This window comes from Necator americanus, chromosome IV, assembly GCF_031761385.1.
Source record: "Necator americanus strain Aroian chromosome IV, whole genome shotgun sequence".
NCBI lineage: Eukaryota > Metazoa > Nematoda > Chromadorea > Rhabditida > Ancylostomatidae > Necator > Necator americanus.
Genome location: NC_087374.1, coordinates 35194413 through 35338591, shown reverse-complemented (window position 1 = coordinate 35338591; position 144179 = coordinate 35194413). Strand labels below are relative to the sequence as shown.

Sequence of the window (144179 nt, the reverse complement as noted above, 5' to 3'; positions counted from 1 at the left end):
TTACACGAAATAAAAAAAACCGTTGGTGGGAAAAGATAAGGACTTTCACCATCTTTTCCCCAGGATATACGAAAAAAAATTTTCTAAGGACATAAATATCATATCTAAATATTTCTGAGGACAAGCCCATTAAAGTTGGATTAGATTTTTCCGCCCACTAAGTGAATTTCAACAGTTTCATCAAAATATACAGGATAGGTGGCATTTTTCGCTGTTTTACGCAAAAAAAAAAATTAAATTGCCCTTAATAATCTCCATGTAGAACGGAAATTAGGGCGGAAATTGACATTTTCTCTGCAATTTCCAACATTTATGCATTACGATCGGCAATAAGCCGATTTCCTGAAAACAAATCTTGATAATAATCGTTGCAAATAATGATGAATACGACAATAATTTTCGCGTTTCCTCTTTTTTTCGCTTAAGAAAATTTTACGAGAAGATTAATAGCTAGGAATTAGCTGTAACTGATCATTAAACCTATCTACTAAAGTAGAACTTCTTGTTGTTGGTTAGAAAAAACATTTGAAATTGTTGCTCAAAGAATGTAAAGCAATTACTTTCAATTACATTCCATCAAAGAACAACTTTCCGGGAAATTTTCTCCTTTTTCTGTGGAAAATTACAGCATGCTGACGTATAATCATGTCTATTCTTCCAATTCCATATCCAAGGCAAGCTAGTCAAGCAGTTATAGTTTGCTTTATGGAGGTTTGGGGGACTCCAGAGTAAGAAACGGAACCTATCCACCCAGTAGTTTCATAAATAAATAAGGTTCCAATGAATAAATTAATTAAAAATTAACAAAAACTTAGGTGCCGAGATTTTTGTGAAAAATTCGCCAGCTCAAACAATTTCTTCTTTCATTTTTTTCAAAAGTTCTTTCAAAGGTTCAAAACTTCTTTCAAAAGCTTTTCTTTCATTCATTTTATTTTCTTTTATTTTGTTTTTCTCTTTTTAATGCACCATCAATGTATATGAACGAGTAAATAAATAAATAAATAAATGATTCTGCTCATGAATATATTAGATTTTTATGAAATAACTGGGAAAATCCATTCAGCATAAATGAATCTATTACGATGATTCGAAAATGTTTTTTTTTAAATTAAAGATTGTTGGCCTCCTTACCAGAAATCCAAGAAAAAAGTATTTTCTGAACTTTTTAAGAGAGTAAATGATCAAATTATTGTTCTGCTTTCTCCTAGTTCCGATTGAAATTGAAATTTGATGCAAAAGCGGAAAACTATAATGTTTTACGGAGTAGCAGTAACATGAAAGACACATCGAATCCAAAAAAAATGTCCCAAAAGATGGATGCGCTGATGAAGGATGAACAGGGCGAGATGAGAGCCAAAGAGATGAGATAAAGAAGAAAATTCAAAAAGCTCAGGAAACAAAGTCGACACAAAAATTTCATTTTTGAAAAATTTCATGTAAATGTCTAAGACTCAAAGAAATCCAACGTCTCATCCCTGGAGGAGAACTGGCTGTAGCTCTCGTTTCTAACATCAAAAAAATTCGTAGAAATGATGTGCTGCTATGACACTGAACAGCATTTGCTCAGACTCCCTTTTTTTCTTTTTCTTTTGTTAACTGGTAACTTATGTTGTGATCAGATTTTTGCAAGGATACATCGTGCCTTCGACTAAGCAGATCCGGAAGAAGACGTCAACGTTGAAGTGTTAGCCGAAAAGAACTAATCTATTAAAATAATCTAGGTTCTGTGCTCAAAAAAAAAATTAAGTAAATATTTCATTGTTTCGTTGTTTGTGTTTTTTTGCTAGCTGCTTACAATCACATTTTTTGAACCAAATTTTCTAAAGGACTATAGAACTATATGTTCTTTTCCTCTAATAATATGTCTCTTCAAAGTATTTTTTACCTAAGAAAAAAATTTTATTTAGCCGTACTGCAATTTATTCTAATTGTAGGTTATCGTCAAGAACGTCATCAACGAAAGATATTAGTTATTAATTTGTGATAAAATATTACTCAATCAAATTATTACGGTAATTAATAAAAAACAATCAAAATAAAATAAAATAAAATAAACAAATAATAAAATAAAAACTAAATTGAGAAATCAGAATATGATAAAATTAAGTACTAAAATAGCTTAGAAAAGAAGAATTCATAGTTTAGACGTGAGAAAATGTGTTGCCAAGCAGAAAAAAGAAGTGTTATCAAGAAAAAATTACAGTCAACACACGAAAGAAGACGTTGAAAACACATCGAAGCGAAAAATCTTCCACGTGGGTGAAAAACGTGTGTTTACTCAACATTAACTATTTTTTGTTTTCATCTTCCCGCGACGAGCAGCAACAGCTACCAGTGAAAACAGAAAAACACGTAAAATTGTTGATGTTTTTGAAAATATAACGATAAATATTTTTTAGCAAAGCAGTCCGAATAAATCCAGAATCATAGGAATAAGGAATTCTGATTGGAGTATGATGGATAACTCACGGTTTAAACTGGATGGAAAATATACATTGGCGTTCCATAGCTGGGCCTGAAAAATAGCAAAATCATAAAAAAAAAGAGAGATCCACGACAGAAAATTGCTGAGGTTGGAAAATGCTTCAAAAAAGAGGAAAATTACAGAGATATCGGCAAAAGGAATAGAAAAATAATAAAAAAAAATGTAATATGAGGATGCAACAAATCCTGAAGGAGCATTGGAGCACGAAATATCAACATACAATTTAAAAAAAAACAATCGGAAAACTGAGAAAGAATGTCACACGGATTATGGAAGGAGGAATCGTTTGAAAAAGGTAACGCAGTGTAAAAACACAGTAGCAGTAGAGTTCTTCACGTGAAAATACGGATTAATCATGGATTACGGTGAAGTTCCTTATAACTGTAAGAAAATTGAGAAAAAAAAAAGTAAAAAAGGTAGCATTTTAATTATTGAAGACGTTGAAAATAAAATTTCCGGGAAACTATTCACCAGAGAAAAAAACCAGAAAAAAAAAACAATCGATGAATTTCTCAAGGAAAAAGCTGTCTTCATATTAGTTTTGAGTTAATTAATTATTTATAAGTTATTATTTTCAAGTTACTGTTATTTATTAAGTATAGTTATTAATTATTATTATTATTATCATTATTACTATTATTATTATTATTATTATTATTATTGTTATTATTATTATTATTATCATTATTATTATTATTATTATTATTATTATTATTATTATTATTATTATTATTATTATTATTATTATCATCATTATTATTATTATTATTATTATTATCCAAGACAGTTTATTATCTATAAAGTTATTAAAGACCGATTTCTTCAACAGAAAACTGCACAGATCTTGGAATATTTTTTTTCATGAGAACCATAGAAACAACCTTGCAGCAATTCCAGGAGAAATATCTTTTAGAAGTGTGCAATTCTGAAACCTGCTGACAATTTTCGACGATGAGAACCGGTCCTAATTTTTCGTCTGTCTCTGAATTTCGAATCTTGATTTTCTATTACCTAAACCTTAAATCAAAGAAAGAACATTAACAACCACGTTCAGACCTTTGAAGGAAAAATTGATGTCGTTATGAAGGTTTCAACTTTAATCCTTTGACGATCAAAATATACGCTGGATCCTCATTCAATTTTTACTATTTCAAACTTCGGGAAAGTGCAAATTTCTTAATACAACGACGAAATAACTGTTAGGTACAAAACATAAAAAAAAAACAATTACAATTTTACAAAATGACCCTTAACTGGACTGTTTTAAAGAATATTTCCTAAACATTTGTAAAAGTTTAAATCAAACTACTGAAAATTTCTTAAAGTAGAAATAATAACGTAACAGACGACGACGCAAAGAACGATTTTGCCAAATTCTGCACGAAAATATCACATGTGAAAGAAAAAACAGTCAAACAAAAATTTCTAGCATCCTTTCCCATTTTACTCCGAAGGAGGGGGACCTACGTCACTGAATTGAACGAGAAAAGAATCAATTTTCCTCTGTTATTAAATGTTTTTGTTATTAATTTATACATTATTTGGATTAGCCAGGATCGAATGAGGAGTGCCTACGAACTTTATAAACTTCATAAAATTTAGAAAATTTTCAAAACTATGGAAAGAAAGAAAATCTCCAAAAGTATGGAAAGAAATAAAGACTGGAGACGAGACGTGTTATAAAGAAAACAGCTCAATGGGGAAAAAATTGAAATGCTTACAAAAAAAATTTTTGTTCTATTTGATTTTGATATAGGTATGGCCTCAGAATGTCTCAAAAATTTTTCCGTCCCGTAACTACATCACACTAAACGTAAGGGATGTAGACGGATGAATAGGTGGGAGTATGAGTGGATGAATGAATGAATGAATGGTTGAATGGACGGCGGATGAACGAATGAATGAATGAATGAATGAATGAATGAATGAATGAACGAGTGCATAAGGTGAATAAATGAATGAAGCTTCAAAATACTACAAAACAAGCAGTTTTCCAGAACCGCGCCAGATTTTCTCGTTAATTTGTGAATGGAAAAACGTAGGTTAAGATTACTGCATTCAAAAAAAACAGCCAATATTTTTCAATTTATTTGAAAGTTCCCCTTTCCTATTTTTCATGGAAAAAAATCAAAATCTTTATGAAAATTTCTGTTTCATTTGATTTTGATATAGTGCGAAAGCAGCCCTTATTCTGATAAATACATCACACTGGGATGAGGTGTGCACATGGTTGAGTAGGTGAGAGGATGAACGAATGAATGAATGAATGGATGAATGAATGAATGAATGAATGAATGAGCGAATGAATGAATGAATGAGCGAATGAATGAATGAATGAATGAATGAATGAATGAATGAATGAATGAATGAATGAATGAGTGAGGCTTTATCGGATTTAGATAATTACAACAGAAAGAGAGAGTGGACGGACCCAAATCGACTACTATAGAGAATTTATTTTTTTTTTTATTTCCCCGAACAGAACTTCTTGATGTCGTTATCGGTGATAGTGCTCAAAATTGGAGCATTCTTCCAGAATATTCCATGTACAATCGGAAAAATTAAAAAGATAAGTGCATGAAAGTACATACAACGAAGTTTCGAGAAGAAAAAAATCCTCATGTGGTTGGCGATGTTCACGTGACAAGTACATACTACAATTTTTCGAACACGTGCTGCACTTTCGAGTGCTTCTCGTAATTTTTCATGCTATAACTTTTAAAAAAAATTGAAGACGAAACGAGAATTCTTCGGATTTTCCACATCGAACATCGGACAACTGTTCCTTTACGGATATCTATTCCTAAATTGTAATGTCACACGTATGAATCTCTGGTAGAAAGGAGAAGAAATGTTTTGTAAACGGAAACGGTGATAATTCCCAGTGCTGATAAGAGCTTTCATTGAACAAATTCACCTCGAGTGCTCCTGATAAGGCCATTACGAGAAGAGAAAATTTTCAAAAAGAGTACTGTACTATTTACTATGTACTACTAAATCCTACCTGAAAAAATTAGAGATTAAACAAACCGTGTTGACAGCTCAAAGGACATTTAAAAGGTTTTAACCTCGGGAAAACATGTCTAAAGTCAGAAAAAACCGATAATATAGCTAGAAAATGGCGCAAAAACCTCAAAAATCCTCAAAAAAAAGGCGCCGGTTTTTTTTTTTGTCGCGGTACAAATTCTTTTTCTTCCCCACTATCGGTCGTTTTTTGGTGTTGACACAAGATCGAACGGGAGTATTTACTGAGTAATTACGCTCGCTTCTCATTACATCATTACTTGGATTAGCCACACGGAGCAAAAATCAATTTCTCTCGAAAATTCCGTGGAAATCCAGTGAAAATTCTTGGAGAAATTGAAAAATCGAAAAATCACTAAAAGAATGTCGAATCGAAGACGTTCACAAGCAAAATGGATCAGAAAACCGCAAAGGAATCTATGAATTCGTCGAGTAGGTAATCTCCAGGAATTCAGAAGCGAGACAAAAAAAACGAAGAGAGGGTCAAGGGGAAAGAGGCAGCGCGGGAAATTTTCCCGAGGAGCGCCACTCGTCTTCGGCGGCAGCGGAGGCGGGAAGAGACGCAGACGTTCACGACGACGGCGGCGACGACGACGACAAGGGCGTGAACACAAGCCCCGCCCCCCATCGAGGACACTCAACCGCACCGCAGAGCTCTGAGTCACTATGTACATTCGTGACGAAATAGGAGGCCGCTGTCGCTGACGAACGTCTCCGTTTCGCCCGCCGTAGTTCTCCATTAAAATCACTAATGATTCAATTGTTTTCAATTGTTTTTTTTGTTTTTTATTCGGCAACTGAGCAAATTTTCCAGGATTCTTCTCCTGAGTTTTTCCCGATTACAAAAACCGGCTGAATTTTAATGAACCACTAGAGAGGCACGCTTCGAAAAGTTCGAAAGAACCCGCTCTAATGAAGCATATGCACGTCGGATCGATAAAAACTAAATTATGCTGCTATGCGAATGCGGAAATTTTATGTATTCCACATCAAAAACGTCTCATGATTTACAACGTGAACGTCTATGAGAACGAGAACCGCGAACGAATCAATACATATATGATTCACACAAATAAAGAGAAATAAGAAAGGAGTTGAAAAATATTAGAAACAAAAACCAGTTATAAATATAACAAATAAAAATAACATCTCAATGCCGATAGCAAATAAAAAAAAACGAGGTAAACGTATTTATTGGAATTTTTACGAGTTATCGATGTATATACACATAAAGCAAAACTTGATTTTTCTTCCCCTGTATTCCTAAGTTTGAAATTTTCGAAATTTTCAAATTTTTTCAAATCTACCAACATGAAAACTCGACAACAGCTCCTGCTGTAATAAAATCATACAGTTTTCATCTGAAAAAAACTATCAAAATTCCTAAAAAAAATCTTGTGGTAGCAATTTTTACACGATGTCATCAATAAATTTTTGCGGCTTACTAACTATACTAACTAATTAATAATATATAAATACATAATATAATACAAATATTGCAACTGTAATAAAAAAAATTGTGGGATAAATAGAAGAAAAATAATTTAAATTACTATATATTCTATTATATTATTATTGTATATTTCAAAATCATAATGTTATTGTACAAATGACCACAAAAAATTGAAAGTGTTGACAAAAATGAGGGTATAAGAAACGTTGGTGAATTTTTTTCCATTGAGGTTCATTTTTACTTTCTCTTCGCCTTGAGGCACGGTTAAATATCCATCTTAATTAAATTAATTTAATTTCCATTAATTAATTAATTAATTAATTAATTAATTTGATCATTCAGGACTTGTCGTGTTCTTCAAAACTCTTCCATATCTAAAAATATCTAATTCCTGAAAAAATATCCTATCTAAAAATATCTATGTATCTAAAAAAATTTAATCAATGATCTTTTCTGGAAACCACTTTTCTCCGAGCGCATCGTACGTAATCACGGACGTTCACTAATTGAATATGATGAACGATTACCTATAAACTTAGTCAGCGAATAAATTACGAATACCATAGTCACAAATTATGCCCCCCCACTTTTTCCGTCAGGGTACCCACTTAGTTACGGTATCTAATGATGGCTAATGATTCATGGAACTCTCCGTTGAAGTTTTCTGGAACATCACAGAAAAACACCGCTAGAATACAGGAGGAATCATCAGGAAATTAGGTTTGAGTTATTCGGAAAAAAAAGAAGAAATTCCCATTTATACAATGGGAACTAAAATTTAAAAAAATAAATAACTACTGTAAAGTACAAGTGAACAAATAAAGTTACTGCTTTGTTCGTGAATAAATAAGCATTTTTAGGGAGAAAAACCGTCGGTTACTGTATTGTACCAGTTCGCAACGTGTTGAAAAGGGCATCGAACGAGCTGCCGTGAAGCCATGTAAGTCCGTAGCCAGCTATACGATTCCCGCCACGATAATTCCACCAGCTATTTAGTAGCAGAAACCCCTCATAACCTGCTATTAACCGAGCGTATTACTCTCGGATATCCAGAAATAGCCAACTACAGTCAGGCAGCCGGGGAAAATCCCAAAATTAACTTCATTTCTCTGCGAGATAGACGAGACGGATCGATTGTGGACGAATTTGGAGCCAGAAAAATCTGGGATGCTCCGGGAAATTTCTCAGCTTCAGCCGCCTATGAAAAACGGATGTCAGCTCAGCTGAGAGCTCAGCTCAGCTGACAACGTTTATGTATGCATGAAAAGAAAAAAATCGCTGCCGAAAATATGATTCCACGAATGGCTTGACAAATATGTTTAGCTATGCAAAACATGGTGAAAATATCCCAAATGTACAAACACACGAACACACATAACAGCTGTGAAAACAATGTTACTGGGAATTTTTTCCTCAGGAATTCTCTTGAGTTTTGGACGAGTTTTCTCTAGCATCTGGCGTCCGCAGAAATTTTTCTGGATGGAAAAATATGTGATATTAATATTATCGCAGCGCCGAGGTGTGTGTGTGTGCATGAGAACAGCGCCGAAAGATATCCACGAAACATATGTGAAATCCGAGAGTGCACCATTAATTATTGGCGTGCAATATGTGATGTGGTGTGCAAAAACACACACACACGAAAAACGAACTCAAGCAAAAAACGCAAAAGCGCTGCTTTTTTTCCATAAGCACCGAAGAAAATTAATTCCTAACAGAAAAATATCAAACGCACTAATAAATAACCAATGATAAAATAATAATAAATGAAAAAATGCATAGAAAAGACTTCAGAAACTTATAATTTAGCGTTAGTGAGTTCGGGAGGACCGCAGCACACTTTCATGATGTTACAGCTGTGAGGAGAAAATTTCTCCGCGATGTTTTTTTTTGCTTCATCTGGTAAGCAAATGAAACCACACTTCACGCTTACCGATGCACTTTGCAAGCTGGTTTCTCATCCTCATTTCAAGATTTCATCGAATATTCTGGAAAGTTTCGCAAGAGAGCAGAGGGAAAAAAAAGAAGAGAAAGTGCGAAAAGAGAGATTCAGCACATTTTCATACGACATTTATATGTAAGTTTTTTCTCTAGATTTTAAATTACCTTGCATTTCCATTCGCTTATTTGTATAAGCAATTAACATTAAGGAGACATTTAAAGGTTTACAGCGGAACGACCGCAGTAGAAAACAGATTTTCCAGATGCTATTATGAGTGAATTTTCTATACAAATCCTTCGTCGTACTCCAGAAAAAATTTTGCAAAATTGTTTTTAAGTTTACCAATGACCTCAGTCTGGATTTAAAAAAAAGATAAAAAATAATACATAGATTAATCCATAGATGTTTCTCCAGTGGATTAATAGCTTGAAATTTAGTAATTTAAGCATGTGGACGGATCAAAATGGTTTTACATAATCCATTCAAGAACTCACGCATTTTTGAGTACAGTAGAACAAAAAAAAAGAATTTCGGCATCTTTTCTAGAATTAAATTTCTTTTTTTTTTTAGAATTTTCCAGAATTTCTTTTGTAGAATTAAATATATACATATACATGTGCTTTGAGTTCATAAATACCTAGTTAATTACATCAATTATATATAAATTATATACGTAATTATGTAATTATATATTTACAACATTTAGAACATTTATTATTTATAGCATTACAACACTTATATATAACAGTTATATTTATAAGAGTTGTTAAGGTTTAGCACCAATATCTTTGTAATATCAGTCACAACGTAGATCAACAACAAAAATCGATTATACAAAGTTTATTTTATACAAAAAAAGAAAAAAATACATTTTTAACATCTATCTAATATTCATCTTTGCATTAAATCCCAGTCTTCGCAAGAAGAAGTAAACGAAAAATTTGATGCTTGATGAAGCTGTGAGCATTTGCAGAAAATGTGTAGGAACAATGTCATTTATTTATTATTTATTTTTTACATTAAATACAAAATTTGTAAAAAAAATACTATTATGTGATATTTTTAAATTATTAGTTGTTATTTGAAATATTGAAAAGAGTTTTTAGAACAGTTAAATAATTAATTAAAAATATTTTGGAATTTTTTTAGAGGAAACAGGTGTTGAGTGGTTAAAGTTAAAGTTGAAGTAACTTTTTTTTACTTTATTTTAGAATATGTATTTGGGAAACAGTTGTTGAGTCGTTAGATGTGGAAAATTTACCACCCCGACCACCTAATATTACTGTACTACCCCTTATTCCCTAATAAGGACTGAAAAAATAAGGAAAAGTCACCAAGCATCAGATATCACACTCCATGAGTCAGTCTATTCACGTATAATTATTCCTCAGCCTCAGTCCTCATCACATGCGCCGCTGAATACAGGCGGGCGCTCGTGTTCGAAAATTCCAACAAGTTTCCCTTTTTCTGAAGGCCGTGGAGTGGAGTCCCGAAACTACTTAGACGCACACGTTAAGTGAACCACTTAAGGAACTCTCAACACACAACACAGATATGCTAGCGGGAAATATTGATGGAGAACATACGTACGTTGAAATGTGGTGGAAAATTAATGGAATCCGGAAACTTGATGAAAAAATGACGGAAATGGAAGAGCAATATGATTTATTATAAGCTAAGCGTCGATCAGAGAATACATAAATTCACTAATGGTCTCTTCGCAGCATTAAGAACCGCTTTTCAAAATAAAGGCAGCCACTACCATACTAGCGAGAACTGGTCCCTATAAATCAGGCAGATATGTTTTTCCAATGTGCTCTAATGATAAACTTATACTTTTACCTTCGTTTTTTTTTACTTTATTGTTATTAATTTACCTATAAAATAAAAAACAATTCTCAAGAAATTACAAAATCAAAATAACATATAGAAAATAAAAAAAATCTTTTATAATAAATAAATAAAAATGGGTCTCAGATTGAAAAGGTAAATTCAGGATATTATTTATTGTTTTATTCTGCAGTTTGATGATTTAAATGCATCATAGACTGGTTTTCTAATACAATCCAGAAACATTTATAAAGAAGGAGAGATAGATAAAAAAAGGATAGCCTCACTCTTCAGCTGGAGATGGACTGGGGACCAGTTCTCGCGGTCCAAACCAGGAGGGTTTCATTCGAAAATGTCAGCGAGCGCAGCGTAGGCCGAAGCCGTTCAGTGAAGAAAGCAAGGTCATCATAAGTGAAAGAAAGCATATCGAAAACATAAAATAAATGCAAGCAAATGTGGAAAACGAGAAAAACTCCACCGACGACCTCGTTAAGCAAAGCAAAGCAGCCATTTTCGTACGCCATTTATGGATACATATAAACAGACATCCTTCGAAAGCGATGCCAGCACAAAAAACGAGTAAAAACTGACAAAGGTGAAGTGTACTGGATTAGAAAAGCTTGACGCAATAGAAACGAGCAGCATCTGGGACAAGTTTGAAATCGTAGCTATTTTTTCTTCCGTAAAATAAAGAAATTATGGATTGACATTACATGTAGTTAGAGAAATTCCACGTTTACGAGCATTTTATGTATCAAAATTACGAAAACACCCGTACAGATGATTAACAATCGAGTTCATTTCCAAATTTCAATAGTTCTCGAACTTCGAATCGATAAATCGAATATTTGAATTTGAACATGCAAATGAAACATTTGGACTCTCGGAGATAAGAGAAATCGAGAACCTTACGAGTAGTGCTGATACTCGGACCGAACTGAATTGTGGATTTGAATAATACAAGGCATAGGAGTAATGTTACATATATATTTTATTTATATTCTATTTATATTTATTTTTATTTATTTATTTATGCTTTTTTATTTTGTTATATTTATATTCATATTTATTTTTTATTTATATTTATTCATATTTAGGGGGATAATTATATCACTTGAAAATTTTTGCTTATTTATTTTTTTCTTCAATTTTTCATCCGACTTTTCGAATTCTAAATCTAATAAATAGCGTTCCCGAATATTCGAATATTCAAACAATCGGTCAAAACAACTCAGCTTTCCGTGTAGCTATTCACTTGACTGCTGAGAATCCCTGTTAATCTGAGGCTCTCAGGATTTTCGCGAACTTATAACCGACAGGTCATCAACGGCGATAACTTTCTAAAGATATTTGTGTTGGAAAATTTGTTAACAATGTTATTTAACTCAATTTATGTGAAATTTGTTTATTTCTAATTTTATTTTTTTGTTTTTTCTATTTATTCGTTTTTTATTTATCTTTTTTTCTTACATTTATGCACATACATCAACGGTGAGAAAATAAAGGAAAAAAGAAAACACACTTGTCCGAGTTAGGACATAATTTTGTGAAAAAAAATCTTCAAGAGAAATCACAGCAAAACTTTGCTTTAATCTAATTTTGAGGCGAGATTCAAATTCTTGAATTCGCCAAAAAAACCAACGAAAAAAATCGATCCTAATCAAATGACTCGACTAGGAAAAGTCCCAATTTAAAATAGGAAAAAATGTTCTGGTTACAGCGATTGAGTTCTTCAAATTTAACTTTTCTCCAAAATATTTTAAATACTTGATTCAAATTATCAATATACGCTGACCGAATGATAAATTTTCAAACAAAATACAAAAAATAACAAATATCACGGCAACGTGACAAATAAAAATATTATAATTGGTAGATTTTTTGAATATTTTTAAAAAACCAAGGATAATAATATATTAAAAGCTTCACAAAAAAAAAACACGCAATAAACCTCTGACCACGATGTGAGACGGGAGGGGGGAACTGAGAAACTGAAATGTTTGCCGAGGAACCATATCGAACCTCCGCTCCGAAAAGACAGAAAAAAAAACAGCTGACCAAATCAGGGCAACCCTCACAAACGAGGTTAAACAAACAGAAACTGATGCGATGCTCACGAAACTGAGCATATATGGAGGTAAATAAACTTTTTTTGCGGCGGTACGAAAAAAGAACAACTAAACTGGCATCAACACGATGAACTCATGAGTTTCTCATCCGTCTCCCATAGCGACAACAGTGTTCACGGGAAGAAAATCCCGTAGTTCTCGTTACGGCACGTTTTTCCTAGGCAATTTGTCACCATGGCGCCCAAATATCCTTACATTAACATGCACCACACACAGCGATCCATAGAAAAAATCCATTAAATGCTTTAGAAATTCATGGATTCATAGACAGATGCAGAGAGAAAGAAGAGAATCAGCCAAGCGAAAAAATTCCCACGTTTCCTCTGTTTTTTCCATAAATCTTTTTTCTCTATAAATGGGAATTTTCCGGAACTCTCTCGGGGAAATGGCTGATGAGGGGAGTAACTTTTAGATCCTGGACTTTTGGATCCACGTTTCCTTCGTTTTTCCAGAAATATAAAAGGGAATTTTTCACTTGTTCCCAGAACATAAGAGCGAGGAGGGTAGTAACTTTTGGGTTCTGGAAGTTTTCATTTTCTCTCAGTTGCAATTTCTATCCTTGATACAAAAAAAAGAAGAAAAACGTGTAAGTTTGTGATTGAAAAACTAAAAAATCGAGGGTAAAAAGTCCAAAAAATCGGTGGAAGTAAAAAAAAAAGAATTCGTCAATACGTGGGGAACGATGCGGTCGAACAAAGACAGGTAATGACGGCCATAAAATCCCATCGGATCCCACTAATTGCTCCGTGCGATTGTGATTTGCTTGGCGGCTAATAATAGGAGGAAAGGAAAGCCGTGCGCCTTCTACGACTATAACTCATGAAAACGAGTCCGGGGTGCAGCTGAAATTAGCAGTTCAACTACTCGTCGCCGCAGCTGCTGTTGACAGGCGAAAATGCTGGTTTCGATACGAAAATTACTAATAACATAGGTATAAGAGTCGATTTCTCTGAAAATTTATTATTCAGTCCTTTTTTCTTGAGAATTTAAATGAAAAATTCGGAATATTGGCTAAAAATTTACTAAGGATAGCTCAATCGTCGGAACCAGAACATGTTTTTCTCCTTAATTTTTTAGATTTTTTGAATAGTTCGTAATCCTCAAACGATTCTGAATTGAAGTGGACGTGGGAGCGCATCCCGACCGGATTGATTAACGCCAGAAGCTTTGTCCTTTATCCTTTTTTTTTCGAATTGGAACTTTTCCTAACCAAATACATTTGGTGGTTAGGAACAACCTTTTTCGTTCGGTTTATTTTTTCGACGACTTCAAGAGTTTGACTCATGCCTTAAAATTAGATTAAATCAGAGTTTTACAGTGAGTTCAAGCACAATCGGAGCGTATTCTCCTATATGCATCGAAATTTCCCTCATATTGAGGAAGGGGAGTCCAAAAAATTCCCCTCGAATTGTCATTTACACTACCGCTAGACTACATCAAATTCCTGTAATCATGGAAAAAAAAACCATGACGATCAATCATTCCCTCAGGGGTCATTAGAAAAATCAATATGACATCTTACTATGTTGAGGTTCATTGAAAGTCAATCATTTTGACCAATTTGTCGAGAATAAGTCGCACCGCCAACGAAATCCACACACACTTCATTGATTCCGAATCATTGCACAACCAGGAGACTCTCCTCTCCTACCCTTTAAAGAACATTTGAAACGGGAATTTTTCATCCAATCGGCGAAATTTTCAAACTGTTTGGGAAAAAGCTGAATTGTGTGTGTTTTTTTAGAAGAATAACACTCTTTTGATTTTCTTTATGATTTTTTTGCTCTTTTTCTTCTTTTTGCAGCAAAACAATGAAAGATCGCAAAAATCCTTCCCGAAATAATTTTTCATTCCGTTGTCCGGACCTTCAATATTTTCGAGAGAAAAAACTCTGCGTGTTTTTTGGGAAAACATCATATAAGCGATTTTTGTTGTAGGGGAACGCTAGAAGATCTTAAAAAGTTTTGTTTTTGAAAAAAAAAATTCCAGGAAAGATACTGTAGTCCGAAAGTAAATAAAAATCCCAAAAGTTTTTCACTAAAAGTGATATGATATATGTGCGTTCAAATAATATTTAATAACTGTAAAATAAGTTCTAACAGGTTCAAAAAATATTGATCAAATTAGAAAATACCAAGAAAAAATTGAGTTTCAAGAATTTTAATTACTTTTTGGATATTATTGAATTCTGGGAGTCAGGTGGTGTCGAAAAAAATCCCAAACCATAAGCAAACAGTGAAATTACCAAGAAATGGGCTAGATATGATACAAAACTGAAGGCAAAGCTTTTGTCAAAATTAAACCGATTTGTTTGGAAATTTCTGAAAAAAAATAAGGCAAAAAAATAAAAAATAACGAATGTAAAGCAATAAAAATAACAAAAAAACTTTAAAAAATTACTAAAAATATAATATAATAATATAATATAGTATGAAAATATTATAGAAAATAGAATAAAATAAAACGAACAAATCGTAAATAGTATTTGGTCGGTTTCAAGTACTTCTGGATATTTTTAAAGAAAAACATCGCAGAATAAAAAAAAACTTCCTCGCCCGACTAGCCCATAAACACAATATATGTATGAGCTATTCGGTGCACAAAAATTTCCCTCTGCGGCGAATCGCTGCGGTCATTCCGGAGACCAACGACGACAATCGACAGGAGGTCCACATTTGTCGTTCAGATTTACAATCTATGTACCTCGTTACACTTCACTCAAAGTTCACGGCCACGGCTCTACATCCATAAATTCAACTGACACTGTGACGTGTAATAAAATTACACGCGTCGCGTCGTCGTTCTAAGGTCGTAAGAATGGTGGCATGAAGGACGGAGGTCCAGACCCCATGGTAGTTAGGAAAGCGAGTCGGAGAGGAGAAAATATGGGAAGGGAGGGGAACGAGGAGAAGATTTATGGAGTATATTCGTCGCCGACTTTCTTTTACAAGAAACATTTTCATAAAATATACGACGCAAATAAACGCAACGAAACGCATCAAGGATCGGATCGGAGAAAAGCTTTCTTCTAGTCTTTGCTGTTTCTTGTGGAAGAAATTTCTTTCAACCACGTTCATAATGGAGTCAGGAGAAAATGTTTGGAAAAGAACTGGTCATGTTGAGATATGCAGCTGTTGCATTCGCAGCTGTTTTGTTCCATTGAAAATTCAATACATATCGAATGTCCGGGTCGAATGGATTATAGGAGTTTGTTGACTGAGCTGATGGCTTTGCCATCGAGAATGCGGGAAATCCGAGAAATCTAATTTCAAGTAGAGAAAATGTTGAAGAAATCCACGGCAGTAGGAAATTCTGCACGTAGCAAGCAAACTTAATCCAGGAAAATAAACACAAATCCACACGCTCCGCTCCACCTAGAATGCGGCACCGAGCAAAGCGCATTGCGAGCAATTCGAGAAGATTCGAGACAAACGTAACCTCCCGCAAAAGAAGAAAAAAAAAGAAAAAGGAACAGAATTTTGGGAATATTAACTAGAAATCAGTAATTGATCGAGAAGTGTACTTTATTTATTTATTTATTTATTTATTTGTTGAAAACACCTCCAGGTGTACCATAAAACAAAAAAAAAACAAGATAGAACAGAGCTCATTAGAATTTCGCATGAATTTTACATAACATGCTACAAGTTCTTCCCGAGAAATAAATAAACAAATAAATAAGCATATACATGAATACATACACATACATATGTACATAAACAGTAAAATAAACATAAACATTAGGTGATTAGGGCTGAAATATTGAAACAAATAACAAGCGGCTGCACAGAAAACGGCGACGACGATTTTCTTGCGTGTGCCGCCGCCGGTGGTGGCGCCAGTGTTGGACAAACAGTTTTAGTGTACGTACGGGAAAGCTCGCTGACAAGCCGACTGTTGATACGAGAAAGTAGAAAAATCGGCGGAAATTTTACTAATATTATCACTTTTATTAATATTATCGCCATCATTATTATTATTATTATTATTATTATTATTATTATTATTATTATTATTATTATTATTATTATTATTATTATTATTATTATTATTATTATTACTCGTCCAAATCAGATTCTTAGTCACTCGACCCCAGTTACCTTGCTATAAGGTCGATCTAGCTTTTTTTTCTGAATTTTATCTTTAAAATATTTACCTATCATATACTTATTTATTTGTTTATTTTTACTTATTTATTTAAATCTATAAGGTTACCGAGAGGATAAAACCCCGAAAAATGTGTACTATACCAAGAGGATAAAACCCCGAAAAATATGTACTAGGAATGTTTGATGTTAGGAATACGTTCATAGAAAGATTCTAGGACTCCGCTCCCCTTCAAAAACCGCCACGTGCATAAAAATATTCACTATTTTCGACTAAAAAGTAGTATTATCTGTAATTTCAAGAATTTTCCCCGAAAAAAAAAACCGAAAATTAAAGCGATAACGGTGGAACAATGACGCCGGGTGCAAAAAAAAGGTCCATGAGCAAGGAGGAAATTTTTAAAAATCGGGAGCAAATATATGAAAGTGATAATTCGCAAAATCCCTGATTTCCAGAGCGCAACATCTCGAAAACCCAAAATCGTCATGACACTGAATTGGATTTCGTTTTTCCATAGGGCAACATCCAATCCAAATCCAATATCCACGTTCTTCTGGAAATTTCTGTCCGGCCAAGATGTATTTCTAGTGTTCAACCTCTGAAGAATGCAAGACCATATGTATGTAACCATATTAGATTTCCTTTTTCCATAGAAACAAAATCCATTATGTATGCACTTTTTCCTGGGAACTTCTATGTCTCACCCAGTGGATGGTAGTGGAAGGATTTTCTAGATGATATACAGTGAAGCGGAACGATCTACGGCAATTTTTATGTAATGACCAGGAATTTTTCCAGAGGAATAGTTCACGAGTTGCAGATCTTAATTCTTCTGATCCATTGATTTTTTACTCATGGATCAATAGAAAAGAAAGGTGAAAAGCTAACTAAACGTTTTTCCTAACAGGAAGATGCATAGTTAAACCTCAGAAAAAAAAACCAGAAAAAAAACCCTTTTCCATCATCGATCACTATTAACGAGCAGAAATAAAATCAATAAATGAAATTAAAATGAATAATTCATGGAAAAATCAATAAATAATAATATGTAAGGAAGGTCGAGTCTGGATTTTGGAGCACCTCACCGCTAGAGCTGCAGCGGCGATGAACTCAGCGAAAAACTCAATCCGTTGAGTTTACATTGATGGTTTTTTCTCGGCCGGATAAGAGGGTAGCGGGTGCCGTTGCCGAGCAAAAAAATTTCGCTCTTTGGTGTGAATCGCAAAAAAAAAATTCCCCTATAAATAATTTATGTAAATAACCGTGTGTAATAGTTGCAAAATCATAATTACATTTAATGATTGTTATCGTTGTATTTAAATTTAATATTTAACAAATAAAGTAAATAAATGAATAAATAAATAAATAATAATTAGGTAACAAGAAAGTAAATAAATATTAATAAATAAGTAAAATAATAATATTAAGTATTTAATGCAGTAAATAAATAACTTAAATAATTTACAACGGTTAATTTATTAATATTAGTACCAAATAAATTATTTTCGCAGAACTTTTATTTAAATGGAAGGGAGGCACGTACACGAACCTCACTGGAAAGAAAAATCTCATTGGATAGACAAAAAATAAATAAATACAGTGAAAGACGAGAACCTATTTAACTTTGATCCAAAAGCAATGGTTGTAATTTCCTTTAAAAAATTGATTATAGGAAAAAAGAAACGAAAAAACTTTAATTTTGAACAAATTTGAAAAAGAAACAAACAATTTTGAACAAAGGAACAAAAGAAATATAATTTTATGGATGTGAACTGAAATTTCGACGAAAAGAAAAAGAGAGAAAAAAGAAAAGAAAGATACGCGCAACTTCTCCTCGTTAGGTCAACTGCAAACATCTTTTTTTTTCCCCACTATCACATTCAAATTAATTCTAAGGCTGGGTAAAAATATCCTTAGTAAGCCTCTGGTCCTTAAATTCCGAAATCGATACCAGAAGAATGTTCCAGCTGAGCGTAGAAAACCGTCCCGGCTCTCGGCGCTGAGCTTTTCAGCTTCAACGAACAAAGGATTGTCAAATATGGACGAACATCCGTCTCGCAGCAGCTGAAACTTCGGCAAACATTCACTACGAAAGCAGACAAAGCTATTCCACAATAGTAGTTCGAGGGGAAAATCCCTGGATTAGGGGGAAAAAATCTGTAGTGAGGAATGTGGTGTAGAGTGGAAAAAGCCAGTATGTAGTAAGGAATGAGCGGCATAAAGCAGTTGTTGTAATCTAATCGCTCCGGGGAAAAAAGGATAGCCGGGAAAAAAAACAGCACAGCATCTCCGGGCGAGCGACAACAAAATCCTGCGATCCAGAAGTTGTGGTGGTAATTCAAGGCAATCAGCGTGTAAATGAGCGACAAAGAATTCGCTGACTGCGGTGCTCGAGCGCTGACGGCGAGTAACGAACGCCGCTTCGATGGACGGACCAACGAACAAAGAGCCCGAATTCGTCGTCGCCTCCGTGGGATGTACACATCCGTTCTCGGTTAATGAGAACGGCGAGCGGCGTTGGTCAAAAATCCCCATAGTTCTGAAAATTGTTGTGTTGAAGCACTGGGTAGCTCATTTCCGCCAGGGGAAATACTTTTCTTCTAATTTCTCCAGGTAAAGACCCGGACAGACTACCCTTTTTTATATTTTATTCTACACATATATATTTTTATTATTATTTTATTTTATTTCATTTACATATATACATATATATATATATATATATATATATATATATATATTTTACATATTTTTAGTATCCCTTTTCAGTTAAATAAACTAGTCAGATAACTGGTCACAGTGCTAGGTGCATGCTCTTCGCTTTCTGCTCTCGTACTTTTTTCCTACTCCACCATATATAGCTCTGAATAGGAATGCTTCCTGGAAAAAATATAGAAGAACTTTTTTTCCATTGATTGCTCTTTTTTTTGCTTTTTCTTTCTCTACCAAATTTTATAGATTTGAATGTTTTGTGAAAGATCGGTAAAGTGGTTTTTTTTTTCCGTTTAGCAAACAGAAAGTCCTGTATCTACATAATTTTTCTATCCTTCCTATTTGTTTATTTATTGTTTTCTATTTTATTTTCTATTTATTTATTTCTATCTTTCTATCCTTTTATCCTTAGACATATATGTATGTCCGAGCTATTACGGGCACAACTAAGAGATAAATTATTTCTAATTCTAGTTCTAGTACATATTTCTATTAACTCTCTAAAAATTTAATTGAATCCCAGTTATTTCTTTTTGTCTAGATCTGGGATCTGCTTATGTGCTTTAGAATAAATCAAACAACTTGAGGTTCCATTATAAGTTTATTATTATTATTATTATTATTATATTACTTTATTGAAATCATCTTATATTATTTTCTATTCATTTCATATTATATTTTTTCATTTTATATTATATTTTCAATTCATACTATATCACTTCATTCAAATCAAGACCTATTGTCCCCTGTCATTTTAAAGCACAGCGTTTTTCTTTCGAAAAAAAAAACGCGTCCAGAAAAACATCTCAAAACATCCTTACGAGACTTTTCGAACTCGAATTATTCATAAAAGGACAAGAAAGCTAAAAACAAAACAATCTATCAGTTAAAAATTTTTATTGTTCTCATAAGGATATTCTTTTTTGTCATCAAACGAATATCCGAAGCAAAATGGCAGCAAAATCTTTCCGAGTAATGGAATTACAACATTTCTGGAAGCAACGCAGGCAGCAAATACAACAAGAGAAGACCTTCACATCAATTTTTAAAAAATGAAAATAACTTTAAAATATATTTTTTTCTCTTCAGATGACAACTTGATCTATTTATTCACTTATTTATTTATGACAACAAACTTTTCACCCACAACAATGTAATTCTTCAGAAGTAAACAAATTAACATTGAGAAATGGGCAAAGAGGAGGATCCAGCAGTAAGAGGAGAACATTTTTTCGGCCAAGACGATCTCATAGCTTCGCGAAAAAAAATGAATAGTTCTTCTCTTCAACAACAATTCGTCTTTTCCCATTCCCAGCGATAGTTCTACATAAAAGAATCCTTTGCGGCCGCGTACTGTTGTCGGAAAAAAAAGAAAATCGTACATTCAGGATTTTTTCTTCCTTATTCCTCACAAAGCAATTGAATTAGAATGCAAATCTGTGAAAGTTCGAACGCTGGAAAATAGTAGAAATCGTAGTTTAGGGAAAATTTTCTTACAAAAAAAGAAAGCAGAAAAATCGTAGTTTAGGGAAAATTCCCTTACAAAAAGGAAAGCAGAAAAATCGTTTTTCTCACAAAAAAAAGTAAAATTGTGGATTTCTAGGATTTCTCTATGGATCCTCTTACTCTAAAGCATGTTTTTCTTGGTTCACACAAGCAGCACGACAAACTATGACCGATTACCTTCCAGCGGAACGCACAAACGCGCTCTAATTGAAATCGGCTCGCATCAATGAATTTCCTATTCGGGAACAAAGAACAGCTATGCGTTACTAGTTGATCGTATATATCTCAAGGTTACCAGAGGGACCATTACTTGGGTGATTTGAATTGTAAAAAAAAATTAGATTTTAATTATAAAAATTCAAAATCATCACCTCAACATCAACTCACTAATAAGTGATTTAAAATATAAAATAAATTCATTTTTAATAAGTGACTACTACTAATTAATTCCAATATGGAATTTACTTTGATAAATCCTTTAAAATAATAAAAGTATTTTAACATGAAGTCCTGTTGTGCTGAATTTCTACTTTTGAAGTTCCATAGCAATACATAGCGCGATATACAAATTTGACACGTATACAGATATAATAATATTAAATAATAACGACTGTTACTGTAAAATGTAAATACAGACGAACAAATATATACTATATACATGAATGGTGTTCAAAGAATAAGAGGACAGTTTTTTTTCTCCATTTCTATTGTTCTTTTTCTATTTCTATTTCTTCTTCCTGTATTATTTCTATTTCTTTAACTTCTAAGTAAATAAAAATAAAATAAAATAGTCTGAGTTTTGTTTCTTTCATTATTTATTCTGGAGTTCCATAGGTCCCACAAATCCCGGTAAGTACCGCAGTGTTCTGGATTTTGAAAAATTCCCCGTGGGGATTTCTTGTTTTCTGTGGCAGGGGGATGAACCGATAAGTTTTAAGGTGGAATTAGGCGGAACTGTAACTTTCCTGTAGTTTCTCATTCCTGTTTATACATCGGGCAAGTGGGTGTTTTGAAATAAACAAGTAAATAAATCTCAATCATTTATTTATTCGAAAAGACAAAAGTACAGGACTCGTCGTCACAGCTTAAAATCAATGGAGTAAAAAGGAGATGGTGCTGAGTTATTGACATATATAGATTTTTAATTTAATTTTATCCAGTTATTTAATTTACTCATTTATTTTAATTACCATTTCAAATTGATCCAAAAGTTCCCGCCATGGAAAGTTCTATAAATAGTTTTTTTTGTGCGAACAGGCTTGAAGGTCACAGGTATGGGCATCCCCTACTGCACCGCTTTTTCGTTCAGGGTCGAGGGTCGAGCCCCTCGATCTCCTCCTCCCAGAAGGAGTCGAGTCTTCGCGGAATGAGGAAAAAATGAAGGAATGAATGAGGAATGGGAAACTTATGCATATGAACCTAATCCATAGATCATTTACCTTTCCTGAGCTGAGGTCCCTCACTAACCCTCCGAAATAGTGTTCAATGAGTCTTCGGAATGAGGATCAGGTCATGTGCAGTTCAGTGAATGTGAATTTCTCAAAACTTGTACGAGTTTAAATGTCTACTCTGAAGAATAAAATCGAATTTTAAGATCAATTATGTCCTATCGAAAATCCAGGGAAACTTAGCGTGTTCGCTGCCCCTCTAGGATGAGATGCCCTAGGCTATAAGTACAAAAATTCCATACGTTATATCAAAACTAAAAATAAAACTAATCACATTTTGTATGATGTCACATTTCAATGTCTGATAAAATATTTTCATAAAAAAATACGGATGAATTTTCTCGAATTGACCCACTCATTCACAAATAATAAACTGAAAAGAAGCATTAACTAGCGTTTATCTAGAAATTGATCCGGAAATTCAAAGTCCAGTAAATTGTTTCCATGAAAAATATTGTAATTTCTTTTACCCTTTCCCTTTTCTTTTACTAGTTAAAAGTTAGGTTAGTTATTATAGTTAGTAGTTAACTGTTCTGTTTTTAAATAAATCTAAATAGTTTGAAATCTTTTTTTAATTCTCTTAAATATCAAACTTATCCTGTACGGTCAAGGTTCCAGAGTTAATGAGAACTTGAGAAAATATTCTTAACCAAGAAATTTCCTTTAGACGCTGCAGAAACACACCACGTTTTAAGAGAAAAAAGAAGGACAAACCGAAGCGGTGAAAAATGAAGAGAAAAAAGAAAGAAATAATGAAAATAATGAGGATCATGTACAAGCAATAGTACCTAGTAAATAAGTCCGGTGATTTGGAAGTGAGCGAAGAACGCCGGATCGCGTACGGATGTCCGTCGCGTAGTCTCGTGCATCCATTAATTGATAGGGTAGGTCAAATAACTGTTGCAGGAAGTCAGAAACAGTATTTTTTTCCGAGTTGACACAACAGGAGCGGGAGAATGAGATCTATAGAAATAAATGTTAGAAAACGTTTTTTTTTTTTTTTTTAAAGAAAAAAACTCTACCAAAAACTGTTATAACTGGAAGAAAAAGCTCCACATAGACTGCATAAAAATGAGAGCTACTTTTTCCGGAACGAAAGTACTAGTTGTTTATTTAGGTGCGATGGGATGCGATTTCATGAACAAAAACAGGAATTGGTTAAGAAAAATCAAAAAGTTAAACATTTTTCGGAACTGTTGAACTTGCTAAACCCTTTTGACTCCTAACATTTCCAAATCCCCCTCTAATTCATTTTTATTTTAAGAAATTGCAGATGCGCGGATTGAAATGTAGTGAAATCTGTGGAGAGAGGAAATAACAGTGAGAAATCAGGCAAAAAGCAGTGCGAACAATCAGAGGACACAACGTGTTCGAATAAACATAAACTTTGATTGGAAATTTTCCAGCATAAATCCAGGAAAATTTGCAGGAAATTCAACACTCGCCCGCTCAAGTCTGCTTGGATCAATAGGGCGGATAGTGAGAGATCAACTCTCCATCGATTGATCACTAGCTGAAATGAAATTGTGGAAGATTCGGAGAAAACAACGAAGTTCGAAGAATTAATTTCTTTAATTCTAACACAATCGCAATTATTACCACCACTCTCTTCATTTAAACATATTTTCCAAACTAAGAAAAAAGTTGACGTTTTTTCACAGGAAATAAAATCCTCAGTCAATTTTTTGTCGGGGAGTAGGGCTCACTTGTAAAACAACTGTAATATCATCGACATACATAGATCCTATCATCATTCTAGGATTGGTGGTCAAAAAAATCACAAAAAAAGAACGCACACAGAAATAGCTAGATTTTCCTGAGAAATTCATCCATTTCTCCTTTTCTTATCCTTAGATAAGGAAGTGGGAGAGCGATTTCAACACGAAACATTAAAGGATCCTCTATACGATGTTAGGAACCGGAACAAGCCGGAGAATGTTTGCTTCCGTGATTCATCGAGCGGGTTGTATCGATGACGAATTTGTGGCCGATGCGGCCAAGACGTCGACGAAGAATACAGGGCGCCGATTCAAAGTTGTACAAGCAGGTGCGCGCGAGTCGAAACCTCCGATATGTACAATGACGGCCGGATGACGACGTATATTACGTATTCATATCGTCGTTGTGCGTCAACAAATCGTCGTCGATACGACACGCGACACGACACGACACGAATCGAATCGAATCGAATCGAATGGCAAATAGCCAGAGCCAGATACATCAGGTGATTGTGCGGTTGTGGAACTTGTTCCAAATCGAACACGAAACGGATACAATTTGAATAATTGTGATGGATTGCAGCAAAAGTTCTGGTGGTGAACGTCATTTCATGACAACGCTGACATCTGGAAGAAAAATGACTGTCAGAAAATAATCGATTGGTAATGTCAAGCAGTAACCAGGACTGTTAACAGTTTTTAGTGCGGTTAACGTTTCGGCGTTGTCGCTTTCGTCAGAGCCTGCAAACCTGGAGGTAAAAAATACTGTAGGAAGAGAAAATTTCATGAAATGGGTTCTGTAGGAATAATTTTCCTGCAACAGAAACTATTTCATGAAATACAAGCTCCAATCATTGCAGTCTTTAGCAATGGGTCGGACTATGAGAAAAGAGCGTGGCATGGATGTAGGTTATATTTGAAAAAAAAACAGATTAAAATAAATAATTTAAAATGTTCATTAATTAAACAAAAAAGAAGTAGATAAATAATGATTAAAATTAATTAAAATGTAATGTGCACTCGGGCGGGTGTAGCGTAGTCGGTTAGAGGTTCCGCTGTCTGCACGATCGATCGGTGGTTCGAAGCCGCCCCAGTGCTCACCAAGCCTTTCACCCCTCCAGGGTCGATAAATTGGTACCAGACATGTCTGGGAGGATAAAAACACTGACTTAACACATCGGCTAGCCACCGTAAGTCATTGTGTAGGCCGTTCGTAAACCCCAAACGATTCTGAATTGATTTGAACGTGGTGGAGGGTCCCAAGCGGATTTATTAACGCCAATGACTTTATCCTTTATCCTTTATGCATGGAAAATATAAAATATTTGATGTAAAGCTAGAATGCAGACTTTCGTTGAAATCCTTTTTCCAAAGCCCTGAACACCTCATGGAGTTCCTCGCTGGAACTACGGTAGCAGTCTTGCAATACGCCTGCAAAACGTGCAACGTGAAATCACGTGCCATCGTCGCACGCGCGCCCGCTCCCGGGACTATGTTATTGCATTGGACCGACGTTGTTGTTTCACGGAACAAACCAAACACACACACACGGAGAAAAAATTGTACAAAAACATGTGTTCGAATGGGGTGCCGACCCACGGATGCGGACGGAACCAATTTGAGATCGGGCGTTGATTCAGGATTGATGATTCAATCGCTGTATGTGTGCGTGGTGTATTGAAGATGAAAGAAATTGGAATGTAAAGAAAGGAATCATGTTACATTTCACGAATCAATAACTAATACGATGCCGGTAGCGGGGGAACAAATAAATAAAAAGAAATAAAAAGAAAATTATATAAATAAAAATGAATTATTTTGAAAAGGAATTAAACAGGTAAACTCGGAACTCGGAAAGAAAAAGAGTAAACTCGGATCTCGGTTAACGGGGATTTTTTTCGAAAAATGACGGGAAATAGTACTTTTGGCGAGCGGTACGAGCGTGATAAACAATTCCAGGGATGAAAAACTATCCCAAAAAAATGGACGGCCCGATTTCCTGTTATAGAAACAATATCGATAAACTAAGCGTACAGTCGCCGGCCGCGAGGTGTCCCGTTACCACCCACCTGCAGTGGCAACGCGAACTAACAATGAAATGAAGCAAATGATTCAATTATCGAACAGTTCAATTAGGAACAAGTCTATTTGGCTGTGTTAGCTGTAGTTGAATGAACTCGTCCGTTAAACGGAAAGCAAGCGCTTACCTTAATAAAAAAAATAATATCTATTCGAAAAAAAAACACCGAAAAATAAGTGGATGAAAGATAAGAGTTTGAGGGGTGAGCTCTGCCTTTTTTCCTTTTTTTTTAAGAAAAGGCGAATACTTTACTTAAACACTTAAACTTATCTTAAAACGTTTTTCTTGTGATCCCTTACTGATACTTAGGTTAGTTTCATTGTTCGTAAAACTTCATAACAATCTTTTCATAAATTTTAGGTAGATTATTTGTAACACAATACTTTTATTTTTTTATCTATTTTATTCCATCTATTTTTAGGGAATTAAAGTATTAGTAAGTACTAAGTACTACTACTAACTATTGGTAATAGAAATTACTAGTTATTTTAAATGTGATCAAGTGGATTTAATGTATTAATGTAGTTCTGGTACTAGTATTCCTCTGATAATTTTCATTTTTAATATTTAATTTTCTAAAAAAAAGTTCAGAAGGAAGAAAATAAGATCTAAGTTTCAACGAAAATTTTTATCTGTATCGCTGTGGAAGTACTAACATGCACCACGTTCTTTCAAAAGTGTTTCAGTGAAAGCTGTAGAAAATTGTAAAAATATGCAGAACTGCGAGATAAAATTTTCTGATCTAAAAGCAGAAATTTCTTGAAATCTGACCTCATCTGCAATATTTTCTGATGTAAAATCTCCACTTTTCACCACTTTGAAGCTCAACGTATACTTGCGATTGGTTAAATCCAGGAAAAAATTCCAACTCCACGGACTCTTTCACGAAAATTTTCAGGGCATACAAGAATTTTCTGCGGTTTTTTATCAAGCAACTAGAGCTATTCAGCAATTATACGCATATTAGTAGAGGTAGTTCAGCATTTCTAAGTTTTTTCCAGGATCTACTTCTCTCTGATTAGAAAAATTCATTTTTTTAATTCATAATTATAAAATGACCTTCGCGAGCGCTTATTTTCATGTCTATGGATGTAAGTGAAGCGAAATAAATAAATATAACGAATAATATTAGTAAATATAACAAATAATAATGATAAATTTAATAAGACAAATATAATAAAGAGCTATCAAACAAAATAAATATAGTAAGAAATAAAACAATAAAATAAATACAGTAGAAAATAACGCAGTTATATGAATATAACGAAAAATAATAATAATAATAATAATAGTAATAATAGCAATAATAATACTAATAATAATAGTAGTAGTAATAATAATAATAGTAATAATAATAGTGACAATAATAATAATTATAGTAATAATAATAATAATAATAATAATAATAATAATAATAATAATAATAATAATAATAATAATAAACATAGAATTACTTTGCTGATTTGAGTGGAAAGACTCCCTAAATAGAGTGTAGTCACAGAAAAATTCGTCTACCAGTACGAAACGGTTGTTTCGATGCGCCCTAAGGAGACGCCTCGTTACGGTTGTTACGACCAATTTAAGTAATATTACTGTAGCACGGCTGTAGCATTTCTTCATCTCCAAGAACCGGTCTCAGCAAGAAAATGATGATACCTCATCTATAACTACACCACCTCGCAAAACGTAACGTAACCGCTACTAGGAGTACAAGATGAGTCTGCGTACATACCTCATTTCTATGGGGTTCTAGAATGTTCTAACGGTGCAAGCGAATTTTTGACAACGTATAGGAACTGTTCCAGCTACGTCAATGAAAACGCTTCCATTTTTCTAAAAATTGGAATTTTTTAGAATTTTTTAGGGTTTTTGGGGATTTGAAATCTTTTTTTTAGAAATCAGCAAATCTCCTCAGTAACACTGTACGACATGTAGGTCTACGTCTATCCAGATAGTACATTTTGGAAATAACCCTAAAAAAATCCTAGCTTAACCCTAGCTACGGGATCAGAATCTCATCCGAGCGTCAAAAAAAATCCGAGTTTCTACTCATCTCCTCGAAAAATATATTTTTGCACTAATCCCTCTTTCTGTTTCTAATAATAATAAGTACATAATATATTCCATTATATACTTACTACCACATATTACTATCTTACTTACTACTTACTTTTTACTTTTTATCTTCTATTTTATTCAGCATAAATTATGTTTTATTCTATTTCTATGTTATTCAATATTTTTTTTTCATTAATTCTCAGTTTTTTCTTAGGTTTTCAGCTGTTATTGGTGTTCAGCCAAAGGCGAACTCCTACAAAAATTTTATAAACAAATAAATAAATAGTTTCTTAAGCTGATTCTAAAAATGTATTTTTGCTATATATTACCAATAACAAATTATAATAAACTGAAAAAACTAGAATTGAATTTTGTAAAAAAAAATTAGCTTAATTTTAAATTAGTTTAAAATTGGAATACCGATAACAAATTAGATTTTACTGTAAAAACTGTAAACAACTCAGAATTTGATGAGTTCAAACATCAAATTATCCATAACATTACAAAACTGATCAAAAAATCGAAAATCAGTGACGGGAGAGATTCGTGTTAAGGGCGAGCGAGCCCCTGATCAGTGAACAAAGACGGGAGCCGGAGGCGGTGCGGCCGGCGGCCGTCCGTGGACGAGTTGACTCGCGCACGTCATATCGGTTTTTTAGTAGCGGTGATAATTGCTGGTTGAACAAGTCAGAACAGGTTTCGGAAACGGGAAATCGTCTGGAAAATTCGCCGATAAAGAACACAAGAAGTGGGTTGCTTCACTGACTTTATGGAACTTCCAAGGGAACTTCTTCGGTGTGGGTTGTGGAAAAAAAGCCAGGAATTTTAGGAATTCAAAAGTTTTCCATGTGAAAATTTTGAGAAGAACTCTTCCAGATATTATCGCTAAATAGTAGATTTCTGGAAAAAAGGAGCTGAACGTACGTAACGTAATTCCTCCTGGTTTTTTTTTTATTTTTATACTTATATATACTGTTTATTACCTATTCTATATATTATATTATGCTTGTAAAAATTATTATTTATTATTATTATTATTATTATTATTATTATTATTATTATTATTATTATTATTATTATTAGTATTATTATTATTATTATTATTAAAAATTATTTCTATGCTACGAAAAATACAAGCCAAATTTAGTTTCAGTTAAATTTCTATGCAAAATTTATATGATTTGATTCTGTAGGTATAGCAGGATGAATCTGAAAAAAAAAACAAAGAGAAACGAGGAGAAGTTCCGGTTTTCCGCTTATTTTATTTCTTCATACGACTGTACAAGTTACGACTGTACATATTTTTGATCTGGACAATATTGTATTGTATTTTATTTGCGGTTAACCGGCTGAAAAAAGCATGAAATTTGCTATTCACTTAATTATACGCTTATTTCGTCGTACAGTACAAGTACTGTATTCCTCCGGGGACCATCCTGAATTTCTCGTTCGCAATGCACACCGATTCTTGTCCACTTTTTCGAAAGTAATGTAAATGACACAATGCCATCCTTATTTAAAATTAATCGAAAATTAGGACAACTCTTTGCTCGGAAAACTCGAGAGATTGAAACGAAATAGAAATAATCAAGAAAATTAGAAAAAGAGCCAGAAAACGTACGTACATACGGATTGTTTTTGTTTATATCGAACGACAGGGGACGACTAGTCTCCACTGGATCAACGGAATGGAAGGAAGAGACACGGGCTTTGTTACCCTCTCTCTCTCTTCCTCGGCTGCAAAGATGCCAGAAAAACAATCGAAACATCACGAAAACAATCAGCGAAAATTACTGATGTACCCCCCCGAGCTTCGAGGTAAACAAAACGAGAAATGAGCGCACGCGTCGCGATCGAATTTGTACGAGCGATGGCTGATATGCCGCACCGTGGGCAGCGAGTAAAGTAAAGTAAAGCTTGTAGTAAAGTCAGCGGTCAGCCAACACCAAGATTTTACTGTAACCGAGAGAAAAATTCCCAGGAAACTGCAAGGAAAATTAACCAGAAAGTTGAAAATAAAAAACACTTTAGTTGCCTGTTTGGAAAAAAAAAATCTCGTGCTTTATTTCATCCAGGTGGATTTCTAGAAGTTACAGTAAGTTACAGTATGCCTCGTCTATGAATTAGCACATTCAAATGTAATGTTCATTTTTAAAACTCTGTTTAAAAAAAATAACACTTGTTGCCGTAGAACGCCCACGCCGCTCGTCTATCAATACAAACTATGATTAGCTTCCGTTGGTGTGTATCTTCTTTGCTGGTGATCCACGCGATTTACATAATTTTCGGGTGATATTTTTGCAAAATATTTCACTATGATGTAGGTTAAATGGAAAATATGACGAAAGCTAAGCAAATTTTTCCCAACGCTTCAACTACAGGCATTCTTGGGTGTTTCCTGTGATTTTTTCTCCTTCTCAGGAAGTCAATGCCTTTATCCTATCCTTCTTCTCAACGCGATGATCATACTCCACATGATTTCCATCCATATATTTAATTATTTATTTATTTGTTCAATTATTCACTTATCTATTCAATGCTAGTTTTTCTCCTTAAAAAACTTGCTGCACATATTTTTCTCTTCTTGCTATGTACTTACTGTAACTGTCTTGTGTTTGTCCCTGCCATTTTCTTTTTGGCACGGAAATGAGCGTAATAAATAAATAAATAAATAAATTCTCCGAATTGGGTGTTATTCTAAGGAGTTAGTGTAAAAATGAACATACTTAACTTAAGACTTTTTTAATAACTCCACAGAATTAGACGCACGGACCCATAAATTGTTTGAATTGAGGATGAATAATAGAGAAAGGTAGCCAGAAATTTTTGGTTGCTATTTCTAGACAATACTAAAGTACAAGCAGGATTCTTATGTTTATTTTATTTATCAAAGTTTTTTTGCGAGTCGTAACTCGCAAAAATCCTCCACGCTAACGTCAAATCACCTCGTTTCCCTCTTTCTACACGGGTACCAAAGCATAGAAATCGATTAGCAGAAGGAAAGAATTCTCCTCGTTCCAGAACCTAACCAGAGAGTTTAAATGAGGAAAATGGTAACCGGTTAGAATTCCACCAGTTCGTTTTTGGTGTTCGACGACTGTGCTAGAACGTAGAGAATAAATGTGATGAATCACAGTGATCGAGTTGAAATTTCAGGATTTCCCTGCTCTGAATCCTCGTCGAAGAGAGATAATGTGATCTTTTGTGAATTCAGGCATATCATAAAGAAAATCTGACACGAAATCACATCGGACAATAGCGAAAAGTGAAACATTAGCGGAGAAAGAAAACGAATCATGGATTGATGCATTTCGCTGAATCAAGGATTTGTCATGCAATCGTGACTCGCACACGTCGCTAAATATATTTCTCAAGACGATTCTGATGAAATGCAATTCTCCAGTGTTCAAACAATATCGATTAGGAAAGGAAAAAAGGGGAAAATTTCGGAAAAAAAAAGAAAGAAAAGACGGCATATTTGTGTCCCACTTCCTATTCTAAAACCATTCCAAGCTTCCAAAAAAAAAAGAAATCCAAAAAATGATATCAAAGAGAAAAGAAATCGTGCATTGAAAAATTGGAAAAGAAGATTTAAAAAAAAAAGAAAAAGAACTGGAAAATTCAAAAAAAGGAGTTTTTGAGGATCTGCGTCTTCTTCCTTTCTAATCTTTCTCCGTTTTTTCTCTGCTAAAGTAGCAGTCAAATTGAAAAAAACCTTCAGAGGTCTTAGCACGATGGAGTAGTAAGGAACACACATAAGGTATAATGTAATACGGTATCCTAAAGTAATAATAATTCTTTTTACAGTTTCATTAGTAAGGTTGGGGCAGGATATCTACACAGCAAAAAATATCACATATTTGATGGCAAACTTTATAGATAATAGTGGTTCCATTATATTGTAATTTAGATGCAGAAAATTATCGATTGGCAAGCAATATGCTCGGAAAAAAATCCCTTGGATTAAGCAGAGAAACGAAGGGATCCAAAATATTTTTCAGATATTTTTTTAGAAAATCCCGCACAAGCGAATAGTGCGACCGAAAAAAAAATCAGTGAAATAATAAGTTAAAGAATAAAATTCGGCTCAATGATCAAAAGATTTACGTAATACGTGAATAATTTGTTGTTTAAAGGGAAATTGTTGAATTTGTTGAAATTTAATTTGTTTAAAAAGTATTTACTACCAGACAGTACAGTATAATACTTGAAAGTTTAACGGTCCAGTCATTCGCGGTTCAGATGAAGTCTACATACGCAATGACGTACAAACCGTTAACACCGTAAACTTCTTCAAAATCAGGGAACGATGTGATCTGAGAGAATCACACGGATGAAACTCGCATCAGCATCTTGAAACATCGTCGACGAAGTATGAACAAACATGTAAATAAGGACCTTAACGTCGATAAGAGGCTTTTAAGCACTTATGGATGATCAGAGCGCCTTAAGTGACCATCACTCACTTTCCGGTGCCCTTAAGTGTGCGATTAAAAGCGTAGCTTTGAAGGATTTACCGTAAAGATGTTGATTTAAGTTAAATAATATTAAATTTAATAAATGAACGAAAATATAAATACGATGTTTCCGGGCCAAGAAAGCACAATTTGACGTCGTCTTCAACAGCAATTTACAATTTTTGATTTCAAAAGAGCACAGTTAGGCCCTTTAGGAATTGAAAACTTTTTCCTTCCTGAAAAAAGATTGTCTTAAATTTCTCTAGGAAATTCCAGCTAAGAAATAGATGCACAAAAATTTTTACAGAGAATCAAATCAACTCAGTTTTCTGGAGAATGTGTCCAAATCACTATGGATAAGTTAAAAGTAGAGTTCGGATGGAGAAGATCTATAGATAAAACAAATTTAAAAAAAGCGAAAATAAATTAATTAATAAAAATAAATAAAATGAAAATAAAAGAAGAAAAAATAAATTTGAACAAGATGATTCAACTGACTTGAGCTGAAAACAGTTTTTCGACAAATATTTTCTAATTTTTCACAGTTGTAGAAATAAAAATATATCAGGAGTAAGTTGTTTTTTCTAGGTGAATACACAAAAAACTATTGAAAAAGAGGTGATTTTTTTAGGGAGTGATCAGCGCAAGAAACACAGCTGTCCTCCTCACCGAACTTCAAAGAATCGAAGAAGAAATTTTTCGCTTGTTTTTCTTTCCACTAAAAAAACAACAATCTTGAGAAGATAACGTCTTCAACAAGATTTATGTGTGTATGTGTACGTCTGTGTGTGTGTGTTATTTGCACACACACTCAACGTGTAATGAGTACCTCCTAAAAATAGTCGGATAAATGCACGACTGAGGTGAAAATATTATGCACCAATCAAACACAATTTGTTTTATTTTATATCACTTCTCGACCTTATTTTTCGGGATTTTTCTCATTTGAAAAGACGACTACGAATTGCGGTAAAAACAGGTCCCAAGTGGATTGACGACTTTAGACTTTCGTCAAGCGCTTTAGACTTTTTTTATTCAGAAGAAAATAGTCAAAAATGGATATTTAAGTTAAATAATGTTAAATTTAATAAATGAACGAAAATATAAATACGATGTTTCCGGGCCAAGAAAGCACAATTTGACGTCGTCTTCAACAGCAATTTACAATTTTTGATTTCAAAAGGGCACAGTTAGGCCGTTTAAGAATTGAAAACTTTTTCCTTCCTGAAAAAAAGATTGTCTTAAATTTCTCTAGGAAATTCCAGCTAAGAAATTGATGGACAAAAATTCCCACGGACACTCAAAGCAGCTCAGTTTTCTGGAGAATGTATCCAAATCACTATGGATAAATGATTAAAAAAAAACCTCTCCAGATGAAATTTGATTATATGAGTGGTCATATTTTGATAATTCGAGAACAATTGATTATGGCGATTAAATAAAAATAGATGGTTTTTTTTTCTTATAATTCGAAAATTTTATATTAATTGTGCCTCATCGCGTTTGTTATGATCTACAAGGCGTACGACAGGTGCGGACGTCAAGTGTGGGTCCGTCAGGAGCAATTTTTGACCGGACTGAATATAAAGAGCTTGGAAGTATCCGGACATAGTGTCCCTCACCGACACAGCTAAAGTAATAACATAATTTTACTATTTTTTTAATATAATTTGATAATATTTCAGTGATTACACTAAGAAAAAGTGCGCTGACGATGAAGAGAGCAAACTTTATACTTCCGAATTTGGATCGAGTGCATAACCTCTAAGTATCGTTTAAAAAAAAGCAGGAGGAAGTAAGTTAGAATACAATAACAACATTATTAAAAATAAAGGAAAATATTGTATAATAATTTATTTTAATATTTTATTTAATATAATGATGCGGAGGTGAAAGAGGTGTCATCAATCAAACTGAGTATTTTTGGTGCCATCATAAAATAAATTTCTAATTTAGTAGTATTTCATAACTTAGTAGTATGGTATAAAAAAATTAGATTAGATATTATGGGCGTTATATAGTCAAAACAGGTTATCTAGTGCTGTCCAGAAAGAAGTTACCTGGAAAATTATGGAAAACCTACAGAAACTGTCACCTGTGCCCCATCAAGGTAAAAGTCACAATGTTCACAACATCAGGATATTACCCACCATCTCCTAACCTTCACCATACAAGGACATCCGAGAACAATAGGAAATTCGAATCCATGAATGTGGCGTCTCAACAATTTGGGTGACCTCTTCTTCGATAGAATTCGATGGGAGAATGACACAAATTTAACAACAGAATATAAATATAAATATATTATTTACTTATATATAAATAAATATATATAAATAATGTAATGTGCTAATATATAACAGAAATACAATAAAATAAATAATATGATTAAACTATAAATAGAAAGTTAGAAGCACAAGTAGAACTCCTAGCAGCTATTGATCGAATTTATGGATCGTTATTGGAAGTAGAGACGCAGCGAAAAAAATTGGAAAAAATGGATTTTTATATTTTTCTTAGTTTTTTTTCGGAAAAGTGCTGTTATATATATTTTTTAGAGTCCTCTTGTTTTTTCTTCGCGAACATTCCTCTTGTTCGAAAAACTTATATGTGTATATATATATATTTGTAACATTTATCTTAGAAGTTATAGAGAATTCTTTTTTTAAGTCCCGTTTAGTAGGTTCTTTCACTCTTACTCTAGGATTCACTAACCTCACCTTAAAACCAGTGGATAATCTTTATTTAAACACTGTTTATTGTGACTATCGATCAATAAACTATATATTTATATTTTACTGGAATCCCTTCAACGGTGATAATTGTCAAATAAATGTTTTGTAAACAAATTTTTGATGAAATTTCTGGATTTTTTACTTATTCAAATGTTTAAATGCTAACGTTTGAAATTTTTCAAGGACCTTCAAGGAGTAAACAATGAAAACAGTGATGGATATTTTTACGAAAAAAAAAGTCCTAACAATACCAAGCAAACGTCGTAAAAATAGCGAATGATTGCAGCTAACCTGTTCCCGTTATCCCCGGGGGGATTCCCCGGCGCAAGTGAAGCGTGATTTATTACTATTTTTATGATAGCACCATTGCCTTTTGCAGATTAAAGCAGGTGAATCGGACTTACCTGAAGAGAAGAAAATCCAGAAAATCGTTAGAGTTTACTGCTGCTGGGCGGAATGCTGCGTTTCAGAGAGAATTTCCATGTAAACAGAGTAAACTCAACATAAATATGTAGTAAACAAAGTGCGGTGTGTGTGTGTGCGTGAGGTCGTTGCAATTATCCTCATTTATTAGGGACAGCTGTTAGTTTAGACGAAAAGTCACTAAGTGTACTTTAAGTGGAAGAAAACATCGTAAACGATGGTAACGAGGTGCAGTTGGGCCATTCAGCGACACAGCGAAAACACGAGGACAAAGTGATGGAAGGAGGAAAACAAGCGAGTCGAGTGAAAAAGAGTAAAAAAGACGTTATCGGCAGCACGAAAGCAATAAAATAAGCGAGAAAATTCAGACAGAATGGAATTTTGAACTAACGTTGTCGTTGTGGTGTTTTCCAGCGCACAAAAAAGTGAGAAATTTTCTTGTTAACTCAAATTTCTCGGATGAAAGAAATTCCTTTCGTACCTTTTCCTCTTCTTTTTTTCTTTTGAAAGTTTTCTTTTTGTTTTTTTTTTGGCGGTTCTCTACATTTTTTTTCTCTTTTTTCCTGTGAAAGCACCTCTTGCTCTGTTTAGGAGGCATGGCATAACTACAAGTCACAGAATCCCTACAAACCGTTCCGTACGGGACCAGGCGATGGATCCTGAGCTGAGGTGAATGCGGTTTTCCACTATTAATAAGTTATAAAATAAAGGAGAAACAATTGCAGAAAACTAATTAATCAGGGAAAATTAAATTAATTAGGAAAAATATTTATTAGCCATTCGGGATTGTCTAGAACGCTAGTCATTGTTGCGAAAGCAGTCAAATACACCCTGCACTAAACTGCGGGGGCCTAAAATCGTTGCGCAGTGTTTCGTAGTGCGTTTCATCATTCCAGCAATGTTGTTCACGACGCAATGAAGAATGCCAGGGAAATATTTCAAAAAAAAGAAATATTACATTGAAGAGTATAAGTTCTTAAGTTAAGTTAAGTTTTTCCTTAAGCTTTAGTAGTATAAGTGTTCTAAATGTTAAGTGGTTGTTTTTAATTGTTGTTAATTATTAATTCCCAAAAGTTATTGCTGAAATGCCCTAAATTTTTACTATTTTTGCCGCCTAAATCAGGTTTTCACGGTTAATAGAGTCTTTAGCAAATATAGACGGTGCAGAACAGCAAACAACAGTCATAAAGGCTTGACAGATGTTGGTGACAGGTCCGCACAAAGCGGACCACCATGAATTGCGGACCAGTGGACGGTGATGATTCGCTGTTCCTTGAATTATCACGGGTCACGGATGGATTTACAACATGAAATTCTCCACTGCAAAGCAGACGGCACAAAAATTGGAAATTCCAGGATTTCCACTCATTCTGAATTGTAACAAAGTGCTACCACTTTAAGGAAACATTACGGTGGTGGAATATTCCCTCCGAAAATCTCTAAAGTTAAAGAAAAAGTTAGAAGAAAACAGAAATACGTTTCCAGATCCTTAAGATTGAGATCCTTAGATGATGATAATTCAAATCCAATCGAACGGCTTCGAAAGTGGGTGATTTCTCCACTAGATATAAGGACCGGAAACGAGCGCTTAATCCTAGTGATTTGAATCACATCCTTCACTTCTTCGCCGAACTAACTCGTCCTCATCCTGGCGATCATACATATGCGCCGCATCTCTAAGCTTCAAGCACCAGTGCTTGCTCGATGGACTGGAGCTTAAAGGCATCACACCACGAATCTGAGGTGGTACGGATTTCAGGTGGAATATTCGTATACAGATAACAGATTATGGAGAGGGGTGCGATTCCGTCCATTTCTTCTTAATTCCCGAAAGGTACGGCGCGCGCATAAGACTGGCGCGCTCCAATCGAACTCATTGTAGAAAATAGTGCGCCGGAACGCTCGAAGCCGTATTCTTCCGGGCCGTTTTCTACGGCAATTAGGAAGAAATGAACGGTATCAGATTCGTGGGGTGATGTCTTTAATTAACGCAAATACTGTTTATTTCCTATTTACCACATAGTTAAAATTCAAATAACAAATCAGTCATTATCGATTATTCGATGAATTGGATCTCATTTCTCACTAATTTTTACTATTCATTAAATTCCCTACTAAAACACTTTAAAATGCTAAAAAAAAGGATAAGTTCGATTGGAATTATCGAAATTAACGCATTTCTACTAACTGACGAGCAAAAAAAAAGAAGTAGAAGAAAGAAAAAAGGACTGGTTACACAAATGTATTTGGGAAAGAGAGGGCAAGATTCGAATTTTGGAGATTTTTTTTTGCATTATTAAAATCTAGTAAATTGGCTCTAGTTCCAAAACTTTGAATTTCGATTTTCCTGAGATATTTTCCATATAAATGACATTGTACCGTGTTGACCATATATCTGAACGGAACGAAGCACTCAAAGTCAAAATTCAATGGTCGACTATCCTAGAAAAATTTGGAGTCGTTCCGCCTCTTACTTTTACTCACATATTTTATTTATAACACATTCATGAAGCAAGAGAGTAATTTTCCCATATAAGATTGAAAATTCGTCAACGTTAGAGTGTTGAATCATCTGAAAGTTGCTTTATTTTTTTACTAGAATTATTTGTTAGAATTTCTATTTAATAAAATGGAATTTTTTATTAGAATTTATTACCAGAGAAGAGCTCTCTGATGAGGCCAGCGGTCAGTGGCACAATTTTTCTGATAATAATAGTAGTAGTAATAAAATATAATTGTAATATATAATCAATAATTGATTAAGTTATAATTGTACTCTTTGATCTCCCCATCGACCGATTTATAATCTCTTCGGCGAAGAAGCGCTCGCCAGCGCGTCGCGTTGGCTCGGTTGAACGCATTTGGCGGCCGCTATGAATCCACGGACACTTTCCACTCGACTAATTGGTTATGTTAAAAAAAAATATTTAAAACTATTAAATTAAAATATAATATGACAAACTTATGAACAAAAATGAACACTGCTACAAGAAAAAATCCTAAATTACCAGTTGTATTTGTGTCGGAAAGAAGAAAAATCCATGCTTTATTATGGAGTGGCGTGAGTAGCGTGGCTGCATGTACCCAGAAATCGCTATTTTACACATTACCATAATATTTGCTCAGCTTGAAGTGTTTAGCATAAGGTGAGGAAGCACTATTTCACTTGGATTACCATTGATTTAGACTATTCTTTCCAGAAAAAAAAGCCAGGTGAAAGAAAAGAAAAAGGTATGGAAAAGTGATGTGAATTCTTAGAAAAAAAGAAGTCAGATGTTCATTTTACAATAGCGATGAACAGAAAAGTATTGTAGGTTCATAGCTTAGCTTCACACGGGAACGGTAGCCGACATATGTTTGCTTACGACCAGCTAAGCCGCCGCTGGGATAATCACGAACGCTTTCGCACCTCGACGCTGAACAAACAAGCACTGAAATATGCCAATCCCAGTACTTTCCTAAGCATAGGATCAAAGAGAGAGAGAGACTATTCGCTGTGGGACGTGAAAAAAATCTAAAAATTTTAACGCTACCGCAGCCTAACGATTAAGAACGAAGTACGATTAAATAGTACGGTAAGAACTTACGATTAAACAAAACAAAAAACAAGAAATGGCAGTAGAGAGGAGTATGAAGGACAATTTTATGTAGTTTGAAATTTCAACACAAAACTTCAAAAGGTCTGCTTTTTTTTAAAAAAAAGCAATTATATCAATAGTAATATCATCGATCCTCAAATGAAGAGAGATCAACGAATATCCTCAAATGCATGTGACAGCTAAGCCCAAATCTGTACAGTAGTTTTCTATGCAAAATAACACCATTCTTCGCTGCGTCTGGAAACGTTTGAAAATTTTTAGATAGTTCACTCATTGAATGAATCACAACTCAAAGATTTCAACAAATATAAAGTGCCCCGTAATTCACTACTTCTATATGCTATCTGGCCAATTAATCATGGCACGCTACAGTTTTTTGAGATGTTTACACCGGAAAAACCGGTGCACCTTTTTTTCCAGAAAAAAAAGCCATCGATTCCAAGTAAACCACTCGAAAGACCTCTAAAAAAGCTCATAATCTATCTTCTTTTCTAGAGCCAGTGCATCACGGAATTCGCGATGCTGCAGTCTCTTTGAGTAAATATAGAGCTTGGGGTGTAGATTGCGAGTGTGAGCGTGGCCATGCTCAATTCCCCCTAATCGTCCTGAAAAACGGCGTGGGAACCGTCTTAATTCCTACGAAGCACTTTAGAACGCGCCACCCTTGCACATTTTTCGGATTCTTTAGCACTCTGTTCATTGGTTGTACCCGAATGGGCTAGTGAGAGAACCTCATTGATTTTTTGCCGCTCGCTCGTGGATGCGGCGCGTGCGCAGCGGTGGCGCGTTCTCACGCAACTCGTGGGAACAAAACCCGTACACCACGGCGTTTTTTTAGGATGACTAGGGAAATTGAACAGGACGACACTCGCATTCGTAATCTACAACTCTCGAGCTCTATATTTCCTCACAGAAACCTTACATCGTCAGTTTCGCGATACGCTGCGTTAAAGACACCACCCCACGAATCTGGGGGTGGTGCGGATTTCAGGCGGAGAGTTCCTATACGGGATCGTAGATTATTGAGAAAAGGGTGATTCCGTTCATTTCTTCCTAATTGTCATAGAAAACGGCCCAAAAGACGGCTTCGAGCGTTTCAACGCACTATTTTCCACAAGGAGTTCGATTGGAGCGCGCCAGCCTTGAGCACGAGCAGCAGCTCCCGGGCCGTTGTTTACGGCAATTGGGAAGAAATGGATGGAATCGCACCCCTTTCCATAATCTACGATCACGTATACGAATACTCCACCGCATAAACCGTATAAATAAATAAATAAACCGTATAAATCCGTACCACCTCAGATTCATGGGGTGATGCCTTTGAATTATGCAAATGTGTCACCTTCTCGCTATATTATGATGAATTTCTAAAACATTTGGCTGATGAATAAGACATTCCGTCGAGCCTCCGTTATGGCGCAGCTGCGTGTACTTTCGTACTGCAGCTGATTTAGTCATCAGAATCATGCACTAGTTGTGAGCACTATGGCACTAATTCTGTCCTGTCTAAGCTATATAGTCAGGTCAAAACGACATGGAGCTCGGTGCAGTTGCGTAAGCGGCTGCGCTCGCAACGGTGCGGTGGAAGCGGTAGCGGTTAGGATCAAGTGAGGAACTTTCCTAGCACAACTCTTCACACTACAGTTCGCGATGGTCCCCGATTCCAATCGCTGTCTCCATCGCGCCGCTTTGAGTGCAGCCGCGCATCGTTTTGACCCCACTATACATTTATTTCAGTTAATTTTGAATTAATTATTATTTAATTTTACTTATAATTAATTTATTATTACTATTATTTAATTTGTCAATTATTTTTGTATCGTGACATTAATATCTTTTTATTCGCTCATATTGTTGTGTATTATTTCATTAAAGTCGGTCTACTTGCCTAAATTTGATTTCAAACGCTATCGATTGATTCATGTGCCACATTCCATCGAAAACGCTAAGTGACAAATATGAAAACATCGCTAGAACTTTTCTTCATTGCTTTTCTGTCTCAAAAGACTTTCTTTCTGGTAAATTTTGATTCAGGAAGCCGTATTATCTCCAGTATTATTATATTATTATATTATTATTATATTATTATGATTCATTATAGATTAGAAAAGATTTTTTTAAATTATTTTTTTTTCAAAATAATTGTGGAAAAAATGTGTACAAGCTATTCCGATGTTCGGAAAAAGAAATTAAAAAAAAGTAGAAAGCGGTGAGTTATTTATAAATAGCAAAATAACAAATAATAAGAGATAAAAATAATAAATAATAAGAAAAATGTAAAAATAGAAAATATAAATAGAACTCCGTTTACGGATGACATAACCTTCTTTTCAACATTTTACGGTTTTCCATTTAAATCATTGCACATTTCATCACTGATTCTATTGTGAAAGGATTTTTTAAAATAATTTTATTGAAATTGAATAATAGACTTTATTTCAAATTTATGCATTTTTTAAAAGCAATTCTGTAATTACTACACAACAAACACAACCATTGAAATGTTGTCGGTTGGTCTCGAATAGATTTCGTCTCAGCATCCAGAACACAATTCCTATCTCTAGGCTGATCGGCGGAATAAACAACAGCTGAATGGTGGTCACGAATGTTCTGGGAACATTTGATGCGGCGCCGAGTCATCGGGTCTAAAGAAACAAAACAGTTGAACATCGCCTTTTTGGAACTAAAATTTTCATTCGATTATTTTTCTAAAGTTAGGATAGCGTTTTATTGGAGCTCACCACTTTCCTTTTTATTTTCGTTTTTTTTTTCTCGAAATTTCTATAAATCTGAGTACATATAACTTCAGGCGAAACGCTGAATGATCAATCGATTTTTTCAAGTTTGGAACAGTTCTTCTTAGTTTCAGTTCCATCCGTGAACGTATGTAAAAAAAAATTCTGTCCTGCTCATGAAATAAGCTTGCGTAAAATAACATAACCATTAATATAAGAAAAAATACCATGGCAAAAAAAAATTTCTGCAATAGTTTTGTTTTCAGATGATCCCAAGTAAAGTATATTGCGCAGATAGAGAGCCTTAATTCTAAATGTTTTAGATTTAATGAAGTGACTATTTGGTATACTGTAGATGTATAGTATACCTGTATAGTAGTAGGTTTTTTTCTTCTTCTCAAACTTAGCTCATCTCTTTTACTTAAGACACTTTGGAATGTCATTCGACAAAAAAAAATCATTTAAAAATTGTTTAGAAATCTGAGCAAGTTAGAGTACATTGTACTCTAGTAAACAAAGCATAAAAATACAGTAGTAAATAAAAAAACTAGCGGTGATTTTTGGTGTTTTGCATCGCGACACCATAAAATATGTTCGATCTGCGGTCATATTGATGCTCCGGACAGGCAAATTGGCATCAGATAGCAAAAATATCTTTTTTTTTTTCGATGGGTGCCGAACTCAGCCAGACTCCCTGCCCTTTCCTAACCAATTTGCGCTCCGTTTCAGCCCGGTCAAAGTAGATTGTGAAAATACTAAGAAAATAAAATACTAATATAACAAAAATAGACAAAATAAAACACTAATGATAATAATTATGAATATTTAGGGAATATATGATCCCTTCAAGATATCAAAATTTCGGTTCGATTTTTCTTTTCTCTGACGGATCTACAATGATGACGTTTCCGGAGTAGTGTCTTCTTTTTATCCCGAATTAGTGCTGGAAGAAATTCATTAGAAATTCGTGAACAATAATGATGGTACTAATGAGGTGACCTTCGAGCGGCAGCAAACTGCTCAACCTTGCACCCGTTTACCCGTTGGTGCTATGTTGCACCATAAATCACGAGTTCTGACCAGACTATAGCTACGATCGGGTCAGAACAATCAGAAATGTGGTGGCATCGCGCGTAGGCGGTTACACTAGGTTTCAGGTCATCTTGATTTGGCTATGGTTTCCTTCGTTGGGATTTCGGACACGCTCGCACGTGCCACATGAACCTCTTATCTCCATCGCATCTTCTTTCTCGTTTCATCTCCTCTTGCTGGCCTCACATATCTTCACAGCTGGTTGCACTTAGTGATAGTGAAGCGAACCACAGTCGACTTGAGTCCATATGCTCATCGCGCACATAAACCTCACAGTGCTTGTCTCTCCGAACGTGCTCATTATTTGAACTTTTGCCAGGTTTATTTTTATGAAAGTTTTTAGTTTTTACATTGCTTTTGGAAACTGTACCTTTTCAACGCAAAAAAAGGATCCAGTTCCTTCTTCAGCAGAAAAAAGAAGCGCATGAAGAAAAGTACGACACCGCACAGCCACCAAAATGCACCAATCTGAAGACACTTTTCGTAAGATCGTACCAAGTCTGTAGATTTTTCTATTTACTTTACTTTACTTTATTTATTCTATTCTACTTTTCTATTTCGTCTGAAATATATATATATATATATATATATTTGCACAGCTCTTTCAACAAACTACCCCTCGACATCCAAACTCGAAAAAGAACTTGCAGTTGCGCGGCGAACCTTGGAATTCAAAAGATCCACTCCATGCAAACTGCGTTTTTCCTGATGAATTTTCCAGACCGTTGCGCCGAACTTTGGATCTGGGTCCTACATGCTTAGGACCTGTATTCGGTCCTTGCTCCTTTATCGCAAATGGTATAGTCATAGCGGCACGGAAAAGAAATCCTTGCTTTTTCCACGCAAATAAACGCTAAAAATGAGCAGTGCATAGATCCTTGATACGGACTTCTATATACACCGATAGATCAGCACGTAATGAGTCCTGAGAAGATTCAAGGATAAAAGATATAGTCACTGGCGTATCCATCCACTTCGGATGCGCCTACGCGTTTTATTGCAGCTCGTTGAGGAATTTTCGGGACCGATGTTGACATATACAATGACTTGCTGGGGCTAGTCTGATCAAGTCAGTAATTTTATCGTCTCATACAAATCTGGTACCAATTTATCGAAGAAGGGACCCAGAGGGATGAAAGGATTGGTTAACACTAGGACGTTTTCGAACCATCGACCGTGTGGCCAAAAATACGTCTAGTAATTGTGAAAAGCCACGAGTATTCGTGAAGTGTGGAATTTTCGACACAAATTGGTCCTCTGCAACAATTTCTTTGTTTGCCATGCCACCTAATTGCTTCGTTATGAGAGTAGGAACGAATACGTCTTGTAGGTCTTGTGGGAAAAACAGTTGGAAGTAAGGAAGAAATCATGGCGGACATTGGGATTCCCTATTAAGGCTTATGTAAATATAACGCAAGAGAGTTTAAAAAATCCTGCAATTAGCAGCTATAATTTGGATATCTATGTTACAGCGTGTTCCTCGCCAACGTCATTCACGAAACTTACGGACATGACGACCGCAAGGGAAAGACACGACTGGAAAAGGTGCTGTGGCCCGTATCTTCAGTTAAAGGCATCACTCCGCGAATCTGGGGGTGGTACGGATTTCAGGTGGAGAGTTCCTATACGGGATCTTATATTATGGAGAGAAGGGTGATTCTGTCCATTTCTTCCTAACTGCCGAAAAAAAAGGGGGCGGACGACACGGCTTCGAGCGATCCGGCGCGCTATTTTCTACAACGAGTTCGATTGGAGCGCGCCAGCTTTGTGCACGCGCCGCATCTTCCGGACCGTTTCTTACGGCAATTAGGAAGAAATGGACGGAATCACCCTTCTCTCCATAATCTACGACTCCATACTATGACTATATTATAGGCATAACCCACCTGAAAAAACCGCGCACCACCCCAGATTCGTGGAGTGATGCCTTTAAGACGGACTCCTGCAACTGCAACTTGCAATTTTTGCAGCTGTAACTCGCCATTCTCGCAACTGTTGGATCGTGCGAGGCTGCGCGCGTCCACTTATCTTTCTTTTCTCATCAACACAAAGAATGCCATCGCGCGACTGCATTCCAGCTGCTCGCCCCAACATGCTGAGTTCACAGTTTTTTCTTTTCTTCTTGCATACGCTTACGATTTTCTTTAGCCTTGTCTTTGTAATACGCATAATTTCTTCTGTAGTCTCAATAGATCCGAATCGAGATTGGATCATGTTCATCGATCAATAAACGTGACAATATTAAAGTTTTCCGTTCATGTAAAAGGGATATATTGTGTGATATGGATTATATGTCGAACTGAACCACCACTATACAAACCATCTAGATGAGTATAGGTGGTAACTATATCATCATTCCGCAGTAAAAGGATGATCTTGAGCCCGAGAGCGGCGTGAAAGGCTGGGTAGTACCGCGGTACCAAGGTCCTTGAACAGACGTCTATTGTAGGATAGGCTCGTCGAATGCGTATTATATTGCAACACTGATATCGCTAATCTTTTGTCATTCCTCTTGTTACCTTTCGTTTCAAATATTCTCCTTTTTTTTTGCTTTACGTTTTTTTTTCTCTCTTAGACGAATTTCGTGAAATGGATTGGAATCAAGGTGCAACCATCGCGATCTGCAGCAATTAACGGTGGTAGCAAGTGTCCTCACTCGATCCCAACCGCTACATTCCACCACACCGCTTCGAGCGCAGCCGCTTACGCAACTCAACCATGCTTCATGGACCCTACTATGCCAGAGACATCTGCGGTACAGGACACGTTACTCTCGACGCCCGCTCTGGCAAGAATCCTGTACGAGAAAAAGTGATATCACGCTGTAAAGACCTTACTTTCCTGTTATACAAATGTCCCATTATAGTTTATCTATTTAGGGCGGGTGTAGTGGTTAGATGTTCGGCTGAAAGGGCACGATCGATGGATCGAAGCCGCCCTAGTCCAACCAACACTTTCATCTTTCCGAGATTGATAATTTTGTGTCGAGATAGTCTAGGAGGAAAAGGACACTTGAGACATCGGCTGGACCCCTCCCTTGTTCTCAGCGATTGTGAATTGAAGTCGAACTCGCAGGCGGATACCAAAAGGATTGATCAATGCTGTGGACTTTACTCTTTATCCTTCTATTTCATAATGTCTGATAGTACTAAACTCCAACCGTAGGTCTTACTTTCATCAATGGGTTGGTCACTGGATTCAAGCCTATAGTCGCTGTGGAACGCATTGTGTCGTCATGACGAGTTACGTCATCCTGGCCTGGCGGCAGGGAAAAAGAGTTCATGTAGTTTGTGGTGGTCCCACTTCGACGCAACTGCAACGTGTTTAATGTCGTTTGTTTACTCATTCACTTATTAACTTATTTGTCAAGGCTAGTGTAGCACAGTGACCATCACCAGCGTATTCCTATTTTGTTGTAGTCAAGAATATTCTGGATCATCTATTACCAGCCTTTATTTACGTTAAAGGCATCACCCCTCGAATCTGGGGTGGTGCAGATTTCAGGTGGAGTATTCGCATACGGCATAGTAGATTATTTCAGGCGGGTTATGCCTATACGGAGTCGTAGATTATTGAGAGAAGGGTGATTCCGTCCATTTCTTCCTAATTGCCGTAAAAAACGGCCAGGAAGATACGGCTTCGAGCGCGTTCCGGCGCCCTACTTCCCACAACGAGTTCGATTGGAGCGCGCCAGCCGTGTGCACACGCCGCATCTTCCGGGCCATTTTTACGCCAAGAAATTTTAGCAAGAAATGGACGGAATCACCCACCTCTCCATAATCTCGATCCCATGTACGAATACTCCACCTGGAATCCGTACCACCTCAGATTCTTGATCATTTTACTGTGTGTGCTAAGAGCCCTGGGATTTTTCCCCAGGTCGATCCTTGACTACACAGTTATCGTTCAGAGACTTTATATTCTTGTCAAACAATACGGAATCGCGTATTAAGAACACCAACCTTAGATCATTAGATCAGAGAATAAGTTGCGTTATCAAAGCAGTAGGCACGACTTCGATGACCCTTAATCATTATGAGGTCACACTGAAGTATGAGGTGAGCGTCGTTGCTGAGTTATACTTATACCTTACCTCTTTCTTCATGCCTATAACGTCTATTGTTATGATTATTCTTATTACCGTATTTATTCAGATTATTGCTTACTCTTACAAAAAAAAATCATATATATATATATATATATATATATATATGCGCAATTAAAAAAGGTTACGAATCCCTCATCAACCAGAGGAAAATGCGGAAAACGCGCCCGGTCACTGAAAGGACATTTTCCCTGGAAGGTCTGTCCCATTTTGTACTAACACAGCCACTTATATCAAATTGCAATAACAATCATGCGTTTTCCAACGCACCTTACTTCTAAAGCAACCCTTCAGTGACCTAGGATAGAGAAAAATACAGCAAGATTGCACGAGCACCTTCCTTGTGCGACTCCTACAGTCCCAAAATAGCAATACACTATTTCTGGGTGTCAGATTTGGCGAGCAGGGAGAGGGAAGGAGGGGGGGGGAGGTGATTCCTACAGCTAACGCTGGCAGATAAAAGTAATAATAGTTCCCAAAAGCATGGAGAGAATCATGCGACCGGAAGACGTCAATTTAAATGTGTTGGTAGGATGCTCACAGGATATCCGTGAGGTAGTGCGCGATAAAAAAAAAACATCAGAACGATAAAACTGCTTTAAAAAAAAAAAGACGAGAAACACTCCTCAACTACCGTATCCAAGTGATTCATGTCGCGTAAGACGTTCCTTCCCAATTATGGTTGCATGAGTTGTTATGTGAAGGGAGTCCGAGCCTAAGGTACCATCTGTGGCTGATTTGAGGCTTTTTTCCTTGGGTCCTTTATTTCTTCGAACGGAAGCATATTTTCTGCAAAAGGGGGAAAAGTCCTTCACGCATCGTCACTTGGGTTCTGCTTTTTCTGAAGCAGGTCCTGCTATGCCAAGAGACATACATGTTCCTTTAGCATCTTTAGCATAGTGATTCGTATGATATTCATACCCTTATGATACTCAAATATGATTCTCAGCTTTGTTAGTAGTTTGTAATCTAGTATTTTTGACTTTCACTCTACCAAATTGAGTATTGTACATTCAGACTGATCGAATGGAGGAGTGTTGTTCCTTTTCGGTGAGCTTCATTACTTTTTTTTTATTATTATTTGAGAAGTATTGAAATGGGCCTGCTTCGCGGTCTTTATTCTACTGTTTTTATGAAACTGGGGATACTAATCATTGATAGGTCCAGTGTACCGCAATCGATAGGAGTTTCCACTTCCTGCACGATCGATCGGAGGTTCGAATTCGTCCCAGTGCCTTTTATCCCTCCGGGATCGATAAATTGGTACCAGACTTGTCTGGGAGGATAAAAACACTGACTTGGCACATCGGCTAGCCCCAGCAAGTCATTGTATAGGCCAGTTAACGTTAACCCGTAAACCTCAAACGATTCTGAATTGAAGCGAACGTGAGGGCGCATCCCAAGCGAGTTTATGAACGCTAGACGTTTTATCCACACTTTAGTCATTGGTGGCCCCGCACTTTTTAATTCTTGTAAAATTTGTGGGCTGAGCTTTTTCTTTATTTTTCACATACTTTCACTCGTGGTTGGTATGTGATAGATCAAAAACACCCCCCTGCTCGGCAATAGCCGCCGAACCTCTACCATATATCTCGGCCCTCGTAATGCATTGTTACAAATATATTTCCGTGACAAAATGTCGTAGTAAGATTGTATAAGAGGCAGCGCATCAACTGTTCTCAGTGTACTCTTAATGGCGCACTATATAAGAGGCAGCATGTTAGCTGACGGCTGTAGTGTGCGTATTCGTGCTAGTGCCTGCCACTATTCCATTGTTGTTTGGACCAAAGGTCCTATTACTGATAAAGTATTCCACTAAACCACCTTCTACAAAAGGCACTACACATCCTTTTGGTACATCGGTCGAACTAATTGGCGTCCCGTCTCCACAGAGGCGAGGACAATTCAAGAGCTAAAGAAAAGCTCAAAGAACTGGAATATTCCAGATACACCGTGTCAATCGGAGAGGCCAGGGTAGATCAAGTCCCCGTCTCATCCATAGAGACCAGGGCAAGTCAGGAGCCAAAAGAGAGCTCAAATAACTAAGAAAACCACTCAGATAAAGTTCCATCTCTCACTAGAGATCAGAGCAAAAAGAAAAATAAATCACTGCGCAATAAACTCGCACAAAAATCAATTTTACTAAGATAAAAATGTATCTTAGTTTCCACAGGAAACCAATCAAGTTCAGCGCTCAGTCGCTGCAAACACAGCTGACAAAATACCAACCTTACTCGGAAGAATTTAAGCTGACCGCGGTAGTGTGTGTATTCGTGCTAGTGCCTGCCACTATTCCATTGTTGTTTGGGCCAAAGGTCCTATTACTGATAAAGTATTCCACTGAACCACCTTCTACAAAAGCCACTACACACCCCCAGTGGTAAGCAATGACAGAATCTACACCTCCCGAAAGTTCCTCTAGGATTAGGCGTCGGATAATTGTGCAGCCTACACACACCACGCAAGCACTTACGATAAACAAAATAATATTTTCTAATTTTGATTTCTACGTCTTTTTAGTCTCCCAGTTTATGTCTGATGGGTTTTCCTACCTCTGTTGTAGTTTTTTTTGTATTAATATTTCTTCCGTTTTTTTTGTGTCTTTTCACTTTCTCTCTTTTTTCGTTTATTAGGTTATGACGTAAATAAGTTCTGTTTTCTTTTTCATACATTTATCGTGATGATAATTTATTGCAATTTTGACGTACTCGACTTCTCTGCTAATTCTCTCGTTGTTTAAAGTGGATTTTGTTCCAATATTGACTTCAAAACATGAATTTCGAGGTCTGAAGCATAGGTGCGGTAGGAAGGAAGGGGGTTTAGCTCATGGAATGCAACTCAAGTGATGAGGATCCCTTCCAAAAGTGTAGGGGTCCTGTCGCCAACCGTCCAAAATTGAAGGGGTCCTTTTGCGAACCGTCCAAAAGTGAGGAGGATCGCAGCACCGAATCCGACTATCGCATCTATGGTCTGAAGGACTGAAGGACGACTCCCTTTCCTTAGTTCGTCTTTCGAGGTCACATTTCCAGAATAGAATTTTGCAAACCGAATTCTAACCGCCTGATCGTATATCACCCCTTCACTATACACGCTGCATTTTTTAGTTGTGGCTGCAGCACTATTATCCTGTTTAAATTTCCGAAGCATCACATGGCGTAAGTGTATTTTTTTATTCTCCATTTTCAAGGTGAACAAAGAGAAATTAAACGTTATGTGCACACAATTAGACTGCTGTCCAAAGATTTAACCGAAATTACGCCTACGTAACAATAACAAGAATCCCTTGTTTGTTTAGCCGTTTGTATGCGTAAACAATAACAATGTGTATCATGTACATGGGCCGAAGTTATTTATGACTCAACTTAACAGTAGCGCTTAAATGCTAAAATACGATTTGGACTCTTCCCCCATTTCCTTTGTTCTTATTGGTCTATTCTCTCTATTTTGTTTTTCTGCATTAATATTTATTTGATTGTGTTTCTACAATTAATTTTCTTCTGGATTTGCGTCCATTCCCTACTGAGGAGCCTCAAGAGGTGCTAATCTAAAGTGGATCATCTAGGTGGAGGCGAAACGATCCACCCTTTCAATATTAGCCTCTATCCTTTCTCTTAATGGCTTCTTTTTTTGTAGACTTACGTAGGTAATTACCTATCGTTCCATGTGCTTAAATACATACATGCTGTATCGTGTGTTCATCAAAGGATGTATCAGTGTATCAGAGAGTTCACATCTATTGCATATGCAGTCACTCTCGAATGTATTGTGTCGTCCTGACGCGTCGGCACTGGTCTCTGCGATTGATTTTATAATATTCGATTGAACTATGGTGCAGATAAGCTCCTCGTTGCTCCTTTCACATGGTTTTCAATAGTGCTTTTCTCTTTTTTTTTGTGTTATTGTACCCAATTAACCTTAGTTACTTCACAGTTCAAGCAAAATGTTCCCTTAGCATCGCTGTCGCGTTATCGTTTATCAGCACATTTTCATTTTGCACGAGCTGTCATTTTAGAATGTTATTTCTTTTTGGATTTTCTACTATCACGTGGATGATTTGAAGAATTACTCCTCGTTTCTATTATTTGAGAACTGGTTACTGCTAGAAGAGCTTGTTATATGTTCTTGTTTCTTGTTTGTTTGTTTATTTCCTTTTTTGAAGATGTTCCGGTTTTTGCATGAAATATGATATAAGATCCTAGATCGTTCTTATTTGAAAATTATGGTAATTTTCTTGTCAAACTCCTTTCCACACAACATATACGTTAGCCTCCTCACCTGCTTGTTCTGTATTTCTGCTCGAGCAATAAATTATCTGTTTCCATGTTGTTTTTTTCTTCTGTGTGTTTGAATACTGTACCTCGGATTCATGCAAAATTACATGCACTGGCAATTTTTTTCCCTAACTTCCCCTGTTCTTTTTATTCTACTGTTTAGTGATAGTTCCAGTTGGATATTCTCCTGAATAGTGATTTTGAAGATGGAAGAGGTATTTGTTGTTGTGGTTGGTGAGGTTGTGTTTCAATAAATCTATCGTTTTCAGTTGAATATTCCTGAAGAGAAGCGGTTACGGTACAAATGTGCCGTCCATGGTTGTGCCTCGGGCAAAACGTTCTCACTTTTTTCCGTTATGGATCATCTTGCGTGGCACTTCTCTGAATTATACCAGTGCGTGTAGACGTATCTATGTACTGTTTCATATTTTTACATTTCCCACTACTTTATAATCAAAATTTTCAGCTCAAAGAGAATATATAATTATTACTGCAATCTATGCAAGCTTCGCTTCTATATTCTTGGGATGTGTGGTGGCTGTAAATGCGGACCTCAATGCACAGAAGAGGTAAATCGCTTCTTTTTCCTCACAATTTCCTTACGGTACGGTCATTCTGTTCAGCGGTTTGTTCAACTGAAACCGGAAGTTACCATGGAGGATGTTAAAAGAGACGTACAATTTTCTTTTTTCGTTCATAAACACGCGGTGCCAGTTCTCGAGTCAACGACAAGCAAAATTGGAGATTGTAACCAGCCTTCATCAAATTCCGGAGCGTCTTATCAGGTCCCAGTTGGTCCGGAAGGTGGTAGTCGCCGAACAAATGATACACAAAACCCTCAACGTATGCTGCTGCTGTTTTGTGTATTTATACCCCTTTTTTCTTGTATTTTCGCTTTCTTCTGATCAGCGGTGCTTAGACGTCGCGTAAGAGAGAAAGTATAAAGAAAGCAAATGCTTTTAGTAGAAAGATATTTTTAAAACTCCCACATTTCCAGTTTTGGTGTGCCCGAACCTAACGGTTGACTGAAAATTCTTCAACATGGTAGTTGAATCTACTATACGCTAGTTGAGCTTAGATATATTATGCTGGCTTACTTAACACCATATTATTTTATCAGACTGTAACAACCGTCATAGCCCTAAACCGCTGGTCACTATTGCTTCTGAAATTCCATAATAACGGTTTTCAGCGGCTGCCGAACGACGTTCAAGATCGGCAGTCCGTCAACCGCCACCTGAGAGCCGTCCAGGCAACAACCCTCCGAAGAAGCCTGTCCCACCACCACTCCCTAAAAGAGTCCGTAGTTCTTCTTTTTCTTTTCATTCCTTTCGAATTTCTTTTTTTTCCGCTCCTCAGTCGCCATTTTAGGTTTCACGTAGCCCTGGAAGGAACCGTGAACAAACGGTATGTACGAAAGCTGTTTCTCTTATGAATTTTCTTTCAATTTCTTTCTTTTTTAGCCTTATGCTCAGACTGGAGAGAACGGCCAAGGGACATCGACAGGTGAAGATAAAGTTTTCTCAGGAAAATTCTTGATATTTTTTGTTGTCATATGTTTCGTACACACCCGTATACATATGCATACAATACTTGGGGTGAAATATAACTGGGGGGGACACTCAACACTGCTTTCGTCGATTTATACTTTGGTGCTCAAAAAACAAACGTTGCTGGAGCGAAATAACCGCTTTTAACTGTCCAGTGCGGATTGCACAGAAGCCACATCTCAGGGCATCTTCTTTTTCATTGTTTCCCTTCCTCCAGCTTCACTTAACCCTAGTACTTCTACATACTACTGTTTTCGTCTCAGAGAAAAAAAAAACTCTTTTTCCCAACTTTTTGTTTCTTTTTGGATCAGAAAGTAGCTACGCATTCTGCTCCTTCATTTAGCGATAGTAATCCCTTTTTGGAACTTGAAATTTATTTCAGCATCAAATCAACGGCGATCGCGGTCCACAGTTCGTCGGCCTCCTGTAAGATGCCGCCAAGACAGCTTGCTCACGGATAATCCCCCGCCACCATCAGTTTCCAGGCGTCAGGTTAGGATCTAATCTCTTCAATTTCTTCGTTCTTTCAAATGGTTGCATTTGTAGATGTCTCGCAGCCCAGGACCAAAATCACGAGTAGAAGTAAGTATAAGTGCATTCTCTATCCATGCATTGTTTCTGCCATATCACATTCTAATTCAGTTGTTGTTTCAGTCGGTTGAACAGAAGACTGAGTGCGATCCGCGTAGTCCCGGAGGTAGTCCACCTTTATTTATTTTTTTAAACGAATTTGGAAAGATGTCTGCAGTTTTAATTTGCAAGCTAAGTAGTTAATTAGAAAGAATGTGGATCCTCCTATGTATTAAAGGCATCACTCCACGAATCTGAGATGGTACGGATTTCAGGTGGAGTATTCGTATATGGGATGGGAGACTACAGAGAGGGGGGTGATTCCGTCTATTTCTTCCTAATTTCCGTAAAAAACGGCTCGGAAGATGCGGCTTCAGGCATTCTGGCGCACTATTTTCTACAAGGAGTTGGACTGGAGCGCGCCAGCCTTGTGCTGCGCCGCATCTTCCGGGCCGTTTTTTACGGCAATTAGGAAGAAATGAACGGAATCACCCTCTTCTCCATACAACCCCGTATAGGAACTCTCCACCTGAAATCCGCACCACTTCCCGGATTCGTGGGGTGATGCCTTTAGGTCAATATCATTATCCTCCCTGTCAAGTCTAGCACCAATCCACCAATACTGAAGGGATGGTGTTTGATCGGATTGAACTGTCGAGCGAGTACAGTCGCAGTCAAACCCTTTACCACAGCGCTATACCTTCCAAAGAATTTGGTTGAAAATTTCGCGCACTTCTACGACACTACAGTTTGAGTTGCAAAAGTGATTTCTACGTAGATCATATCATCCCGTATTTTTTTCATTCTAGAAGTCTGATAGGCGTCATTCATTGCACCTTTTATCCGCTATCCGAGTATTGCAGGTTAGCTATTCGAAGAAAATCTTGGAAACCAAAGGGAACCAAAATCTAGCGATAACATCAGCGAAGTACTTAGAATACAAGTCATTTCCAAAATGTCCCGCACATGAGCGCCCGCTCCGGTGTTATCATGTACTTTGTTGAAGTCAGGGACAGCCACTACTGGAACGCAAAGCTCGATTGTACTGCCGATATATAGATGATTGTTGCTTTACATGTCCCACTCAAGCCGAAATAGACATTTGCTTCGATATCTTAAATAAGCAATCCCAGTACACAACGTTCATGATGGAGAGACCTAAACACAATTGGCTGTTGTTTCTCAATTTCCACGTTCATTTGTACAGGGGAAATTGGCAAAAAAAAGTGGTGTCGAAAGCCGAGTTGTAAGAACATTCTAATTCACTACTCCTCGGCACACCTCTGGAAAACCAGAAAGTCAGTAGCTGGAAATATGTTTAAGACAGCTGGAATGGTTTTATCTGAGATTCAAGAGCGCATTCCCTCGGTAAACAATGTGGCTAACTACACTGCTCACCCTATTGGTTACCCAAGAAAGGTTTACGATTTAAAACGGAGCCATAAAACAGAGCGCCGGTCCCACATAGCAGAAAAGGAAGGCATTAGTCCCTTTTTGCCTTCCTTTTGTTTTGAAAGATAAGAGCAATGCCGTGCGAGCAAGGTTTAGACAGGTGGGTCTGCAAGACTTGGTCAGGGTAATGGACATACCACTTGTAAACCTGAAGAAGCAGCAGTCCACAATTGTGCCTATGATAGACTTTGTGAGACATCTAACTGCGTCGTCTGTCCGAATGGAAGGAAGGGGGATTGCGTGGTATCGGGAGTTATCTACTTTATTATCTGTCAGTTATTTGGGGCTGAAAAAAAGAACACTGACTTGATCATCGGCTGGCCCCCGCAAGTCATTGTATAGGCCAATACGCGTTCCAAAATCTCAACGATCACGAATTCCAGTAAAACGCGTTGGCGCATCCCAAGTGGATTGATACGCCAGTGACTTTATCCTTTTTAAATGGGGCTGAATACATTGGCGAAACAGAAAGAGCACTGCACTCTTGTCAAAGAGCACCTAAATATGCTCGTAATATCAAAGTCATGAACCCCTTTAGCTGCTCATCGCAGACAGTGTTTTGACAACTCTCCTTTCAAGATAACAGCCACGATCTTGGTACGCGAATGAGACGCATCGCTCTGACCAAGGCGTCATGTCACATATCACATTTGGCGTCATATCAAGATTTTAGCCGGTTTTGACTTACGGGATCAGATGCAAGAGGCATCGTTAGTAGTTACCATTAGCGGGGCAACTCTAACAACCGGTGGTCCGCTAACATCACGGTTTACATTACATTACAAGTGTCTTTGATTTTCCACGCTCCGAAGAAGGGGACGACTTTCAAACGTTCGCTGGAATAAAGATCGATAACAATATTGGTCCTCCTCAAAAAGTAGTACGCAGTATAGGATTCACCATATATGATGACCCCTAACCATATACGATGTATTTATGTGTGTTGTGTTGTTGATGCTAGTTCGTAATGAGGGAATGTATAGTTCTTTTTTGAGGTCAGAGTTGGATGACGATGCCATCACCGTCGTATTATCCTGACGGTACTCCACGCACACCGCATTATAGTGACGAAGATGAGGAGATAGAGTAAGGATTTCTAAGATGAAGCACAAGTTAGTAGTGAATACGTTGTATATTCATCCAGACCTGCATACTATCGTACGGTGCGAAACAGATCTCAAAGTCGTTCTGGTGCATCATCACGAACAGAGAACGAGGAAGCAAGGTCTGTTGTTTTTATTTGTACCTCTTATTGACTGTTAATGGTGATCACACTTTCATAGTTGTTTTGTTTTCTCTGGAGATGTTTCCACATGCTCTGATTTGATCTTGTTTACGCAATTGGCCATATGAAAAAGTACGGAAATTTGGGGTGCAGTGAGAATAGAGATGTAGTAATTTACAGGAACGCATGTAAACTATTTCTAGTTTGTCCTTGCATTTATGATGGATATATCGGAACTATTATAGCTGTTTTGCTATCATTGTCTTTTTTTAAAGTTTAGGTCACGATTCTGCTGAAAGCAGGGGAATTCCTTAACGCACAAACGAAATTTTGCCCTACAATGCAGATTACTTAACGAAGATCTTAGCTCTTTTCAAGCCATAAAGATCTTACATCTCAGCTTTAGGCTTTCCACATGTACGAGCAGAAGATTCGATTTTACCCGTAAAATTAAGGTGAAACAATAATTTTTCCCTTCGGATGTCATAATGTCTCATTTTGGGTCTGACTTCTTCGACAGTCTGTTCTTCTAGAGGCTGTTTCCGTCCTTTTTAGCTTCTACTCTCAGAGAGAAAGTGTCCTGGGCTCTCACTTGTTCAGCAAAGTTTGTGCTATTCAGGGATCTGGCGCGAAGACAAGCTATGGGAGCAGAACGTCCTACGTCAGCCACATGGAACGGATCATTACCTAAACCGCAACTCTTTAGCAACATATTCGTCCAAGACCACTTCCCGACTCCGTCATCTTCTGTCCCTCAAAATATGTCACCCGCTGAGCCTATAGGATCTTCTGTACCGGGCAAGACTAGGAACGGTACTTTTTTTCTGAAATAATTTCATCTTGCTTCTGTACTTGCTGAGTTTAGATATCCATTCTTGGATAAACTCACCTCCTTTTACAGAATCAATGGAAAACGCGAGGGACCCATTAAGTAAAGAAGACGTAGAGGTAGAACCTCATCCTACACCACCAAATCACGATCCGCCTCCGCCACCCAACAAACCGGCAGCAGTCGAGTCGGTAGCACCTCCTCCTCCACCGCCACCTCCTGAAGAAGAACCTCCATCATGTGCTTATTACAAAACTGCTGTGGACGGTAAGTGGTCCTGTTTTGGGTATTGGAATTAACTTCAGAAATTTGCATTTGTTATTAATATTTAGAGGAAAGCAGCTATTTTTTCGTTCTTGAAGTTTCTACCAAACTAGAGCTTGATTTCTATTAGTTGAATTCATCTATCTGACGTAAACCATTCTTGTGGTTTAGTCTGGAAGAGTTTATGAAAACATTTCATTCACAAAAAGATTTTTCCTTCTTAATTTTTCACTATTACAACCTACCTAGAACTGCCACCAGAGTTAATGATCACACGTTCTCTCCAAAGGGTGGGTGTTTTGAAGCCATATCCTAAACACGATTAAGAACTACAAAAGGACAAAATACGTTTCAAAGATGCAAATTCGCGCATCGGTGGAAATTTCAATCAGTTAGACGAAAATGTTTCTGAAAGATCCAACCAAAAATGTCTTCCTGTTAGGTTTTTGTTTCCACAGTGGCTGTTTTAAAATCCTTTTGATCTGAAAATCCATACTCAGAAATTTTTGGTCCTGCATCAGACATTTTACTTTTTTTTAGAAATCCTAGCTATGTATAGTATTGATGCTCTTTATCGACTTCTGTCACGTTTTATTTTAAATGTGACCGCGTACTGCCACACCGTGCAGATTGCGATAGGAGATAATAGGATAAAGTGCACAGAGTTGATCAACCTCTCCTACGGTATACGCTTACCCTTTCGAATTCGATTCAGATGCGTTTGAGGTATAGGAACGTGTTTGCACCTTTACAATGATGCGTTAGTTCGGTTTTTTTTTATCCTCCGAGACAAATGTGATACGAATTTATAGACTCTGATGGGATAGAACGCTTGGTTGGCACTAGGGTTATTTCGAACCATCAGTAGATCGTGCAGTCACAGCCAAACTTCTCACTGTCTGTTTTCTAGATGCAAGAATCCGACTTACTCCTCCGCCAGCACCTCCTCCACCTTCTTCCCTTGGTGTAAGACTATCCACTTCGTCGCAACCTGTGCCAAAGCCAGTACTACCGCCATCCGCCCCATCTCACAACGAATCAAGCGGTAATCATGGCGTTATGTTGCTAGTTTTATACTACGTTCTAACATATTCTCACCTCATATAGGAACGAGGAAACATTCAGCAACAACTGTCCGATCGGTTCACAAAAAGAGCAGACAAGATGCTCTTCTTGAGGAAAATCCATCGCCACCACGTACACCTCGCTGTCGGGTATCCAGAAGCCCAGGACCATCGGGTTCTTCTCATAATATAGAGGTACCTACTGTTTGTGCTTCATTTTTCTCATATTGTCGTTGAGATACGAAAGAAAACTAGCTGGAACCTATCTTGTAGTTTTTGAAATGACAGTGAAAATGCGAAACACCACCTCTAAACTCTCCAGTGCACTTTCATATGATCACTTGTATGAATACAAAGAGTTATTTCATAGGGTAAACGTAATTTTCGTAGTCTTAGATATTTTTGACGCCTTCGATTCTTGGATTTATAGAGAATTTCTCGTTTTAGCTTTAAAAGCCATGTGCCGATACCTGTACCTCTATGTACCAGTGGTCAGAGCGATGCTACCCGCTAGTGCTATCTTTAGTTTATCCTTAAAAGTTCCGCTTGATTGATTTTCATTTTTCAGTCCAAAAAAGGAAATCTCTCCAACCAGATTATTACTTGACGTATAACTTTTCGTATTCATTCGTACTAAATACTTTTTTTTTAATTTCCGGACTACCTTTTGAGGCAACTAATTTGTATTACATCTTTAAAACCGATTCGATGATTGTTAGTAGTTCATATGAACATTTGGTCTTCAATATCCAGCGATCTTTCATGATTGCGGTAGAATAATCCGCGTGTAGTGAAACGATGTCTTTCCTTCAGTGGGAAGCTGGGCAGGAACTTCTATCTTCTCATATTTTATTTTGAAACCGGATTGGTTCTAGTGTTTTTGACTTTTCAGTTCGGCTCCAAAACCCCGACATACGATCCACATACGTCGTGGAGCGGAGGTCCCACCCCAGCTTATGGGACTAAAACCTCTTCCGGTATGCAATGGACGTCTGCACATGAATCAACGAAGCCTTTCTGCTTTGCAAAAACACCCCAATACCATGACGGATCTCCAGAATACACAAATGCTGCTTCCATTCCCGGTCATGGCATACGAGCTCCTATCCAAGGATGCCAAAAGCCTTTTTATGGATCGCAAACCCCAGCATATGACCGTTCGCCAGGTCCTGGCCCTCCAAGCCGAGGCCAACATACCAACGGGCGGCAAACATCTTTTCATGGATCTCAGTCTCAAAACTATGGTAGTCGCTCACCAGGTCCTGCTATTCCTAATCAGGAACCACAGACAGCGTCTTACGCCGCCGACCCTCGTCTGCATAAATCGCGAAATTCAAGAGATGGAAGTAGTACTCCGTCGTACGGGAATCGTTCAAGCAGAGAACAAAGTCGACAGGTAAGTGTAGTTCTTTCCAACTAACATTATTTTGATGGTGAGAGCCGTATTACACGGTGATAGGTGATTATCACTACATCCGCACGATTGGTTAGAGTAGTGCCTAAGCCAGCAAAGTCTTTGATTCCTCTGATATCGATAAATTGCTACTAGTAAGGTGGTTTTTCTGTTTCTATTTTTGTATGGTCTTTTTCTTTCTTTCGGAGGTGGATTTTAACTATAACTATAACTAGTTAAAGTTACGGTTAGTTTAGTAACTATAAGTTGACCACTAGCTTCAGTTTTTCAGAAATTGCTCATGTTCAATTTAATACTGAAGTATTTGTGCTTGATTTCATACTGAAATTGTATCTCTTTTTCCGTTTTAGTCATCAAGATCGTCTTCTCGTGCTCATGGACTCAATACTGGTAAATAATTTGATTATTCGCGATTTTTATTTCTATTTTCTTTGCAATTCGGATGATGAGACGCTTGGGAATTTTTGTGTGTTAAGGATATTCTGGTCATACACCTATGAGATCGCCAGCCACCTATTCGGATGGAACACCTCGGTCACCTCGATACGAGGACAATGAGGAGGAGGCTGTGTATGTTCGTTTATCATGATTCGATTTTTCTTTCCTAGCTGAGTATGACCTCACAGATTCAACGATAACTTTATTTCAACTAGTCGGTTGTGCGCACTTGTAACAGTTTTTTTTTTGTTCTCTTTCATCTCTTTTTTGTGCAAAGGTCCATTGTTTGAACGAAGTTTCATTAACAGTTCGAATGAGCCAATTACTCTAATGTTGGAAATTCCGATTTCTCTGGTCTAGGAACGGATACCACTTAAGAGCTTAAAAGCACCTGTTGAGAGATTTTTGATCTATGCGTGAAACTGTTCTCTTGAATAATTCACGAAAACTTTCCAGCCCGTCGTACATGCGAAGCCCTGGGAGAAAAAATAGTGGTAGCGACGGGAATACGCAGGCAATGCGAGCGGAGGTCCCAAATAAGTAGGTTCCTAACATTTTTGAATGTGCTTGCCGGTTGCAGCAACTTTGACAGATTTAAGTGATTTAAGTGATCCTCTGAGTTTGGAAAACCGAGCACGAACTCCTCCTCCGCCAGAAAATGTTACATCTGAACAAAATACATCATCTGACTTTACCAATCCTCCATCTACAAGTAATCCTGGTTTCAATGGACAAGCTGGGATGCCTCCATTCTGTGCACCTATCCCACAAAATCCTTTTATGCCAGTTTCTCCATTCGGACACATTCCTTTCATGTATCCAGTGCATAACCAATATGGTGGGGTTTTTTTTTCGTTCTCTTTTTTGTTTTATTTTGTCGCGGTATTGTTTTTATAACTGTTTTTAATTGCTTTATAACTACGTATAACTACTTGGAGCTGGTAAAGGGGTCTTCTATTGAATCTGTATTTGTTTTCTATGTATAGATTCGCTTTTAGAGATGTTTGCTATAAGTCTGATTTATTTTTGGTCTCACCGTACTGGCTCTTACATAAGAAATTTGGTAAAAGTATTAACGCTCGCTATTTATTGTACCTACTTTTCGAGAATTGGTTGTCCGTTGTGTAGCACTTCTTTTCCGTGCAATGTTTCTGAATGTTCTTGAATGTTAGATTTAGCTGTCACATTGCTCGCTTATTTGTTTAGGAGTGTATCCGGCAACTGGAATGCCGCCGATGGGTGTACCACCACCACCACCACCACCACCGCCGCCACAACCATCATCCGTGTTCCCGAATCTACAAGTTCCTCCGTTACCTTTCGCCCCACCGCAACAGTTGTTCGGTTCGTGATTTTGCGGTTGCTTTTATCATTCTGTGGCGTCGAAACGACACTTGTGTAAACATTTTGAACTATTTATGCGGATTATTTTGCACAGGAGTGGTTTATCTAACGAATTGCTTTGATCTTTCAATTTTTGCGAGTTTCTTTTACCTACAATACATACAAATTTCAATTGTAGGTAAAAGAAACTCGCAAATTCTTTTCCGTTCTCGAACTTTCTGAGTTTGGTTGAACTTATTCTTCAAAGATCATTATTCATTTCTTGTCTAGCACCCATGCCCGTACCGCAGCCTCCAAACATATCTATGAGTGGGGCTCGAACACCGTCTTCTTCATTACCTCCTCATTCCACTGCCTCAACAGGATCTAACGCCAGGGAAGAACAACAACCGACTCATTCGACGGCAACATCCAAGAAGTCCGCCCCACCGCAACGCGTTGGCGGTTCAGTGTTCCTCGAAACTCCTCCACCTGCACCGGTAAAGGCTTTCGTTTTCTTTTCTGAATATTTGCAACTTCTCCGTTTTTGGTTTAGAAACCCTCCGTACCTCCTCCTAAATCGAAAAAAGGGACAACTAAGAGGAAACGCTGTTACTCATACGACCGTTCCGACTCGGATTAGTTCCTATTTTTGTATCTCTATACGTTCAAGCATGTGTTGTGTCTTTATTGCCTCTTGTTCTCACTTCGTTATCTCACTTATCTGGTCTCATGGTGCATGAACACTTTGTACACTTGAACTTCTATGCACTAATATATTTCAGTCTCTTGTCACCAACTGCTAAACTACATCTTTTTACAGCTGTAATAACTATATGTATATTAATTATATCACTGTTAGAAGTTTGAATCGTTGAAGAATCGTTGAAGTTTTACTAGTTTCTTCTGTATTATATGTTGAAGAGTTAGTATCAAATTTAGTTTATTTCAGAGTTGTAGTTCTTGTACAGAACAGCCTTTTTTTTTATTTTTAAATTGCGGCAATGTTTAACTATTTTTGCCAATCCTACATGAAAATTGCTGTGAATGAATGAATTCGTCCATTGTGTTTCGTACGGAATTACTGCCAGAATTATTTTTGGATGTATGGATCCGATCATTGCGAAACATCAGATATACTGCAGGATTTGCACGTACAATTATCACGATCTAACATTATAACATTATAAGGAACATTATAAGGTAAAGTTAAATATATAAACAATATATATATATATATTAAAAAACCAGAACATATATTAAGATAAAGTTCCTTTGAGTTATTGCACTTCCAGAATAACAGTCAGTGTAAAACAACATTAAGAACCTGATACATGTGTTCACTCTTGGGGTCGCGCCGGATAGGTCCCGTACTATTTCATTTTCTATTTCAAAATAGATCTATTTTTCAAGGAAGGGAAACATGAATTTCAATGTTTATGGGGTGATTGTAGTGTAGCGGTTAGAGGTTAAGCTTTCTGCACGATCGATCGGAGGTTCGAATTCGCCCTAGTGCTCACCAAGCCTTTCATCCCTCCGGGGTCGATAAATTGGTACCAGACTTGTCTGGGAGGATAAAAACACTGACTTGACACATCGGACAGCCCCCGGAAGTCACTGTATAGGCCAGTTACACGTTCCTGAACGTCAAGCGATTCTGAATTGAAGTGAACGTGGGGGCGCATCCCAAGCGGATTGATTAACGCCAGAAATTTTGTCCTTTTTCATCCTTTATAGGGTGATTATATGGAAAAGAGCACAAGACACATATGACGAAGGTAATACAAAAGAAGAAGATGAATAGTTAGAGAAAAAAATACACATAAAAAAGCACATGAAAGATGTGAAGAAGGACAAAATAAAAGTCGAGATTCAAATCGTTGACTTTTTGTAGCCCTCGGGATACTTTTGAGAAAGATAATAGATAATATAACCTAATAAAGATAATAATATGATAAGTGTATCTTCTTTCTAACATGTGATAGCATCATAAATCATGTATTGTTAACATCGCAAAAAGATTTCGAAGGATTAATAAGGAAAAAACGGGAAACCTCGTTTAAGGTCGTGTAGCACGGAATTCATGATGTTGGGACCTCACTAAGAATCAATAGGCGGAACGGTAGATCGCGAACATGAACTACGGTCGCACTCAATTCTTACTAGAAATCCAGGAGGAGCCGTGTGAAACAGTTGCAGCATTGCCCCGAACGATGCAACTTGTTACGGACAGTTGAACGATGAAAATCCGCCCGCAGCGCTGCGTCTGCGATCGTTGTGCAAATGGAATGGAGCTTCTGGTACTTATTGAGTCACATTGATTGAATTGCGGACTGTGGACGACAATGGAATTGCTTGCGCTCTATCGCGTAACAAGTCGCATCGTTTGGGCCAAAAATGTAACATGGGCTGTTTTCTTATGTCCTTTCGTGGATTCTTAGGTGAAAAAGCTACAACATTACTCTTATCTATCCTTATTGAAAGCCAACGATGCCTTCAATTCCGTCATCCACCTTTAATTAAACGGGCAATCTTTGTCCCGCCCATAGGAAGAAAAATTTCGAGCTCTTTGTGGTTTTTTTTATCCGTTCTTTTATCCTCTGTATTCCTTCCTTTGTTTCATTCTTCAAGTCATTCATCATCCAGTTCGGCACTACTCTTTTCACTTATATCTTCGCGTAAAAACGACTTCAGGTTCACAGCACTTTCGTAAGCGATTCTGCACAACGTGACGCTAACGGTCTTGTCACAGAATCAAATCTACTTTTTTTAAAAACCTCTGCACACGAGAGGAAAACTATTTTAAAGGCAGCATACCTGGAATCTGACGTGGTGAGGGAATCCAAAGGGAAAGCTAGAGATGGAGTTGTAGATTGCGGATCAAGTACGTTTCCGCTCTCCTCTCCCTAATCGTCCTAAAAAAAACGGCGTGGGAGCCACCTAAATTCCTACGATGAACGTTAGGACGCTCCTCTATGTATACGTTCCACTCAGCAACCTATTTATTGATTTCACTTGAACAGGCAGCCGAGGGGAACTCACTTGGTTTCGACCGCTGCGCAACTGGATGCGGCGCGTGTGCAAGGGTTGCGCGCTGCAACTGAAATTGTCGTGAAAATCTCGGAGTCTTTGACTCTTTTTTTTTACAACTTTTCAGATTCGTGGTGTACTGCCTCTAAAGGCATCACCCCATGAATCTGAGGTGGTACGAATTCCAGGTAGAGTATTCGTATATGGGCTAGTAGATTATGGAGAAGGGTGTGATTCCGTCCATTTCTTCCTAATCGCCGTAAAAAATGGACGGGAAGATGCACAAGGCTGGCGCGCTCTAATCGAACTCGTTGTAGAAAATAGTGCGCCGGAACGCTCGAAGCCGTATCTTCCGTGCTGTTTTCCACTGCAGTTAAGAAGAAATGAACAGAATCACCTTCCTCTCAATAAACTACGATCCCGTATACGAATACTCCATCGGAAATCCGTACCACCCCAGATTCGTGGGGTGATGCCTTTAAACCACTTTACAATCACTGAAAGTGTTCGGAGTGAGCTCATCAACACTTCTTCATATCGCCTGAAGAGAACAATCACACAATTAACAACATTTTATTAATTAATTAATATACTCTTTATTGCATTATTTAGTGCAAATAATTTATAGTATCGGGCAAGTACAGTATTGATACAAACGAATGACTTCGGCCGTCTATCTCTCAATAACAAAGCACCTGAACACAGAGATAGATATGGTGCAATGAATAAGTGCTTCTACTGATCAATAGGGGGGATTATTGGTCGGCAACTTAAACGGTATGGTCAGACAACTAGTAACGGCGTTATGCCGACGTTGTCATGGGGAATACTCGCTCAAGGAGTGGGATTTATGTTGCCAACTACAAAATATCACAAATATAGGATATCAATCACATAAATTATAATCGAATATCGATGAGCAATCATTAAGGCACGAATGTGTAGCAAAAATACTACGTTAAGTAGGTCGAAGTGGTACTCGGAAATGTACAGATCTCAATTTATCAAATATTTTTGGGTGCATAAAGTAGTTTCGTTAATAGGGCTAATTTGCTGAAAATGAAAAAGATGACCGGAAAAAAAAACTAGCATGAAAACCGACTCAAGAAAAAAACAGGATATTTAAGTGAAGATACACGGAGGATAAGCAAACGTTAGAACACTAGGAAATTAGCCACCTTATTGTGGATCCCGTGATACGGTAACGTGTACAGCTCCTTGGATAGCTCGGAGTCGCTCTAGAATTGCGGTCGGCGTCAAATCAGTAACACTTTCGCCGTCAAGCGAGAGAAGACGGTCTCCAACACGTAAACTTCCTAGAAAAAAAAACTAATTAAATACACTTATGTTAGGATAGCGGATCAGAAAGAAAGGAGTTTTTTTCTTGCAAACATGAGCAGTTAAGAAGAATTACTGAAGAAAAACAAGAATGGATTTGCAGATTCGTTTACCTGTTAAACTAGTGTAAACCAGTTGCGAAAAAAAAACAGAAAGTTAAAAGTTGAAGTTCGTTTGTTTGTTAAAGTTAAAGTTAAAGGTTAAAAAGTTAAAGCTGAGATTAAAGGAATAATTTGATTCTAAAATATGATTGTTCGTTTTGGTGTTTCTTCGTTCGAGAAACAACAACTCCATCAGGTTGGCGTTTGAGAGCAAGAGAAAACCAAAATTTGAAGATACGGATGTTCCTTTGTCATTTATCAACAATTCACAGTAAAGTAAACTATTTAAGAACTTTTCAATGAGCTATCTAAAAATACATTTAAAAAAATTTAAAAATAAAGTTGTGAGTAAGATTCGAATTCTGAGAACAAAAATCTGCACTGTGATATTCAGTGACACAGTCACCGGTTCGTTTACTTAGATGGTTTGTTAATATTACAACATTCTTCAAAAATAACGAATATTTCTCTTTTTTCAGGTGATGATAAATGGTGCAGTTGAGTGCCAAGGGGCCTAACAAAAAAGTTATAATATCACATGAAAATATTGGCATAAGAGTCGGGAAAGTGAACGAAAATTTAAAAATAAGACCTAATTAGATATGCAGAAAACAACTTTTCAGATTTATCAGCCTCTAACGTACCTTCTATCGCAGCTGCTGAATTGGCAGCGATCATTCGAATAAAAATACCATCGGATCCGGTTCTCTTTGCAAGTGAAAGACCTAAATTTTACGGTTTAATACAGTACTAAAACATTTTCCAACTCATTCACTCACCTAGTGATCCCTCAGGCTTCTTCTCGAGTACTGCGGTAATAATGTTGCCTTTCTTCTGAGGTTCTCGCCTCAGGCCTAATGTCACAATATTACCACCACTTCGCAGCATTGAAACCACTTCCTGATGAGATTTGTTTGTTACCGGTTCGCCGTTGACCTGCATAGCGACTTCTTTTTTCTTTAGTTTGGCTCAGGTTTGACTAGTGGGGTTAGGACATGGTAAAGAGGCTTTTAAGAGGAAACTCACATAAACCAATGTGTCTCCAACGCGGATATCCGGATGACTCGAAGCCGGCTCTGCAGTCAGCTGTTTGATGCAGACCCGACCATTCACGGACGCAATTTGGACGCCAAGAGAACCAACAGAATTGCGTTCGAGATCCACCTAAAATACTAATTGTTACAAAGCTCAAAATAAGGATCTTCAGGACTTCTGTAGCTATGTTGGGAACACTTTTAATCTAATTATCTGCTCATTTCATTTACCGCAATTGACCATACTTTTCCATTAAATGTTGCAAAAAAGTTGTGTTTTGTTGAATGTTGTTGTTTTTTCCTCTAATCTGGAGAAGGTAAACACTTACACTAATGATGTCCTCTTCAGTCTCGTTTTCCTCACCAACTTCCTCGAGCTCGTCTGTCCATTCTAGGTTAGATTTTCTGAAAAGGCCCTTTGTTCTGTCTCTGTTCTTCCGTCTCTGTCTCTGTTTAAAAAAACAATGGAACAGGAACATGAATTGCTGAACCCACCTAGCATAGCGATACTTCCGCCTTCCATCCGCAACGGGAACACTGTGGCGTGACACCTCGGATGGAGATACGGTTTCAGATGTCTGAAATGGCAAAAAAATTGTCAGTGGTTCGTCAAATCTTGAAATTTCAATACTCTTGAAGCATCAAAGAAGAAAAATAAAATGAAACTGTGGCGTTATCACCACACCTCGAAAAATTAAATTTCGTTCCCGTGGAGAATAATCTTAGAATCCCAACACACCTTTGTAGATGGGGAAGACGGACTGTCGTCATCGTAATGATTCTCAAACGAATACATTGAGCTGGTCGGTAGACGGTATTCACCTTGCTCATCATCAGATTCATCAAGATGCAGCCTAGAAGGAAGTACAAATCCGCGTGCATAGGAACAAATGGGGACGTCTAATGAACAATTTTCCATTCAAACAAAGTGCTATCTGTTAAACTCTCGCCTTTTTCAGGGAAATCAGCTACTTTTATAATCTTACCCAGAAATTGCTTTAATGTTGATCACGTTATCGCTATCAAGTGCTGGTAATGTGTCGCCAATAGCGCCGAAGTCTGAAACAGCTCGCTGGCGACGATTAGCTGCTCGTCTAGGAGCCGGAGGTGTTCGTGATACGCCTGAAGGAAATCCATGGAACACTCGTGGTGAGGCTGAGTTCGTTTATATCTCAGATAAAAAAATAAGCAAAATAAATGTGCAGACGGTACTAAATCACTAAAAACGACACCTTTTTGTGAGGTAACTGTCAGCACTCCAGACGATCCTGAGTTGCTCGTCTTTTTGACCGCATCAGCACTACGAACTACAACCACAACACACATGAAATTGTGCAAATCTTCACGAGAAAAGAGAAAAAGAATAAAAAGTTGACTACATGCAAAGAAGAATCGACTAGTTTTCACATAGGTTTCAGAGTGCAAAGCAGAACTAAAAAGAACTCACTTTTTTCGTGTCGCACAGCGCCGTCCAATCTGGCTATCTCCATGCGAACGGAGTCTCCAGAATTTCGAACAAGCTCTACAGCTCGATGTCGATCACCACCTTCCAGCGACATTCCGTCAACACCCACAAGGCGATCGCCAACGCAGAGACCCTATTGAAAAGTTATATAATAGCTTAACAAAAGACTTCATTCTGATTGAAGAGTTGTAAGAAAAAAATCCAAGCCATAGGAAACAACTTACCGCCCGCATGCCAGCTCCATTCTCTGCCACAGACTTTACATAAACACCTTTAACACCGTTTAGGTTTCCATCCACGAGCGTGAGACCAAGACCACTTGAAGGATCCTTAAAATACCATATACAGATAAGTAGACCGACCAAGTTACTCTAAGCGTATCAGAAACTATACCTTAACAAGTGTGACCTCAAATCGCATTCCAGGGAACTCGCCGTCGGTAGAATCTACATGATTCACCGTTTCGAATCGTTCAACCATAGAATCTGGACGGAAAACTTCTATTAAGACAGAAGAATCATTGGAAACGTTCATTTTTTGCAGACAGTGTCCGTTTTTTTTTCAGCACATCAACCACCATCAATCAATAGGCACAACAGTTTAGCGTAAAGCACAAAAGAAGCAGCTTCATCGGAGTTACTTACTGCTCACAGAATCCTGGTTGTTGTTCTTTTCCATTGTTGTGCGATCTCTTGACGCAATGTCGAGAGAATGTGGTCGTGCAGGTGTAGGCGGAGATGGTGCTACGGCTGGTGTAGCTGTTGGCATCTTAGCAAACATAGTTTCTGCAGCTTCCAGCGGTGATGTCTCTTCTTCCATGGATTCGTCGACTACAACACAACACAAAACTGCTACTAACACACGATAGCAAACCACTATACACACAATCTAGCAACATTTTCACGCATAAAAATCTCGACTATAATCGAAGCGAAGCGCAAAGGAAGAGTTTGTGGTGGAATCGAAGGGATAGGGTTATTCTCTCAGTTACATTTTGCACTCATCAGAACCTAGTATTAGTCGTAAGCTTCAAAATGTAAAAAAAAACGAAGCTCTCGGACCCAAACCTTCGCTACAAGGTTAGGAGGGTTTTGGTGAGCGGTACAGAAACGTTTTCTCCTTACACATCTCTCTCCTACCACAGATTCCCGAAATTTCTTCGCTGTCAATTAAGGAATCACTAAAAACAGCAATCTGGACTATCTACTGCTTCTCATTAACGCAACTTTGCATGTGAAAAGTTAAAAATCAGTCATCCAGCGAAGTAACAATTTCAATGCGGAAAAAAAAGAATGGAAGAAAGATGTAAATAGGAAGATTTCATACAATCAGCAAAATTCCAAGTTTTGGAAACTAGGAAATCCAGTAATGCCTCTTCAAAAATCCGATAGGAAACGAAAACGAGAAACAGGTGCTTTTCGACTAAATCATAGAAGCAACTATTCCACATTTCATAATTTAATGGACTTGAAAAGGATTCTACTTGCAAATTAGAAAGTAATTAATAAACAAAGGAGAGTAATGACGCGACACAGTAAGCTTGTACTTTTTTCTCTTCTAAAAGCAACCAAAATAGTGTTCTCAATCTGCACGCAACTATTAAAAACTGCAATATTATTATGCATTAGCATAAACGAGCAATCACAGCAAATCGTTTTGGGCTATAATGGCGCAGATTTATAGCTCGTTTCACAGATTTTTATTGCTATCGTCCACAGTTATGTTTATGTTGCTTACCACTTTGCTGAGCGGGAATCGGTGGATCTCGTCCTTCAACGCAAACGTCGGGCATCGCTTGAATCGTACTTTCGTGTTTCAGAGTTGACTTCCATTGTCGCATTCGCATCATGAAACGATGCTGAGAGGCGGAAAACTTCACAAAGTAGGCGCTCCTAAAAATATCTCCATAATTTTTTGCTAAAACCGGTGATAAATGATTTCAAATAAGTTACTCCTGAAGAAACATAAAATCATAAAATCCCAATATATGAAAATAAGGAAAATACTGTAAGAGAAGTACGAATATTTCATCTATCCCTCTACAAGTATCACCAAAAAATCACGAACTCACAAATTTACAGTGTGAACTTTCATATGTGACTCCACTGTATCTGTTCTAAACTTACTTTTCATTCCTTTTAAATGAACACTAATCAAGCTTAGAATAATGATCTCTCTTATAAAAAAAATAGTTCTATAAAAAGAACAAAATAAGTCATACAAAAAATTACTTCTTATAAAAAATTGGAATAAAAATTCAAGTAGAATAAGTTAAGGGGCAGAAATCAGTTAGAAACTTCACACATTTGGAAATATTCTACTTTTTTCTTCCAAAAAACATAAGGAATTACTGAGGATTTCGATGGAACTTAAGGTAGAGGGTCAAGCAAAGACGTACCACATCTTGTTCCACTTCATGTTAGGGCTAGAAGAATGACAATGGGGAAACAGCGAGAGAATTCAACAGCACCAATTGCTCCGAATGAAGATGTGATTGGCATTGAAGAGTGACAAATCAGTCTTCATGAAGACAAATTTCAGACACGAATGTAATGGGATTCAACCAAGTGGACTAAGATGGATGGAAGTGACATTTTTCGTACTTTATGACATGAACACTGACAAACAAAATCCGGAATGAACAGAGAATTACTTTATATATGATCTTGGCAAGGTTATACGGGAAAACTTGTTGTAAGAAAAACCGATTTTTTTTCTTCGGAATATCCACTCCTTTGAAAAAAAAAACCAGTGCAAAGGGAAAATAAAACTAAAAAGGATAAGGGAAAAGGTTTTCATAATAGATCGATCTGCTTATTCTGTAACAGATGTTATTTAGGCAATATCCAGGAGGAAATCCAAGCAAAGACAAGAAAATGCATGACGAAAGTATGCAAAAAAAAACGAAATTGATCCCCGAAATAGCATTGTTCATCTAAGATGAGGTGATGGACGACAAGATGTGGTTTTCTAATCATTCGTGGTTCCCAGGTTTATTTTTACGGGCCAAAACTACACAATTTGAAGGGAATCTCGTCAAGGACTAGTTTGTATGAGCCCTGCGATGAGCAGAACAAAATGTAGAATCAAGAAAATAAATTGAATGTTGAAGATTTAGATGCATGTTAAAAAATATGTAGCATATACTGAAATATTTCCTACTGGTATATTATATCGGTACATAGATACCCAACGCAAAATCATACGTAAAAGTATTACGGATGCACATAGAGTTCGGTAGGTACAATATTTTAGAAAAAGAAATCGTGCACAATAAGAATAAAGACTCACTTAGTGTGGTGATCAGTGTAGAAAATGGATTCCGTTTGTTGGCTACCCTCAACAGCAATGATCACAAACCTAAAAAAAGAAAGAATTATCAATGAAAGAAACTCTTTTTCAAGAAAAAGATTCGCATAAATCATCAGCAAAAACCTACTTCTTCCTGTCAAACTGTAACGTTTGTGTGTCCTGCCACAAATGTTCAGCCAGTAATTCCCTGACCGAACCTTGTTCTTCGTAGACCCCAATGCCTCTCGGCATTATCGCTATCCATAGCGCAGCACCTGTGTCTGGGTCGAATGGCGCCGCTCCATGGGTCCCAATCGGTTTGTTTCGGAATACCCGATGCAGATGGGCGCCGAAATCTCGATGTCGTTGACATATTTGAATGAATTTGTGTTCGGCGTCTTGCGATGTCGTACCAGCATAATGACCATGCATCTCGGATAGTACGGATTGTAGATGTTTTGGATCATCATTGATACAATATCGCTGAAATTGAAGCGATTACTTCAACTTTTTTCTTAAACTTAAAAATTAAACACTAAATTTCAAATCGATCACTCAAACCTGTGGGAGATAGTGTTGGTTGTCGAAGTAATCGTGAATCACTGGTGGTGGTCTGTTTCCGAATTCCGCTTGCAAAGCCAATGCGGCAAGTTCGTAAGCGGCATCACGACGCGGTTGTATTCGTTCTTCGATAATGTCGCGACGTACTTGCAGATAAAGTTCGTGCATTGTGACATCGGTTCTGAACAAAAAAGAACGCGATTTACATCTTCTTCAGGAAATTTACAACTTAGACCGACTTCTTTCCAAAAAAAAAAAAACGAGATAAATAGCGGAAAATCTGTTGAAACACACTAAATAGACATCTGTCCTTACTTAATAAAGTCTAGCACTTGAGGATAGAACCGAAATCGAAGATATAGAACAAATTGTGTTTGAATTCCGTTCTTATGCGCATTCTTCCAACCGGGTGGCGCAAATTTCTCCAGTCGTTGATGATCTTCGAGGAAAAAATGTTCGCCATCTGAACAAAGTCCATATGATCGTAGATACATTGAAATTTTCATCATTAAAAAAAAACGAAATCACTTTTCCAAGAAGGAAAAAAAACAGAAATTTACCTTTCATGAAACTTAGGCCGAAGAACACATGTTCATTGATGTTCATGTGTTGAACAACTAACGAGAAGATATCACGAGCGATGGCATCACTTCGACAGGAAACCTTGAAAAAAATAAGGATTGTGAGGAAATTTCTCAAAAAGAAGCTGCAAGTGATAATCGAATGAAAAATTCATAAGCTTTTGAATGAAACACATATTCGGAAAATAGCCGTCCATAGTATAATGCATCTAGCAACCTGGGCAGTTATGTAATTCATGCAATGTAATGTAATTGTGCTGGTTACTATTTTTCGTTTTGAACTATGGATCAGAGCCGAGATTTTCGGAAGTAAAAGAAGCTAAATGTCAAAACAAAACAAATAATGGATGATTCAAAGTCGTGCTTGAATGCTATGAATCCTTCTAAGAGGGATATTAACTGTTTGGAAAAGTCTTTCAAAAAGTAGCATCTAAATACGAGTAACTGTAAAAAGAATTTGTTCGGTATAACGGTGTAACTTATCCAAGAACTTTTAATCTGCATGTTTCTGTGGATTTGTTTTTGAGAATATTTCCCAAGTATCTAAAAGAAACAACAACAAAAAAACTACTTCCCCTTTTCTTTTTTTTCCGCATCTATCTTCACATTACGGTTAGGTGCGCAAAAAAAAAGAAAAAAAGTGGAAGTAGTTTTTTTATAGCGCCCCTATGGCTAGAGAAAAGCAGATAATACGCATACTCATGTACTTTCCTTTCTACAGCTAAACAAACAAGGTATATCTCTCTACAAACCAACCTCGACTCGCTGACCATTGAGCAGTTCTACTTGAACATCTGCTTGTTCCACTCTCAGAATAGTCATCTTTTTCTAAAATTGAATTCAACAAATGCTTATCTTAGAACACACAAAAATGATTGGTTTAAAACATCAAGGAAAAAGAATTTTGTTTAAAAAAAGGAAATAACAAAAAATATAGTGTGTAAAAGACCTTCTTGGCACTTGGAGCTTTCAATCGGATGCTAGGATGTCGTGAATGGTCGTAAAACTCCGGCACTGCTCTAGTCTGAAACAGTACATTTTGGGAACAAAACCACTTTTGTCATTTCCATCGAAATCCTCATACAGACCTTCCTCTTTCCTCGCATACTTCTATTCGATTGCCGGCCACTGATTCGAGCAGGGACCAGCGAATTTCGTCGTTCAAAGTGTGGTGAGTCTTAAAGGAGAGGATTTCACAATGAATCATGAGGAATAAAAATAGTTCCATAGAAAGAACTCTTACCATTTCTTACAACAGCAGCTGGAGTGGAGGGTGGAGATGGTGTGGGCGGCGTCAGGATACCATCAGCAATAGGTGGAATACTACTGCGTCGTCGTTCTCGAATCGCATCACCGAATGCCGCTTCGATTGGTGTCTCATCCTCCGTTGACTCCAGAGCTGCGGAATGCTCTGGTTGATTCTTCTGGAAAAAAGCAGGATACAACAGCTTACCAGCAATCGTAAACATAAAAAAACATAGCGAACTCCTCTCCTTCTGCCTTCCTTTCCCTTTGAGAGGAGCCAAAAAAACAAATAAAAACAAAAAAAAAGAGTGTAAAAAATGAGAATATTGCTAGAATCACATTGTAAAACCAGTTTTTAGCAACTTCTTAGTTTAGAATTTCCTTTGGGCCTCATCAGAACAAAGTTTTTAATTGTAATCTACAAGTGAACCCACTACTACGAATTACCATCATTATATAAAGCTTAAACATAAGGATGTGCGCAGCCCGAAATAAAAATTTGTTAGATTCCAAAATATGTGCTACGTACGAATCGCATGGTTAGAAAAGAGAATTGTTGGGTCAGCCGGGTTGCGGCACCTGTCAGAAGTCCAGCGAGAGCAAACAGAGATTTTGGTGTAGCGAAAAGAAATCCGCAGATCAGATCACCGTAAAGAATAAAAGGATCACTGCACTATCACATCACTAAAAGGATTTCCTAAGAAACTGAGGATAACTATGATAAATACACTCTACTAAAGATCAAAGCAAGCATCCTTTCGAATCATGAACCAACCGTGATCACCACTGCGTCAACGTGAGTACGATCAAGGTCTTCTCTTTCACTTGCAACGTCATCCTCCTCGAAAAGCTCACGAGCAGGGGTTTCTTTTGGTCGAGACGATTTAGATTCTTAAAGAATGGTAAGAATTTCGTTAGCTTTTACCTCTAACTTAAAAAAAAACATTTCCGAACCTTCAGCTTGCGATGTACCAGGCGTAGATGTAGTTGCGTTGGATGTGGGAAGTTGTTCTGGCTTGCTTGGTCGCTTCCAACTAGTGTCCAACTCAGACTTTGACTGTTCTTCCCTTACTTCAACTAAAATTTGATTTTGATTGGAAAAGTGAGACAAATTCTCTAAGACAATATCTTTCCTGTCCTTTTCCTTACCTATCTCGTCAAAGTAACTTCTTCGTCTAGGAGCTACCGGCACCTCATCGTCTTCGTCGAAACGAGCTTGTACAATATCTTCATCAGAAGAAGAAAATCTAGAAATATACTCATAGAATAATGGGATAAATGAACAAATTATACAGAAATAGGAATCGTGAAACTCACTTGTGCAAAAGCTGCTGGTGTGGCCTCGGTTCGGGCCTAGGGGCACGAGGTAAGTCGGCATCGAATGTCTCTGATTTTCCCATAATGGAATTCACGTTTGGAGGGGATTTCCGCATCTTTTCCTTCCTCTCGGAGACACGTGTCAGTGACTGGAATTGCGCGTTAAATAAATCATTGCCATAAGAACGCCCGAAATCACATGGAATAAAGATGGCAGTGCAGCAAAAAGTCCGGATGTTGAACAATAACTTTAAAAGAAGAACCAAAAGCACCTAATAAATCTGTTTGAAATAGTTAATCTAAATAAGGATGTGTTCCTTAGGCATGAAAACGCTTCCGTCAAATCATATATTACTGAGCAAAGCAAAACGAAACGGAACTCATCATTAAAAACGCACAGCTGCTTGAATAACACACTAATAATACATAATAGCATAATAATTCGTCATAAGAGAGTCCAGCTGTTAATACTAGAACCGCTTCTATACGTATTTCATAGATCTTCTAGATTTTTAATGAACGGAATCTAATCAGTTTAAAAGTAGATCAGAATAATGAACGTAGATAAGGGTACCCAGTGTTTTTTTGAAAAAAAGCGGAGGCAGAAAAACGGTTAGGTGGTTGGAAGAAAAAGTAAACAGCTGAATAGACCACATTTTATTTCTGCCCATTTTATTTCTGTTCTTTCTGCCTTTACCTTTAAAAAATGCTGGTTACATAACCATGATCTTTTTTTTTCAATGATGAGTTCAATAATTTAATCCAAGAACAATAGGAAAGCGAGGAAACAACTGGTTGACTTTCATTTGATATTAAACAAGAGATGAATGCATAAGCAGCTCACCTCCTCATCCAGGGAACGTTCCTTTCCGGGCAATGAACTGTCGCCATGTTGGATATTCGTGGTCGTCTGATTTTCCACTTCCGCCATCTCTTTTACAATTTTCACCTCACTACTCCTACGGTTGTTCGGGATAGGCTTCGTTTCTTGGATTTGACTCGACTCAAGATGTCTAAAACGAAGAAAATTTGCAAGATTAAGTTCCCGTCAGTTTTGTGGATAGAGAAGAAGCGGAAAACTAACTTATCAAATGAAACATCTAGATCTATAGAATGTTCCTCTATATAGGTTTCATCTAACCGTGTGCTATGTCCACTTGGGCTACCGATTGTATTCATAGGATCCTCGTTGGTGACAGGAGGAGAGATTGAATGAGGTTGACCTGAAGTTTTGATGGCAATCATTGAGAATTTGAAAAACATTTTGCATAGATTAGCTGAAAGATTGTAAATTTATCCTGATTTTAAAATGCGGTAGTTTCGTTTAAAAAATCCTGATAATGTTAGGATACGTTCAACAACCGAGCTCTAACGACACAAAATGATTTTGAAAAGACGGACAGTAAACGTTTCCTGATAAAAAAGGTGGAATAATATCTTCAGTCAATCTTAACAATAATTACGGAAAATATGGAATGACAAACAACACATACCCATTTTATCTTTCTTCGAATCATTATCATCCACAAAGAATGGCGACGGATCCTTTTGTGTGCTACGATCCGATGACGTCGAAGCAGAATGCGCTACAATAAAGCATATCCGCTACAGTGTCATCGAAAATAGAACTCATTCACCACAAAACCAATCTAATCCACTAAGAAACATACCACGAGATTCCATCTCCTCGTCTTCATCGAAGTAATCGACAGCTTTCTTTACAGACGGTTGTGCGACGGTGGATACGCTAGTTATTGTCACAGTTGGTATATCGCCATTTGCTAATCGGCCATTCGATGGATTTCCCAACAACATTTCAATATCTTCATCGTCATCCATCGAATAATCGCCATCTTCTAGCTGAACGGAATGGCATTTTGACAAATAATTACTAGAGATCAAAAGAAAAGTCTTGGGAAAAGTTGCATGTACCACAGCAGCAAACGAGTTTAGAACATCGATTTAAAAATAACGCTTAAATCACCTGATTGGTTTCCTCGTCTCCCATGATTTCTTCATAGATGGTGATCAGACATACTTTCGCATCTCGACCTCGTAATTGGTTCCTAGAAAGAAACAATTTCAAAACGATCTCGAAATGTTTCACACAATAAATTATATCTTCAGCAAATAGCTAGAAACAATGATTATGCAGATCTTCTCTCAAATGTGATCAAAAAAGAAAACATAACAAAATATATTATCAGTAGACAACAGAAAAAAAAACAATTTTAATCAATTTCCTCAAACAATTTGTCCTCAAATTCCAGCAATGGTGGAAACGAATGCAGTTCCTCGCCGATATCGTTACCTCATTCCAGACAAATACCATGAACGAAAAGTGCCTACCCCTTTTCGATGGAATTCTATGAAGAATTTCAGAAACGTCTAAAAAACTGAGAATCGAGAAGTATTAATTTAAAAAAAAAGAACAGTACTTATCACGAAACCTGAATGGAACAAAATCTTTCGTTACCAAAATCAGTTTGAAATGAAGGTTTTTAAACAGAACCCGGTTACCCTTGTAAAATACATTCGTAAAAACACAAATGTAGAAAATACGGCAACGTAACTGCCTCAGTTTGAAAACCTTAGGAAAACTTAGACTTAATACTTCCAAAATATATCAGGATTGTTTTCTTAGATAGAAATCTGATATAATACAAGCGCACAATAAAGGAATTTTCACATCCTGTAATACGAGAATGGCACCCACGCCTTTCCGAATGTGATTGTCCAGTTCTAGGCGCACAAGGGACCTGAGTAAAGCAGTGCATCTGTTGTAAAGAATAAAATTTGGTATTTTAAGTGAGCACAAAACGATGAAACAGACACATGTGCAATATGCGATATGCTAAGAATAAGAAAAGCTTGAAAGTAAGCTTGCACATGTGACAATTCTTATGTCATACCTGCAACATGCAACGTTTTTTAGGATGACTTTACAACTTGGATACAACGTTATCATAAAGCTGCACGAAAGCGAATAAAGTGTACGGAACAAGTGTAACATATTACGAAGAATTATAACAGCGTTATGCTGCGAATCCTATTACAGTATCAAAAAACTAAAAAGGAACTTTCCATCTCTGTACAGAAGCGATGAGGAAGAAACATTTCTCTACGAATGTGCTACGGTTCAACGGAAATAAATAGAAATCATGAACAGTCTCATAAACGCATAAATGTAATAAAAGAGATTCAAAAATAAACGGCAGATGAGAAGTTCGACTATCAATGAATCTCGGCAAAGTAAAATGTCGTACTGCTTTCTAATGAGCTGCACACGAAGTTGTTTAAAAGTAAAAGATAAAGGATAAGGTTTCTGGCGTTAATCAATCCGCCTGGGATGCGCCCCTACGTTCACTTCAATTCAGAATCGTTTGAAGTTTACGAACGTGTAATTGGCCTATACAATGACTTGCGGGGGCTAGCCAATGTATCAGGTAAAAGCTTTTATCCGCCCAGACAAGTCAAGATGATGAAAGGCTTGGTAAGCACTAGGGCGGATTCGAACATCCGATCGATCGTGCAGGCAGCGGAACCTCTAAACGCTACACTACACCCGCCAAAGTTACGAGGTTGTCAAATAATTTTATTCGCTAACGTTTCGGCAATATCGCCTTCTTCAGAGCCTGATATGGGCGATTCAATTCACAATTTAAACAGCCAAATCTCTTCACAACTAAAAAGATAAACTCCCATTCGTTAAGTTCAGTTCTATGTTAGTCACACTTACTTACAGTGTAGTCGCTAAGTTGGTGATTTAAAAAAAGCATTGAAGTTTACTTGCTTAGTTGTGGAGAGATTTAGTCGTTTAAACTATGAACTGAATCGCCCATATCAGGCTCTGAAGAAGGTGATTGTGCCGAAACGTTGACCAATAATATTATTTAACAACCTCGTTAACGCCAACCAAAAAAATCAAACGGCATATAATTCCCAAACGACAGAGTTTTACTCTTTTTCTTTGCAGGGGTTCACCTAAAAGCATCAGAAGGTGCAGTGAACTATGAAAACAGCATTATCAGCCGGGAAGATCTACATTGAGAGCAAATGTAGCGTTATGGACCAGATATACAACCAACAGACTAGAAACTACTTATATGTTTTCATTATGGCCACCATATTTCGAGAATGGAATCTGTACCACTTTATTTTATACGATTTGGCACCAAAAAAAATGTTGGATTCGCAGCATTAAACGAAAGCTGTGGAGAGCATGGAAATTTGATAAAGTAGAAGTAAGACAGCGCTTAGCTGTGCATGAAATAAAAATTTCGCTGTTCGAAACATGAATACATCCTCAAGAAGCAGAAAAATTCCTGTGCTCAAGATCAAATTGTTCAGTCAAGCATATTCCCTACAAACACATGGTGGGGACATGAGCGGCAAATGGCACGGCAAAATTCAAAAAAAAAACATAACAAAAGAAGAAGCAACAGAACCCACTTTGCCATTAAACCCATTCGATGAGCTGTAGGCCTCGTTCCGACCATCACCACTGTGAGGATATTCACCAAAGAGAACAAATCAACGTCGGCCGCTTCCTCAGCTCCAGCTGCTCGAAGTACTGAACTCGTATCACAATTAATGGAAATAATATGAGAGAAAGAAAAACTCAAATGGCTCTAATGGAATGTTTTGCAGACCAAATAAGACATTAAACGGTATGCAATTCTTTTTTGACAAGCAACAAGCGTGACGAATTCTAACAATCGATCGGAACTAAGAGAAGATATTTCAAATGAATTATGGGAAAATTCTCCGAATAGATGTAGATGTTTTTTTCCATCAGTTAGGCAATTCCGTTTAAATTTTTCACATAATGCAATGAGACTTGAACATTCGAGCACATTTCATAACGATGACAAAAAAAAATGAAAGAATAGTTTTTATTTGTGCTAACCTGCTCCCATACAATAAACGGCTGCCGCTCCAGGATCGTCGTCGCCTTTTGACCATTCTGGAGGGACAAAGCAAGGATCCACTTTCGACTCTGGTACAGTTTTAATCTAAACTAATAAAAATAGCTTTGTTCTAACTTTGTTCACTCTCAATAAAGCCTTTCTTGCACTTTGTTAAAACAACTGAAAGATACAGCAACAGTAGAAGTCAACAAACGTCCATGGACCAAAATGAATTTTGAATTTAATGACTAAGAAAGTTCCAACCATGGGCCACTTGCTTCAAAACGTAAAGATTCTATTTGTTCTCAATTTTCAAAAAACTAACAGCATATTTTAACAACAATAAGAAGTTCAGAGATAGTTGGAAGGGGTACTCGACGCTGCTCTAATTGAACTGTACTTTTGAGCGCAAAAGGTTCATAAAGCACAAAAAGCGTTCTTAAGTGAAACAAATTGCTTTCCAATTTGAAACGTCCTTGAGAATACGACATTTGAGAAGTTCATCAATCGACAGCTCATTACTGAAGGTGAATAGCTAAGTTCGTCGGACTTTAAAATCTAAGCATTAAGTATAAGAAGATCTATGACATGGAGGCTAAAGCCACTAAGATAAAGAAGAAAGACAAAGCTGGAACTGCTAATGTATCAACTTTTAGTAGTCTTAGCCTGCATGACATGGATCATCGAAGACTAATGAGGTGAGGTTTTAGGGCCCCGACTGATTTAGCTATTCACTTCCACTGATGAATAGTCGGTCGTTGAACTATCATTTTCTCAAATGGGAGAGAAATTTGTCAATTAGGAACAGTTTTTGTGCTCTACGAACGCTTTTAGGCTCAAAAGTATAGTTTAATTAGAGCAGCGTTGAGTGTCCCTCTCCCCAACTAACTTTACATCCAAAAAAAGTATACAAAATAACACATAAACGTTAGAACGATCTATTGAAGTTTCTGATAACGTATAAATAAATCAGCTTTTAAGAAGCAATAGTAGGAATGCGAAAATAAAATGAAGAAAGAATCAAAATCAAGGAAGAATCAATGATACCTTTAAGAAAACGGAAATAGGAAACAAATTACAACCGTTTTCACAGGGACAAAAATGTCATTAAAATAAGAAAAAAGGAAAAACCCACCTCAACTGTTCCTCTACTAGAAATGAAGACATTCTCTGTGTCAAACACAGTCCCTTTAGGACATGGAGGCAAACTTTCAGCGGCAGCGGCTGCCAAAGAAAGCAGCTCATGCGCTTCGAGACCAGCACCACGTACCTTAAATCGCGATTTGTGGTTTGAAAAAAAAGTCCCTTTAGTTTCAAAGAAATGTAGAAATCAATAAAATGTGCAGAAAAAGGGGATGTGAGCAAAAACTCGCATCGTTTGCGTAAACATGGACATCTGAGGGAAAACAGCTACGCCAATTAAGATTCAATATGATAAGGTAAAGAGAAAGTTCTAGAAGAACACCGTCCACAGTAAGTAAAGAAAAGTTTTCTCTCTATAATAACAGCACAGAATTATTGACTGCCACAAGAAAGAGAACATGTCCTACACTTCTACTAGAATCCTTGAATTAATGTTTTGGATTTGTGTACTTTTCAGCAGCGAAATTCGATTCTTCCAATAAAATTCCGATGTCACTGATAAATTAATAATCACGTATTATGCAGTAGAACACGCAGAGAAGATTATGAACAATCTTTCGATATCAAAAACAAAAGGTGTGCAAATTTTATGCGAGAAAAAAACACTGCTGCAGCAATTCCCTCCCCTTCACATTTGTAATTGTGACCTTTACGGATTTAAATTCGTTGTTGTGATAATTCATACGGAAAACCTAATAAATCAATAGAACATTGCTTACCTCACATACTTCCGCTACACTAACTTTGATATCTGGTGTAGTTGCGACCTTCATCGGAATGAAATTGACGATGAATATATTAGATTAGACCATTCACGTGATTACAATGTTAGCGGAAGGCAGTCTGAAAAAAAACACCGAAGGATTTTCAGGTAAATCCGATTAGTGATATTGACATTGAGCGGAACATTTAATATGTGAAGTGAAAAAGCGAAGAAGCGAAGCGATTCGCTGCCGATGCGTCGACGGCGCTCCTTATCAGCGTGTGAACGCACACTGTCTTAATCACGTAGAAGTATCGTTGGAGAATTTCGCTCCCACGCTATGGGGGAGGTGAGGCTGACACATAAGAGCCGAACAGAAAAAAATGGAATATGTCCGGATCGAATAGAAAGAAAAATAATGTTGAAACACGTTGAAATAAGTCCAGACAGTTTAAGAAATAGGCGTTCATAGTTCCCGCCACGTGTGTTCAGCCGAAGCTGAACGCAACGCATCTGATGGAATACGTGTCCCTTTCCACCGCTCGATACGTACTTCCTCTCTCATCTGCTTTGCTTCGTTCGGAAGCGCATCGCACCCATCCGGCTGAACGCAATCGTCTCCGACTATAGTCGCCATGACATCGACAAAACTGAGAATTAACGTAATTTACAATAAATTCAAAGTTCAGGTAATCGAATCACAAACGAAATTGTAATTCGCTCCGCCCACATCACATACACACTAATCAAGATCTCGTCCTGATTAGGATCTCGACACGAGATGGCATAGCTAACGTGGTGATTTTTCTTTTCAATTCCTGTTCATCCTTCAAGTACGTATCCTTAAAATGAATCGAATACAAATAACGATCCTTTTCGAAAAAGAATTTTAAAAAAGCCTTGAGAAGGTGCTTGCAAACTCAGAGTTATATTTTTTTGGTAACATACCACTTTATTTACCACTCTATCGCTCGCCATAGTAATTTTTCCTTGGCAGAAATCCATAGAGCTCCCCCTACGTACCCCACTTGATTCAGAGCTCGTATAAAATAAAATTTCCAGTTGGATACACGTGTTCCAGCGAAATAACGTGCTTTTGTTGAATAAATTGCTATTCAATAAAATTTTTCCGGCGGACGAACACGTCATGAAGCGGAAATACGTTTCCGCTCATTTTAGCACGGGGAATTCTCCTGCAAGAAAGAGGTAGGTCTCGCAGCGAAGTGCCGTTGCACCGAGTATGCGTCAGCAAACTATCCGGATAAAATTACACGAAGGATGACACGATTGGGAGAAAGAAGTCACCGATTGTTTTGTTTCCATCGTGTTTATCCTTCCAAGGCTGATCACACGTCTGGTCATAGGGTAGAGACGCATAGGAACTCACTGCAACTCGGCTGGGTCCCACTCAAACACACCTTTCCTATTACGCATTCGGTGTTCCGTTGGAATGTTGATGGAAACCACGACTTTTTACGGATTTCACTTCACCAATGCACTTCGAACCATTCATGCACCAACTGAATGGAAATGAACACCATTGATAAATCTTCTCACGCCAATTACTTCTATGGGAAACTGGTAAATTATCGCCATAGAATAACAAGCCGTGCAACCATACGAAATACGCGTTTTTGCCGAGGAAATTCCTAGCAGTTGCGGTGCGTTGCGTGCGAAACTGGTACCGGAATGTTTATGTGACATCTGTTTCGCACGATCACTTGACAACCGATGATGACTGATAACAAGGTCGAAATGGGGAATTGATACGGTATAACCACATGAATTCCGCTCGTGACCATGCAAAGAATCAGTTTCCACTCAAATTCACCTTTAAATATTAATTTGGGATAGAAAAAATCCGAATTTCATTTTTTACAACATTTTTTACAACAAAGTCGTTTTTTACAACAAAATAATCGCTGTAGTTAGGAAATTGATCACCTAATACTAGTTTTCAATCACTTCGCTTCACGAGAATATCCCGAGAAATAACCCCAAAAGCTAAAAAAACAAACAAATAAGTAAATAAATAAATAAATAAATAAAAGCTAAAAAAAAAAGATGCCTGCTAATCCTGCAAGAACTAAAACCAATAAAATCCTTACTATCCACATGACCACCTTCTCCATGCGGATGTACCGGGCAGACATCACGTAGTCGAAAGATCATCAAGCGCACTTTCATCCAAGCATCAATAGATGAAATGAAACCGAAAATTTTATCTTAAGCGAAAATTTTCAAAGTTTCTTGACATAAATTGGAAGTCATAGAATTTATTGATCTGATCAGTTCACTTGCAATCGCAATTCTCAGGTCATGAAAATCACGGGCAATTAACGGGAATCAACTAAATATATTCACAAAATAAATTGAACATAACAAATAAATAAAAAAATAATAGATAAATACATGTCTAAACATTCAGATTCCTACTTTCTCGTTTTTTTTTTCTTTTTTTTTTTCTCTCTCTCTCTCTTCTTTGCTCCCAAAAATGTGAAGATAACATCCGTGGTTTGATCGAATCCGTAATTTTGAACTTCAATTCAATTTCTACATTGAAATTTGAATAGTAAGCAAACGAGAGAGAAAAGAGGAAGGAAAAAGGAAAGGAGAAGAGAATAAAAACGAAGAAGGAAACAAGTGGAAAGACATGAAGAGAAGGAAGAAACGACTTGAACTATAGTCACATAAAATAAAAGAAAAAAGTCAAAACTACAGCCATCAGCAAATTACGGATTCTTCAACGGTTCCTGGTGATAACGTAACCTTCTGTCAATTTGAGTTGACCTTAATATTACGTAAAGGACGACGTAAACGTCTCGGAATTGAAAAATGGCGGCCAAAAATAGACGAGTTGGAGGTCTTGATTCTATTGATTGGTCGGGTCAACCCTTAACTGATCATTCCCATGCCCAAATATAGCTATTTACGTAAATCAAGGACCAATAGATGCTATACAAATCGTCGTGGATTCTAAGAAAACATTTATAGGTCCTAAAAAGTAATCCGGTACGTTAATTCTCTAGTTTTCTCACTATTCATATGAAATACGTGTGTTCTTCAAGCGCATCTGAGAAAAATTTTCTAGAAAATTCCCTAGAAAATTTCCTGGACAACTGTTGGGATCAAACTCGTTTTTTTTCAGCAAATCTAAAACAGCAATCTCTCTTTCTGCAGCTCGATTCTTATTCCAGAATTTTCGCTGCTTTTTCGTTCTATTGGTGAAACACCGTAACGAGATCAGATTTCGAAGATCCTCCGCATTTGAACGGTCCGATAGGGAATAAAAGTGATTGTAACGGGTAATTACAGTATGTACACAGTCACAATTACACCGAATCGTCACAATTGCGCCATAAACTTGTGCGAAAGAAATTATTGGTTATGTGTTGTAATTATTCACAGATGACATTGTTATTGGGACATAAACAGTGACGTCATAATTGACGGAACACCCGCAAAGGTCTCACAACGAATGGTCTCCAAATCGGCACCATATAAAAAAGAGGATGAAACCTCTTTGGTACCCCTCCGCAAGACTCTGCATGAAAAAAATCAAGGGAAAATTCCTGCGAAACCAGGAGGAGCAGCCACTGCAAACAAAGAATACACAGGATGAAACGGGAAAATAAGAAAAAGAAAAATGATACCAAAAAAATTGCAGGAATGATTTCCAGCCACTTTACTTACTTAAGTAGTCATTTATAAAGTAAGTAATTTATTCAACAATGTGAAAAAAGAATAGATTTTTCAAATTTGAAAAAAGAAAAAAAGAAAAATGAAGATGAGACAACATTAGGACAACAAAAAAAGGAAAAACTTAGAATCTACCCTCTACTCAACGACGAATTAACTTCTTTTTGGACCTGGTTGTTTAATTTCACGGATTCTTTTAGTGATTTCAGGAAAATTCGGAATTTTCCACGTTTTAATAACATATGAATATATGATATAAATTTTAGATAACACATAAATACATATGATACACTTCATGATTTCCTGGAAAAAATATTTCTTGTAATCGAACGAATCGATATCCCAAGCAGTAGGTACACCATTTTTACTAACAAAATACCATGAAGCACATATTTTCTATCGTTTTATTTTTTCGAAAAAAAAGAAGAAAAGAAAAAGAGAAAGAAGAGAAAGAAGAAAATAAAAGAAAGAAGAGAAAAGAAGTGCTATTGTTGTTGAAACACGTGCACACATATGAAGCGGAATCGTGCATATTTTATCGACTGGACCGGTCACGTACATAGATGTATGTACGAATAGATAAACAATGTTCAACGGTATATGTATGCGGAAAAAGTGGTGTACCTGCCTGAGATGTCGATTCGATCGATTCTGATTCACCTCACTGTGGAATTTTATCAGTGAGTGCGTAGCGCATGTGAACGATCCGTGCGCCCGCCCGCCGGCCGTTCGTTCCACGGACAAACACGAGGCGTGATTTGCATGGTTGCTGTGTGTGTATGGTTAGTTTTTCTGTATCGTTCTGTATCGTTCGGTATCGTTGACGCCATCCGCTATTGTCTGTTCTGTTTTTTCTTTTTCGAATCAGGACCACAAAATCGATAATCAATATGGAATATTTACAAAAGTACAACAAGCATTTCAATTCAATATAATAATGTTAGAGATATTAATTGAATTTTAAACGAACCCCCCATCACATCGTTAGAGAAAAAAGAAAATTTCACAATGTTCCGTTCAGAGAAGGGATCGGAGCGAAATCATCAGAAAGACAGAAAAATGATATTATCACAACTATCGAGACTTAGACGATCGTGAGAACATGCTACATTATCGATCGATCGATAGTGATCACAATTTATATCTGTTATATGTACATTTATATAATATTGCATTATTATTTATTCATCTATTATACATTCTTATATTTCTTTTAAGAAACAATAGTAGAAACAAAAAAGTAAAAACAAAAAAAAGTAAAACGAAAAAAGTTCAAAAGGTCTTCAAAAACTCCACATCTACAACCTAAAATGAATATTTTTAACGCGAGTACGAGAAAATTCTTTCCCCTACCAACCCATTGGTAGATCAAATTTTTCCATCAATGCTCCCACAATATCGATAACTAACATCTGACCCTGCAGCCCATGTCAAATCCATCGAATATTTTCTGAATCCTTTCCTGACTTCGACACCAAGCATTTTTATTGCATGAGACACCAACGGGGAACAATTTTCGTCTTAAAGCTGATGTATCTTTTAAGAGGTAAGTCAAATTTTTCTCAGGTTTTCAATAATTTAGTTCTTTATCCACCGAAAAAATTGAAATTGTAAGAAACTAAAGATAGGAGGAAGAAGAGGAACATCGCAGCTACGTAAACGATAAAGATTCCAACTACAGTAACACTCCGTAAGATCTTAATTTAGGTCTAGATTTTGGTTTTTGAGGCTTGGAAAATTCAACAATTCTCATGCATGGATACATACTTATTTTTGATGCTGGCGATTATATGGAACTAATTCCATCAAATTCCACTTAGCCATGGAAATAAGTGCATATGAAATAAGTGGTTTAAGAAACGACATAAAAATCGAAATATTATGTTGTTCCATAATCCATAATAATAAGCTCACAGTAACCTAAGTACTAAGCCAGAACAATCAACAATCTATCACATTGATGGACTAAGTCTGTTGACTTTTCTGCTGATTGTATTGTTGATTGGAATATCTTTGTTGTTGAATAAAAAATAAAAAATATCAGAAAAGTAGGGAAGAAATTCATGGAGGGACTTAATATAGGATCAGATATTTTCATCGGATATTTGAGTAAAATCGGGTAGATTTTGAGGGGAAAAAAACGGAGTGGAAAAACTGGTAGTAGGATAGCATAGGATTTATGACATGGAAAATGAAAATGGAGACCCCAGGCGCAACAAATTATTATTTCTTTTAGTTTAAAAAAACATAGCTTGCGAAAACTACAGGCGACAAACTATTGTTTTTTTATTGAAAAAAAGACCATAGCTTGTGAAAACTACGATGGGAAACAGCGACGGTAAGGAACTTCATATTAGACTTAGAATATGTAAATTATTCGTTTTTTTAAATGAGAAATATATAGTTTGGAGTAAAAAAGTTTTGAGGAGTGCTCGGAAGTTCAGGACCTAAATGGTAATCAAAGAAAAAAAGAGAACTTTAAAAAAAAAAAAGAAACAAAAAATCTTTCTAGTCCCATATCTCAATTGTTGATGTGAAGCATGAGAAAGAAAATTGTTTATTCTGGGAGAAGCACCAGCGAAACATTTCCTTTCTTTGGTGGAAGGGGAGTATTCTCAAAGAAGATTAGTTTTCAATAAACAGTCAACTTCGAAAAATTATATGGATCCGGGAAAGAAAAAAAAAACTTCAAACACTTGATAAATAGTGCAGTAATTGAGGAATTTACAACTGATAATGAAATTATCTGGAACGTATGCATCAACTATTTCTACATTCTCTACCTGGATTGATAAAAACACTATTGAAGAAATAATTCAAAGGGAAATGTTCTATTTCAATCAGCTCAGAAGCTAGGAAAATACGGCAAAATAAATTTAAAAAAAAGTAATAAATAACGGAAATAATAAATAAAAAAGAAAAAATTAAAAATACCAAATAAAAAGGAAAAGAGTATCATAATAATTGGCAATTGGTGAATTTCTATTTAAATGGAAAACTAAAATAGAATGTGAAACTGGTAACGAAAGTTAATTATGCTTAATTACGGGCTACGGAGTAATTTAAAAGATGAAATTCCAGCAAAATGTTATTCTGCAAGAAAAGCAGTGAAGGAAGAAGGAGGTGCTTCGAAGAGAGTCAAGGAATAGAAGAAATCTGAAATAAATTTGCCATTCCTTGCACTATCAAAGAAAAGAAGCTATTTAGGTATTCATAGTGACCAGTAAAATAACGTTTGTCCAGAAAATTATGGATTTTCTCACATAAATACAAATTCCAGGCAGCAATATTATCACAGATAGCCGCAGCGCGTCCGTCATCGTCATACGGTACACGCTCGGCTTAAAACAGCTACCAATCAATAATCAAAATAAAGCATAAAAAGGGAAAGAATTTTATAAATAATTGGCGGGTGAATATTCGATTTGAATGGAAAATTAAAATAGAAAATGAAAGTGGTAACGAAAGTTAATGACGTTTAATTACGGGCGGTTAATTACATTTAATTACAGGCTAAAGAGTAATCTTAAAGATGAAATACCAGCAAAATGTTATTTTACGGAGAGAGTGAGCAATGAGGGAAAAAGAGGTGTGTTGGAGTCAAAGAATAGAAGAAGTTTGGCATTTGTTCCCATCCATTACGTCATAAAAAGAAACCCCTCAATTATCACTGAAGCATAAGCACTCAATTATCATATCCAGAAAATTTTCCTGGATGGAGTTTCCCACTAAAATATAAACTCCAGGCACCAATTTTACCACTGCGGCCGCAACGCTTCGGTCGACTACGCGCTTGATCTGAAACACCCACCAATCAATAATCGATACACTTATCGTTGGCGTGTATTGGGAGTTCTTGGTGTTTATACTACGACGGACTTTATATGCGACAAAGATCCAGGAAAAACAACAGCAAATCAATGAAATTTGTTGAATTTTAATAGATCGTTTAAAAAAAATCCTCCAATAATTTCCAAAAAAAATGGTTCGAATAAGTCAGGGAGCTCTGCTAAACATTTGCCAAATCTTCATTTTCTCACCAGCTTAGATGATTCATACAACTTTTTAAAAAATTTCCGTAGTCTTTTTGGCTTTGTAACGGAGGAAAAAAGATTTATTTAATCCTTGTCAAAAATTAGTCGTAACTATCGGTGGATTCGAAAAAGAATAAATAGAAAAATACAAAAAAATTCGAAGAGTTTCTCGGGTCTATAGGTAAGGAAGTTGTGAATTCTAAAAAACCCACTTAGTAGCAAGTCAGGAAGGAAAATGGATATCAAATCATTCTCAAATTCGGAAATATCCTCATTAGGGAAGAATTAGAAAAACTACGAGTTTTCATAGTTTTAGGAAAACTTGGATTTAAATTCGTGGAATATATTCGAAAAAGAAAATCCTCACACTATTGCTGATGTAGCAGGATGGAAACGGAAATAATGAAAAGAAAAACAAAACGAATTGAATTTTCCATGGAAGAATTTCCTCCATTCCAAGAATTTCCCAAAGAAACGATGGAAAAACTGCAAAAACAAGGATGAGGAATGCCGGATGGCGACGATTAAATGAATAAGAATTTGTTCTGTCCGGCTGTTGCGACTGGCAACCGCCGGTCATCAATAACATTATGATTATGAAATAGTATAAACACTTCTGCTATAAGCGACATAACATTACAGTATGATATAAAACTTGCGCCGACAAGTTTCCATAAGAATAATAATCCATAAAACTGGAAATCGGCTGCAGAAACTATAAACAGCAACGGAGAAAATTGCTTCTTTTGCTCGACAATAACGGAAGTTATTATGTTCGACGAATATATTAAGGGTTGCGATTGTGAACACCTCTCCAGAATCCGTGGATCCGTGGATAAATCCTTCTAGACGTCAGAGATAGCCGATATTTAACGGAATAAACTCGAACCGAAGTTAAATATCCAGAATAAGCGTGCGCGTCGGCCTCGCGTAATTCATAAATGCCCATATTGCCAGGTATAGCAGAAGGTGTGGGTGGACGGCGACGGCGGTGGCGGTGGACCAACACCGCCACCGCCGTCGCCACCCCACCGTATCGATCGGCGACCCCGCGTTGCCTGTAGAATGAGGCATTTTTGTTCACTCCACCGCCTCCCCCCCCGTTTAGTCAAACCCGCACAACGCAAACATCGGAATGGGATTAACGACATAAGAATGACCGTAAGGGTAGCGTCACATCCTGAACACCTCTAAAAATCGATGAACTCTCCGGAAATTTCCCGAATCAATCCTGTGATACTCAACAGTTCAATTTTTGGCACAATTAGCGAGTCAAAGTATAGTTAAAATTTCTTTTCAAATAAAAAATTTTCGAAAAAAAAATGCATAAAAATTATCTGCATAAAGGGAATAATTGGCGGAGGGGACACAACGATAATTTGCTTGAGCAAAACAACTTCTACTTAATTTTAGTTTTTTTTCTTTAATTTTTTGAGGTGAAAATTTTTGATATAAAAAAGTTTAATGGTCTTAATGTTACAATGAAAAGAAATGTAAAAGAACGGGCAAACGTTCTACGATTTTCTGGATACTTTTGACATTTCCGCTGGGAAGTATGGCCACGTTTTTTGGTGCAAAAATAAACTTAGAAAGAAGTCCATGGCACGTTAGGGACAAAGCAATAACAAAAATAGGAACCGATAAATAGAACAATTTCAATCAAATTTAGGGATTTTTGAAATGCAATAAATTTTTTTTCAATCAAATCTACTGATTTTTGAAATACAATAAATTTTATTTCTTTTGTTTTTTTTTTTGTATTCTCTCGCGCTCTCTCTTTATTTGTTCTCCTTTAGAACGGATATTCTTTCATTCAATCGGTAATTCATCACGGCTACAACAACAGCAAGTCATTTCAATAGAGCAAAAACATCGAAATTCCAGAAAAAAAGGCTAGCGACTTCCCAAGACCTACATTTCTATTGGTTTTTTGTTGCGTTGGTAGGCAGCGAAGGAATTTGATGCACGAACGAAAAATGACCTAACAAATATCTCAAATAATGTCGAAAAGAAAAAGAGAAACAAAATTTCGAGTCCTGACTTTCCTGTCCATCGGATAATTTTTGCGGTGGAAACTTCCTAACATGGAAAAGTATCCTTTGGAATGTTTCAGGATCGTGAACTTAAAAATTTAAAAATTTAAATTTAAAACAAGTTTAAAACAAATATTTGGCAGTTTTAAAACTTAGTGATTAAATTATTGTAATAAAAAAATAAATAATATGATTAGTGATCAAATTATACTGATGAAAAATAAATAATACAAATACATAACAAATAAACAATGAACAATCAATATATATAACTAATAACATACAAGTAATATGTAAATAAAATTGTAGTGATACAGAAAATAAAAAATAAAATTAAATTGAAATAAAAAATAAAATATATGAAAGTACAGGATCACAAAAATCAGGAAATATGTAAATCTAGCCAGCAAAAGTTGACTGACTTAGCTGGCAAAACAGGAAACCAGTATTACTGTATTATTGAGACCAGTATTACTGTTATTATTACTCTTATTCCCATAGCTATTATTTGAAAAAATAAACAAAAATCGAAAAACCTGCGTATACGGAAAGAAAGACAAAAATGTCTGGATGACCTGATTACGCACGTCTGATCACACCGTCCTACACAGATTCCCTGACTTATCACTGATCTTCTCCTTTTTAAAATCTTCCGCAGGAATTTGGAAGAGGAAAAAATTCTTGTTGTTGCTAAACTACCGCTATACAAAGATGTAAACGCATATAGTTTGGATTAACGCTAAACAATAGGTGCACTTCTTGGAATTTTCTGGGAAAAGAATTTGATCTTTAAGATGTAGAGGTTAATGAACATCTCTATTCATTAAAGGAGGCAGCCACTTCCTCAATTCTCCTTTCCTCTCGTTTTTTTTTATTATTGAATAACTTCATCTTCAGAGAAAAAAAAACTGATTTTTCTTTTTCTTGAACTTATTAAAACAAAATAAATAGTTTATTTCTATTCCATTCTATTCTATTCTTTTTTTATTTCTATTTCTCTACTTCTTACACTTACATCGCCAACACAAAGATATCCATATGTGATCGTGCCAAAGAAAATGTTTTTTGCAATCTCTCGTTAGCTATTTTTTCTTTTGTTTTGTTTTTGTTAGCTTTTTTTTTTCTTTCTGTCTTACTTCGGACAGAACATGGTTTGCTTTTTTTGGTGCACTATTGATGCAAGTGAGTAAATAAGTAAACAAAAATATATACATATATATAACAACAAACGCACAACTATGATTTTAATTTAATTTTTTGTGCACCATTGGCGTGTGTGGATGAATAAATGAATAAATAAACAAATAAATAAATAAGTAAATATAAAGCGTACAACTGTGACAATGATCCAGATAAATAATAAAATACAGGAACTAGGGAGATACCATGGGCAGAAAAAGGAAATAGACAGTTTCGTTTTCGTATGTATAAACAATTTATCTTCCCCTTTTTCTTCTGTTTGTTGAAAGCGCGGGACAGCAGCGAGGCGGAATTGCATTATGACTCAAACTCATTCCAAAAGAAAAGAAAAAGCAATGATTTTGAATAGTGCCCCGAACGTAAATAGCGTTTGCACATTTATTTTTTTTTCAGAAGCGCTTAGAAGCGAACACATTTAGAAGCGCTCTTTGATAAGTTGTATAATTCACTTTAAAAAATTAAAAAGGTAATAATAAAAATAAAATTTAAAAATAATAAAAAATTAATAATAATAAAATAAAAAAATTCCTGTGCCCTACTGTTGTGGGGTTTAAAAAAATCAAACCTAATTTTACTTAATTTTCCAAACCAAGTAACAAAAGCAAAAAAATTCACTTTATTTAATTAAGAAACCCTATGATAGGGATTTTAATAAGGTCGAAACATTTTTTCCCAAGAATCTGGACGTTTTCTATGCTGTATCGTGAATATCCTTTACCAGCGATGAAATATTCATGATATAACAACAAAGATGCTAATGATTAAAGAAAGAATAAGAATAAAGACAGAATAAAATAAAAATAAGAAGTAAAAAAATGGAAAGTAATATGAAAAAAAATCGAAAAAAAACAGCACTGTAAAAATTAAAGTAAATAAAAAAGTAAATTAAAGATAAAGTAAATAAAAATAAACTCTCCATCCCAACCAAATGCAAGTTAAACTAACCTTTGGAAAAAGTTTAGCAATTCATTGGCGTGACTAATGCTGGAAAAAACCGGGGCTAATGGAAATAATAGCCCAATTATTGAGGGGAGCACAACAGTAGGGCACTGGAATCCCCCCTTAGGTGTCACTTCAGGTGGTCACACCAGCCCTGGTAGAGGATCGAATGACAACCATAACAGAGGTCAGACACTAACAACGACGTATTCTGGTGAGATCATTGATGGGATTGGAAAATATAGGAGGAAAATTTGAGGGAAAAAAAAACAACAGAATCCAAAAAAGAGGAAAAAAACCAAGAAAAACCCCGAAATATGCAAGAAATGCACTGAAAACAAAGGAAACTGCTCTCAAAATTATCGTCATTTGTCAAAGAAGAAGAATTTGAGTCCGGTGATCCTGAAACATCAGGAAATAGTAGTTCTGCTAGGTACATAAACCTAGGAGAAAAAAAAAACAGAAAACAAGTAGTTCTTGTCCTCAAGGGCAACTTCTCATAGAAAAACAAACAAGTCAATCGCAAATCACATGTATGCACTTTTAAACAACCACTAACACCGTTCATCTTCGATACTTTAAGAGTTTTTCCTTATTTTTCTTTAAAGGGGAACATGGTCCCTGGTTATCCATAGTTAGTGGGTAAAATAACAGGGAAGAAGGCATGCAGCCGAAAATTCTAATCGAAAGCGTAATGGAAAAACTATTAAGATTATTGAGTTATAGAATTAAGTTCAATTTTTCGAAATTAATTCCCGATGACAAATAATAGAATTTTCAGATTAGTAAAAATAAAAAGAAAAGATTACAGTAAAAATCCAATTCAACACAAAATTAACGGTGAGATCATTTAAAATTTCAAAATTCCCTCAACACTAGAATTTGTTAATTATTCCCCATCGGACACTGGTATCATTTCACAATACAAAAAATAAATAGATCATTTAATAGGTAAATATTTTTTTATTTTATTAATAAACTCATCCACTATGTCGTTCATTATCCACTCATTTTTTGAAATGAAATTTTTTTTCGAAATTTTTGAAAAAAATTTTGAAATTTGAAAAAGAAGAAAATTCAAAACATGGGAGATTAGTGAGGGATTTAATGAATAACGTCAAAAAATATGGACAATTTCCGAGAAAAATCAGAAATATCAAAAATCAAAATCAAAAACAAAATTAAAAATGCGGAAAAGTTGGTGTGTGAACGGATAAATAAATAACGGGATAAGCAGACGGATGAATGGTCCAGGAAAGAAAGAAAGAAGATAAAAATCTCATAAAGAAATTAAAAAACAACTAAACGTTGAATGAACACATTCTGTTCTTAAAGTGGCCGATTAAACAAAAAAAATTGTAAGGAAAACTAAAAAAATCAACAAATGACTTACTAAATCGATAAGGAAATCATTTTTTTGTATGTTGAATTGAGGAATGAGTAGCAGAGAACAAAGTCACATGCATATAATGTGACATGAAAGAAAAAAAAATGGAAATTTTATAGAAATTTTCTTTGGGTCCAGGGAAAAACTAGAGGAAAAAAGTTAAAAGTGATAATCTTCTTTCTGTTGAGAGAAAAGACGAAATGAAGCCGTTCAGCTGTGGAATGCGACGCAGAAACGACGATGAAACTGTGTCAGAATCGGTGGAAACCACCTCAACTAAAAAAAAACACCACGACGACGGCTTCACGAAGAAGCGGCACAACGAAGCATCAAAAAACGAACATAAACAAAGGTTCCGATAGTTCCGTAAGGAAACAAAGAACCAAAAAAAGAGGAAGGAAAGGTCACGACACGGAAAATTCCACGATGATGAGCTCCTCGTCGTCAATTACAGCCGAATCCATAGCCGGGTGTCGACGACGACGACGAACAGTTGGCATTAAACGAGAGGTGGGCGCGGTAGCGGCCTGCCGATAGTCAGTGGACGTGGACGTGGACGGTCATCGACATACGAGCATCACCACCGGCACGTCTATTCGTCTCTGGACACTGGATCTGGATCCTGATGTCGACGATCGATAATTGACAGGAATTGATCGATGTAGTGGAGGAGGGTGAGGATGTGTTCTCCCGGAGAGGAGCAAGGAGATGGATCGTGCGTGTGTATGTGTTTGTGCGTTCTTAGCTGTGTGGACAGACTGATAGCGGAGAGGATCGTTGTCAGGGAAGAAAATGCTGCGTATCCGTGAACGGTGCGCTGCCTCCACCTGTCGGCTGACCAGTGTTTGTGCGCGACGAGTCTCTCATTTCTCTCCGTTGCGTTGACGTAGCGCAGACAGTCAAATAGGTGGTGACATTGATTGACTAAAACGGAAATTTCGAGATATGTTAAGCTTGGAGATAAGAGAGGAGGGAGGAGATGGATACGAATACGTGAGGTTGGATGGGGAGGTCCTGAGAAGATGAAAGGTAGGTGGCTATTTCCTGTAACAATAAAATAAAAAGGAGAAACGCATAAAATCTTTTTTTTTTGTCGTCGTTATGGGAAGCGCAACTTTACTGAATGAGGCTAATGTGAAAACTATAGCAACCTATTTATGAGGTTGAGGTTGTATCTAGCTGCTCTATTCGCTTCCGACGACCTAAAAATCCTAACAATATGGATTTATTGTGCCGTAAATAAGTAAATTAGTAGTTATGAGCCACACATCAATAACAGGAAAGGAATGTTCGGGAGAAAAACTCCCAGTATTTTCTGGAATTTTTGACAAAAAAAAAACGTGCATTACATTTCTCAATACTCTCCTGACTTATTCATAAGTGGAGTCAATTATTTTTACTCTTACTTTTCTTTTCCTTTTACATGTACAAATTTTCTGCAAAACAATATAATTTCTGGAAATTTCTGGGAATTCTAAATGGTTACTAATAGGCTAAAAACCAAACAAGCTTTCTATTAATCATTTTTCTTCTCTGATATCCATCGATTTTTTCCTGTTATTAAACTTTACGTTTCGTTTAGTTTTTCAATGTTCATCGATTTTTTTTTCTACTTCCGATCCGATTTCTCTACACCAAAGAGATACTTCGCAACTGTTCCTCACATGATGTCATCAATGACTAAATTGAACAGAGAGGGTCCCGCCACGGACCCACTTGTCTCATTTCGTTTTCCACTCCCAATTCCCAGTAACATCGAATAAATCAATAATTTAAAAGTGTGAGTAAGATTTTCTCGATTCCAAGTATTCGAAAAAGCAAAAAAAAAAACCCAGATGAAAGGCAAGGCAAAAAAGAACACGGATACGAAGTAAAAAGATGTTCGAACTAGAAATTTTGTGATGAAAAGAGATCTAAACACAACATCTCCTGTAGTGCTACCTACGAAAAATTCATCAAGAGACTCCAGAAAACTCAGATTTTCAGAGAAGCTTCAAAACTCCATCTAAGGATTTCTGGATCTTTCCCATATACTGACAACATTCCAGAAAGATTTCTATTAGAAAAATTCCTTGCTAGAACTTTTTTTCTCAAACATCTGGGAGAATTTTCCATTTATTTTGTAAAAATCAGGAGCTGAACGTCGAATGTTCGATGATTTGCGGAGATTACACTGAAATGAAGTGAAAAAGCAATTTTTCTGGGGAAGAAATCTAATCATTTTTTATTTCATCAAAGTCATTTTTCAAGGTACAAAGTGGCAATAAGATCCTGATCAAACAATGAATAGGTTAGGTAATAAATTTTCAAAAAAAAACTGCCAACGTTTTCTTTTTCTCTGATAGGAGCAGTCTATTGAAGGGATATGAAAATGATGAAGAACTTGGCATAATATAAAAAAATATGAAACAAAATTCGCATATTGTTTTCCTGTCTGTCACTGGAAGTATGAGTTTTTCCAGAAAAGTTCCAATAATTTCCCCATAAAAAAAACAAACAAACAGTGACGTTTTTGTACCTCATTCCACTCAAAAAGATAAATTTTAATAATCTCTCTAAAAAAATTCCAATAATTTCCCTTAAAAACAAACAGTAACGTTCTTGTACCTCACTCCACTTAAAAAGACAAATTTTAATAAATTCTCTAAAAAATTCCAATAATTTCGCGTAAAAAACAAACAAACAGTGACGTTTTTGTACCTCACTCCACGTAAAAACTCCGTGGTGACCGTGAAAATTTGAGAACAGCAGCAAAAGAAATGTCGACATTCCCTGGATTTTTTTCTCTTCGTCTCGGCAATGAACGACTTATGTTCGTTCGTATGTTCGGTGGTGCTAGCACGTCCGTCAGCAATTGAACTGCGAATAATTGTAAAGGTCATCGACCTGCTGCTGCATACACATTGCGATTTCTATTTCATTCTTTGCGTGTGTGTGTGAAACTGCCTGAAACTGTGGTTTTTCGAGGAATCCTTGAGTTTTCCGCGTAAATCTACGTAATAGATACATATCTCTGCGGTTATTGTATCCGTGGAACTGTTGTGCCGATCCTCGCACGTCGAATCACATTGAAACGCTGTAGTTTATCGTAAAAATCCGGTTTATGACGCTATAAATCCCCGAATCAGAGAGTTCAGTCAAAGTTCAACGACGTGGTGGAGGAGAATCGACGATAAAATCCCGATGATGACTCCATTAAGCGCCACAGGGAGAAGTATCAACGATGTGGAGAAGTGAAACAGGTTTTATAGGGACGATGCTGGAACGAAGCGTAGAAGAAGTGCTAAGGCGATGGTGTTAAAAGAAAGTGAAGTTGTTTTGACATAAAATTGTGTTTAAGAAAACTTGGTCAAGTTTTTCCCTAGAGGGGAAAATTTCTTTTTCCCATCAATAGAGATAAGAATAGAGAAGCTTATATGGAAAAATTTATTCATCACTTAATCTTATTTTTTTTGTTCCTAATCTTATTTTTATTTATTTAACTTAATTAACTTTATTTAACTTTATTTAACTACATAAGGGAAATTTGCGGGAAATAATTATTCTCTCTTACCTTGTTTTCTTAACTGGAGCTAAAAAAAATTCCTGAAACATAAAAGAGCCTCCTTTGTTGCTCTTCTGCGTATCCAACGAGAAGTATGCAAAAAAAGCTTCCAGAAAAAATCACAAACGATTTTTTTCCCATTTTTTTTTACTTCCCAAACAGTTGTTCTGCAAAAAACATTTAAATTTTAAATTTTATTTTTATTTTTATTTTAATTTATTTTTTATTTTTAAAATTTTATTTCTAATTTTAAAAAAATATTCCTCTTAAAATTCCTACTGCTTTAATCCCTAAATATTGTTTTATGTCATAAAAGGCCTTTTTATCCTTCTCTTGCCGTTTTTTTCTTTCAATGTTTTAAAGTTCTCTCAACGACTTTGTGCAAAAAAAAAACTTACCTGACTGGTAGAGACAAATTATCCTGAATAAATAGTGCAAATCCGTCCCTTTTCCCCGAAACCAACCAAATTTTTTTCCATCAAAAATTTCCTCCTGGTAGGTTCACGTTGTTCCTGTTTCGGACCTGATTGATCCGATTCAGAAGAGTATTTGTTATTGGCACAAACGTTTTCAGAGAGGAAAAACTCGTTCACGTCAGAGGTATAAAGGAACACAGAGCCTCTTTCATACCACAGTGACGATTGACGAGGAGAACAAGTTTGTCGAGAAGTTAGGTCAATAATAACTGCTCTACACATTGCAGCCAGTTCATTCAATTTAAACAAAAATTCCAGAAAACAAAGGAAAAAAATGCGACAGGTTTGTTTTCAAACCTTTTTCATCAAATGTTGAAGGTAAATTTCGGATTAGGTCACACCGGCATATTCAAAATTTAAAATTTTCCGCGCGATACTTTGCGAAAACTAGTCCCTGGATCATTGTGGGCGGTTTTGTTTCAGTTTTCACCTCTATTTAAGAACCTTTAAAGAACATTCGGTAGTGTCTTTCGGGAGTTGCAAAACGTCTCCAAAAGTGAACAAAAAAGTTGTGGCGAAGATCACATTCCACATCATCATATGTAGGATTCTTCTTCGGAATAAAAATTTTAAATTTCCGCGAAAAATTTCTTAACTATTTGTTTTGGGAGATACTTCTTGAAAAAAAATGTTTGCACCACAACCATAATTTCCAAGTTTCGGGAAATTAAATTAGAAATGCTGACAAAAAATACGATGCTGATTATACTCCAATTAGAGCTACTGTTACTCTACATGTAAGGATCAATCCAAGAAAAAAAAGATAAACAATAAATATACAAATAAATAGATAATAAAATAAATAGATATAGATAATAAATATAAACAGATAAATAGATAGTAAATATATAGATAAATAAAAATAATAAAAGTAATAAAATAATTCACGTGTTCTTCTTAGATTCTTAAGTTTTTTCTTTCTTTTTCACCGTTATCCTCATTCTTTTGATCATTTGAGATAAGGAAAGAAAACAAAAAAGAAAAAACGAAAGAAAAGCAGTCATTCAAAGTGAGGAAGATATAAAAAATCAATAATAAAATGATATCAATAATTTACGTGTAATAATTTACGTTCTTCTTATATTCTTAGTTTTTTTGTTTTACCGTTATCCTAGTTCTTTTGATCATTAGAACAAGGGAAAGAAAATGCTGGCAGTCATTCAAAGTGAGGAAGATATGAAAAATTAATAATAAAATAATACCGATAATAAAAGTTTCGTATGTTTGCAAAATATTCAGAAAAACAGAAAAATCGTTGAGTTTAATAGGAGAATTAACGTAAAAAGTGACCGAATAACAAAGAAATGTTCATTGTTTTGGAAGAAAGAAAGTTAGAAAAATATCTGACTCAATTATCCAGGAAATTACCGCATAAATAGCAATAAGTGGTGGTCGCATTCCACGACAGGTTCCGACGGAAAAAAGCGCCGCGTGTGACGAGCGCGCGAGGAGTGACGACACTAGTGGCGATGGCGGTGACGGTGGTTGTGGAGGTGGCGGTGGTGGTGGTGGCGGTGGTTGAGGTGCCACTTTTTCCACGCATCCATCGTTACCGGCTGCTTGACGACGTCGAGTTTTCGTCGCGAAGAAGAAGCTCCTTTCTACTTTACGACCATACAGACATAGCCATAGCCATACATACGTCTAACCTTATGATCCGAAACCTCATCACTGGATCCTATACGAGTAAGTTATGCAATCGAAACACTTATTTAAATTCCACAGAGAAATCGGATTAGAGCGATGGTGGAAGCATCGGCGATGGGAAAGAGTGCGATTTAGCACCACTATCCTGTTTATATTCGTCGTTTCGCCTAAACACATATGATTTGACGCCATAACAAAACGTTATCGATCGGAAAATCAGGAAACTTCCAGAGTTTTCATGCTTATAGACGTGTGATGATATTTGATTATGCAAAAAAAAATTGACAAAAACGATTCTGCTACGTTTTGCAAAGAGTGAAGTGATGTAAATAAAATAAAAATCAGTGAAAAAACTGGAAAGAAAGTGTCTCCAAGGAATGTTTTAGCCCTACGTGAACACTCTTCTGGAACAGAATATTCGCATTTTTTTTTTTGCATTTCATTCGCATTTTCCCGAAATTTTCTGCAACAACTAATTATTAATAGGATTCGTATAGCTACATAATATATATTTTCTGACTAAACGTATAATTAACATATGTCAAATGGCTTTTGATAAAAGCACTTGCTTCATGGATTAAAAAAGAAAAGAAAGAAAGAAAGAAGGAATGGAGAAGGATAGATGGGGAAGAATTGAAGAAGGATGGAAAAAAAGAGTCAAAAAAGTTAAGCGGACAAAAAAAGAACGAGAGAACCATTAAAAAATGTCTCTAAGAAATCAGCAAAAAGATTTTCCATGGCAGAGTGTTGTGGTTATTTCAGGATTTACTTTCCAGTGCGTTTGAAATTTTCTAGGAATAGCGATAGCGTTATTGAAGACCTCATTGCCCTGAGAGAAAGAAAAAAAAAGCGAAAAAAATAGAAAAAATGACAATTAATTATTAGTCAATCATTATATTAATTGTTATAATTTGATCAAACTTTTTTATTTTAATTATATTAATCATATTGTAACTATTATTACACTAATTACTAATTACTCGGAGGAGACAGCATGGAACAAATTTCTTAGAATTGAATGCTCGGGTTCTGAGGATCGCAATGTTTCTAGAACATAGAAAACTGGAAAACTTGAACAGCTAGGATGAAATAGACAAAAAACGGAGGGAAAACCGATCGTATCGATTATTACGCCTCATTATTTCCGTAACTCAAACATAACCAGGCAATGATTCGAGGAAAAGGATAAATTGTAAGAAAAAGGAACAAATCCTTGAATCCTCAAAGAAATAAATATGTTCCAAGTAGTAGAACAGAAGTAAAAAGATGTCAGAAACAGGAACTCTAAGGAAATCGTCCAGATGTACATAAATATTACTATTTGCTGTTGCTAAATGGAGCATGAACGGAGCTTTATGGAAGTTACTGTAGCTTTTTGGTCCTATATACGTACATTATGAAGAAGTGAAGTACATACCGTGGATTGGGGAGTATAGAATGTTAATACAGAATCATTGTCGAACATTATTGATCACGCAGGTGATTATGGAAAATTCCAGAAAGGTCAAAGTTGCGGAAACTTCCAGAAAGATCAGTGTTACGGAAACTTTCAAAAAGATCAAAGTTGCGGACACTTCCACAAAGATAAGTGTTACGGAAACTTCCAGAAAGATAAAAGTTACGGAAACTTCCAGAAAGATTAGTGTAACGATAACTTCCAGAAGAATTAAAGTTACGGAAAGTTTCAAGTAGATCAAACCTACGGAAACTACCAGCAAGATTATTGCGACGGAAACTTCCAGAAAAATCAAAGTTGCGGAAACCTCTAGAAAGATCAAAGTTACGGAGACCTCCACTCAGATCAAATTTACGGAAACTTGGAGAAAGATAAAATTTCAGATCAAATCAAACTTACGGAAACTTCAGAAAAGGTCAACGTTACAGAAACTTTCAGAAAGATCAAAGTTGCGGAAACTTCCAGAAAGATCGAAGTTGCGGAAATCTCCACTCAGATCAAACTTACGGAAACTTCGAGGAAGATAAAACTTACGGGAACATCCAGAAAGATCAAAGTTCGACTAGGAGTGCTATGTTGACGTTATGTAGAACGAAAAGTTTGTGTAAGCTCTGATTAGTCGGCAATAAAACATTTGCGAACGTCGATCTCATCGTCGTTTACACTCGACCTCAAGGGAAATCTTCGGGAAGGATGAAATACATAGCCTGGAGCCTAGTCTGGAAGGTGATGGATGAATTTTACAGCGTCGTTTAGTGGATAGGGGATTTCGTTTAGGAAAATCTCAAAAAAAGAAAACGTTCCTCTCCGCACACATTTAAATGTGTGTACAATAGCGCAGAATTTTCCAACAGATGAGAAATTTACGGCCTTAAATCCACCGAATGAGGTGAAATCCTATAATCCTATAAATCCTATAAGAACTATAATTGTACAGAAATAGAATCATAGAGGATTCACCTCAATGAGAAACGTATGCGTCATTGCACAACGGGCACTAAGACCTTGGACCGAATGAATCATCGATCGTCGAAAAAAAAAATAAACATTCAGCTCAAAAGCTTAATTTTCCGTGCACATCCGCACGTGTTTGCACCGAATTTTCCATCAATAAAAACTGCAATGGGAACGTCCACCCGGAAACAAAAATTCGAAATGATTTCGATTCGGATGCACTTCAAAGTCGTCGGCCGTATATGTGTCTCTACTGCTTCAAGAAATCTCGACCCAAATTTCACGACGTTTTTTTCCGTCTTCGTTCGCCGCTAAGCACCCCATTCTGAACATGAAAATTAAGGCAATGACCGGACGTTGTAGGCTGACGTTTAATGTTTTCGACGATATTTCCTGATTTAGAGAAGAAATTTTTGAAAAAAGGGAACATTTAATGGCTTATAATTTTTTTTGTCTTTTTTTTCTTCTTCTTTGAACGGGATACTGATGAACAAAAATAAAAAAAAGAAAAATACTAAACAACAGATGATGATGAATTGTAAATAGAAAGAATAAAAACAAAAATAGAAATAACTTGGTCTAAAAAAATCGGGAAACAATAGGATATTGATCGATAAAAATAAAAAAAAACAACAGATTACAAAAAAAACAACACGAAAAATAGAAGGAATAAAAACAAAAATAGAAATAATTTGTTCTAATTTGCACTTTAAAAAAGTGGAAAGAATAGGATATCGATGAACATATATCTAAAAAAAACAAAAATAATAAACAATTAAGATAATTAAGATGTAAATAGAAAGAATAAAAACAAAAATAGAAATAGTTTGCTCTAATCTCCTCTTAAAAAATTCGGGAAACAATGGGATATTGGTGGAGGAGAATTTAAAAAAAAACATAAATAGCAAACGACAGATGATTACGAAGTGATAAATAGAGAGAATAGAAACAAAAGCGGAAATAATCTGCTCTGAAAATAGTCGAGAGATATTTCTGCTTCTTCCAGATTATCCCAGATGTTTACAGATTGCAGGATTCTCAGAAATTCTCTCCAACAGTACCAGGAAAATTTGTTGCAAAAGTTGACTCAAGCTCGGATGTTTTAAGAAGTCCGGACGAGTTTACAGCAGTCCTCAACCTCATCACTTATCACAACACGCACGCACACGTGCATGTTGTTGTCCATCATCTTTACACACTTGTATACAAGATTGAGAAGTGTTGTAATTTGTACACAAACAGAATTTTTTCCCCTCAATATTTTTTCCAGAAACATTGAACTAATCCTTTTTTTGGACGTAGGCACCTTATCCTCGTTGATAATTTCTGGTTCAGACCTACATAGAGGTTTTTAGCGTGTATTCTACTTTTAATTAGTTTTGAGGTAAATCTGAGTGACTTAAGCATAAATAAAAAGAAACAGTCGACAAAAAAATTCGGGTAAGTTTAAAAACTACCTCATCTTTTGTTAACTGGTTTTAAAAAACAGATTATTTCTTTACTACCCAGAAAAAAAATGGAAAATTCACAAATACATATAAATGAATATTCGCTTCATTTTAAAATTAATTATTTAGATAAATTAAAATTTCAAATGATCCAAAATAAAATTGAAAAATCCACATTCAGAACCACATAACCAGACTATGTAATATATTAACAATAGAAATAGATTCCCTGTGTATAATAGGTGATCTTGGAATCCCGGGAAAATTTCCACAAATTCATCCCGTTACCTAGTAACACGTATATCCTGAAAATCCAACGCGCAAGAATTTTTGAAAACACTGGCAGCACTGCTCTAGAAAACATCGGATCGGAATCGGAACAATCAATTCAGCCCAGTTCTTTTTTTCAGTTTATGGCGCTTTTGTATCCATATTTAAATAAACAGAATAAAATAAATAGGGCGTATAGAGCGGTGGTTAAGAACATAGAGATTATTGACATAGAAGATTTTTCTTCTAAAATCTTTATTTGAAGAAAAAAAAACGTTCAAAAAGATTCTATGACGTTAGTGACATTAAAATTACGCCACATGTGTTTGGTTCCCGGGAAGAATCTAGAAAGGAATGGCTAGAAGTGTGATCGATTCTCAGTTTCAATCCAATAGATCAAAATGGGTAGATCAATGTAGCATCAAAAACCTCACTTCGGATAACTCAACGATGAATATGACGCCGGATTACTGGTCTGTAACTCCAGGAAAGAATTTATGTAGAAAACATAATTGTTTTTGGGACATGGCTACAGTAATTGCTTCCCAGCGCTTTCCTATAAACAACCACTGATTAAAAAGTAATGTAATAAACCCATGCAAGCATGAAAATAATTAAAAATCACCACCAAATAATAAATTACATGGACAAATCCTAGATTTTGAAATAACTGTTCTGTAAATAACGTATAATTATATTTTTAAACATGTTTCATTCAAATATTAAAATAAATAAATAATACAAATTATAATAAATAAATGAATAAATATTTGTTTTTATGTGATCTACATAGTTCAGAGGATTAGTGATTTTTGGCAGAACAACAACTTTATTGTACATTGTATTATTTATAATAATTATTTAATTTAAAGAAGAGGTGAACAGTGGAAAGTAAAGGCATTAGATCCGTATATTGTGGTGAATCCAAGGAAAAAAATTATTAATTAATTGAAATTATGAAAAAAAAATTCTATCATACATAGATGCGTAGAAGTCCGAAGGAAGAATTCATGGCTAAATTCAACGGAAAAAGTTCACTCAAACAGTCATAGCGATTTATTTAGGCAAAGTTATACATTTGTTACGATTGACAGCGCAGTCTATTTCTTTTCTTTGGAAAAAAAGGAAAAATTAGTAAGACATTAAAATCCAGAAATGTTAGATTGTATTTTTAAAGTGTTATAAAATTAAAATTATCGATGAGAACTCAATTCCCTGTGAAAATCACTTAACGATGGGCAAGAAGCAGAAGGTGGGCAAGGAAATGAAGGTCAAGTGATTTTTCATCAAGTACACTTTACCAGCGTCGCCGTGCAATTCAGGGATTCAGGGAAGTCACCGCTGTATGTACAATCACTGTAAGAATAACAATTACAGTAAGAAAAATCGTGAAATTTTAAGTAGCGGTAAAAAGTAACCGTGAATGACGCGATGAATAACCTTCAATTGAACATCGCATTTTCCGCCTCGATGAGCACCTGAACTCGAGACTACGAGTTAGTTTTGTAGCAGAAAATACTCTAAGACTTACATCGCACCGTATGACTAAAGGCTAGTGAGAAATTAAATAAAAATTCGGTGGTGAAAGTGACGAGTTTACTAATTTTTAACCATACAGTTCTTCTGGATTGGATTTCTTTTCATCTTTCTTTTCTTTTTCTTCTTCATCTTCTTTCTCATCTTTCAGTTATTTAAGCGCACTGTTCTTGAAAAAGCACACGCGGTTGAATCGCAGCAGACTCACAAAAAAATCGTTAGAAAATTAAAATAACGGGTTTTTTGCGTATAAAACATTACTAGACCTGCATATGGAAGAAGTTATTAATGACAAAAAAGCAACAGGTGGAAAACACTGTGAAACGCTTAATTTGAGGAAAACATAGTCTTTTTCTGAGTCTTGAAATCCACAACCACTACGGATTAGAAATCTTACTTGAGGTAGAATAACAAAGAGCGAAAACAATATTCAGAAGTTGAACACAAGCAGAAAACTGCTTCCAACTCTCGGGATAATTTCTGGAAGGATTTTGTTGCTTGAACTTTTTAAAATAATTTTATTAGGTATATTATTAGTTTTCTGGCGCTAAACCGATAGAAGTGAATTGTGATCAAAACGTTCAGATGGAAAAACAAAGAATGGGAGAGGGAAAATGAAAAATAAAATAAATTCGAAAGAAATAAATAAAAATGTCAAGGTGGTAGTAGAAAGTAAAGTGCCCATAATTTGTGGAAGTTCTGAGAAAACTTTTTCCGCACATTTTTAACGCATCAAAATTTGGTGGAGGACCGAAAAAATTTCAAAACATCATTGAATATTCGATTAGGAGTAATTTTTCAAAGAGTGAATTCCAATTTCACTCTATTATGAGTTACATATTTCAATTTTTGTTGCAACATCCAATATTGTTTGGTTATTCAGTCAAATTTTCTTTCAAAATTTTAATTGTGCCTTCAGTGTACTTGGAAAAACTATCAGTACGGGCAAAGAAAAATACTCGGAAAAACTAAACCTGTGGAAAAAAAACTGTTGGTAAAAAAATAACTAGTGCAGCAGTCAGAAAAAAGAATAAAAATACGTAAGCGACTGCGTTTGAAACGGTGAGGTAGCGGCGTAGCGATTAGGGTCGAGAGGGGACCGTTCATGTCGTTTTGATCCGACCATGCCATATGGTAACAGTTACTGCATACTGTACTAATGTAATAAGAGCCAGTAGTGCGTTCACACAACAGGTTTACCACGAAAAGCCGCCTACGCTATCGATTTCAGGTACTGTACTTTCGTGGAAGCGTCGTCGGAACGAGTCGGTCGATGGTAACATATTGACACACTTATTATGAAGTATATTCCTGAAACCTGCAGACATCAGGGACACAGCGCATTGGATGAAGATGAATCGTACTCCTACACCAATGTGTGTAAATAATTAAAGTGTCTGACGTCAACCAAATCCGTTTGGGACCTTCGCCACCACGTTCACTTCAATTCGGAATCGTTTGAGGTTCACGAACGTATAACTGGCCTATAGAACGACTTCCGAGGGCCGCCGATGTCCCATGCCAGTGTTTTTATATATATATATATATATATATTTATTTATCTTTATATTTATTATGTATATATTTCTTATATGTATATTTATTTTTATTATTTTTTTTATTTGTGGGGACTAGCCCATGTGTCAAGTCATTGTTTTACCCTCCCAGACAAGTCTGGTACCAATTTATTGACCCCAGAGGGATGAAAGGCTTGGTAAGCACTAGCGCGGATTCGAACCTCCGATCGATCGTGCTGCAGGCAGCGGAACCTCTAGCCGGCTGCGCTACACCCACCCTTTGCATTAGAGTAAGAATTTATTTTAGCTTCGTTTAAGAGTAGAAAAGCGGAGAAAATTAAACAAATATAATATTGCTTCAGAGTTGTCCAAAAACTATGTCATATTTCTGGATGTTCCTAGAATTTGGCATAAACGAAAAGTGTCAATCTGATTTTTTCTTGACAATTAGCTATCGAATACGCATGGCTGAGAGTGTTGAGACCAGCAGAGACGTTCATGCTTCAAATAAATGTGTACGTCGACGTAAAAACTGTCATAATGAACACTTTGGCTAATGGAAAAGATTTTTTTTTCCCCAAGAAAACTTTAGAACTTAATTCGACATGACAGTTGCGAATGGGGCAAGTCAGTTAGTCCGTCACAACTGAATCTGTCTCTGGATCTGAGATGGTTGAAGGTTGTTCCAAAGAACCGTGGGAACTGTCTTTGAAGGCTAAGGCCTGTTTATGAAGATTGTTTGTTGGTGAGAAATTCTCCGTTCCGAACTTTAACGAGGTTGTGGGGGAATAGCAGTAAAAACCACCAAAATATCACTGTTCAACAAGAAAAAAAAAGAAAAAGTAAATTCAAAAGGTGGCAAATCGCAGAAAAGGAGAGAAAACAATACGGTGCAGAAGAATTTCACTCAAAGAGTAAATGAATGAATCTGTGAATAAATAATGAGCGCATGACTAATTATATGATAATTAATTCGAATTATTGTCGATTAATCAAAAGAACGAATGAATGAGAATGATTAGCAAAGGAATGCTTGAGGAATAGGTGAAAGATAAATGATGTGAAAGAGTGGTGAGGGTGAATAAAAGAGTGATCAATCAAAAATAAATAATCAATAATCGAATAAGTCAGTGAATCAATGGAACATTGGATTAATGAATGACTGAATGACTGACTGAATGACGAACGAACGAATGAATGAATGAATGAATGAATGAATGAGTTTGCAGCTGAATGAGCGAACCAAGTAATGGAATAAGCGAACAAAAAGCAACGATCGATCGAATGAATGAATGAATGAATGAGTTTGTGGCTGAATGAGGGAATCAAGTAATGGAATAAGCGAATAAACAGCAATGAATGATTGAATGAATGAGCGAATGAGCGAATGAGCGAATGATTGAGTGAGTGAATGAATGAATGAATGAATGAATGAATGAATGAATGGATGAATGAATGAATGAATGAATGAATGGATGAATGAATGAATGAACTTGTAGACAAGTAAGCGAACAAAGTAAACAACTAGCAAATTAAAGAAAGAATAGAAGGGATGAATGAACGAAAGAATGAATGAAAGAATGAATGGAACACAGGAGAAATGAAGACCGGTTCACTGCGAAAGAAAAAATTGATGGCATTACGAGAGAAACGACTGGAATCGCACGATGCACGCATATGAATCACGTTCAAGTATGTGATGAGACAAAATAGCGGCGAACGAACGAACGAACGAACGAACGAATGGATCGGCATCGAACAGAAATAGTGCTTGCGCGCGCGAGTGCGGCTCAATGTAACCGGTTAGACCTCGGCCGGGCTGCGCGTCACGTCGGTGGCCGTCGTTTCAACAACGGTGTCGTCGAATTCTATGCAAATGACCGTGTGTGGATTTGCGATTATCCGCTTAGTGATTACGTGTTTACGGGAGAATCCAGACTACAGTAAACAAGGCCATCACTCAAACGGTATCATTTGGCATCCAACGGATGCGATCTGGGTGCTGGTTGAGTTCCCACCCCAATTATCCAGGGAATTTTTCCACACAACTCGTGTTCCTTTACAAAAATTACTCCTCGTCTCAGAAGTTAAACTTCGACGGCTTTTTCGTTAAAATCATCTGTATATTTGACACTTACGACAAACTGCACACACACGTGTCCCTGAGAGCAGCACTTCCGCAGCACCACTTCAGGAATTCACACTCTTTGGCGGTACACCTCAGTGCACCTCTCGACAAAATTCGAATACTTTGGCGCACACGTCGTGAAGCTGGTGCGCATCGAATCGTGCGCCGTATGTCACACTGGTCCACACCATCGTTTTAGCACAGAGCAATTACCGGTTTTAGCTATAAGAGGTATAGAAATGCCACTTTCATATATTCATATATTCATATCCATTTCTTTTTAATTTTAACAAAAAACCGTCGAAATTTAGCTTCTGAGTCGGAGAGTAATTTTTGCAAAGAAACATAAGTCCGTGGAAAAAAATCCACGGATATTTATACTAGAAATTCAATGAACAACGATCGTGCCCGGATATCAAGTGATACCGTCTTTTTTGCCGTTCGTGATAGGATCAAAGGACTTTCGCGGTACTTTTGAGACCGAATCCAATAAATTTATCCTTGAAAGGATAAATATGAAGGAAGTGAGATCATCTGAGGGTACTTTTTCAATCGTGCTATCCAATATTATTTGGTCGGCAATGGCAGTTTGGGACCGTCTTCTGGAAAAGTTCTTCTTTTTCCCCTTTTCTTCTTTTTTTTCTTTTTTCTTTTTTTCCCAACGTTAAGACGAAAGGATATGAACTTTCGTTGCGTGACGGATTTTCTTCTCTTCATCGGATAACAGTATATCCAACATACGCCCATTTTTCCACCAGCTTAGGTCTACCCAGGTGGATAAATCATACCGGAAAAACGGTTCCAAAACGTTCCTGGAAATACTAGCCAATATTTCTGAATCCGTTTCACGCATAAGCTCAGATTATCCGTATAATTTTAACATGAATCCCCCATAAGGGCGTTTCATTCTCGAAAAGTTCGCTGACACTATCGTGGCTCGTCTGATTTTGGCTAAAATTTGTACATTATCACGTAAATCCTCACCTAAGTGTTGTTCTCAAATTTGAAATAATTTCAATTTTAAAACAAATTCATCACAATTGTGGCGATACATAATCATAAACATACGTAAAACGTAAATAAAAATAACTGAACACCTCTGAAAGTCTTAGAGCTGCATTGATTCCAAGATTGATCAGTTTTTCACATATCAGCATCTTTTTTCATTTACCACTATTTTTAAATTCTCTCCTGACAGGCTTCATTACGAAAAAGTTATTAAAACACTTCATGGAATATGATTCAGTGCATGAACCAGCTCACATTAAACAAATAATGCATCATTTCTGAGAGCGAAAATGTTACATCTTGAAATTTCGCAAGTTTCTAAATATAACTGAAGTAGTACGCCCACGTATAGTAAAAACAAAGCAGTTGAATATTTCGAAATAAAAATATTACTTGTCTCTTTCTTTCTTTTTCACTCTTTTTCTTTTTTCAGTTTTTTTTTTCTGCTCAAGTACGTTATCATGTCACCTACTTCAAATGTTCCACTAGTTATCCGCCACAAAGAAAAAAAAAAAGACGGCACCAGTTTCCTCCGACAATAAATTGGGTTGCGGTTTTAATAAAATTGGTAATTTTTCTCGCAAGATTTTCTGACTCAGACAAAGTGTGTTCCATTTTTTATCCTTCTTTCCTGGTACACTATATACTGTGTACCAATGTTTGTTTGAATGACCTCGGAGGTGTTTTTCGAGCGGAAGGAGCAAAAAATGTCTTTTTCAGGAAAAATTCAATTCGGACTTCAACCTTCAGTAATATTTCATGGTCACAGTTGAAACTTTTTAAGGTTAGCAACAGTCTTTCTTCATTAAACTGGATGCTATCCTGGATAGCTTTAGTTTTTGCGCAGAATTGATAATATTCTCATTTTTCATCTATGGTTGCAGTTCGTAAGGATTGAATGGATCGAATCCCCATGGAGATAGAAAAGAAGAGAAGACAATAGGAAGTTCAAACATGAAAACTGGACTGGTGTAGTAGTGATGTGACGGGTGTAGTACAAGAATCTTTAGGGTTAGGGGTGTACACTACAAATATCAGTGTTCAATTTAGGATTAATTTCAATAAATTTAATTTTGTCCACGTTCAATTCCTCCCAAACTTCTTGAAAAGCGGCCTCAGAAAAGACATGCTGCACGAATTTCTCTACGAGGCACCAAGCAACGTCCCGCTCTTTATATGTACGTGTTTGCGAGCGAGCAGACAATAATAGGGGGACTAGAGGTCTTCCCAGCAACCTATTCAAATAAAACCAACGGATAGACTGATGAGGGAACTAGTGCGTAAACGAAGGTGACGTTCTAAGGTGCCTCGTAAGAAGATTTGCACATGAACACCGTTTTCCATGCTGTTTTTCAGGATGATTATGGGGAATTAAGAGCGCTCGTCCTCAAACTCGCAATATACATCTCTAACATTGTCTTTTCATGTAGAGATCCCAACATAGTCAATTTTCTGGTATGTTGGCCTTGAGCGAAACCAACATACGCGACGGACATAAAAAAAGCAAAAATTAGGGAATACGGACACGGTGAATTACGGAATAGTCAACAGAGAGCGTAAAATTCGCTGTCGCTGTAATCCGACTGTAGAGGTCTGAAGGAAATTTCGTCTATCATCGTCTTCTGAATAAGAATAACCCACTGGTAGCGCTACAATGTACGCCTGCACTCAGGCGCAAACGGTTTACGATCGCAACGCACATTGTATGTACGTGACCGTGCACGAAAATTTCCATACATAAAATAGCACGGGGTGAATAAATCACTGTTAGTAACAATCAAACATTTTTGTGTAAATCAATAGCGAATAACAATACTGAAGAAGAGCTGACCAGAAATTAAAGGCATCACCCCACGAATCTGGAGTGGTACGGATTTCCGGTGGAGTATTCGTATACGGGATCATAAATTATTGAGAGAAAGGTGATTCTGTTTATTTCTTCCTAATTGCCGTAAAAAACGGCCCGGAAGATACGGCTTCGAGCGTTCCGGTGCGCTATTTTCTACAACGAGTTCGATTGGAGCGCGCCAGCCTCGTGCACGCGCCGCACCTTCCGGACCGTTTTTTGCAGCAATTAGGAAGAAATGGACGGAATCACCCCTCTCTCCATAATCTACTATCCCGTATACGAATACTCCACCTGAGATCCGTACCACCTCAGATTCGTGGGGTGATGCCTTTAAGAACATACTAGCTGGTATGAACATCTAAAGGATAACATTGAAAGTTTATTTTTTATTTTTAAAAGTATTACGCTTTTTTGAAGGGTTAAATTGACAAATCACAGCTTCATTGGTGCTGTCTCTACCAAGATCGTTGAGCATCCAGAGCTAGGTCCCGATACTAGACTATCTTATCTTTCAAAGGAAGAAAATGGTTCAATACTGGGTCCTAAGGAGTGACACGATGAGAGTTACCATGATACCAGTTACCCTACTGGGATGTCTTCATAAAAAATTTATTTTAAACGTTTCTTTCCAAAGTTCTCGTGCATCTTAGTAGCTTAGAACAGAGAGACAAGCTTCTTAGCTTCTCGAGGTTCACAGCTTTGACGCTTATTGTGCAATTGCAGACCAAAAATAAACAGGTAGTGAAGTATTGTTGGGTCAAAACGACATGAAACACGGACCGTTACTCGAGCTGCCGCGCTCGGAAGCGTTGCGGTGGAGACAGCGGTTAGAATCGAGGTGGGACCATGGCGAACTGCAGAGGTGTGTGGCGATAGTGTGGATCCTTACACGATCCCAACCGCTACGCTCCACCGCGCGCTTTGAGCGCAGCCGCTTGCGCAAATGTCCGTGTTTCGTGTCGTTTTGACCCGATTATACTACTATACTATAGTAGGGCCAAAACGACATGAAGCACGTTGGAGTTGCGCAAGAGGTTGCGCTCGAAGCGGTGCGGTGGAGCGTAGCGGTTAGGATCGAGTGAGAACCCTTGCTACCACCGTTCACTGCTGCAAAAAAAATAATAAGCGATTCAAAACACGAACGTCCTATGTGAAAATCGCACATAGTTGAATAGAAGGTTTGGAAAAATGACTTCTTACTGGCCTTCTCTATTAAAAAACGCCTTTTGTTTTAAGATCATCAACTAAAATCATGAGAATCCTCAGTCACCAGCAACTTGTGTGATATGTAGTCGTAAAATCCTTCAGGTAAGAAAACCTCAATTCCTCTAAACCTCTTCTTCATCTTCGTGAACCATGGAACGAGGCAAACACATATTCCAAAATATTAGGACACAACACTGGCTAATCTGGAGCCCAGGATTGGGACGAACAGCTAAGGAAATTCCTAGGATATCTTCTGAAGCCACCCGTTGCAGGATGCAAAAGTTTTACTATGACTCTGCACGAGTCCAGGAGAAGTGCCAGTAATTTTTGGGAGAAAATAGTTGCAGAGAACTTCTCTTGTGGAAGAAAGGGATCAAACACGTTTCTCGGCTTCAATCTAACGTCAGGCACCGTAGATCTAATAGAACAGAGATGAAAATAGCCAGGAAATCCATTTACTCCACCAATTTTTGGCTTTCGATAAAACTACAAATGAAAAAAAAACACAATCCGTCGGGAAATTATCCTCAAAGATGAGATAATGTCCACTTTCGGAGATATCCACTTTTCAAAGGAAAATTATTTAAAATCTGAGGACTGTATGAGCCCTATACAGCACGCCCCACGCAAAACCAATCGCAACAACAATAAAGTTCTCCTTATATCCCTGTCAAGGCGTAGGGAAGCCTGCGCTAAAATGACTTTCGCGTTCTTATGGAGTAATAAGAATGGAAAATTAATGTGACAATATTTTCTACCTCAAATAGGCTTTCCATCAAATTCACTAAACAATTCTCTTTCAGTGCCGTTCCGCAGATTACGCCCTGCAGATCGGTGCAGTTTATGAAAATGCAGGAATGAACGTATAACATAAACATAAACTAAAGCTATATATAAATACAACATTGAATTACTGTAACTTATAAACTAACCTTATAAAACCTAACATGTACATCCACTCTTCCTAGAAAAGCCAAACTCACTGTCATTTTTTCGGAAAATGAAACCTTAAGGTACCTTAAAGTGATGCGGTCTTGTTTTAAAACACTTTCTATGATACAAAAAAAAGAAGAATATCTTCAAAACTCTTCATTTGCTATACATCTAAGGCTTAATGGCACAACAATATTCCTTTATAATATAAGATCAATTAACAAAATATGGAATTGTAATTTATATTTACAATGAAAACGTTCGTAATATATAACTGCAAATGAAACCGGATCGTGTTCGGTTGAAGGGCTTCTATAATCGTCAAAGCGGCGCGCCCAATAGTCAACAATTACACGCATATGCAGGACTGAGATTATAATTATATATGTCTAATGCATCAGAATGAAGGAGAAGTTGATTAGCTAAACCAAATATGGAAGGGAAATGGTTAGGGAAGAAGTGGGGACAGACAGACAGATGGAGAACACTGAAGAAGTCCTATTAATCACTGGAGGGGGCTGATAGGGGACAGCATGGGAGACACAGACAGTATGGGAGACAGTAGCAGTTGATCACTCATTAATTTAAAAGAAATTTCTAGCAACACTTAGCGTATAACATTACTTCACAAAGTTGTAGAAAATCTCACACGAAAACAACATCATTAATTATCATTAAGGCAAGACAGCGACGTGGTGGACGATGCACATGACATCACCACCACGAATCACACGAATCGTGAGCAATAACTATAGCAATAACTGGTAATTCTACAGAAAATCAAAGTAAAATAAGAAAAAAGAAATAATACTACTTAATAACCGTATGTGAATAGTATGTAGCCTAAGGCGAAAAATATTCAATCAATAAGAAGAAATAAAATAAACGTATAGAATGTGTGGCGATGTTGTCGACGGCAAACGCACTGTCACGATGACACATCGACACTTGAGAAAAGGACGAGAGCAGTTAACAAAAGAAAGCGCCGACAACAGAGCATAAATAATGTATGAGGTGGAGTTCAAAACTTGATAACCTCCTCTTTTTTTGTCGCATTAAATAAGCTTCCACGAGTGATCGACGGGGCAAACCCTGGTGATTCTTTGTCGATTTGCAGCTGTTGAGTTGCTGGTGGAGGAGACATCGATGTCGGGCGTACAATACTAGAAGAAAATTTGAAATATAATTTGAAATCCTCAAGATTTTTCCAAATTCGTTTCCACTCACTTCATTTTCGGTTTCGGCGGCACTGGTGGTGGTGCTCGACCGGCCCCGATACCGTTCAAATTGTCGTAGTTGATTGAACGACCATTCATAACAACAGGAATCTGAAACGTACACTTTCGCTAACTGGATCTTAAAAGAAGCGCTCTTGCATCTCCACTTATAAGACTTTTGTAAAATAGATTTGTTTCAAAACAACGAAAACAAATAATTTTAAAAAATAATCTATTAGAACACTCACGTTACGAGTCTTTGGAGGTCTGCAGGGTGGCGGTTTCTGGTCGAATTTGGGTGGAAGCCCGGGTGGAGCGCGCTCCTAAAATATAATTTGCTGAATTCGATGAAATTTCAAGAATACAACAAACGTTATGAAACAAAATGTGTGAACACAAGAACCAGGACATGCGATGGTGATGTTATTTCAAGCAAACTTTTCTCTACTTTTGTAATCGTTGCGGCGGAAAAACTCAAAATAATACGCACACATACACAAATATGTAGCACACGCGTTTTCGCTTCTTTTCCATTCCATCTCAAAGAAGGTTGTCAATGACTTTAAAGGAGTACGAGGAGTAAAAACAAAAAACAAGGATGAATGATTCGCCATTAGTACAGGAACTTTGAACACTAGAGTGAAAACAAGAAGAAAGAATGTTAAATGAAGAGTTACGATCGTAGAGAGAGACAAAAAAAAGGAACTGAAGACAAAGGGAACAACAAGGGACGCTGCTAAGGCGACCATTAACAAATTAAACGAAAATTATCGTCTTATGACTAGCTAGGGTTTTCCACCATGTCCTAGTAGGAGGTGTGCACCGAAAAAAAGCGCGGAAAGAAAAAAAAACAGGGAATTGTCAAGGAAAATGCTGCTAAAGTAGAATTGCAACGAAATACAAAAAAAAAATAGAAAAAAAATGTAGAAGAAATCAATTATTAGAAATTGAATAATGTTGTAAGAAAAAACCGCGGGAAGAATGTAGAACTGCAGTCGCGCTGAAACGACCTGAGGTCTGTTCGACCCTCGCTAGCTCCGACCGGAGAATGAGATGAGTAGGGGTCCCGCCGCGAAACTTCTAGTCGTTTTGACCCAATAGTATTACTGGTACATGTAATTGTACCAGTAACACTATTGCACTATTTAGTACTGAAACAGCAGAGTATTCTGTTTGTTCTGCCTAATGTTTTGCCATCCGAAGATACCCAGTATGTAAATTCCCCAGGAATTTAGGCCCTTGAAATTAAAACCAAATCCTAGAACATTTTCTAGACAAAGACCAAGATCGAATCTGTACACAACTTGTTTGCGGACATGATTCTAAAACAACAAATAACAACTTCAAACCAATACTTGTATTAGGGTCAAAACGACATTAAGTATGGTGCAGTTGCGTAAGCAGCTGCGTTCGAGGCGGCGCGGTGGAGCGCAGCAGTTAGGATCGATGGGGGACCCTTGTTAGTACTATCCATCGTTGCAGTTCGCGATGGTCCCACACCGATTCCAGCCACTATCTTCACCGCTTACGGCTACACAATTGCGCCGCGATTTATCTCGTTTTGACCCGATCACACCAGCTTTTTTCTTTTTTACTATGAACCCTCCTAGCAAAATCATCGTGTGTTTGTTTTGTTGTTGTTGTTGTTAAATGTTAGTAAACAAAAGGAAGTTGCAGTGACAGGAATTGGATGAGAGCATTCGTGTTATGATTACGTTTTTAAGAAAACGAGGACAAATTGCGTATTGTGAGGTTCACTTAGGAACAAATACTTTGAACTCAGGAGAGCTCATAATTAATGTGATTGATTACCCCACCTCATCCGTTGATTTCGTCGTCAACAGCTTTGTTTCAATTATATGCACTCGTTTTTGTGGAGAGTAACTTGTTATATCTTCTACGCTCTCGCTTATATTTCCCGCTGCACGATCGCGTAAGTTAGCGATAGGCGGCGTGGCGGGCTTACACGGTACTGGCGACACAGATGCTGGTTTCTTTTCGATAACCGTTATTCGTTTCTATAAACTACAGGATCTCTTTCAAAAGAAAAAATAAATAAATAATTAACGGAAGCTGCGATTCACTCACCCTTTGATCAAATGTTGGTGAGGAACGTGGTGAAGGTGTATTTGTGAGATCACGACCACATTCCACCAATAGTTTGTACGCTTCCTGCGCTTCCACTGACCAATCCGGTGGGACCGGTTTAGTCTGTCGAGCACTGGAACAACCACTAGTATCCGTGTTTTTGAGCAGCATTACGATCACATTGACTATATAAGCGAAAAAAAATGGAGCAAAAAAATTACCTGAACGACTTTTCGTCAACGATTGGGCCATCTGGAAGCATCTCCTTACGACGCGAACCATTTAATTTAGAATCAGCCTTTCTATGCTCTCGGGCCTTGAATAGAAAACTAATTATTCAAAGTAAAAATATGGATAATAATTGCTACTCTTTACTTGAACTGAACAACAAAATCTCATCTCAGAAAAGAAGAAAAATAAACAGAAAATGTGCACAGCTAACGATCGTATGACCAATTAATATGATAGATTCTAAATGTACGCTCAACAAGAACACTTCGAAAAAAAAAATCGATTATATTTTTCAAACATTAATTGGAATTCGAAGAAGATAAGGGCCGCTTTGTTGTTCAATAACAATTCCCGTCAGTTCACGATGAACAAAGCTCAATAGATTTTTTTTCTGTTTCTTTCTCAATCAACTATTCGAGATAAAATCAATTTTCATGCGAAAAGAAAGTCTTTACGGCAAAAATGAAGCTGCTAATAACGTTCAAAGATCAAGAAATTTTCCAACAGCAGCTTCCTAAGATTGATCAATCAATACAAGATGAAAGCTCTCCAGAACGGGAACAATAGTTGAACAATCATGGAATCCAAGCACACATATTCAAATTATGGCTGTATCTCATGATCCTAAAGATCATCACGAATCATCATAATAATCAACCTATGCCGGAAGTCCTATGCTAGAATCAGAAGCCGAAGGAGCATCATAAAAAGTAAATTCACATTCAATACATCCTATTTTTAAGATTAGCTGATACATAAATACCTCTTTGTCATGCCATCGCTGCAATTCTTCAGGCGTCATTAATCGGATCGAGTTCGGAGATGGTGTTGATGACGAGGAAGCACTAAACTTACACCGGTTCATTATCGATAATGACTGATGAAGCATATAGTACACAGCACATAGTACAGCATAATCGACGTGAAGATCGGTCCAGTTGCGTAAGCGGCTGCGCTCGAAGCGGTGCGCTCAATCTGGCGCTTGGGATCGAGATGGGACCACCACAAAATGCAGCGATAAATAGTGCTAGCAAAGGTCCCTCTTCTCGATCCTAACCACTAAACTCCATCGCACCGCCGTTAACGTAACTGCACCGAGCTGCATCCCCTCCTGACCCGACTATAACACCTCAAATAACTCTCACCTGCTCGTAGCCCTTGGTTGGCCAGTGACTCTTCCATTGTCGGAAAGCAGTGGTCGCGTATCATCTACGAGATCATTTAGTGAAGATAGGGAGAAATCCGTTAGATCTCTCTCCAAATGCCCAACTTCATCGCAGAGGATCGTATCCTCAGTGTTGGGTCCGGATTGGAAAACGCTCGTGTTTGTCACGTCGCGACTAGAAATCTTCTTTTTGAATTGAATTGTAACTATCTCTAAGATTATGCTCGAATACTTACGCAGGGGTCCTTGCATAAACGGCAGAAATCGGTTTAGCAAGCGGGGCGCTGATAGGCGGTTTATGGCGCGGCGTCTCGCTGCGGTAAGGAGCAGCAGGAGTGGAGGAGAGTTCCACAAACTCCTCTTGCATACTACGATTCATGGAATTAAGAGCTGATTCCTAAAATAGGAGGAATGAAGGACGAGTGCAGAACCGTAACCAGGAGATTAGTTCAGTGAGGACGCGACACCCACAGAAAATCAGGAACTCAGGCGTGAGGAGCGTGAACACCTCCGCTAAAAACAGTATTTTTCGCTGTTAGCTATTTCCACGGGTTTATAAGAGAAAAAATGGGACTTCATGTGGAAAATCAGCGAAAATCGAATAGAAATCGACCTTTAGGACGAAGTATAAAGGAAATTCTCCACAAAGTAGAGAATTGCAGTAAAAGGAAAAGATTTCTAAATGGAAAATAAAGGATAAAGTAGTAAAGTGTAGGGCGCTAATGAATCAAGCGGCGGTTGTAGCGCGGTCGGTAAGTGGTTAATGGAAAATAGTTTCTTAAAGCAATAAATCAAAAATTCTCGTAGTTTTCCAATGAAAATACGAGCAACGCTTTTTTAAGCGAAGAACGTGAGTCGCGATGAATTAGCGTTATTAGTCCTCATCATGCTGACTAGTAAATTTGAAGCATTTATAGCTCTTTTCCTAATAGATGTCAAAAAGTGTTCGTCTGCTCAAAAACTGAATGAAATTCTTCGGGAATGGAATGCCGGAAGTATTCATCGATCGTTTCAAAACAAAAATCTTCATTTTATCGCATTTTCGACCGTTATACGAGCAAATGACAATGAAATAGCACCCAATACGGGAATATTCACAAATTTTTGAGAACTATTACTGAAGAATTATTACTATTACTAATAAATTCCATTAGCAGATAAGTTTTTGCATAAATCCTGAGTTAAAGAAGGAGAAAATAGAGAAAAGACCACACTTTTACCATAGAAATGTTAGAGAAATCTCGTTATCAACTGCAGTATCACCGCAAAAACAACTCGCTTTAGTAACACACATTGCGTCGAATACGTAACCACCCTCCTGACTAGATAAGGACTCCTGCCGGAGGAGGCGGCATGTGGTGATAGGGGCCGATCACGAGGTTCAGCTTTGTGATTCATGGCAGACATCGAAAAAATTGACGTGTTATCCACACTAAGATGACGTACCGTAAGCGGAGGAGCACTTGGTGACACGCTTGATCGAGGCACTTGTGGCGATGACTGTTGCGATGTTGACGGGGGTGGCTGGGAGGGTGCTCGCGAGACCGGTGGTGACGTCACATCTCGGAATGTCACCGCATCCTAAATGTGGTAACACATTCACTCTAGTCACCACAAACCCACGTGTCAGAGCAACTCATGCGTAGTACAAAGAAAAACAGTGCTGTTAAGTGCAAACTGGTGTCAGTAAGATAAAAACCGGTGCTTACTTTTATAGTAGCCACATCTCTTAACGACATCGTTTCCCGTACATTGACACCGTCACGAGCAACTACGTCTCTGAGAACAACCGGTGATGAAACCTAAAAACTACGAAACGAGAAATCAATCGTCACAGAAAATCATCATGAAAGACAGAATAACGATAGGGTCTACAATGTTTCTTTATTTACACAAGGGTAACGGTGTGAATGAGATATTTCTGGAACGCGGAACCGGATCACGCAGCAACACTGTGAATATATGGCGACAAGTGCGATACGTTCTAATCTCATGCAAAAATAAGTCGGGCAACACAACTAAAGTCGGGTCAAAACGACATCAAACATGGTGCAGCGACTGCGCTCGAAATTCTGCGGTGAAGATGGCGGTCGGAATCGACGTGGGACCAGCACGAAGTGTAGCGATTAATGCTGCTAGCAAGGGTCTCCTCTGGGCCCTACGCTACGCTCCACCGCGCCGCTTCGAGTGCAGCCACATACGCAACTGCACCGTGCTTCATGTCGTTTTGATCCTACTATATGAAAATATGTTTATTAACATGACACATTAGAATGGTACCGTGCTGGATTTTAAGTAAAAGCTTATAATAAAAACAAAATAAGATGTAAGAATAAAATAGGGCTTAGTAGCTTTACAAAGATAAACACAAAGGTTCCAAACAAGGATACATGGGTAGTAGAAGCGATGCTTTTGAGGAAAAAAATGTGTTCTTTGGATATAACAATGAAGGCGAACCTGTGACAATGAAGGAGATTGTTGCGGTCGTGATGATGACGAACCGTTAGTCCTGGCCGCTGACGGAGAAGCGGATGTCGGAGCGAGGTCTTTTTTGTCTAGCTAAAAGTCGGCTAATACTTTTTTTCTTTTTCCCTTTTCCTACTTTCTCAATTAGACGATATGATAAGAAATCTTGGCCGTACCTGAAGTAGGCCAAAAGCAGTCCCATCGATACCGACATGACACGTATGTCGAACCTCTCCGACCGGTTCTGAGATCAACGCTTTTCGTTTTTCACGCTCACGTTCCTTGTCCTGAAGGGTTCAAGTGGGAGAAGAGCACCGAACGTTTGGTTACAGCACGAATATTAGGAACAAATTACAATATTTACAGGATTTCAAAGCAGTATTGTCGTTGGCGAACTCAAGAAAAATTATCATCATTAAAACAACGAAGAAAAACCACACGAACCTTCTTCTTTGTTGTTTTTTTAATGTAATGACGCAAATAGCTGCCTATAAAAGTCTCACCTTCTTAGTTGGTTTCTTCTCCTCTTTCTCTTTCCTTTCTATATTTTTTGCTACACATCCACTGGAAATAACTTCAACGGTTGATGGATTTTCTGCACCTGAAACAAAAAGTCCTGAAAAAGCGCTAAACTGGAGTAATTCCATTAGGATTCCATTACAAGGAGAATGTAAAAAGCAAAATCTACGCTTTTAAAATGAAACCAAAATCGAAGCCGTAATAAACTACAACAAAGCAAATGAAAACGAAGAATTTCGCCGAAATTGGCACTGAATCCCAGGAAGGAGAAGTTGGTCGTGATCACAACGCTATGGCTGTTATGGATCGAAATAATTGTAGTAACCACCAGAATAGAATTTGGTAAGAAATCATGCAGAAAGAAAATGAAATATTGCGGCGAAATGTTGTGAACACTGGTAGATCAATCAAATCAATTTCGAATTTGATAAGCACGTCGAGGATCGAACATAAACGAAAAAACTATCGATTCTCAGTTTATTTTTCTTAAATCTAGCACATAGTAGAGCTACAAGCAGAAAACTGACTGCACAACGTATCTTACCTAGATGAGCAACTGTATCCGTAGGTCGAAATAGCCCAGTTCGGCCGTTCCGCAGCGAACCAAACCAATAATACCCGTCAGGATAACTTGAAGGCCTTAAAGATCAAATTTGACGATGATCAAATATTTACCACTGTTATTTTGAAAACAAAACTGATCTAACTCACGTCCGATCAATAACCACGATAAGATCGTCTTTTCGGAACTGTAAATGATCACTAGCGGAATCACGGCAGTCGCAGACAGCTCTTACTGTCTGAGGAAGTCTGGAAATAGAATAAAATAATAATAAATAACAAGATAATTTTGTACACTTGAACTATACTTGTAAACTGTATAAAATAATAAAAACTGCGAAGTCGAGTGGTGTCGAGGAGTGCCATAAAAGCGTGTATGACAAATTTTTGCATTATTTCTAAGTTATAACAGTTTGTTTATTTGTTATTTCTAGCAGAATGATTAAGACTATGTGTTACGCTACCGGAAGGAAATGCAAATGCATAAAGGACGACCCGAACAAGGAAAGGATGGCCGACATAAAGAATGCGAATACCATTAGCGATGTTGTGCATCGTGGGAATCTGTGAATAACGCGAGCCGGAAATCATCGTCGTACCTCCCATTTCCGGATGGGATTGGGATTAAGAGGCTGCCGCGGCTCATTTAGAATTCTTGAAGGTTACTGCTTATGTCTTATTCAAATACAATTTGACCACTTTCATTGATTTCACTTTCGTTTCATTTCATTCCATTATTTTGCTCACAACAAACAGAAGATGATTGACTCCACTCTGACTTTTCTAGTACTCAACACCTTTAAAAACTCAAGAAGAGCATTTTTGTAATGCAAACAATGAGTTAGTCCTGATATAATTGTTCCAACTAAAGATTTAAACACTAGGAAAGAAATCAAACGATACATATGATGATCTAGCCCCGCGATAACGGAAGCAACCGCGCTGCCAACTTCCGGCACAGAATCATGGGAAATATTTCACTAATTTGCTCTCAGATTTCTCTGCAGAACTAACAACTTCTATTTTTAAAAAAATTTTGTAGAATCAAGCACACCTTTCTGGGAATTGCGTCATAATTTGCGCAAAAGTTGGTCTTTTTATTGGAGCGTAATTCCAACACTCTTCCATCATTGCGTACATATCCTCAGGGCAAGATGTTGGCCGGCCGAGATGTTCTCGTTTTTGGTCGATTAGTTGAAGAATCTAAACCAAAATAACAGCGTAAACAAGAAAGAGAAGCGAATGATTTTAAACTTTTTCAAAGAATGTTTTGAAGATCACTAAATTCTGTAAAGTTTTAGTGATTCATCACAGACCTCTGCGCCTGTTTTTCCATTCCACGGCATTTCTCCGTAAGAAAACATCTCCCATAAAGTTACACCGTACGACCACACGTCTGACGCTGAGGTGAACTGAATTATACCACTATTATTATTTGTACAAAGCAATAAAGCTCTCCTAAGGATCTATGCAAACAACTATAATCCCCTAAAAAGCAATACCTTGAGGAAGTTAATACATTCAGGAGCACACCAGGCGATAGGGAGCTTAAGGGAAGTGGAAAATTCGCTCCGATAATAGTCCTCACCTACTCCAAGTGATCGTGATAATCCAAAGTCCGAGATTTTCACCTGAAGTGGAACATTTCTAAGGCTCAACAATAGAAAATTAACTATCGCACTTCCTTGAAAGAAGAAGAGGGCAAAATATGGTAAAATTGTAAAATTTAGTTATTTCTGGAAGTGAATAACTAAATCAGTCGGGGCGCTAAGACCTAAGCATTAGTCTTAGAGGATCTATGACATGTAAGCTAAAGTTACTATAAGAAAAAGGAAGACAGAGGGTCCAGAAATGAGGGCGTTACTGAGTGAACCCTCCCCCCTCCGAAATGCCAAAAAATTCCCCAAAAAAAGCACAGAAAATAGAAAAAATAGAGACCCAGCGGATGACACCATTGTGAAGAAACCTTTAGATATACTCGAGTCAAAACGACATGAAGCTCGCTGCGGTTGCGTGCGTAAGCGGTTGCGCTCGAAGCGTAGCGGTGGAGATCGAGTGGGGACCTTGCTAGTACTCATCGCTGCAGTTAGTGATGGTCCCAGCTCGATTCCAACTACTGTCTCCACCGAGCTGCTTCAAGCGCAGCCGCTTACGCAACTGCACCATGCTTCATGTCGTTCTAAACCAACTGTAGATGCAAAACTCTTCTTTGAAGTTGAAATTATTCATTCCGACATGACGCCGACATTCGGTTGAAACACTGGCTCCGTTATTCTTCGTTACATACTCGGGTCAAAACGACATGAAACACGGACATTTGCGCAAGCGGCTGCGCTCAAAGCGGAGCGGTGGAGCGTAGCGGTTGGGATCGTGTAAGGATCCACGCTACCGCCACACACCTCTGCAGGTCGCCATGGTCCCACCTCGATTCCAACCGCTGTCTCCACCGCACCGCTTCCGAGCGCGGCCGCTTGCGCAACGGTCCGTGCTTCATGTCGTTTTGACCCAACTATAGTTGCGGTGCATTTGCGTACGCGCTTGAAACGGTGCGGCGGAGGCAGCAGTTGGAACCGAGCTGGGACCGTCGAAAGCTGCAGCGATGGGTGCTCCCAGCAAGGATTTCACCAAGGACGCTCCTAGCCGCCACGCACCACCGGAGCGCCTCGAGAGAAGCCACGTACGCAATTACGTACGTGCTTCATGTCGTTTTGACGCTACTATAAATGGAATACTATTCAGCAACATTTACACTCTGTCAGGTTACGAAAGGATCAAACAGAGCAAAATAGACTATATCAAAACTAAACGAAAAAAAAAAGACTATATCAAAACTGAAAAACCACTCGGAAAAATTGTTAGGAGAGCATGGCAATGTTTTCCGCTCATAATCACATCAGAACGAGACATCAATGCAACGGATTGACGCCAAACAAAAACAAACGAAATGCATGACTAGAAATTTCAGAGGCAAAACGAAAATATACCATGGCCAAGGCCCAAGCTCACCTTTTTGGGACCAAAAACCAGCACGTTCCTCGCTGCCAGGTCTCGATGTATAAGTCGCTTCGACTCCAGATACGCCATCCCTTTAGCGATTTGCTCTGCGTAGTCGCATAGAACATGGACTGGGAACGAATCCCGTAGAGCTGGTTTATGAAGGCATTCGAGCAACGATCCGCATGTTGCTAGTTCAGAAACCTTAAAATAAGAAAAGTGAGAAAATCTAAATAAAATAGAAAAATAGGAAAAATTTTAAAATAAGAAACTTTAACGGTTGAGGATAAGGTTTTGTTTGATTGGTCGCAGCAGCAGGACCATCCACCCGCCACCTGATCGAGTCCGTACCTACACAGTATCGATTTGGGGGTGGGGTCACGTGCTGCGCGCAGAACGGCGACCAAAGGAACAAAATTTTGGCAGGGAGTATAATTGCGGCAGTTAACATCTTGCGTAAGATACCGCCGCATCTGATCTGATTCAAGAAGAAAAAATAAGAAGAAGTCTTACCATCATAACCTTTTTCATATCCAACACAACTCCATACAATCGGACAACATTTTCATGATGCATTTTTGTCATAATCGCTGCTTCCTAGGATTGAAAACATGAAAAATTACAAGAAACTCTGGAAAACAACAAGAAATCTTGAAAATTAGCTCACTTGTAGGAATGCCGTTGAGCTAGTGATGAGCTTATCCGGTGCTACACATTTCACCGCCACCTGAACTAAGAATCTTCTATTGAAGACAACAGTGGGTGGACAACTGTTAAACGATGGAAACCGTAGATGTATTGATACCCCTGTTTGAAATAGAGAAGCTATTATTTTGGTACTTTGGTAGCTTTTATGGGTTTCAATAACAGGAAACAATCTCTGAGCGCCTGTTTATTTATTTATTTGAAAACACCTGCAGGTGTGCAATAAAACAAAAACAAGATGGAACAGAGCTCACTAGAATTTCGCCAAAGTTTTACACAACAAGGCTGGAAGTTAAAAGCTTAAAGGGTGGTGGGTTGGCAGGACATTCTCCTGCTACAGAAGGTTAGAAATGCTCACACGAGATCCTTTTCTCAAACCCAGAACGCTACAGTAGATAAACGGATATCAGGGCTAGGGTGACCAACTTAAAGGCATCACCTCACGAATTTGAGGTGGGACGGATTTCAGGTGGAGTATTCGTATACGGGATCGTAGGTTATGGAGAGAAGGGTGATTCCGTTCATTTCTTCCTAATTGCCGTAAAAAACGGCCCGGACGATACGGCTTCGAGCGATCCGGCGCGCTATTTTCTACAACGATTTCGATTGGAGCGCGCCAGTCGTGTGCACACGCCACATCTTCCGAGCCGTTTTTTACGGAAATTAGGAAGAAATGGACGGAATCACACCCTTCTTCATAATCTACTATCCCGTATAAGAATACTCCACCTGAATTCCGTACCACCTCAGATTCGTGGGGTGATGCCTTTAACCCAGAACTGAGGATTTATTATTTACTGGTGATTGTAGTATTTTGACTGACTGATTGATTATTTATTTACCAAAAATCCTAATAAATAAATAAATAGTCGATAGTTTCGAAGAGAAGTGAAGCATCTTCAATCTTTACAACTATAATGGAAATCTGAGGAATTGAGAAGAAGGCTTAACATAAGTCAATATAGTCAATACAACATAATTTTATAGTCTCATACATAAAACTAGTAGGTTTTCTTCTAAATACTTCGAGTACGAAAGCTGTATCGATTAGTATCAGGCCGGAAGAGCTTGAACTTCCTTTTTGGACCCTGCCCCAATTTTAAATTTGATCAGTGTCTCTCTGCTATCTTTCATTCGACCTCACCGCTAGCAGTAAGAATGAGAGAAGGTAGATCTGTTGAAAAGATGCGGATTGATTAGTCAACAATTACAACCAAACATTTTTTTAAAGTAGTTAATTCGATCCATTGCTAGATACATAATGTTCCCTACCCTTCATTCGATGTTCAGTTATTTCCACTCTACTTACTTTAGCCAGAAATTGGATCAATTGTCGAAAAGGGGGAAAAACGTTGCTAAAAAAGATATGGTGACCTAAAAAGAAAATTAATCTCATTGAAGAGATAGGAGTGTCACATTCAGCGTTCATTTCTGTGCGTGAAAAGAAATCTACTTTTACAACGGTGATCGACGAAGTCCTTTAGATTTTTAGTGTATTAATTACTAAGTCTGTTTCTTCAGTGTATTTTTGATGCTTCTATAAAGAGAAGAAAAAAACTGATATTCCTTTGAGATGGCCGTATATTTGTACGGAATATGATATTAATTTCAAGGAAATTGGGGACAGAAACAGAGAATTGCTTAGTACAGATGCTCCTTTCATTTATAAGTATAAATATACGTTCACAATCCGAGCAAAAACTTTTTCAAAATATCAGCGATAGTATCTTGGACAAAAAAAACAACCCCTTACCTGCATGGATTCGGCTCCATTCGGCCCACCCTTCCACGATGCTTGCCAGACGGAGCCAAATTCACCGTGGCCAAGCTCCTTGCAGAGGGTTATCCTGAAAAGAGCAACTTCTCAGTGAAATAAATAAAATACCCATTTATATCTTCACTTCAGTATTTTTTAACCGATCAGAAAGAAATCTACAAAAGGAAAGAGACCAACTACACAGTACAGGTCATTGCATTTTTAGAGACCAGAAAACCACACAGCTTTAAAAAAGCTAAAGAAAATGTGTATTGAAGAAAATGTGTATTGAAATCCATGAGAACAGCTTCTTCCGTACCTTTAGAGATTCAATTGCAACAATTTTTCTTTTATCTCGGAAATTTTCTAGTTTTTTTTTAAGCAATTTTTCTAATTTTTGATTTGATTTCTTTAGCGGTTATTTTCGTGAACATTTAGAAAAAGGTTCCAAGGAATAAAAAATGGAAGGCCAAACTCAAAAAAATTGTATGTACATTTATAAAAAAAACCAATAAAGATTTCTATTTATAAAAATGGAAGGCCAAACTCAAAAAATTGTATGTACATTTATAAAAAAAACCAATAAAGATTTCTATTTATCACAAGCACTGCTTGTACTTACTTTTCCGGTGGAATTACATGTTGATCCTCCTCGTCTTCCTCTCGTACTGTCACAATCTCCCGGCGATCAGCGCTTTCGGACCTCCCGAAGACTTTCTTCAATTTGCCGACGAATCCACTCGGATATAGTCGGGTGTATTCCTTACGGAGACGCTTCTGTTCCGGTCGACTCATACCTGTAATGAATACAAAAATTTAGAAATTTGAAAATTTAATTTTGGATTTAGAAATTTGAAATAGATACAAAAAGTCCATCTACGATAAAATAAAACGTGAAAATGGAAAAATGAAAACTAATGGCGTTGAGGTGCAAACAATTCTATGGAGCGGTTTTTACTGTTTAAACAAATGTTTGAACGGGTGATGGCACGGAATTTTCACGATTCCTATGTCGACGGTGCCAGAAAAACATTTAATTGACACAAAATCGCGATTGGATCGCTTTCGCAAAGACATTGACAATTCCATGAACGTGCGGGTACGACGGATCAGTGACGCTCAATGCACAGACATAACTCTCGGAGACCCGCCTATTTCGGTAATTTGTTTATTTGAAAACACCTATAGATGTGCTATGAAAAAAAAAATCGAATTCTTTAGAATTTCGCTTAAATTTCATACAGCACAGTTTGTTTATTTGTTTATTGCGAAATGAAAAGAAGAAATCATTCAGAAATGTTAGTATTTTAGGTTTGAAGAAAATTAATTCACTGCCATTTATTGGACATTTACATTCCATTTGTTTACATTTAGACGACGTAAACTCGTCATGCGTGAAAGAAAAACATGAAAGGAGAAAATAACAGCGTGCAAGAAACAGTTGAAAGAACAGAATACAATATGGAAGGAAAAATAGAAACCAGCTTCAGTGAATTTTTTAAAATTCTACATATGCTCACTGATTTTTCTTCTTCGTAAAGGTTCTTTTCCCGTGTAACGTATTTAGGTACCTTTTGATTTTTTCCATGATTTTTTTTCTATTTTTTTATTATTCTATTTTTCTACACTTATGATGAGTGTCACTTGTTCCTTTTTTAATTTGAAATTTGAAGCTTATGTTCACCAAAGGTTTGTAGAATATTAAATAAATAGATAAATAAATAAATAAATAAATAAATAAAGAGGTCGAGTTTGGCCTGGAGGAGGCGTACAAACAGAGAAGTTTTGAATGAATGAGTAAACATAAACAATTTTATCAAGGTACTCATAGGTGCAATAGGGAGGAGCCATACCCTCCTCAGGTGAAGGGATCTAACTCATTTGGTGGAACTCAAGTGATGAGGATCCCTTCACCATCCGTCAAAAAGTGAAGCGGGGCTCCTTCGCTAACCGTCTAAAAGTGGAGGAATTGGAGACAGACTCTGACTTTCGCCTCTACGAAGGCACCAGTGTGGAGTCCGCCGGAATGGGATGAAAGTCACCGGAAGTGACTCCTAAAAATTGGCTAAGAGGCTTGGTAGAAAATGAGGAGTCTCATAATCTCATGATTTCACGATCGCTACAGCTAAAAATGTCCAGCAGGTCAGTCCTCTTCCAGACCTTAGACCTGAGCGCACAAAAGTGAAAAGGGAAAGTATCGGCGGACTACTGTTACTATAGTAGGGTCAAAACGACCTAAATCCAGATGCAGTTCCGCAAGCGGCTGCACTCAAAGCGGCGCGGAGGAGCGTAGCGATTGGAATCACGGGAGGGCCTTCGCCGACACCACTCCTCGCTGCAGTCGAGGAGTGAAGCCAGCATGGATCCCACCTCGATGTCAACCGCCAGTTCATCGGCGCCGCTTCGAATGACGCTATTTCATCGAGCTTCAAGTCGTTTTGACCCGACCATATGTCAGGTTCATGTCCTCTTCTGGAATTTGTGGCCAAAAAGTACAGCTTGTGGTGAACTGAGTAATGAGACGCTGTGCCAACGTCCTTCTTCGCAGCTTTTATGGATTTTCCAAGAGATTTACGTTCCATTTCCGCCTATTCTTCAGCTGGCTGCAATGCCGTCAAGCTAACGTTTAATCATCTCTGCTGCTTCACCGTTCATTGATCGGTGAGCCATGAAATAGCCGCGAAACGGTGTCTCCGGGGAACGAAATCTCGGCGAGAAGTCTGGATGCAAAGCGCCAGCGAAGATCCGGAGATCTATAGATCTTATTTCCGTGTCGGGACTGCTGACCATCTCTTTCCAACAAAGTTTTCTACGCCACCCACAGAGGAGCGAATAGTATCCCCAAGGTAACTGTATAATATCCCTAGGGGAGCCATATCAGGAGAGATCCGGAACCCGGCTAACAGTGTTTGGATATGAACGGATTATTCTTCGTGACATACCTCTGTCCGTATCAATTGATGGACAATGTCCTGAACATGTCCTGAAAATGTCCTGAAAAGTCACGCATGAACGAATTGAGTCGAATGCAACGTTCAATTGAGCGTACAAACAGGTGCGGCGCTGTGAAATTTCGGCGCCTTTTTAGGGTCACCAAATTCCAAATTCCCGGAAAGAAATTTTAAAAAATCCTGATTGAGAGAAAATTCCTCCCAGCAACCACGCATCTGTTTCTTCCATGGGAAAGATGTGTTAAGCAAAGAGGTATTAGAGAATATGAGAAGTTGATCATGTAGAAAAATGTCGTTTAACGGTGAATATAGGATGGGCGAAGCGTAGTTGGTAGGCGATTCGGCCGAAACTCCATTGTCGATGGTTCGAAACCGCCCCAGCGAAACAAAGCTTCTCATACCTCCAAGGTCAATAAATTTGTACCAGGCCTAACTGAGCGGATAAAATCACCGAATCGATACATCGGCTGGGCTCTGAATGTTATTGTACAGGCGTTCATAAACTTCAAACGATTCTGAATTGAAGTCGAAGCGTTGGTGCATCCGAATTGATTAACTCCAGAAACTTTATCTTTTTAACATTAATGTTGGGTCCCATTATGCAATTGATTTATGACGTTGACCAATAGTCGAGTTTTTATTTTTCTTGCGTATTTCATGGGTGCTACATACCTCGTAGTTAAGAAATAAGAAAATTAAATTTCTTGGATGGTGTAGGGAACTTCGTCGATTTTCCTCACCCGCGTAGGAAACGCCTGTACTCTTTTTCTCTCGACAAATTTATTGTAAGAATGTGTTTTAGCCATCGACATGACATGATCAGAACAAAATGCAACGAAATAGATTGAGAACAGTAAATAACATTTTTTTGTTGTAAAGGAGCCATTAATTCCCAGCAAGTTGAAGGACTTCTCTGCTTGGAATTCCAGTACCTATTTCTCTGTTAACCAGAGAAACTTATGTTAACCAGAGCGGCCGCGACGCGTCCGAAACAATTCGTGCATCCTTCCGTTTAGCGTTTGCAAACACAAAGATCTTTTCTTTCCCTTCCTTATTCAGTCACGGTCGTTCAGGGAAAATAAAGTTTTAGTGTCTCTATGACCAATTCACGGATGAGATAATATTCTATAGTACACGAACTCGAGAGAATGATTTACAGCCGAATTACTCACAGGAACGGTTATCTTTACTTTTTATCTCGGAAAACACCTGGGACGTGTTTTATCATTTTCTGTAAAAACACTAAAAGAATATCAGATAACAGCAAACAGGTTACTTGCTCATTTATGAAAAGATTTCATGAATCACTGTAATTTTTCACCATCAAAATTGTACACACATTAGTCATTGGTGCATAGCGAGACGCATTTTTACATATATATGTAAGACCTAACTAAGTTATTCGAGTCATAAATAAATTCTCGGCAAACAGACAAAACACTCTTAAGGTCTGAGTCCTTGAAAAATTTTGGAAGAATTATCTAGAACTGTTGCAGCAAGATTCGAATGGGACTTATAAGACTATAAGTCCCATATAGACATTTGAATGCTAATAATAAAAAATAAAAATATAGTGATAGAACTATGAAATAACATAATTAAAATGCATTTGTGAATAGCAGCAGCTATACAAATATTAAGATAAATATTAAGATATTAAGCATATGTATTTATAACCTGATATATGAAAGTCAAGGTGCAGCTTCCGGTCCAGAAGCTCGTAGCTCCCCAACAAGAACTACACTGTGGAAGAAAAGCAGAAAAAAAGAAAGTAAGAAAGAAGGGGAAAGAAAAAAGGAAAAGAAAAAGTGAAGGAGTTTTTTCTTGGCTATCTTTTGTAGTTTCTGTGGTAAAAATTTGTACCGGAAGCAGAAGCTCAGAGCAAACCAATACGGTATCCGAAATTCCCAAAGAAAATATTTCAAAAGTCAATATTGTAATATTTTATATTTCAAAAATATTTTCTTGTTATTTCAGGCTCTTCAAATGCTCTTCTAAAATAGTAAAATAATTACGATAATATTAATTCTATTTTTTATGCCTAAAATTGAGGAAATAAAGAATATCCGGAAGAAAAACTTTCTTTTAAAGAAAAGTTCTGAAAGTTCAGTAAAGCTCTGTGACCTTAAACTCACCTATGCCAGTAAGATCTTGTTCTTCAACGTATTGTAAGTCACCAGCATGTCGTAACTTCAGCACATCTCGCATATCATTTTCGTACCTGAAGTTTCTTGATTTATTCCGATACTTATTATTTTCAATACTTTTTATTCTCACTATTTCCAATACCATTTGTTCTCAAAAAATCCGCCACAGAAAACGGAAGTCAGAAATGACTTGAAATGAAATGAAAAAGAAAAATGCGAAGAAAAATTGAATTGCATTTACGAAAAGCAAAAACAAATATGGTTCTCCGCCCATATTAAAGGTAGTTTAGGTACAGTTCGCTGAGAAATACGTAAGAATACGTAGGTTACAAAACCAAACGAAAAAAAAATCACCAAGGAAAAAAAACACGAATATAACGCGTGAACGACAACTGTTGCGTTCCCGGACGACATTTTCAATGAGGCGCGAGAAAGTGCAAACGCAAGCTGTCACCTTCAACAATTTATGGAAGGAGAACAGGCTGGAGGAAAAGACATCTGCCGCCTGGAATCGGCGACAGCTGGTGTTTAAAATGTCGAAATTTGAAGTGATTTGAAGTGAAGAGAAGTTCGGTGGAAAAAAGTAGAGAAGGAAAACAATAATTTGAAAGAAGTTGAATTCGTAAGCAACTCTTCTTTACTAACATTAGTTCGGCAAACAAGGAAAGTTCTACTTTTGAATAAAAATGTTTCAAAGTTCAAGTACTTGAGTAAATCCACAGATCTCTTTCAAAATAGAGCTGGTAAAAAAAACTGCTCCGCGCCAAAAACGTGCACTTTTTGCACAAAAGAAGATTTGTTGCAATCGGAAACGCCTGCACTTTTTGCACAAAGCATCACAAAAAAGGAAGTATCACAAAAAAGAAGAGAAACGCAGAAGAAAAGATCATTATTCTTTCCTTTGATTTAAAATGGAGATTTCAAGACAATACCTAATTTCATTTTAAAAAAGGACAATTGGCGACTGAAACCAGTTGTTTAGCGAGAAAAAGAGAACTGTACATCCGCTGAGGGCTAGAAATTGAAAGAACGACACAATTTGGAGAAAAAACACGACCTGGGATTGTTGAGGAAAAAAACGGAGACCTCTTGTGATCGCCGCAAATAGACACTCAAAAAAGTGGTTTTTTTCCTTCAAAAAAGTTAAAAGAACTTTTTTTCTGCAAAAATAGAAGTCCTTCCACTGATTCACATATAAAACAGATCTTGCGAGGTGTTGAAGTACATACTTTTCAGAGAAGAAAGAAGTAAAATTTTCGCGAAAAAAAAGTAACAAATAATAGAAGTTCTCCCGCCGAATCACATATAATTCGATTTTTCCCCGGAAAATTTCGCAACATGTCCAATACCAAGCTGTTCTTTCGAAATATTCACTCCTTTGCTCGCAGAAAGTTAACTTCTGTGCTCCAGAGAAAATGTAAGGCTGACAAAAATGCAACTTGTATCATGAGGTGAAAAGGAGACGGTTAAAGAAGGGTTAACTCAATCAGCTTCATCTTTTTGCAATTTTTTTGAATTTCAATTTCAGAATTTTATACGGGCTACGGCTGGATGACGCCGAAAAAGTGGTCTATCCTACTTTATTGATTGAGCAAATATTATTGAAGTTGTTTTTTTTTTTCGAATCAACTGCTCTTAAGGACGGTAAGAGTGAAGTGGTGAACCATTTGAAAAGTAAGAAAAAAAATAAATTATTATAATAAACAAATAACATGAAAATCGGTATAAGAACTATTTATAAATAGCAGGATACGACGAGCTTGAGGGAAAGGACAGATCTGATGTTCATGATCAGAACTACGTCCGAATATTAACCGTATTAGCACAAAATATATAAATAAAATAAATACAATATAAATATGTAAATATTATTTCTTCCTTAATGCAAGTTGATTTAGTAGAGAAAAGAAAACACCAAGAAAAAAAAGGAAGAAATTTCTTTTGGCTAGAGTGAAAGCTCTACTTACTGCTACTAGAAAATGGTGAAAAAGTGATGAAGAGTAGGTAGTACGTAAAATACGGTGCAAATACAAAGAAGGAGAGAAACCTCTCGTTCAAAAATTTTCAAAGAGTTTTCCCACGATAACAGTGATCAATCCAAACTTTCACATATAAATCAGCCCTGAGCAGAAGAACAAGAGATGAGGTGTTGTCAATTTAACCTGAGCCAGACATTATTTAAACAAGAACCGTTCTATTTGAAAAAAAAATACGGGGGATGACCCCGTGTATCACTGATCGGAAGACTGGACTAACAACACGAGGCTAAGTGGAGGCTGACTCAATATGTGCTCAATCGACTGAGTGTGAATTTAAAGTGGTAAAAGTACGTGAACGGTGGCACACCACACACCACATTTTGAAAGCTGTCAAATTCGAGTGAAATGTCAGCGCAAAAAAACACTTCACGTCGTTGTTTTGCAGCTTTTGTGAAGAGGTTTTTGTGGAGTATGGTGCAAATAGAAAGAAGGCGAGAAACCTTTCGTTCAACCGCCGTGTCTCACCCTCGATCCGTTTTGTGCCCTCATCAAAGTAAAAAGGGAATTTTCAAATAATTCTGTCACGATAACACTGAACAAACTTTCCACATATTAATCTTTCCTAGGTAGAAAAAAAAATAAAGTCTGAAAAAAGAATCGTGCTCTGATATAAACATTTTCAATCACAACATCAATCAAAGGTGGCGTATCACAAAATTTATGTGGTAACAAAAATTCCGGGAACCCCCGGAGAATTCGGGCTGTAGATTACGGAATCCATTGCGGTTTCGCTCAACCGCCCCTAATCGTCGTAAAAAAATTCCCGTGGAAGATGATGTTCCTTCCGACGAGATAACTCATAACGCTCCTCCCCCGTGCACGCAGCGCATACAAGAGCGAGCGGTCCTGGATCAATAATGTATTCTCACCGGCCTATTCAAGAAAAAATCAATTAATAGGCTGCTGAAGGAAGCAGAAATTGTACAAAGGAACGTGTTTTAGCATACCTAGTAGGAACAAAAGCCGTTCCTACGCGGTTTTTTTTTACGACGATTAGGCCCAGTTCAGTGGAGCCACGCTGGGTTCTGTAATCTACAACTCGACCACTACGGGTTCTCTCAGGTTTACGTACGTCAACTTTTTAAGGTGCTGGCCTTAATACTTTTTCTTTTAGTGACTATACAATCAGCTTATTGCGTCGCAAATGTAACGCAGTGCTAGCAACACTGCGTTGGGAGAATTTGCAAGAAAAACAAATACTGTTTATACAAACAAATACTCTCTTTATGACGGGTGAAACAGTGCTGAATCCTTCTTTTGTGCTTAAATGCATCACCCCACGAATCTGAGGTGGTACGGATTTCAGATGGAGTATTCGTATACGAGATGGGAGACTATGGAGAGGGGGTGATTCCGTCCATTTCTTCTCAATTGCCGTAAAAAAACGGCCCGAAAGATGCGGCACCGCACAAGGCTGGCGCGCTCCAGTCGAACTCCTTGTAGAAAAAAGTGCGCCAGAACGCCCGAAGCCGTATCTTCCGGCCGTTTTTTACGGGAACTAGGAAGAAATGCACGGAGTCGCTCTCCTCTCCACAATTATGCCGCATACGAATACTCCGCCTGAAATCCGTACCACCTCAGATTCGTGGAGTGATGCCTTTAAATTCAAAAACTACTTATGCATCAACCTATTGCATCGTTATTGTAACCCAACGCTTACAACCCTACGACAAAAGATATACCGTAGGTCAAAAATTAGGACGTAAATGCGATGTTCTTACACAATCAGACTAATTTACGCAATAATTAATGCTGAAGTGTTTTGCTATCGATTGAAAATAACCGTATCTCAGAGTCATTCTGAACCAAGCTACAGTGTGCTAGATATATTCCGATATGCATGGGAGTTGAAATTGAAATAAATACAATAATAAATAAACAATAAATAAAATATAAAAGGAAACAAGGCTTATTAGATACCAAAATAGTCCTGGAATACGGGAAAATACAGCCCTAGCCAAGACCTACTTAATTCCGCGTTGAGTACTGGCGCTAACCGCCTGTAAAAAAAAAACGAACGAGATGAACCCCATAAATTATTTGTTAAATCAGCCCGAATTCCCTAGTCTACTAATTTATGTCCATATATTATTAGAACGCGCAAAGAAGCCAGTTTGGCCAGGCCAAAAACAGGCGGATTACACATGATTCTATTATTTTATAAAATTTGGTAAAGTAAAAGGGATAATAGAATAAGTATGTTATAGAGCAGATTCTTTTAACGGTTTCTATGGCACAAAAAAGTTTTTTTCTAGTCGTTTCGAGAAAAAAAAAACCATTAAAAACAAAATATAATTAATAAATAAACAGAAAAAAAAATAAAATAAATAAATGGATGAATAATAAAATAAATAACAATTAATTAATTATTAAATATAAAACCTATTTATAATTCAGAACTTTCGAAAGGTGTGTCGTTTTACGGTCCACAAATGAAAAGGCGCGAAATGGTGACCTATGACCTAAACAAGCCATAGAAACGGTTGAAAGATAAGGGTATGACCCAAACATATAACTTTACAGTCGATATTTTAAAGTTCAACCGGGCGACCGCGTCGCAGCTTCCGCAGCGCATGGCACTGCGTGATACGTGACAAGGAATCTCTCCTTCCATACGATTCCTTCTTTCCCCCCTCTCTTTCTTTCTCCTTTGCTTTTTCCCTACTCTGGCAAGAAAATATACTGCGTGGTGAATGTGGTGAATTTTGTGAGCACTGATAACAAGATTGTAGAAAACAGAAACAAGTAAACAGGCTTGAAAACTGCCACCCTAATAAACAGATCACCCTAATAAACATCAACATTTAAGTTGTCAACAAACATTCGAATTGTCAGGCGAATTCATCTGTAAAATCTAAAAAAATTTCAGTTTATGTTCAACAAATTCAGTAAATGGAGGCCCAGACTCTAATGAATCAATTGAAAAATTCTTAATGACTGATAGCACTGCACTACTCAACAATTAACAATTTTCTAGTTATGTTTACCTTCAAATAGATTTTTTTTTAATAAATCAATCTGGAAAATACGATCATATAAACTATGGGAATACATGGAACTAAATAAATATTATCGCGAATTAAAGAAAAAAGTGATTTTCTATAGAAGGAAATGCCCTGGATCACTGCACCGAAAAGGCTAAAGAAGTGCATGGAAAAAAAACAAAAGAGTTTCATCCTTTTACCTCAGACTTATAGAATGGAGGAAATATCAAGAACGACGTAGATTCTGTGTAAAAATGCATGAAACTGCACCAAGTGCGAGCAGGGTGCAGTGTTTCACACATAAATGTGCACATGTGATTAAAAAAAACGTTAAAAGTAAGCTGTAATCCTATTTGTCCACGCATACGGATGTTTCTTCCCCATCCTTTTTTCGTTTGCAAAATTCCAATTTCAGTACTCGTGAAATCCCCCTCCCTCCCCCGGGGGACTAGTACATTTCTGTGGAGAGCTGGAGAGGGGTGACGGAGAAGGGCGTGTTCAATATTGCCCTATAGACGGAGCCGGCGAGGTCATTCGCTTGGATGATTAGTGATGAAATGTGGGCTCCTAGCAGGACCCGGGGGAATAAATCACGTCGACTGGAATTCTTCGACTCCACAATATTAGAATGGGAATATGGCCGTGGTCGGTTCGGCTATGGTTCGGGAGATCACGATGGACAAATTCTTATGGACATAACACGCTAATGAAAAATATGTTTGCGAAAAAAAAGAAAAAAAGTATTTTATATATATATATTAGTAAATAGATGAAAACCAAATATTGTAAGTATATTTAGTATTTTTACAAATTTTTGTGCATAGTCGAATCAAAACCGCCTGGTAACTCAGTGCAATTGTGCATGCGTTAGTGCGCTGCGCTTGAAACGGTGCGATAGGGGACTGGCGGTTGCGAGCGGTTGGAGGGCGTGGAGATGAGTGGATAGAGCTGGCATGGGTCCCATCCGCTCCATCCTAACCGCTCGTTTCACACTCCCCACATCGAGCGCAGCCGCTTACGCAACCGTACCGAGCCGTTAGATCGTTCTGTGTCCCACCACATCTTCGAAGTCGACTTTGGTCGATCCCACCCTGTTTTGTTGGAAGATATCGAACATTTACATTATTTAAAGATTATTTTTAAACTTTCATTATTTTTTCTCATTATTTTAAGTGTGCCCGTTTTCGAGCCCAAAATACAAAATTTTAAGGAAATTAAAAAACAACAACAAAAAACAGTAGCTTTCTTAACGAAATTTGTTGGAAAAAAAACTTCGTAATCATCTAAAAGAAGGAATTTGTTTTGCTACTCACGCCTTCTCACTTCCTTTACGTAAAGTGAAAAATTCCAGAATGTTTGTTTTCTGAGAGGATTTTTTGATGAAATATTCACTAATTGATAAGAATTGTAACTAATTTCTATACGTTCTTTGAGACAGTAGGAAAATCCTGTCGAGTTTCCTCGTCGTCCCCTCCCTCCCTTTGACCGATAAATATCAAGCGACCGAAAATTTACTGTTGTCCCCGTAAACAGTGAACAACCCTAGCTAGGCCAAGGTAAAGAAAATTCGCGGCCACCTCAGCACATATCAATCCATCACTCTGACTCATTGATCCTTCCCACCACCACCATATCCCGAGAGAACGATATTGGGTCCGTTTGTTTGATTGCTGTGTGCTTTTCTGCTTTTCGTGGAAGTCACATCATAAGATGGATTTCGTTCACTAGAAATTATGGCCAAGATTAAATTTGGATGAAATTGCCCTGGCCAAGGACAGCGGAAAAAAACAAGAATCTGAAAAGAAATCCAGAGAAGAACGACGAAAGAAATGTCAGGCTCTCATTTTCATTTTATTTACAAGCAAGAGGAGAAAACTTCAGTTAAGAGATGCAAAATTCGTTATGTTTTCTGGATCCAAAGAGCATATATAAACCTGTAAATTTCTTCCATAGATGCGCTTTTCTAAGTGATTACACTCGTTTTAGAACAGCAGACCATATACATACAATTATTTTTGTTGTAGAAATTGAAAAGTAAAAAAAAATCATGATTTCTCAGAGAAAAATGAATTGCGGCAGAGAAAAAAACCAAACAAAAAAAAACAAAAACAGTTTCTATAGATTCTCCTTAAGAAAAAGGATAGAAAAACTTAGAAATTTGTCTTCTTCTGAAATTTAGAAGTGAAATATAGCGAGATATAGCGAACAGGAAAAGAAAGAAACATTGATTCTCGTCCGTAAATTCTGTCGTTGATGTCACTGAGAAGACAAAAATTCGGATGTTGAACCGTTTAAACATTAGCAGTATAAATCCCGTACTTTTGAACAAACCGACGTAAGAATTAGTGCATTTTTATGCACTAATTAGAAAAGGAATCAGAACAAACTTCTGGTAGAAATACTTGGATGGCAAGATTTCTGTGGGCCCTATTTTTTGAGCCCGTTCAGAGAAATGTGCAGTTATAAAAGGAAAAAGAGGAAAAAGGAAACTGTGCTTGAAACGTTTTTCTTTGTTTTTTTTTTGTTTCTTTTTTGCTGAGGAATTCGAAAATAGAAGTTAATAATTTTCAACTCTCTGAAAAATAATGAAAACATGTTAAAATTTCTTTTAAAATGAAAACGTCGCACCACTTAACGGTATAAAGAAAGTTTTCGTAAAGAGAACCTAGTAGCGTGAATGATGTCTGTGCAACGGGGGAAAGACATTAAAGCCACGGGGGAAATCTGCCCATTCCTGGAGGAGATTTACGTCAATAAATCCCCTCCAGTACACGTTCAGAACAATTCCACGGCCAAGAATTTCTCGAAAAACTCCAATATTTTCCGTTCACATATTCCAGAAATTCCCCAACTGTTAACATGTTAGTGTTCTCGAAAAAAGAAAATCAATCCGTTCACACCTTCAACACGGGGATGGTGACAATTGCTAGTGAATCACATATGATTGCCCTCTATGGTCTATAATTATCGGAAAATGTTCGATTGTGATGCTATTGTAGCATACAGATATACAGTCATACAGTTATGACCAGAAAAGAAATGTTTTCCACAGATATGACCAGAAAAGAAATGTTTTCCGAACACATCAGTGCATATAACATATGAAAAAAGAATTGAGACCGACACAAGATGACGAAATGAAGAAAAGAGAACGAAAAAAACAAAGGAAACCTTGAAAAAGACTAGAATGAAAGTAGAAGAACAGACTTGAAAACTCACTAAGCACACAGAAAATGGGGCAAATATTATTCAAAAGAAAAAACCCTGAATCAGGTGATTGGATCACAAACAGAAACATCGCTAACCTCATCAAATCTGCGGCTAAAAGCAGTTTCGTTAGCGATATCTCTCCCTGAAAAAAAAAATTGTGCTTTCCTCGGGGAGAAGAAAAAACTTTGCTCGAGATCATATTTCACTTTAGAAAATTTCTTTTTGTTCACTGTTACTTTCTTACTTATTTATATCAAAAACCTTAAAATTTAAAGATTAACCTTAACTTTAAATACCCTGAAAATCTAAACCTTCTGTTGCTTTATCGACGAGTATTAAGGAACGTAATACAGAAAGCAACTAAAGTTGTTTTAAACAACTATAACTATTCACAAATTATCGTTTAAGGCTTGCTTTCTCTCCAAAACACTCGAACATTCCGTTTCTTTTTTTTCTTGTCAGTTCTTTTCTTGTTCTTTTCACTTGTCTTATGCGATGTTGTGGAAGACCTTCAGTGGATAAATAAATGAATAAATAAATAAAATTTCTGCGAATTTAGGCTTGCTCTAAAAAACAACTTCTTTTGATAAAAGGATTTGACGCAAAAGAAGTTTATATTGATAGGTTGTTGCTTCTCGAGTTCATAGTAAATTCTGACTTATTTATGTCAATTAGCAGAATTTAGGAAATAAACAAGAGTAAGGCTTACATGCGACGCTTCGCCAATCGATAACCTATCCTCATGTGTCGACGACATTTCGTTGGGCGAATGCTCGTAACAGTAATTGCTACCCTATGACATCAACTTCGGCTGCATGGACTGGAAATGACGTCCGCGACTGAAAACAGCTGACTTCTGAATGTTCGTGAAGCGGAAACAACTGCGAGAGGAGAAGCGCATAGGGGAAAAAAAAAAGAAAAACGAAAAAGAAACCGAAAGAGAGCGCAATGTGCAGCAGAAGTAGAAGAAGTAACATCTGGACTTCGAAAAATGCGCATGGCGGATGTTGTCCAGGTGAATATTTCAAACGAACAATGAGGACAAACAAGTACAGATCACGGTATAAGGTAAATTTTCAAGAAAAGAAAAGAAAAGAGAAAAAAAGAAGACTTCCAAGAAGAGAA

The 144179-nt window shown here is 37.1% G+C and overlaps 5 protein-coding genes across 8 annotated transcripts; 3 read left to right on the top strand and 2 right to left on the bottom strand.

The window, feature by feature from the left end:
* Positions 1–24726: 24726 nt before the first annotated feature.
* RB195_003724 (uncharacterized protein) lies at positions 24727–45509 on the top strand (the record flags this gene model as incomplete). Its single annotated transcript, XM_064201499.1, has 4 exons — positions 24727–24860; positions 36699–36776; positions 45006–45078; positions 45504–45509. The coding sequence occupies 4 exons, from the start codon at positions 24727–24729 to the stop codon at positions 45507–45509; spliced, it is 291 nt and encodes a 96-aa protein (XP_064057380.1).
* Positions 43992–45681, top strand: RB195_003723 (uncharacterized protein; the record flags this gene model as incomplete). Its single annotated transcript, XM_064201498.1, has 3 exons — positions 43992–44031; positions 45006–45078; positions 45504–45681. 3 exons carry the CDS (start codon positions 43992–43994, stop codon positions 45679–45681), a joined length of 291 nt encoding a protein of 96 aa, XP_064057379.1.
* Positions 45682–48664: 2983 nt separating this feature from the next.
* RB195_003722 (uncharacterized protein) lies at positions 48665–62681 on the top strand (the record flags this gene model as incomplete). Of its 2 annotated transcripts, none has more annotated exons than XM_064201496.1 (24): positions 48665–48688; positions 52179–52303; positions 52376–52478; positions 52533–52752; positions 53102–53208; positions 53281–53316; positions 53373–53415; positions 53842–53951; positions 54006–54041; positions 54114–54156; positions 56477–56567; positions 56626–56706; positions 57326–57519; positions 57608–57802; positions 58710–58844; positions 58925–59058; positions 59756–60259; positions 60628–60667; positions 60754–60847; positions 61172–61255; positions 61324–61553; positions 61922–62059; positions 62330–62538; positions 62595–62681. In XM_064201496.1, the coding sequence occupies 24 exons, from the start codon at positions 48665–48667 to the stop codon at positions 62679–62681; spliced, it is 3063 nt and encodes a 1020-aa protein (XP_064057377.1). The 2 variants fall into 2 exon arrangements, with proteins under 2 accessions (XP_064057377.1, XP_064057378.1); XM_064201497.1 differs by lacking the exon at positions 48665–48688 and adding an exon at positions 52116–52124 and having other exon boundaries at positions 58907–59058.
* A 2237-nt stretch (positions 62682–64918) lies between these two features.
* On the bottom strand, positions 64919–82827 carry RB195_003721 (uncharacterized protein; the record flags this gene model as incomplete). 2 transcript variants are annotated; one of them, XM_064201495.1, is made up of 38 exons in its annotated part: positions 64919–64953; positions 65081–65138; positions 66275–66384; positions 67152–67232; positions 67287–67443; positions 67534–67671; positions 67871–67946; positions 68037–68119; positions 68281–68395; positions 68528–68663; positions 68774–68848; positions 68989–69139; positions 69231–69335; positions 69400–69491; positions 69651–69836; positions 70744–70898; positions 72298–72366; positions 72446–72780; positions 72859–73039; positions 73174–73321; positions 73419–73521; positions 74196–74267; positions 74389–74463; positions 74528–74616; positions 74683–74863; positions 75460–75575; positions 75639–75761; positions 75834–75931; positions 76002–76150; positions 76846–77014; positions 77086–77224; positions 77495–77587; positions 77672–77861; positions 77986–78067; positions 80454–80574; positions 80911–81016; positions 82047–82181; positions 82774–82827. In XM_064201495.1, 38 exons carry the CDS (start codon positions 82825–82827, stop codon positions 64919–64921), a joined length of 4581 nt encoding a protein of 1526 aa, XP_064057375.1. The 2 variants fall into 2 exon arrangements, with proteins under 2 accessions (XP_064057375.1, XP_064057376.1); XM_064201494.1 differs by lacking the exons at positions 64919–64953; positions 65081–65138 and having other exon boundaries at positions 66248–66384.
* A 34215-nt stretch (positions 82828–117042) lies between these two features.
* On the bottom strand, positions 117043–143811 carry RB195_003720 (uncharacterized protein; the record flags this gene model as incomplete). 2 transcript variants are annotated; one of them, XM_064201492.1, is made up of 27 exons in its annotated part: positions 117043–117184; positions 117249–117349; positions 117487–117561; positions 119056–119256; positions 119327–119459; positions 119548–119642; positions 120321–120402; positions 120703–120897; positions 120959–121119; positions 122169–122303; positions 122432–122524; positions 123180–123281; positions 123365–123475; positions 123692–123789; positions 124252–124346; positions 124419–124517; positions 125323–125471; positions 125585–125680; positions 125771–125899; positions 127275–127466; positions 127776–127859; positions 127930–127989; positions 129721–129814; positions 130346–130520; positions 134810–134895; positions 143150–143196; positions 143764–143811. In XM_064201492.1, the coding sequence occupies 27 exons, from the start codon at positions 143809–143811 to the stop codon at positions 117043–117045; spliced, it is 3078 nt and encodes a 1025-aa protein (XP_064057373.1). The 2 variants fall into 2 exon arrangements, with proteins under 2 accessions (XP_064057373.1, XP_064057374.1); XM_064201493.1 differs by lacking the exon at positions 119056–119256.
* Positions 143812–144179: the final 368 nt, after the last annotated feature.